The 105,715-nt window shown below is 48.0% G+C and overlaps 1 protein-coding gene and 2 long non-coding RNA genes across 10 annotated transcripts in view; 1 reads left to right on the top strand and 2 right to left on the bottom strand.

Moving 5' to 3' along the window:
- LOC131497686 (uncharacterized) overlaps positions 1 to 13,189 on the bottom strand; it is a 13,773-nt gene extending 584 nt beyond the window's left edge. The window contains exons 1-5 of one of the 2 annotated variants that reach the window (XR_009255083.1): positions 12,398 to 13,189; positions 6,433 to 6,497; positions 2,428 to 2,586; positions 1,655 to 1,739; positions 1 to 1,014 (exon numbers count right to left, since the gene is read on the bottom strand). The exon at positions 1 to 1,014 is cut by the window's left edge and continues 584 nt beyond it. This is a non-coding gene — a long non-coding RNA (uncharacterized LOC131497686). The remainder of the gene's footprint in view (positions 1,015 to 1,654; positions 1,740 to 2,427; positions 2,587 to 6,432; positions 6,498 to 12,397) is intronic. The other variant, XR_009255084.1, reaches the window with a different exon arrangement.
- A 34,286-nt stretch (positions 13,190 to 47,475) lies between these two features.
- Positions 47,476 to 49,416, bottom strand: LOC131497222 (uncharacterized). Its single transcript, XR_009254815.1, has 2 exons — positions 49,313 to 49,416; positions 47,476 to 48,592 (listed from the first exon to the last, which is right to left on the bottom strand). It is a non-coding gene; the product is annotated as an uncharacterized LOC131497222 (long non-coding RNA).
- On the top strand, positions 49,362 to 103,340 carry HNF1B (HNF1 homeobox B). 7 transcript variants are annotated; one of them, XR_009254814.1, is made up of 10 exons: positions 49,389 to 50,078; positions 54,807 to 55,006; positions 59,889 to 60,153; positions 61,825 to 62,060; positions 81,254 to 81,414; positions 87,361 to 87,496; positions 91,528 to 91,722; positions 94,358 to 94,476; positions 102,399 to 102,802; positions 103,042 to 103,340. XR_009254814.1 is itself a non-coding variant. In XM_058703314.1 (9 exons), exons 1-9 carry the CDS (start codon positions 49,735 to 49,737, stop codon positions 102,417 to 102,419), a joined length of 1,674 nt encoding a protein of 557 aa, XP_058559297.1. In that variant the 5' UTR covers positions 49,388 to 49,734; the 3' UTR covers positions 102,420 to 103,340. The 7 variants fall into 7 exon arrangements, 6 of the variants coding, with proteins under 6 accessions (XP_058559302.1, XP_058559301.1, XP_058559297.1 ...); XM_058703314.1 differs by having other exon boundaries at positions 49,388 to 50,078; positions 87,364 to 87,496; positions 102,399 to 103,340; XM_058703313.1 differs by having other exon boundaries at positions 102,399 to 103,340.
- Positions 103,341 to 105,715: the final 2,375 nt, after the last annotated feature.

Genomic DNA, 105,715 nt, shown 5'->3' with positions numbered 1-105,715 from the left:
TGTTATTGCGAGGAAAGGGTCATCCGTGTCATCCCCACCTAGCCCGGTGTTCTAGATTATTCTCAAGTAGAGGCCAAGACAGATACTAAAGGATGGCTAGAGCACCTGGGCCTATTGCCAGGCCACAGCTGTCCCCAGGCAGTTCTAGTTGAAAGCCTATGGCATGGTAAGATCCCTGACTCTTGCTACCATCCATGGCATTTGCCAGAAGCAATAAAGCAGGACCCCATTCACTTTTTAAGGGCATCATTTTGCCAGAGGAACCACAAGCCTGCTCCACGGCAGTCTACAATGGTGATTTCCAGGCTCCCAGACTCACAGCAGCAGGAAGAGAGCTGATAGAACAGTGCAGCTCCCAAAAGGGGCACCGCCCTTGATGCACATGTCTCATGGTCTGTGAAGGTTAACACAGGAGGGATTTCCCCAAAGAGACAGCAGGGGCCACAGAGGGCAAAGGGCAAAGAGGAGCCTTCCGGAGGACAGCACTAGGGAGGACAGGTACTTGTTTCGCAGAAGGACATCCATGTGATTTCTGGCAGAATATGACAGGGTGACCGTTGACAGTTGTATCCTGTCCTTTCCTTTTCCAAATGAGAGTTTTTAGTGCAATTACCCTGTTCTCCATTGCTGTTTACTAAATGCATCAGTGGTGATTAAATTTACCACTGAGCTTCACTGGACCGCATAGGACCATAGCAGCTCCCTCCACGAGGACCGTCTATCACCTAGAGAACCAGACTACATGAAATCATGGCTTGTCTCTTTTGGAAAAAGAGTTCATAGAGGGAGTGGGGATTTTTTGAGGTGTATTTATGGGGATGCAGGTGGGTGTGGATATTGGGCAGTTAAAGGGGGTGGACTGTACTGGTTGGGTGTTTGTGCAACTTGGCATTTTTTCACTCTTCTGGTAAAGTAACGCCTCCAAATGTGGTTTGGTTGGCATCATGATCCTGCTTCCAGATCTAGGGATGGTCCTTGATTCTCTTCAGCCAATCAGCATATCTGATCCCCTGGCTGTGGAAAGAAAGCCAGTGAAATTGGCTAACTCTGGAAAAAGAAGAGTCCCTCACTCCTCCCCCTCCATCTCTCTTTGATGGAAATTGGGGGAAAGGAACTCCCCTCCTCTGGATGGCATCTTGTCAAGATGTGACATGTGCGGTAACTGTGGGGGCTGGGGAGGAGCTGGTCCTTGGTGATGTTGAATCTCATCCTCACCTGAATCCATCCTTTTCAATTACATAAGTCAATTGCGGTTTTAGCCAGTTTAAGTTAGGAGTTCTGTCACTTATAGCATAAGGGGTTCTAACAAGTACACTAACTAGCAGGATTGGTGCTTTTATCTTTTAATAACAAGAGCTGTTATTTATCAAGGGCTTTATGCACAAAGCATTTGCATGGACAATTCTCTTGATCTCGTCACCTCCCCTGCAGGGCAGGCAGACCAGACTGTACATTATCTATCTATCATCCACCTTGTACTAGATGAGGAGACTGCGCTGGAGAGATCCTACTTTGCCCAAAGACGCCCAGCCAGTAATTAGAGGAGCTGCACCTTGAACCCAGGTCTGGCTCCAGGAAAAAAGTCTCATGCTGCAGCAGGGTCGCGCAGAAGCTGTCACCGAAACACAGCAAGTCAAATGAGATGGACACGTACCCAACTCACCTGACTTCTTCTTAGCCTCAGATTCTCGGTGGCAGTGCCTGGGTTTCAGATCCTTGAACCCCAGCAGCGGTTGCTTCTGCGGGAGGGGAAGTGACTCTGTTTGAGATATCTCTGGTGCAGTCAAGCGGGAGGTCATTTTCCCTTGTGGTTTCATTGATTTTATGAGGAGGGAGTCTGTGATCTTAGTTGGAAATATTTATGTTTGAAGGAGAGAAACTTAGGGGACTCAGTTGTGTCTGTAGGCCAGTCACTCCCAGGGACCTTCTTAATTTAGTGATTCCTCCCCTCCAGCCCCCTCCCTCTGTCCGTCTTCCACAGCAGGATTGAGCAAGCGATGTATTTATGAGACTGGAGCTCCAGAGCCCACGTGGGGGAGTAAATTACAAGTGAATGTACCTCCAGGATGGGGCAGCCTCCCTCGTCCTGGTGGCACTTCAAAGCTTCCTGAAAATTCCCCAAGAACAACCAGTCTCAGCGGGGCTCTGTGCAACCCTCTGAATACTCTGCCCAGACGTTCTCCGGGATGTGCAGACCCTCATTTGTGTCCACACCCCTCTCTAGCAGTTAGCAATGCCCCTTGGCAAAAGGAGACACTGAGGCACAGGGAGGCCAAGGTTTTGAACTTAACAGGCTTGAAGGCTGAGCCCATCCTCCAGATGTCCGTCTGGGGTTTCATTTACCTGTGCTCCATACCAGGACTGTGTCTTGTCTATCCTGGAATCCCCGTCTCTAGCACAAACATGGCAATAGCTAGAACTCAGTACCTTTTTGTGGAAAGAGTGGACAAGTTTGCTGTCCTGGTCTTTATGCCAAATTTGATTGAAGTCCAGTTTGAATTTCCAATTCATTTAGGCCACAGAGAACAAAGAATTTAAGATGCCCATAAACACTGGATAGTGTCCAAACCGATTCCTTGGTAACTTCTAGGCACCAAAATAAAAACACTTTACATTAGTAAAATTGCTCTGTAATCCACAAGGCCCTTGTACTGGTATTCTGCTGTTCACAGGCAACAACCCATGAGGCTGGTATAACTATGCCCATCTCAGAGACCAAGAAACTGACACACAGAGAGCCTGGGTAATTTGTCAAAGTCCCACAGTTGAGTGACAAAGACAGGTCTCAAACCCAGATCTTTTCATTCTGAGCCCAGTATTCTTCCCATCCAAAGGGTATATTTCTCTTCCCGCCTTCTAAGGGCACTGGAGAAGCTACTGGAGAAGAAAGAAGTTGGAATCAAGGACAGGAAGTCTCTGGTTTTGCCTGAGGCAGTGGAGCAGGAAGACAAGGACTCTCCAGGCTTCTCCCATTTCCAGAGCACCTGATACATGCCAGCCCCATGCTCCACACATACCTGCTTCCAGGGGAAGACTGTCAGGCAAGCTGAAGCTTCCAGCCCCTCTCTTATGCAGACCCCCTCAAACGCCCTGGGTAAAGGGTGCCATCAATTTACTACACAGGAACACTTACTTGAAGCCCTGAGCTCATATATTTAAAAAATACATATTCGGAGGCTTACCAAATTTGACAACAGCCCTAAAAAAAATGCCTGACATTATCCAAATAAGTTGTAGAGCTGAATATAAGCTCTCAATAATAAAAACCAAATTTTAATCAACCATGCTAAAGAAAGGCCAAATTATCTTCTGACCATGGAAAACATATATTTTTAAAGATTTTATTTTTAAGTAATCTCTACACCCCATGTGGGGTTCAAACTCACGACCCCGAGATCAAGAATCACATACTGTACCAACAGAGCCAGCCAGGCGCCCCTGCCTATGGAAAATATTGCAAAATCTTTGTCATGTTGACAAGTGACCAAAAAGTATGCAGTAAAAATGTGGGGAAGACAGTATTTTAAAGAGGCATGCCTAGGTGATTTTTTTAATTGTCATTTTTCTGTATTTTGTGACATTTGTGGTATTCACCTGCTTTAACATGTGGGGTTTGGGGGGGGGTCATTTCTTAATTATTTTTTTTTAATTTTTATTTCAATGTTTTTTATTTATTTTTGGGACAGAGAGAGACAGAGCATGAACGGGGGAGGGGCAGAGAGAGAGGGAGACACAGAATCGGAAACAGGCTCCAGGCTCCGAGCCATCAGCCCAGAGCCTGACGCGGGGCTCGAACTCATGGACCGCAAGATCATGACCTGGCTGAAGTCGGACGCTTAACCGACTGCGCCACCCAGGCGCCCCTCTTAATTATTTTAAATTCCATTTTCAGTAGGCTCCATGCCCAACGTGGGGCTTGGACTCACGACCTTGAGATCGAGAGTCACATGTTCTATCAACTGAGCCAGCCAGGCACTCCATTTTTGTCATTTTTAATTCTAAATAAATGTTCATTTTGTGCATTATTTACACTTGTAATTTTGCATTCTCCTTTCTTCAAGAGGGCCCTGTCAAGTTGGAAAGGTGTCAGGCCCCATACAGTTGGAGTCTGTCCCTGCATGGGTCATCTCGTTTAAATTATAAAAAAACTCCATGGAAGAATTACAATTCTAATTTTCATTTTGCAGATAAAGAAACTAAGGTTTAGAGATGACTGTTTTGCCCCAGATCCCAGAAAATGGAAAGGATCAAAGCCTGGTTTCCAACTCAGATTTGACTCAAAGCCCATGTTCTTCCTACTGTGTTACTACCAGTACCAGCCTTCGTGGAGATTCATTCCTGGTCCAGCCACATGATGCCTTGGGAAACTTGTGGTTTGAAAATATGTCCTCAAATCCTTTGATTCTTTTTCCTCCCTGATTCCCCTCCCCTGGAGCGCGGGCTGGACTTAGTGGCTTGGCGGACTTAGAATATGGAGGAAATGATAGTGCATGACTGGGTCTTAAACAGCACTGTGGCTGCCTTCTTGCTTTCTTTCTCTTGGGTCATTCATCGCAGGGGAAGCTGTCATGTCAGGGAGGCACTCAAGTAACCTTACAGAGAGGTCCTCATGGTGAGAAACTGAGGCCTCCAGCCAACAGCCATGTGATGAGCCATCTTGGAAGCAGACCCTCCCAGCCCCAGTCAAGCCTTCAGATGACAGCAGTCCAGCAATCTCACGAGAGACCCCAACCCGTGGGAGGAGCACTGTGGCCTCAGGAATCCAAATGCCCACAGTCCTGACGGGCCCTCACATTCATCTCTCGGGTGTGTGGAAACAGGCCACACTGCATCCTCTGTGACCGGAAACTCGATCTGCATGCGGTGGGCCAATTCCATGAGGTGTGTGGATACCACAAAAACGGCACAAGACACTCGGTCTGAGGGAACAGGACATACATCTACAGAGGCTCAGGGAAGCCACCCCACATGTCCTGAAGGAACCCCCATGCTTGGGCTGCTCCCTTGTGTGGGGACACCCACAGCACTTCGTACACGCAGATTTGATGGTGACTTGGAGCTGCAAGAACTGCTCCGTGGGGTTTGTTGGGGGATCCAGAGCCTGACTCAAAGTGAGGGACATTGTAGGAAGGATGCCAAGACAAGGGTTTGTAGGCTTGTCAGGCAGCCATATCTGAAACAGTCCTATCTCTGCCACCCCCTCCCCCCCAACTCACCCGCACTTCCTCCTTGTCAAATCAGCCACACTTGCTAATAGTGAGTGGAGTGGGGTCTCCCGGAGGGAATCAGTTTCCCAGGAGGTAACCTCTTTTGATTTCGAACAAGTACATTTCCTTGTGTCCATCAAAAAAAAAAAATCTCCAAACACTTTTTTGAGCTGACAAGTCTACCTGATTTATCACTGGCATTCCCAGGATTTGGGGTTTTCAGTGCTAAAATGGGGACAGTCCTGGGCACACGGGAGAGTTGGTCACCTATTGGCATTTAAGTAAGTGAGAAGTCATGGGGCACCTGGGTGGCTCAGTCAGCTGGGCGTCCAACTTCAGCTTGGGTCATGATCTCATGGTTTGTGGGTTTGAGCCCTGCATCGGGCTCTGTGCTGACAGCTCAGAGCCTGGAGCCTCCTTCGGATTCTGTGTCTCCTCCTCTCTCTGCCCCTCCTCCACTCTCACTCTGTCTCTCTCTCTCAATAATAAACATTAAAAAAATTTAAATAAGTGGGAAGTCAAATCAATGCAGATTTTTGTAAATAAAAAATTAATGTTTGGGCATTAATTGGGTGGCTCAGTTGGTTAAGCCTCTGACTTTGGCTCAGGTCATGATTTCACAGTTCGTGGGTTTGAGCCTGGCATTGGGCTCTGCACTGAATGCCTCAGAAGCTGGAGCCTGCTTTGGATTCTCTCTCCCACTCTCTCTGCCCCTCTCCCGCTTATGCTCTGTCTCTCTCTCTCTCTCAAAAATAAACATTAAGGGGCGCCTGGGTGGCGCAGTCGGTTAAGTGTCCGACTTCAGCCAGGTCACGATCTCGCGGTCCGTGAGTTCGAGCCCCGCGTCAGGCTCTGGGCTGATGGCTCGGAGCCTGGAGCCTGTTTCCGATTCTGTGTCTCCCTCTCTCTCTGCCCCTCCCCCGTTCAGCTCTGTCTCTCTCTGTCCCAAAAATAAATAAAAAAAAAAAAAAACAAAAAAAAACGTTGAAAAAAAAAATAAACATTAAAAAAAAGAAACCTTAAAAACATTACTAATAATATTTATCACTCACCTTCAAGAGAGTTTACAATAAGTAAAACCTTTGTACTGAATTTCTTCAAGAAAGCCTGGAGTGCTTTCAGTAGGAGGAAGTGGAAGGAAGAGAGAAAAACAGAGTTCTGTTTTGCAGACTTATCCTCCTTGCAAGTTCACTTGTATTAGCAGCACTGGCAAGTGAGAAGTCACCTGAATTCAGAACTGTGCTCTTCTAGAAACACGGTAAGGTGAGAGGTAAGTTGTCCTGTGAATGCCTACAGGGGAGAACGTTATTTAATTTAAAATGCTAGCAAAGGTCTTCAAGGGACACCTCATTTTTCACAGGCTTGCACTCCTCATGAATATGAATATTGGGCTCCAAAATCCATTGTGCAAGAAAAGTAACTTTTGTTTTAAGTGCTTAGCTTAATTTCTATTAGGAGTGTCCATTGTAGCCTGGTGTGGGAATTCGATCTTAGCCAACTCTGGAGTCCTCAACTTTTCTTCAAGGTTGTGTCTGATTTCAGGGTTTGGGGGGACCTAATGTAGCACTGAGGTGCAGGACAAGGGGGGGGCACGTGCTAATACTAAGAACAAATACTTAATGAGCACCTGTGCTATGCCGGACACTAAGCACTTTACACATCCTCTCTTTTGACCTTGGATCAGTACTGATCTGAACTATTTTTTTTAATATTTATTCATTTTGACAGGAGGGAAGGGGCAGAGAGAGAATCCCAAGCAGGCTCCGCGTCAGCACTGAGCCCGACTTGGGGCTCAATCTAATTAACCCACAAGAGCATGACCTGAGCTGAAATCAAGAGATGCTCAACCGAATGAGCTACCCAGGTGCCCCTGATCTGTGCGATTTTTATCCCCATTTTGCACATGAGGCACAGAGAAGGGAAGAGACTTACCCAGGCAGTGAGAGGCAGAGATGAGGTTTGAAACACAATGGCCTGGTTCTGGAGGCAGCGTGCCTAAAGTCATTCATTTAACAAGTTTTGATCGATCACCTATTACCCAAACCAGACCCACAGGATGGAGCAGTGGACTAAGCGGACAGAGACCCTTGCCCTCAAGTAGGCCCTGTCCTGGCCGCTATGCCTTCCTGCCTCTTTGTGGCAGCCATAAGACATCCACTTCCCATGCCGGTCCTTCAGGCAGCATTTTATTTTGTTCCTATTCTAGAAGACTCTTCAGGCCCAGTGGCCCTCTTTTTACATCCACATTCCTGCTAGGGAGACGGACATTCACTGTGCTGTGTGCACTGTGCTGGCCAGAGTGGGACTTTGCAGGGCTCAGATCTCTTCTACTTTCAACCTGTCAAACCCAGAGCACTTTGCCCCCACGCCAGGTCAGTGCCCAGGGAACAACTTGGTGGGTCCGTGTCAGGCACCCCAGCATGTACACCAGCCCTTCCTGCTCTGCCGTCTGACTCTACACCTTGCTGGACATCTAGCTTGAATAGGGAACAGGGTCTAGTTCTCCATTTCTCAGGGAGTCTAGCATGCTTCTTTCCACTCCCTCGCTTTCCCCTTTTCTGTGGGCCAGAAAACTGGCTCTAACTCATCCAATCTCTTCTATGTCCTGAGTTACGTCACAGCCACGGATTAGGAGTTTTAAAACCCTAAAGCCTTCTCTGCTCTCTGCAGAAAGTCTCATCCCTCCAACTGGCTGTGTGTGACTGATTCCCAATGGCAGAGGGGTCAAGCAAGGAATTGCAGAAATATCAGGGACACAAAAGCACCGGTTAATGTTGCACAACATCTGCCTAGCATAATTTCTGCATGTCAGACCCTGTAAATAAATAGTTTGCGTGCATTGTTAATGTTCACAAGAGCTCTGACATACACACCTCTTTGTGCCTCAGTTTACTCACTTGTAAAGTAGGGATAAAAATGGTATCCATTTCCTGGTTGCTTGGGAAGAGTGAAATGAGTTAAAAGGTTTCCAAGTGCTCAGGGCAATTACTGGAAAAGACCAAATATAAAATGTTGGCCATTATAATTATTGTAGTAATTTCTTGTCATGTTTGTCTTTCCCTTTATACGCATTCCAGGATGAAGACATGCTTTAAAAGTTTGTGTCTGCAGGGCGCCTGGGTGGCTCAGTTGGTTGGACGACCGATTTTGGCTCAGGTCATGATCTCACGGTCTGTGAGTTCGAGTCCCGCGTCAGGCTCTGTGCTGACAGCTCAGGACCTGTTCAGATTCTGCGTCTCCCTCTCGCTCTGTCCCTCCCCTGCTCATGGTCTGTCTCTCAAAAAGGAATAAACATTTAAATAAATAAATAAACAAACAAATAAATAAATAAATGTGACCGTATCCTTAGCACATGCCAGGCTCTGACACGTATTCAGTACATGTTGAATTTTAACTGAATGAACAAAATGTGGCATTTTGTTCTCTCTTAAAAGATCAGATTGGAGGTGGGGAAGTCACTTGACTTCCCCTTGCCCTCCACCCTGCCCCATTCCTTGTAGGAGATTGTATTTCTTAGAATGTCAGAGCTGGAACAGATCTGGGAGATCCTGTGATCTAACCTCAGTTTACAGAGAAGGGGTTATGAGCCCCAGGAAGGAGAAGTGATATGCCTGTGGCTGCCCGGTTAGTAGCAAAGGAGGGATTTCTAATCCAGCAGACAGGAGGAGTTTAATCACTTCTTTTGCATGGCCAGGTCAGGGTTCAAATCCCAGGCACACCATTTGGAAGTTGTATGCCCTTGGATAAATGAAGCCTCGCTGTCCTTGTTTTCCAATTGGGACTGTAATACAGAATCTGCAGGAGTTGTGCATGGAGGAGATGAAGTGATGTGGTAATGTCTCTAGCACATCATAGAAACACTTGTTCCCTCCCTGCCTTCCCCAACTCCTGTTCTGATAGCAAACCAAAGAAACAGAAGACAGAACCCTTATTCCAGGAGGCTATCATCCAAGATACAAGTGTACGTCTTTCCAAGAATGAACAAGATGGAACAGAAATGAGCCGAAGGAAACATCAGTGCAGGGGGGAAAGTTAGTAGGATGTTTTCCGGAAGAGGCAGTCCTAGTTTTAAAGGAGAGAAATAAGGCGGCACCTGGGTGGGCTGAGTTGGCTAAGCGTCGAACTTCAGCTCAGGTCGTGTTCTCGCGGTTCGTGTGTTCGAGCCCTGTGTCCAGCTCTGTGCTGACGGCTCAGAGCCTGGATCCTGCTTCGGATTCTGTGGCTCCCTCTCTCTCTGCCCCTCCCCCACTTATACTCAGTCTCTCTCTCTCAAAAATAAATAAACATCAAAAAATAATTTAAAGAAAGAGAGAAATAAGACAGATTGCCAGAGTGTAGCACAAAGGTTTTCCAATGGGCTTTTCTGAGACACCACCTGTATAAAGTAGCACTCCCTCAGTTTCTCTCCCCGACCCAGCTTTGTTTGTCCATGGCACTCACACCGCTGACTCACTCGTCCGTCTTTCTGTAATTGTCTGCATTCCCAACTGGAATGTATGCTCCATGAGAACAGAGACTTCCTCTGTCTTGTGTTCAGCGTTCCTGTTCCTAGAACAATATCTAGCACATGACAGCTGCTCAGAAAATATTTGTTGCATGAATAAGGAGTGACAAGTCACAACGGTGGGAACCAAATGGTCTTGGGAAGGAAGGAATGATCTGACTGGCAAGAGTCTATGTTTAAAATATTGAGAAATACCATGGAAGGTCGTAAGACACTCAGGGCTGAGATTTGATCACTTCCCATGGCAGAAGGAAGGCCTGTGCTGTGGGGCTGGTGGAGTAGCTTTGCTCTCTAGAAGGCCCACATTCCTGACCTTTGGCCAGGCCCCCCTCACTCTCATACCAGCTGGTGAGCCTAGAGAGATAACCTCCCCCCACCCAAGACTTCGGGTGCCTTTAGGTCAGCCCTTCACACAGGGGTCATCTGCAGTCACCGCCTTTGACTTTGCTGAGTGTGGGCCCAGTGAGAGCAAAGTGTTGGAAAGACCGGACACTCAGAGTCCACAAAGAACATAATTGAATCACCGAGCATCTTGTTTGTGTTGGGGGGGAGGGGAGGTAAACTCTAAGAACCTTTGCCCATAAAACTGTCTGCAGTTTTGAAAACACGCTTCATAAAAACTCCCCGGTGACCAGGAATGTACCCTTCTAACGTGGGATGTGACTGAAAACATCTTGAAAACCTGAATTACCCCGGGGTCGCCTACTTTGGCTGGTATACAGTAGGGGGCGCAGCTGCTACAAACGAGATTAGTTACACATTGACTCCGGCTCACTGTGTTTACAGCTTTGCACAGACACTTGGCCCTGATTCCTCACACGGAGTAGTTAACAGGTGTGCCAGCAGAAGAACGGGGCTTAGCCAGACAGTCTGAAGACTAACGTTTTCCTGGTTGGCATTCTATTTGACTGTAACCAGTTCTCTTTTTACAAAACCTTTTTCATCTGTATCAGTTCTCACCGTGTAAGACTAGCTTTCCTCCTGAAGACCTCACTTATCCCCAGGATCAGTGTTTGGTGTCCCAAGAATCCCTGTGTTAGAAGAAGGCTGGGCTGTCCGAAATGAGGGAGCCCAAGTCCCACCCACTGGCTTGAAGAAAATCTAGACAATAACGTCTGGAGCAAGCCCAGTCTTCCCAAGAACTGGCCTTATTGGGGCTTCAAGGGAAACCACGCCTGGCTTCCCCTGGAAGTGATATACAGTCACTGGAGGAAGAGAGCTGTGGCCTGGAAATCCCAAACAGAGGGGCTTCCAAATACCAGCCGTTGGTAGGGATGTTTGCCCGTTTAGGGACTGGCAGATGTGCATTTCTAAGAGTGCTGAGCTTACAGAATAAGGAATGAACAAAGAGTGCCCTCCTTACCTCCAACCCCTCGCCCTCTCCTAAGCAACGAGCCCCCAGGGCTGTCTCAGCGTCACCACATCCTGCTTCGATGGCCTTGGGATGCCCAAGTCACCACATGAGTCAGGAAAGGGAACATGCAGATACTTTGCTCTTTTCTGGAGTCTTGGACCTTCAGTGTCGTTGACCAGCTTGCTTCCGGTAGCAAAACAGAGCAGTGAACTCCCAAGAAGTTCGGGTGCTCCTCATGTCTCAAGGACTTTGAGACCCCGCATCCAGGCCGACTTGATGTCTTAGCAAAGGGAGCAGCCAGGAGGTCCCTTCTGGCCCCTCACCCCCCTCTTCCTCCCTCCACATGACTCCAGTGGATGGAGGTGCCAGAGAGGGGCTGGGAAACAAAGGTGGCTTTCACCCAGAGCCTGCTGAAAAGGGACAGTCCTGGTGGGGTCTGCAGCCCTGAAGCAGGGTGCCGTCCTGTGACTCTGGGCTCAAAAATGTGTGAAATTTCTTTTTGCTGGGTATTCTACATCAAGCGGAACCTGTTCTCAGAGAAACATTCCATTTCACAGACCCTAATGGCTTTCCTCTGTGCTGATGCATTAATGAGGCTCCGGCTCGTTCTAATCAGAAGGAAGCCATGCAGATAATTGCCTGAATTTTTAATTCAGGGTTATGATAGGGGAATCAAAGTCACACTGCAGTTGCTGAGGCTGCCTCTAGTTCCGGGCCATTGACTTTTGCAATTTTCTTTGATTTCCCCCCTCCGTCTCTTTCTCCCCACCCCCACCTCTCTCTCTCTCTCTCTCTCTCTCTCTCAGGCTTGGTGGAGACTGACAGTTTCGGGGTGGGGCAGGGTGGAGAAATAGGGACAGCCCTTGGGGTCTCCTATACAGTCTCTCTTCTTCCTCCTTCTCTTGTTAAATCCCTACCCCCACCCCAGGAAAGAGTAGACACTGCCTGCACCTGTGCCCCCAGGGCTGGTTCTGGGAGAGCGCTCTCTGCAACTAGCCTCCCCACTTAGGGTCTCCATGCCCATAAGCAAAGACAGGAAATTTGCCCCAGGAGAGGATCTCCCTTGGCAATTTACTTCTCATTTCATTTCGGTTCTTTGGGGGCAGGGGAGAGAACTGCAAAGGTGAAAGGGAAAGAAATCAGGTGACCAGAGCGGCCGCGGTGTCTCCCAGTTCCCTGCAAAGGTGATTTGCGCCAGATTGGTACTGGGACCAAGGGCAGGTGAGAAGCTGGAGGAATCCAAGCCTGGGGTCTTTCCTAAATCACCTTATCTCCCGCCCTAACAATCACAGTGTGCCAGAATCTCAAATTTACGCAACTCCGAGAACTTACAGGCGGTGGAAAGAGGTGAATTCAAACCGGTTGTATTCTAGGCCACCAACCAGCACCCTGAGCAAGAACCCGGAGGCTGGTACAGAGGGAGGCCCCCTGACGCTGGCCAGTTTTCCCAGTCTCCTAGACCTTGGAGTGATAGAGAATTTGCCAGGGCGAGAGCCAGCTCTGCTGGCTCAACTCCAGCCAAGCAAGCTGGCTTTTCCAGGAGAGCCACTGTTCCTGCAAGCGAAGGCTGTTCTCCCAGCACCTCGGGTGCTGTCAGTAGAAACACTGTGGGCACATGTTTACACTTTAAGCCGGTAGCAGCAGAGTGACTCTTCCCCTTCCAGACTGGGCAGCTGAGTGGCTGGGCACCAGTCACGTGGCCTCTAAGAGCAGAATTTATTTCCACATCTCTGATTCTCTGTAGGTTTAGGATTTCCACTTTCAGGAGAACGAGAAGATATTGGTGCCATGACTGAGAATCTTCTAGGCACAAAAGACTTTATGCCATCCTTCCTTTGCAGCCTGCCAAGTGCCTTGTGAGGAAGGGAAGCCTGCCCGTACAGATCAGGAAAATCAGGTTCACTGCAAAGAAGCAGACATTGTGCCCTCACCTTCCAGTGGAAGCTTTCGTCCTGTAGAATCCCGAAGTCCCTTTACAGCTGCATTCTCAGGGCTTGGTGATGCTATTGCTAACGCTGTCTTTCCAACTGCTGGCCGCAGCTTCCAGAAATTATAAGGAGCAGTCGCCTTTTTCATGCTGGTGGAATTTGACCTCCATGGGGCTTTTGTTTCCTCAATAAAATCTCGCCTCATGCTTGAACAACACCTCTCTCCCAAGAATGCCAAATCAACCATAAATATGCTCTGCAGTCATCCAAACACTAAAGGATAAAGGAGAGAAGACGAAACCCCTTAAGAACATTCCATTTCTTTCCGACCAGTGGGCCTCATCTTGGTTCTGTGATATTTTCAGATACTACAGAGTATCACAAAGGATGCTTGTGAACTTCTGTTGAACTTTTAATGAAAAATCACCCTCCATTTCCTTTAAAAAATTTTTTTAATGTTTATTTATTTTTGAGAGAGAGAGCACGAGCGGAAGAGGGGCAGAGAGAGGGAGACACAGAAGCCGAAGCAGGCTCCAGGCTCTGAGCTGTCAGCTCAGAGCCCGATGTGGGACTCGAACCCACGAGCTGTGAGATCATGACTTGAGCTGAAGTCGGATACTTTAACCGACTGAGCCACCCAGGCACCCCTCCATTTCTTTGAATTGAACACACAGACAAAAAAGACATGTGCTTTGGAACACCTGTACACAGTTAGAGTCCCATTTATGTAACCAGTCAGCAAACATTTAATGAGCACCTGCTATGTGCCAGGCTGTGCCAGGCACTGAGGTCACAGATGAAAGGCTGAGTCCTGCCCCCCACCCCCTGGAGGTCACTGTTTAGCGGGATAGATGGACAAGTAAAGAATTTCCATGCCAGGCAAGGGCTGTGGCAGAGAGAATTACAGTACCCTATGAACACTAAAGAATCCTGAAATTGAGCCAACAAGATGATGGCTAACCTCCCACAAAATTGAGAGAAACACTACGAGTCCTTATTCCTGAGCCCAGAGTGTGGGTCCATTCAGAGTCAGAAGACTCCATTCTAAACTTTGGTCTCTTAACGATCTCAAGAACCGCTCATGGCTCCCTGGAGACCTGGGCTGCCCCCACCCAGGTCCTCTGCATTCCAGCTCCAGTCCTGTGAACCTGGAGTTAATGATTAAACTGCGCATCGGTGCCGTGGCTTCCTTGGGGTAAACTGGGCTGCTCAGCCTGGAAACTACCAAGTTCCTGGCTCTGCTCCAGCCCAGGATAGGCCAGAGACAGATCCAGTCCCCACACCCATAAGCAGCTTTTTCAAAGTTGGCTGGGGTCTCAACAGCACGTGGTCACCAAGCCTCCTGCTATAGACTTAACACGCTGTGGTATAGTAGAAAGGGGGGTGGCAAAGGAGATGGGGGTCTTGGGTACAAACCCTGGGTTGGTTACTAATCAGCTGAGTGACCTTGAGACAGTCTCCCTACCCTTCCTGGGTTTCAGGTCTACCACAACAGAAGGTTGGATCAGAAAGTGCCATGTTCTCCCCCACTTCTGTGCCTTTGCACACGTTGTTACCTTTGCCTGGTACACCCTTCCTGTCCCCTTTGCCTTCTTACTCGTCCTTCAAGATGCAGCGGAAGGATCACCATCTTCAGGAAGCCTTCCTCAACCCTCCTCCCACAGGCTGGGTCAGGTGCCCCTCTCTTTGGTTCCCTCTGTCATGACACTTGACCTATGATTATGGCTTTGTTTTTCCTCACCCCCCCTCCCCCAAGGAGACTGTGAAGTTCTTGAAGACAGAAACTGTAGTTGATCTATTTTTGTATCCCCCACCCATAGCACAATGCCTGGCATCAAGTGTGTGTGTTCAGAAATGTCGATTTTTATCCAATTATAGTCATTGTGATTATGGATATTTATGAACTTATTTCTAACATTTTGCTTTGTGTTTCCTTTTTACTTTACTTTTTTTCTTCTCTGTCTACTGCTCCCCCCCCCAACTTTTTTTGCATTCTACCCAATTGATTGTATTCTTTCTTTTTCTTTTTCTTTTTAGAGGTTTCACATTTTATTTCCCTGCTCTTAGTGGGAACCCTTAACATTGTAACATAAACTCTTGTCTTAATAACTATAAAGTTACTAATACCTCTGATCTCTTTCCCCAACATATAAAAACCTTAGAACACTTTAACTTGTCCTTCCCCATCCCTATTGTTTCTTAGTACTTTAGTTTCATTTTATTTGTAGATCCATCAAAATTACTTAAAAAAAATTTTTTAAGGACGCCTGGGTGGCTCAGTTGGTTAAGTGTCTGACTCTTGGTTCTGGCTCAGGTCATGATCTCATGGTTTGTGAGTTCAAGCCCCGCATCAGGCTCTGTGCTGATAGTGCAGAGCTTGCTTGGGAGTCTCTCTCTGTCCCTCTCTCTCTGCTCCTCCCTACCCCCCTCCCCGAAAATAAATAAATAAATAAGTAAATAAATAAATAAATAAATAAATTTTTAAAAATTAAAAAAAATTTATAGCCAGTGATTATTGAGATCACAGCAGTATGATTATATATATATATATATATATGTGTGTATATATATATATATATATATATACATATCTTTTTTTAATTAATGTAATTTAACTTACCTTGCTTCTTCAATACCACTCTTTCTGTCTGGGCTCAATTCCCTTTTTTTAAAAAATATTTTTAAATGTTTATTTTTATATTTAAGAGAGAGAGAAAACGCGAGCAGGGGAGGGGCAGAGAGAGAGAGGGAGGGAGAGGATCTGCGCTAAGAGTGGAGAGCCCAACGTGGGACTCGAACTCAAGAACTGTGAGATCATGACCTGAGCCAAAGTTAGATGCTCAATTAATTGGCTGAGCCACCCAGGTGTCCCCTCAATTCTCTTCTTGAAGTGCATCCGTTAGTAGCCCTCTCAGTGAAGGTCTGTGACAAGTAAACTCTGTCTTTGCCTGAAAATACCATTATTTTGCTATCCCTCCTGAATAGTACTTTCACTGGGCCAAATGCATTTCTAAACTGATGGTTATTCTTCTTGTGCACTTTGAAGATTATTTCCACTGTGTTCTGGCACCTTTGGTTGAGGATGAAAGGTCTTGTTTCATTTTATTATTCCTGTGTAGGAAATGTATTGGTATTTATCTCTGGTAGCTGCTAACATTTTTGGTTTTTTGTGTGTATGTTTTGTTTTACTTTGGTCCGTCTTATTTCTGCAACTCCAGTATGCTAATATGTCTGAGGGTACAGCTATTTGGTTTATCTTGCATGGAACTCAGTATACTTCTTTAACCTGAGGCTTCATATCTCTTTTCAATTTTGGAAGCCAGGATTTCTTTAAATACTGACATTTCTATATTTTCTATAGACTCTTCTAGAATCCCTATTAAAAGTATATCAGGGGGCTCCTGGGTGGCTCAGTCGGTTAAGCATGCAACATTGGCTCTGGTCATGATCTCATGGTTTGGGAGTTCGAGCCCGACATGGGGCTCTGTGCTGACAGCCCGAAGCCTGCTTCAGATTTTCTGTCTCCTTCTCCCTCTGCCCACCCCCCACTTGCACTCTGTCTCTCTCTCTCAAAAATAAATAAACATTTTTTAAAAAGCATATAAGATCTTTCCATTCTTTATTTCATGTCTCCTAACCTCCTTCCATGATGTGTGTGTCTTTACTTATCCATGTTTCATTTTGAATGACTTCTTTAGATCCATACTTCACATCACTAATTCTCTCTTTATTTGTAGTTGTTCTATAACTAGCCAACCCCTTAAGTTTTAGGTTTCACTGTATTTTTCATTTTTGAAAATTCTACTTTTTCAGGTCAACTTATTCATTTTCAGTATCCCATTCTTGACCTTTTACTTCTATAAGTATTTTCAACACACATATTTTATAATCTCTTTCAGAATTCCTATTATCTGCAATTTTGTGGGTACTGATGCTCTTACTTATTGTTTCTGTTAACTCTCCTTCATGGTACTTCATTTCCTAGCGTAGTTTGTGACTTTCGTCCTGGGCTCATCTTCAAAAGGGAATATGTTTTGTTTTGTGCAGTTTCTTTCTTTCTTTCTTTCTTTCTTTCTTTCTTTCTTTCTTTCTTCCTTCCTTTCGAGAGAGAGAGAGAGAAAGAGTGGGAGAGAGGGACGTGGGAGAGAGGGACAGGGAGAGGGAGAGAGAGAATCTTAAGCCATCTCCATGCCCAGAGTAGAGCCCAACTCAGGCTCTATCTCACAACTGTGAGATCATGACCTGAGCCAAAATCAAGAGCTAGATCCTTAACCGACTGAGCCATCCAGGCGCCCCTTGTGCATTTTCATACATGCCTCTTCTAGGTTCCTGGTGATTTGACTACTGTAAACTGGTTCTTACACTTCCTCACCTGGATATTATAAATTCAGACTCCACACTGACATATGACACAGGCTTTGGCTTACAATTTCTCATGGGTGTCTGTTCTCCCATCTACAGTCCCAGGTGGGTGTTAAGGCTCCTCGTAAATTCCTTAGGTGGGGGGCAGTTTTCTAGTTCCCATTTGTGAACAAGGGAATCCTTAGAATCCACCCCACTTCCTCACCTCTCCTTGTTCTCAGAGTTTCTCTTCTGTGCCTCCATTTAGTATTGAATCATATCCTCCAGCACTGAGAGCCTATCTCTCAATGTGGGACCCCCGTCAGCCATCAGGGTCTCAAGCACTTACCACTCTAGCTTTGAATCCTTCTCTTTATTTCTTTCTTACAAACTCAACAATGTATTTGGAAAAAAAAATTTTTCTGTTCTACTTAATCCAGATTGTCTATGAATTTTTAGAGAAACAAACCCATATCAGTCAGTCTGTTGCATTAAGCAGAAGTCTCCAGAAATTTCTTTATGGTGAGTGAATGAATGAATGAATGATACCCAAGGTTCCTTCAGGTCTAAAGTCTATAATTTTAAGTGTACTCAGAGGAGAAGCTTAATATCAGAAACAGAAATCCAAGTACGTGTTCATCTTTTCATATCCCTTTCTGTGGAAATAGACAAAGGGTCCCCTGACTCCAGTGGACACATGTTTTAGCACATGAACTAAGGTTTGCTCCCAGTTACATTTGGTGACAATGGACAGAAAATATGCCTAGCTTTTTTCTTCTTCAAGATGGAAGCAATTCTATTTGACCCAATTTGTGGAATATTAGAAGACCTAAAGAACTATTTTAAAGAGCTTTTCAAATAAAAGTTCTGTGTATCTTAATTTATACCCAACAAGGCTAACAGTCAAATGTCAAGAAACCTCCCTGATAAGTTATTTGCGGGCATTTAGAAATGCCCAAGTGTTCGGGCGCTTGGGTGGCTCAGTCGGTTGAGCTTCCGACTTCGGCTCAGGTCATGATCTCACAGCTAGTGAGTTTGAGCCCTGCATCGGGCTCTGTGCTGACAGCTCAGAGCCTGGAGCCTGCTTTGGATTCTGTGTCTCCCTCTCTCTCTGCTCCTCCCCACTCTCTCTCTCTTTCTCTCTCTCTCTCAAAAATAAACATTAAAAAATTAAAAAAAAAAAGAAAAGAAAAGAAATGCCCAAGTGTTGGGGTGCCTGACTGGCTCAGTTGGTAGCACATCTGACTCTTGATCTTGGGGTCATGAGTTCGAGCCCCACATTGGGTGTAGAGATTACTAAAAAAAAAAAAAAGAAATACAGAAATGCCCAACTCTTATTGGAGGGAGACTAAGACATAGTCCTCAGGAAATTCCCATTCATGCCTGAGCAGCTGAAGGAAGTACTTTCTAGAAACTGCATGTCTAGAATGCAGACAGGATAATAATTTGCTACATTATAGGATTTTGTGCATACTGCCTTGAAACTGCCCTAGAGAAAGGCTATGCTCTTCCATCCCCAGCGTATGCTTGCCTTGCCCATGAAAGTCATCGCTGTTTGCTTCAGTGCTACAAGCGTTTATGAGCTCTTGCTCAGGACCCTACAGCGTGCCGCATCCTGGGGCCACAGAGATGAACAGGATGAGTCCCCTGCCCTCCTCATCCTAACAGTCTGGGTGGTATTGCACGTGGATGGGAAATAAGAGCTTTTCTGTGATTTTTAAAATTTGTTAACATTTTTTAATGTTTTAATTTTCCTTTCAAGTATTCACCTACTCAGACTCTGTGACATTCCTACTAAATGATGTCCCTTCCGTCTGAACAGTGGCAGTGCTGAAGCTTCTGTGGACCTTATTTCACGGTCGCTTGCAGAGTGTGGGGGTATCTCAACTGGCCCCTGCACATGAAATTTATTTGCCCCTGGAGCCATAAAAGGGCAGGATTTCAGAACAGGCTAGCAGAAGCCTCCTCTTTCTCTGAAGCCCCAGGGCCTCTTCTTTGCACTTCCCTTAGGTCACCTGCCACTTTTCACTCTGTATTACCATTACTTGCCTATTTTCTTTCTCTTCGTCCTGGAACCGAAACCCCTGGAGGGCAGGGTCCGTCTTTTATAGTACCTATAAAGTTATGCTTAAAAATTACTTTTGTATGATTTGATCCTGTCTACGGGCAGTTGAGGCCCAAAGCTGTTAAATTGCTGGCTAAGAATCGCTCCTGAGAGGATGGCAAAGAAAGTGACAGCAGTATTGGTAGGACCCACGTCTCTTGATATTCCCTGTCCTACTCTCAGCAAACATCTCTTCTCCAATTCAGGGCTTCTCAGACTTGACAGTGCCACAAATCAACCAGGGAGCTTTTCTTTTTCTTTTTTTTTTTTTTAAATTTTTTTTCAACATTTTTTATTTATTTTTGGGACAGAGAGAGACAGAGCATGAACGGGGTGGGGCAGAGAGAGAGGGAGACACAGAATCGGAAACAGGCTCCAGGCTCCGAGCCATCAGCCCAGAGCCCGACGCGGGGCTCGAACTCACGGACCGCGAGATCGTGACCTGGTTGAAGTCGGACGCTTAACCGACTGCGCCACCCAGGCGCCCCAACCAGGGAGCTTTTCAAAATGCACATCCGGGGGCGCCTGGGTGGCTCAGGTGGTTGAGCATTCGACTTCGGCTCAGGTCATGATCTCCCAGTCCATGGGTTCGAGCCCCACGTCAGGCTCTGTGCTGACAGCCTCAGCACCTGGAGCCTGCTTTGGATTCTGCGTCCCCCCCCCCCACCCCCGCCCTCTGCTGCTCATGCTCTGTCTCTCTCTGTCCCTCAAAAAATAAAACAGAACGTTAAAAAGAATTTTTTTTTAAATACAATGCACATCCTGTTTGAGGAGACGTGGGGTGAGGCCTAAGGGTCTGCATTTCTAACAAGATCCCAGCTGGTGGTGGTGTCCAGGGTGCCCGTCGAGAGCACACTTTGACTAGCAAGGGTCTAACACAAGCCAAATACTGTGCTAATGTACACAGGCCTTGGGGGTTGGAGGTGAGGAGTTGGAAAAGACCCACAAGCATTAAGAAAGAAAGGGCCAGACTCCCAAAGCTCAGAGCTCAGAGGCTACTGGAAAATGCCTGTAAGAAACACTTGTGTGGTTCTGGTGAAGACTGGTCTGTGTCCAGAGTATTCCAGGTGCATGGGAAAAGGAAGAGCCAATAATTTCCCCAGTTAACCGCAGAGAGGGGAGCTCTAACACAGTCCCTTCCAGGCCAGGGCAGTCACTTCCCTTTTCCACAATATTTTGTCCTGAGTCTTCAAGCAAACCTAACAAGGCAGCCTCCTTCAGTCATGCTCACTCACCGGCCCAGGGACCCGATCCTCTCACCGGCCCCAAATGCCCCTGCAGCATTGGTGCCATAACCAAGGCAGCTCAGTTAGTCAAAGCCCAAGGGCACAGACGTCAGCCTCTCTGGTTCCTCTGAGCCCATCTGCTTTTTAGAAACTGTGCGGCCTATGGATGCCTGAATTCTCAGGATGGTGTTGGGAAGAGGGAGACATTGTCATAAGGGCTGACCATCTGCCTGTTTGTTTTCATACCGCTAGCTGGTAGGGCTCTAGAGGTGAGAGCCCCCTCACTATGCTACTCTGACTCCGAGAACCTGTTGGGTGTTTTTTCTTAAAGGGGGGAGGAGAAGAAAAACCTTGTTCCAGGAATAATCTCATCTACATTTAATTACATTGCCTTGGGCGTTTTTCTTTCACTGGCAATGAATGTGGCCTCTAAACAGTGTCTGGGGCCCTCAGGCCGTAGTTACTTCCTGCGAGAGAAACTGAGATAGGCTTCCCTGAGCCAGCCCAGAGCTGCATGGGTCCCCAGAGTCTGCACTGCTCCCCACTGGGATGGGCCTTCCAACCCCAGCAGTGAGCTCCCCAAATGGCTCTTTGAATAGGCTAAGAAAGACAGCGAAGATGAGGAAGGAAACTCCTCGAAGGGGCCACTCAACTGTGTTGCCAAGAAAGATGCAAAGGGCCCAGCTCCCCAATTCTGTATATTTAATGCTTTCCGTCTTAAAGATTAACAGGGGAAAAGCAGCTAAGCTGATCGGAGTGCCACAAAGTCCACAGGCGTCAAGTGCATGGTCAGAGGCAGAGCACAGCGACCCTCAACATTAGCATGGGGTGGGGTGGGGTGGGGGCTGGGAGCACCTTCCAGAGACACGTGGAACTTCAGAGAGAGAGAGGGACCTGAGCAGTTGCCAAAATCAACCACCTCGTTTACAGGTAGGGAAATCAAGGCCCAGCTAGAGGAATGGATGCCCCAAGTCACTGTGCAAATATCTGTAGTGTATTCTAAACGCATTTATTAAAATATAGGGATACATTCTTTGATTAAAATCCTTTGGCACATTGTCCTAGAGAACTTCAGACCGATTTATGAAAGCTCAGAACTATCTCAACCATCCTTAACATTCTCAGATGCTATTAGGCATCCCTGAATTCATCTAGGGAGCAAAGTACCAAATTCATGAAAAATGCATGAAACCATGTTAAGTCCAGGGTGGGGAGACTACAGCCTGCTCTTTTGTGTATCCCTGAAGTCGAGAGTGGTTTGTACATTTTTTTAATGGTTGGGGGAAAAAAGAAGGAAAAATAACATTTCATGACGTGTAAAAATCATATGAAATTCAAATTTCAGTGTCCATAAATAAAATTTTATTGGTATGGAGTCACATTTGCTTACATATCAACCATGGCTGCTTTGGCACTACAGTGGTAGGAGCCAGTCGTTGGACAGACTATATAGTGCTCAAAGCCAAAAGTATTGACCACCTTGCTCTTTACAGAGGGAACTTGCAGACCCCTTAGGTAGAGAAGGGAGATTTGGAGTAGCATTTTGGAGGGGATCCCAGACTCTGCCATCTAAAACTAAAAACTCCCAAGGGGGAACATATCCCTCGTGAAGAATCTCTGGCAGCTGACAGAGGACTGACTGTGTGTTGACAGGGCAAGAATTAATCCCCCGTGTGCAGAGGCTCAGGTTCGTGTCTCTGTGAGCTCTGTCTCTCTCACTTCTGCACCTTCCCCGTGACCAATAAGCTATGTTAGCCCTGAAGGTCCCCATTAGAGCCTCCTGGCAGTTCCCCTCCACATATCCCTTTAAGACCACTGCCCTTCCTGTGTAGGTATCAGATATTCCTCTGACCTGAGACCCTTTGCTATAGGGTGTTAGGAGTCGAAGATAGAAATGAAGGTATCCAAATCAAGCACTTGTGTTTTGATCTAAGACCTGTCATTAACGGTATGAGAAAATAGGAGAAATGGAATTTATCTTTAAAGCCTTTAGAATTTCCTCCTCTGGGGTGTTGTCCCTAACTCCCTTGGGAAAACATAGAGACAGCTCCCTCTGAGTGCCTTTGGAGCTTGAGCCACACTTAGCATTAGTTTGCAATTAACATGTTGCATTGTAAGTGGTTATTTGGATATCTATGTCCAGGAAGACAGGGACTTGATCTTGTCATCTCTGGATCCCCCAGGACCTGGGGCCACACCTGGCATATAGTGGGTGTATTGGTTTGCTAGGGCTTCTATAACAAAATATCACAGGCTGAGTGGCTTAAGGGACAAAAACTTATTTTCTCACGGTTCTGGAGGCTGGAAGTCCAAGATCAATGTGTCAGCAGGTTTGGTTTCTCCTGAGGTCTCTCCTTGCCTTTAGACAACCGCTTTCTCTTTGCATCCTCACATGGCCTTTTCTCTGTGTGTGTTCATTCCAGGTGTCCCTTCCTCTTCTTTTAAGGACACCATTGCTATTGGATTAAGGTCTCATTCTTAGGACCTCATTTAACCTTCATTGCCTCTTTAAAGGCCCTATCTCCAAATACAGTCACACTGGGGGTTGGGGCCTCAACATGGGAATTTGGAGGGAACACGATTCAGTCCGTAACACTGGGTGTCTAATAAATAACGTTTTGGAAAGAAAGCAGGAAGGATGGATCCTAAGCACTAAAACATTAACAAATGGCAGGGTGTGATACAGACATAACCATAATATCATGGAGCAGAATCATCCATCCTCTCCAACTTCCCCCTGAAACTGACTTGCAAACCACCAGACACCAATTCTTTTTTTTTTAATGTTTATTTATTTTTGAGAGAGAGAGAGAGAGAGAGAGAGAGACAAAGTGCCAGTGGGGGAGGTGCAGAGAGAGAGGGAGACACAGAATCCGAAGCAGGCTCCAGGCTTTGAGCTGTCAGCACAGAGCCCGACGCGGGGCTCGAACTCACGAGCTGTGAGATCATGACCTGAGCTGAAGTCAGACACTTAACCGACTGAGCCACCCAGGTGTCCCCACCAGACACCAATTCTGCTGAGTTTCACACTCCGAACAAGAGAAAGGAGACTTTGCTATTCTTGTCTCCCCATGACTATTGACCTTAAAGCAACAGACTCTCGAGCTCTCTCCAGCTCTCTTAGGCTCTTAGGGCACTAAGGAATATATTTTACATCATAACCTGGGATATGTGTTTCACAAAACAACATTACTTTGAGATACACTCTGGCATTTTCAGTCATATTCTTTTGTAAAAACCAACAATTTCTCTTGATGAAACGATTAATTAATTTTATGGCCCATTAATGGGTCACTTATTAGAGAAGAGTTCTACAGACATTGTCATATTAGACCTCACAACAATCCTGAGAGGTGCATTTTACACATGGAAAAACCGAAAGTTAGAAATGTTAATTATGCCCAAGGTCACTCAGCCAGAATTCTAGTGGGATTTGAATCCACACTCTCTGACTTCCATTCAAAACTCTTTCATCTGGGCACCTGGGTGGCTCAGTCACTTAAGTGTCTGACTCTTGATCTCAGCTCAAGTCTTGATCTCAAGGTCATGAGTTCAAGCCCCACATGGGGCCTACTTAAAAATAAAAATAAATAAATGAAACACAAACTCTTTCATGTATCATCCTGTTTTATTTTGTCAGAAAGAGGAATATTTGCCCATTTTCTTCTTTTTTTTAAAGTTTATTTCTTTGGGGGGGGTGGAGAGAGAGAATGAGCGGGGGAGGGGCAGAGAAAGAGGGAGAGAGAGAATCCCAAGCAGGGTCCTTGTGTTCTCCACCCACTGGAGGCACGTGGTACAAACCACCACGTATGAATGAAAATATCACAGCCCCGAACTTCATATCCTCCAAATGGGAAAATAGTACTCGAGCACTATGGTTTATGGTTTGGCTAAGTGGAATAGAAAAACCAGAAAAGCGGTTGGGGTGCCTGGGTGGCTCAGTCGGTTAAACGTCTGACTTCGGCTCAGGGTTCGTGAGTTCGAGCCCCGCATCCGGTTCTGTGCTGACAGCTCAGAGCCTGGAGCCTGCTTCAGATTCTGTGTCTCTCCTTCTCTCTGCCCCTCACCCGCTCATGCTCTATCTCTCTGTCTCTCTCAAAAATAAATAAACATTAAAAAAAAAAACAGGAAAACAGGGTGCCTAGGTGGCTCAGTTGTCCGACTTTGGCTCAGGTCATGATCTCACAGTTCGTGAGTTCAAGCCCCATGTCAGACTCTCTGCTGACATCTCAGGGCCTGGAGCCTGCTTTGGATTCTCTGCCTCCTCCTTCCTCTCTACCCCTGCCCTGCTTGTACTCTGTCTCTCTCTCAAAAACAAATAAAATTTAAAAAGTTTTTTAATTAAAAAAAAAAAAACACAGCTAAGCAACAGCTTCGATGTACTATGAAAATCAAGAAGGGATGAATGGAGCAGCTTGTTCTTAACAGTTTAATAAATTCCCTAAGATAAGAACTAATGATGTTAACCATAAACACAAGACTTAAGCAGAAATTTTCATTTGAGACTTTAAACTAGAAATAAATTTGGGAAGAGTCACATTTTAATATCAAATACCTTGAGCTTTCCTGGAGCATAGGCTTTATGTCCACCCAGAAAGTAACTATCTGCCTTTAGTTACCCTGTAACTATGCCCAGTCTAACTCCCACTGCCTCCATACTATCTTGCAAATTCCTGCCCTCCGTCATCAGAATCCCACTAACTGTTGTGTTTTGGTTCCTTAAAGAACCTGCTTGTTGCTGAACTGCGTTACTAACATTACTAGTCCCCTGCATTACTAACATTACTAGCACCTTCCTTTGCTGCTAGCTTTGGCTCAAATACAGGTTACATTGCCAACAGCTATGTGAATTGGTATCAGCTTTCTGGAAGGCAAGTCGGCATTGCATATCAAGACCCACAAAAATGTTGAACTTTTTTTATTTTTCATATTTGTGAGAGAGAGACAGAGCACATTTTCATATTTGTGAGAGAGAGACAGAGCACAAGCAGGGGAGGGGCAGAGAGGGAGACAGAATCTGAAGCAGGCTCCAGGCTCTGAGCTGTCAGCACAGAGCCCAAGCGGTGAGATCATGACCTGAGCCGAAGTCGGAAGCCCAAACGACTGAGCCACCCAGGTGCCCCAGCCACAAAAATGTTTATATCCTTGGGCCAACTAATCCCCCTCCTAGGACTCTTCTCCCCAAAACAGAAGTCAAGAGGAGAAGGCAATTTGTACCAGATGTCCCTCATCATGTTAGAACTTTCCAACAATAAGGTGAATGACAGCACATCTCTATTGACAGCTGTCATTTGTTGAAGAAATTCTCTGACTGGACTTGACATGCTTCTAAACCTCACGGTAACTCTACCACAGATGTGCAGAGGCTCACAGCACAAGGCAGTAACTGAATCAAGGTCACATGGTTAGCAAATGGCAGAACCAAGGCTTGACCTGAAGGCTTTGTGACTGTTCCACTCAACCGTAAGATTCCTTAGGACCAAGACCCTAGAGCAGTGAGTCTCAGGAATGAGCCACGATGCGATAGCCTCCATATGAGCATGAAGACCATACGGCAATGTAGAAAAGGCCTTCCTGGAATAACACTAAGGGAAAAAGAGAAGCACTCCAAATTAAACCCCACGGGATGATTAAAAATTTTCATAAAAATATGTGTGTAAATACTGAAAGTATTTAGCCAAAATAGTTGGGCTAACATTCAGGGGGAAATACGGGTGGATGCTTTATTCTATTTATATTTCCTTAAATGTTATACCCGTGTCTTACCAGTAGGACTCAAAAACAACAACAACAACAACCCACAAAAAACCTGACTCAGCCACCAACTTGAGGTTGACAATCGCACACGGATGTTTTGCTCTCTCCTCCACCTTTGAGTAACTCCTCTACCCTGCTAGCTCTCTCGGTTTCATGATGCCTGCTCCTTGTTGAAACCCCAACTTCCCCCCCTGGGCATTGCTAAGTACCCAGGAGGGAATCACGAGTAGGTCTTTCTCAGTAGAGGGGAGAGGATTTGGGAATATGACATCAATATTCAAATGGTGAAGGAGGCAGGGAGAGCACCAAACAAACTCACATGCCAAGGAGAAAACCAGCGGGCTTTTATGGCTCTGTTTATGGGAAGTGCTGTGCTGACCGAAAGGTCAGGAGCTGACGTGTCCAGTGGCACTGGAGCATTGCATGAAATTGCAAAAATAGAATCTTATAAAAATTCATAAGCTCATGTAACACCCACTTGCCTTACAGGTTAGGGGTATGGTGGCCAGGATTTGGGAAGGTCTTAGAAAAAAGGAAGCATCATAGCTGCATCTCGAGCACCAAGCGTGTCTTGGGCAGTGGCCCAGGCCCTTCTTGGTAAAAGAATGTCTGGTAACTAATACGCACAGAGCGTTTCCCATAGATATGCGGTGGGTGAGGCTCCTCTGGTTTTAGCTGATTTAATCCTATGGTGGATACTTTTGGTTTATCTTCTTCACAGAGGAGGGAACCGAGGCTTTAAGAACTTGGAAAAACTTGCCCAGCTGAGATTCTAGGCCAGGCCCGCCTGACCCCAAGCCCTGGCCTCTGCAGCCTCTCCGTAAGCCACCCTGCCCCAAGGCGCTTGATCCATTCCTATCAGCGACCCTGTGTGGTACCAAGTACTGCATCCTTTTATATTGAGGATATCGCCTTTCCTCTAGATCACGAGAAACACTGCATGAGACAGAGGCCCCCTCCCCTGGGTGGTCAGATTTGAGTGCAAGTTCACCGGGATTCCTGCCTTGTTAGTAAAAGAAAAAGACAATGTGCCCTGTGATGGAAAGTGTTGCCTTTGGAACAAAATGCCTCCAGGTTTGCATCCTGACTTCCATATTTAGTAACTCGAGTAAGTCACGGAACGTCTGTGGGCCTCAATTTTCTCACCTGTGAGATGGGGGCCCATTCACAGGTGAGGGAGATAGCAGTCCAGCACAGTGCCTGGCATATAGTGGAAGTATTTTCCCTTTGGTTAAGAATCTGTCCCTTATTAATTCTAGAGAAACTTTGAATGCCCCCTTCTTCAGTAACACTGCTGGGAAAATTGGTCAGTGCCCTCAGTGACAAGGCACTCACTAATCACCTGCAATGCACCTCCGGGCTGCTACTTCTGACCATTGCCTTTCCCTTCACATTGATGCTACCAAGCTTTGCCTGACCCAGCAGTCAGGAGTTCTCTCCCTTTAGACTATCCATTCTCCTCTCTCTTAAGACATTAATCTTTGTTGTGCCTCGTTGTGGATGTTCTTGTTTTGCTTTTCTTTCCAAGCTCTCTCGATGCTACATGCCTCACCTGTCCACACTGCTCTTTACATACCCAGCAGTCTGCACACAGAAAACCCCCCTAGGGCACACTTTGCAAGGGCTCTTCCTCACCTTCTTACCCCCAAGAGTCCGAGCACTGTGCCTGGCATACAGTAGGTGCTCAACGATTGTGTGGTAAGAGGGCGAACAAACGAATGATGAGTAGGAGACGGGGTCATCCTACAAATGTTTGCAGGGCATCTGTTGTTGGCTATGGGAGGAGAGTCACAAGATGGAAGGTCCGTGAGGCTCCAGGGGAGGCTGGTGAATTATGGCAGTCTCTCTGTTACATGTTTTATATATTCCTTTAACCCTAAAAGAACCCTACACATGCAAATGGAAACTTCATTTCACAGACTAACCTGCCTGAAACCATAAGAGACTCTTAAATACAGAGAACAAACTGAGGGTTGATGGGGAGGGGGTGCGGTGGGGGACAGGGGGAAATGGGTGATGGGCATTGAGGAGGGCACTTGGGATGAGCACCGAGTGTTGTAAGCGATGAATCACGGGCATCTACTCCCAAAGCGAGGAGCACACTGTATACACTGCATGTTAGCTAACTTGACAATAAATTATGTATTTTTTTAAATGTAAAAAAAAAAAAAAAAGGCTAACTTGCCTGGAAACCCAGTTCTCCCTGATTCCAAAGCCAATGTCACATCCTTACACCGGAAAATCATCTAGCATAGCGGTTAAGTGCATAGGCTCCAGGGTCAGACAACCTGGATTCATATCCTGACTTGCCTCTTCCTAGCAGTGGGAATTGTGACAGTTCCTGGGACTCGCCAAGGCTTAGTCTGTTAATATGGATAACAATATTTCCTATGTAAAGGGCTGTTATGATAATTAAATGAGACGGTTTAAGCAATAAACCATGGACCCAAGCAAGTCTTCAGCAGCAGCAGCAGCAGCAGCAGCAGCAGGGTAATCTTAATTTCAATGCACCCAGAAGCCAACGTAGTAATTTGAGGAGGTCAAACGGGCTCGTCAGCTTGATCTACCTCCACATCAAACTGAAAGACTGTCTAGGTGAGTGTAGGAGCGGGAGAGGGGTGGAATTGAAACTTCTGCATCTATACGCAGGGGAGTGGGGGTGGCTGCTGGCTCATGCCCTGGGTAACAGAAAAGGACAGCTGCAGTTCCCAGGAATCACCACAAGGTGGCACAGCGATTGTGCTTCCGCAGCGTCAGTGTCTGAGCCCACCCCCTTAGGACAAAATAAGTGGGTTAGGAACTGAGAGTACCCTGAAGAACTCAGGAGACTTCTGGTAAATCAAGGAGAGCTGGCTCCCCAAACTTTAGAGGTGATTTTTGCCCCTGTTTAAGACAGACTTCGGGAAGCAAGGTTAAACACAGGAGGGCAGCAAGGGCCTGGGCAAAGTGGGAGCAGAGCAATAGTGGATGAAGAGTTGTTCTCAGCTTCTTCCACCTGACTGGTAATGTTGTGACAAGGTTTGCTTGTACCCCTCACTCCCAGCTGGGGTGGAAGCAAACGGGCCACGGGTTATGAACAGTTCCCCTTTCTTTCTCGCTCATCTAGACCCTATTATGTGAGTTGGAGAACCACTGGTCTGGGCCAGACACGGTGGCCAGAGGATGAGGGGAGTTTAAAAGGTCTTGGAGGCATCGTGAAGGGAAAGGAAACCACTTACACACAGAGGCCTAGAGTGGGGCAGAAGGCTGAGTGTGGGCAAGACGGACCTGGGTTCAAATTCTGCCGCCACACTATTGCACTGTGACCTTGGGAGGGGAACAATATTAGTACCAACGGGGGGTGGGGGGGGTGTTGTGCAGATACGTGAGACAATACCTAGAAAGTGCTTAGCACGTGTCTTGTTGTAACTACAGTAAGCGTTCAAAGAAAGGCAGCTATCTATCATTACTATTACTATTATATTGACATAATGACGAGGAAAGGCTGCTGTTACGTCCACTTCCATCATCCTATCAAGGTTATATGGTCTCACATGGGAACTGTCTTGTATTTTGCTCAACTCGTAACACATGTCACAGAACTGACTTCCCAATGGGAGTAAACAGCCCCTGAGGGTAAGACTCAAAACACGTATGTCCCTTGACTATTACACGATTCTGAATGTGACTCTGGACATAGAGTGGTTGAGTGATCGATCAGTGAACTCACCCATTGGTCAACTGTGAAACCGGTAACCTGAAAGTTTTCTAGTGAGGCAACCCCAACGATCGTTTGCTAAGCACCTGCTGTATGCCTAGAAAACTGGGAGAGTGTTCTTTGAGGAGGATGTCCTGGATGTCCCTTTTTTCTCATGCCACACTATGGCTCTGAGGGAGTCCATGTACCTCTTCCCACTGCTCCCACCTAATTGATCCCACTTCTGGACAGGAACACTGGCATGGAACAGAAGGGACAGTACAAGAAGCTAACTTGGTTCAGTGCATTTAGGCATTTGTTTTTCAAGTTCACAAGGCCATTTCCTCAGGGACCAGACGAAATTGATGTAAAAGTTACTGTGACACTGAAGGAAAGGAAGAACTGAAAGTCCTACTTAAGTCAACCCAAGAGAATCTGAAGGGGCAAAAGTCCATTTTAAATATCTTCTCTGGCCTCCTAAGTCCTCCTCGGCCTCATTGCTCTTTCTGCCTTACTGGTCTCTGTTTCCTCAACTGGAAAATGAGACTATGTGACCAGCAGGTCACAAGGTCATTTGAGGACCCTGAACGTAGCCTCAGGTGGAGGCTCAAGGTGGGAGAGCTCTGGCTCCTTTCCAGTCACCAAGTCCCCATGTGACCCAGAGTTGCTCTCCTCTTGGCACCTCAGCTTCCCCGTGTGCAAATGACCTCTGAGGTCTCTCTAGATGAGCTCTGGGGATCACTCTATCTGGGCCGCTGATGCCACTTCTAAGGTTATTCCCAGATTTGCCTGCTCTGTTCTCACCCCTGACTCAACAGCGTTGGGGGCTTGAGTGGTAGATGAGTTTCACTTCTTCTTCCTCTCAATGGCGGGAAAGTTTCGTGATGACATATGTCTCCAGAGACAGTCTGGGACATGTCAGGTAGATGGAGGCAAACATGACTTTCCCTTGATAGGAGGGGTAGGACTGATTGGGTCGTTTGTTGTTCTTGGAAAACCATGACCCTCCTTGTGTGGCTATTTCCTTATTCACAAAATGGGAGCATAAGCTGTGTTTTTAATCAGCCAACATTGCCCCTAAAGAAATTTTGAATGGCAATTATATCATTCAATATCTCAAGCATTGATAAATGACTTCTTTCTTTGCAAATTACAAAAGGGATAGTCTTGCCTCTCCCTCTTTGCTCCTGCCTTCTCTTCAACCCAGAAACACAAGGACTCTTTAGAGGGTACTTATCCTGCGGGGTGTGGGGGGCACTTTTATGGGCTTTCTCCCTTGTCCGGATTCATCCCCGCTTCATTACTGGCTGAAATTTCCCATGTGACCAGGCATATCTGAATAATTAATATTCAATAAGCTGAATGGTTGATCTTCAGCGCCTGGGTGACTCCCCCAAATGAGAATGCTGTACATGAAGGCACTGCCTTCTGGAAGAGTCTAGGATGGCACTGGAATAAATGTTCCTTGTTAAGTTCACAGAATGTGGGGTTAGGTCAGAAGCCACCATGACTGCAGCACAAGCACAAGCCTCTTGGAGAGCTTCTTAGGTAGGAGCTGGGCTCAGGTGAAGAGGCAGTGATAAATGGACCAGACCTCAGGTGACTGGGGCGGGGGGGGGGGGGTGATTATCTGTTCTGCAGATCACAAAAAGATGAGACCCACAGGGCTGAAATTCAAATACCTGTCAGGGGACAGAGATGTTTCATTCATTCATTCACAAAACACCTACTAAGTGCCAGGCATTGCTCTAGACGCTAGAGAAGATGACAAATCGGTAGAGACTTGAGGGAGGTGAAGAGTGAGCCGTGCAGGTATCTGGGGAAAGTGTCCCAGGGCAGGGAAACAGTGAGTGCAGAGGCCCTGAGGCAGGAATATGTCTGGTGTTCCAGGAATAGCGGGGAGGCTCTGTGGCTGGAGTCCAGTACCTCGTGAGTGAGGTCCTTTTGCTCAGAGTGAGAAGGGTTGCCACTGGGGTCTTTTTCAGGAGAAAAGAACACGACATGACTTTTGATTTGACAAAATCCCTCTGGCTGCTGTGTGGAGAAAAGAGTGTATGGAGCAAGGACAGCAGCAGAGGCACCGGATTAGACAATGGCCTGGTGAAATGTGACTCATACCAAGGTGCCAAGAAGCGGTCAGATTCTGAGCTTATTCTGAAGGAAGATCCCGCAGGATTTGCCGCAGGATTAGATACAGGTAGAAGAGAAAAGGATGAGTTCCTGTTTGAGGCACAAGCGGTGGAAAGATGGAATTGTCATTCAGAGAATTGGGAGCGACTGCAGGAAAAGCACGGTTGGGGAAGGAAACCGAAGTTGTGTATACACAATAAGATCAGAGACATGTGGCATGCTTGCCCCACCTGGGAGGGTGGGGCCCCAAATCTTACAAAACAAGTCAGCCACAGCAGGCTGCACAAGCAATGTTGTGAGGTGGGGAAAGCCCTGGTTTTTTGAGTCAGAACATCTGGTTTCGAGCCCCACATTTGGCACTCTCTAGCCAAGGGATCTGGGCCACACCACGTATGCACTCTGTGCTCTGATCTACTCATTTCATAATCTGGACATATAGATGTGCTTTGTAAAACGCAAAACATTACCCCCAGGGGTGGAGGTACAAGGAGAGACTGGAACCGACAAGAGCTGGATTTGGAGGCTCTTACTAGAAGAAATCTGATGTTGGGCAAGTTTCGTAATCTTTTAAAGCTTTGGTTTCCTTGTGTGTAAAATGTGGATAATGCTGCCTACCTTACAAGATTGTCACGAGGATTCCTGAGACAAAGTTTTTAAAATATCTAGCAGAGGGCTCAGTCCACTGCCAGCCTGGTCCAGTGACTACACCTAAGAGGTTCGTAATGGACAGATAGGACTGAAGAAAAGGACCTTAGAGATCATTTCACTCCTTTTAAAACTAATACACCAGGGTGCCTGGGTGGCTCAGTCAGTTAAGCATCTGTCTGACGCTTGATTTCGGCTCAGGTCATGATCTCATGGTTCGTGAGTCGGAGCCCCACGTTGGGCTCTGGTCAGTGCAGAGCCTGCTTGGGATTCTGTCTCCCTCTCTCTCTGTCCCTCCCCCACTCATGATCTCTCTCTCTCTCTCTCTCTCTCAAAAATAAATAAATAAATGTTTAAAAATGAATGAATAAATAAATAAGTAAATAAATAAATGAAACTAATAAGCCAGAGCCCAGAGAGGGCTAGTGACTTGCCAAAGTGATCTGGCAAGTGAGTAACAGAGCTAGGGCTGGTGGTCAGCGTTGCTGAGGGGTAGGTCAATGGCTTTCCACTGTACCTCTTTCCACTGTGCCACCAGTGATGATGAAATCAAGGATCTCTTCCTTGACTTGGACCCTTTTAACTCTCTTCAGTGGGCTCATCCAGTCTGACAAAGATTCTGAGGGCTTCTTGGCAGTATAACAGTACAGAGAGGGGGTTCTTGAATGGTCCTTTGAGCCTCTTGGATTTCTCTGGGGCCCTGCAGTGTTTGCACTGGTCTAGACTTTTTCCACCAAACCTCCCGGCAAATATTTGAGGGCCTCAATACAATGCCACACAAATAACCATATCTAAAGCTCTCCCTCAGGTAAACAGCCTGAAGTCCTTAGTCAGTCGGCAGTGATCAGAGGAAAAACACCAAAACCAAAACCTGGCTCCTCTAAACAGTTTTTAGAAAGTAAATCTCAAAGACCACCCAAAAAGTGATACATTTTTGTTGTGGTTAAAGTCCCAATTGTTTTGTATATCATTCATTGGAAACCCAGAGAGGTGTGTGTGCACTGTGTGTGTGCCTGTGTGTGTGTGTGTGTGTGTGTGAGTGTGTGTGTGTGTGTGTGTGTATTTTAACCACTTTTCTCTGATACAGAAAAAATTCCCTATGGTAGGCAAATGCTGTTTTAAAAAGTAACTTTTAAACTTCAAAAACTAGTAGGAAAGGTTTAGACTTCCTCCCAGAGGAAGGAAAGACTTTAGAATTAGATTCAATGGACAAACTTTTTTGCTTTGGAATTACGAGATGGTTCACATAATAGGTTTCCTGTCAGAAAAAAAATTGGCAGAGGAGAAAAAAACGGTACTATTTCCTCACATATTAGCAAATGTGGCAGGAGGACTAAAGCAGCTTTGGACAAGGAGATGGGGAGAAAGTCACATGAAATCTCAGGACTAGTGGTTAAAGTTTAGACCAAAGAAGCTACAGTGGGCCACCACAGGTTAGAAATCACCATCCACATCCACCACTCCCAAGCAAAGAGTCTTTATACAACCATCCTTACTTCTGCTCTACTTTCAAACCTTGTAAATTGAGAATCATAGTTCTTAAAATCGTCGACATTATTTATCTCAGGTAATCATGGGTTAATCAGATCAACAACCCACTGGTAATCAATAAGCCAGTGGTCTGATAGACACAGGGAACAAAAGAACTTTAATGTATCATTACTGACAATAATAACAACTGATATTTATTGAAGACTCACTCTATGACATCACTGTGCATTATCTATTTTTTGATGTTTATTTATTTTTGAGAGAAAGACAGAGTGTGAGCAGGGGAGGAGCAGAGAGAAAAGGAGACACAGAATCCGAAGCAGGCTCCAGGCTCTGAGCTGTCAGCACAGAGCCCGATGTGGGACTCGAACCCACAAACCACAAGATCATGACATGAGCGGAAGTTGGATGCTCAACCGACTGAGCCATCCAGGCATCCGTCACTGTGCATTATCTAATTTAATGTTCACTAAAACTATGAATTTACACTATATTAGATCCATTTTACCCATGTAGAACCTAGTTCCTAACAGGCACCCTATTCCAGTTTAAATACAGGAAGGTTTTTTAGAAATAACTAATAGAATTTCAGAATTATAAAAGATCATATGATCTTAATGTAGTGTCTTTTTTTTTAAATTTTTTTTTCAACGTTTTTTTATTTATTTTGGGACAGAGAGAGACAGAGCATGAACGGGGGAGGGGCAGAGAGAGAAGGAGACACAGAATCGGAAACAGGCTCCAGGCTCCGGGCCATCAGCCCAGAGCCTGACGCGGGGCTCGAACTCACGGACCGCGAGATCATGACCTGGCTGAAGTCGGAGGCTTAACCGACTGTGCCACCCAGGCGCCCCTTAATGTAGTGTCTTACATGTTCATCCTCCTCACTGATACTTGATTGGTTGCACTTCATAAGCCATAAAGAGGATCACACTATAAAATGTTTGAAACCTTTTTTTCAGTTAACATATTGAGATATCTTTATATAAATAAATAAGGATTTAAAAGTATCAATAGCACTTGAGATTAAGGAAACAGGCACTTTCTCATTTTGCTTTAATTTTTTACGAAGAACACAAAAAAAGCAAATTATTTCCATTCCTAAAAAACAAAATCAGATTCCAGTACTACATCTGCCTGTGTGGCAGGACATTGACACAAATCCATTGACACAAAAAATCAGTAATAATCATTTACACCTGCTTAGAACTATATGGTTTGCAAAGCACGTTTGCATACAGCTTTACCTTATCTTCGTAGTAATCTTATATGACATGCAATATGATGCCAACTTTCTAGGTGAGAAAACTGAGGTTCAAAGAGTTTATAGGATGCATGACTCAAGGTGAGACAAAACCAAAAGGTGGAAGTTGGACTCAGGTCTCTTGATGCTAAGTGGTTCATATATTCCACTACTATCTTTCTGTGGTTACCTATCCATGTGCCCTGGGTCCTAAGTATTCTCTGGATTCTGCTTGGCCACCTCTTCCTAAAAGTTTACATTATGAGCTTTCACTCTGGGGATCTGCTGTTTTGAAAAGAACATCTGTATATAACAGCTGCTTTTGATCGCTGGAAAGATAAAGATTACACCTTCTTAATCACTTGTTCTCAGATAGCCCCTCTGTGGAAAGATGATCTACACATTGAAAGTATGAGTATAGCACCTTCCAGAAGGTCCTTCTTCCCCTCCCTTGCCGTGGACTTCCCTGAGCCCTGATTGCTCGCAGAGCCCAAGTCATGGGGGGACCTTCCAGAGAAGAACAACCACAGTCAGCCCTTAGTGTGTGTTTCCTATGTGCCAAGCATCTGCCACTCCTCTTTTTATTAAGTCCCAACAATGATGGTGTACCCATTTTCACATGAAGAAACTGAGATTCAGGAAAGTAGAGTCACTAGCCCATGGTCGCAGTCAATAAGGGATGGAATGGAAATTCATACCCAGTCATGTGTCCCTGCATGCCATCCTCCTCTTGGCTGCCCTTGAGGAGTGAGTACACAATGGAAAAGGAGGAATCAGAAATCCTGTTTGGGTTTTTAAAAGTATATATCTTGATCATTTTTTTAAATGTTTATTTATTTATTTTGAGAGAGAGCAGGGGAAAGGCAGAGAGAGAGGGAGAGAGAGAATCCCAAGCAAGCTCCGTGCTGTCAGCACAGAGCCTAACTCAGGGCTCGTTCAGGTCATGAGATCATGACCTGGGCTGAAATCAAGAGTCGAATGCTTAAGCAACTGAGCCACCCAGGCACCCCTTGATCACTTGTAAATGTACAGTTCAGCCTTATTAAATATATTCACACTCTTGTGCAACCATGATAGTGTCCATATCCAGAAATTTTTCACCTTGCAACACTGAAAGTCTGCACTCGTTAAACACTAACCCCTCACCCTTCCTCCTCCTTCACCCCACGCAATCATCATTCTACTTTCTGTGCCTATGAATTTGACTGTATTCAGTATATCATATAAGTGGAGTAATATGTATTTGTCTTTTGTGACTGACTTATTCCACTCAGCCAAGGTTCATCCATGTTGTAGCATGTGTCTGTATTTCCTTCCTTTTTAATGGCAAATAACACTCCATTCAAGGTACACACCAGATTTTCTTACCCATTCATCCACTAATGGACACTTGGGCTCTTTCCACCTTTTGGCTGTTGTGAATAACACTGCTATGAATATTGGTGGATAATTACCTCTTCGAGACCATGATTTCAATTCTTTCGGGTATGTACCCGGAAGTAGACTTGTTGGATCACATGGTAACATTTATTAGGTTTACAATTTTAAAAATAAAAGTTTTTTTAAGTGAACGCTCACGTAGATTAAAAAATATTTAATACTGAGGCATGGAAGACAATACTGAAAGAAGATGATGGGCTTAAGGGGTCATTGAGGTCACCATGGGCTCCAGGAGCACCTGTTGGGCTGTGTGATGGCTGAGGGCAGGGGCCAACCTTGGAGCTTTATACTTCAGTCTACCCCATGCCCAACACCATGCCTGTTTTCTTGCAGGTGCACAGTATACATGGACTGAAGGAATGATTTCACCAGAACATCTAGGAAAGTGACAAATTTTCCCAAAGGTAACAAAAGGACTGCATGGAAGCAGTGCCCCAGTGACAATGGAGGACAGGACTTTATCCCTGGGTGACCTTGGGCACTTAACTTCTTGGGCCTTTGTCTCCTGTTACATGAAGACACTACCACTTGGTCTCATCATCGCAGGATTACTGTGAAAATTCACCATTCGTTTTTTCAACAAATATTGTATGCCTCCTGGCCCCGGGCTAGATCAAATTCTAAACAAGCATTCAATGAGCATTGCTTGAGTTTTCATTTTGTACCATTTTGCGCAGTATTTTTGTATTCTTTGGTTAGTTCTACACTGAAGTGACTGGTGTCGTTCCTTTGCCTCTAAAGCAAGGCTCTAAAAAGAAAGTGCTCAGGGCTTTCTGAGGGCTTCAAACATGACTTTCTTCTGTTAGCTCTATAAACCAGAAGATTGTCTCCCATATCCTGCAGGAGAGAAGCCCTGGGTCAGGCGCTTCTGGGAAACTGCATTCCTCTGCTCTCTGAAGAACCCATCGGCTCGCCTAAGCCATAATGGGCATCTCCAGCTGCAAGGAGAAATTAATGAGGTGTGTGGGACAGTGATGGGAAAAGGTCAGCCTCTCCATCACTCCTGACACCGCTGCTAAGTGAAGGCCACGGAAGGGAACTAGCTATAGGGTAAGAGAGAAGGACCAGAAAACAATATCCACTTCATTAGCTGGTGATTCCGAATGTGTGGAGAGAGGCCAAGGTCCAGCCTACGAACTGTGACGGGACATTCTTACAACACGGTGAGGTCTGGGCAAAGGCCAGCCTGAGAGCGTCCTCACTGCCTCTATCCAGTGGCATCCTGGGGACATTTTCCCTTTACCCTTTGCCTGCCTGCCTCCCCCACACCTTCCTACCTTTCTTTTCTTTTCTTTTCTTTTCTTTTCTTTTCTTTTTCTTTTCTTTTTTCTTTTTCTTTTTCTTTTTCCTTTTTCTCTTTCTTTCTTCCTCTTTCTCTCCCTTTCTTTCTCTCTCTCCCTTTCTCTTTCTTTCTCTTTCTTTCTGTCCCTCCCCTTTACCTTTCTTCCTTTCCTTTTAAAATTGTATTAATCTGACCTCTTTTTCTCATTATCCTCCTTTTCTTCCTTTGATCCTTTCTCTCAACCTGTGCCTCCAATCAATTTCCCTTTTTTTCCAACTCTTAAAAAATTCCTGAGAGGCAGGTATCTGATGGCATGTAGGAAGGTTTTCACTTCTAAAATAAAATAAGGGGCGCCTGGGTGGCGCAGTCGGTTAAGCGTCCGACTTCAGCCAGGTCACGATCTCGCGGTCCGTGAGTTCGAGCCCCGCGTCAGGCTCTGGGCTGATGGCTCGGAGCCTGGAGCCTGTTTCCGATTCTGTGTCTCCCTCTCTCTCTGCCCCTCCCCCGTTCATGCTCTGTCTCTCTCTGTGAGTTCGAGCCCCGCGTCAGGCTCTGGGCTGATGGCTCGGAGCCTGGAGCCTGTTTCCGATTCTGTGTCTCCCTCTCTCTCTGCCCCTCCCCCGTTCATGCTCTGTCTCTCTCTGTGAGTTCGAGCCCCGCGTCAGGCTCTGGGCTGATGGCTCGGAGCCTGGAGCCTGTTTCCGATTCTGTGTCTCCCTCTCTCTCTGCCCCTCCCCCGTTCATGCTCTGTCTCTCTCTGTCCCAAAAATAAATTAAAAACGTTGAAAAAAAAATTAAAAAAATAAAATAAAATAAAATAAAATGTAGCACTTTCGTGCATTAGAACAGGGGACCCAAAGCAGAGCTCACAAGGTGATACATTGCAGGGACAGGATGAAAACATGAGGTTTTATTTTCATGTTTGTGTGAATTCTGTGGCCTTTTTTAATATTCCTGCTTGCTTTATAATGAGCACAAAGTATTAGCCCAGTTGCACACATAGTAAGTGTATTGATTACTTAATACAGATAATGGGATTGAGGTGCTTGAACATTTTTATTTTAACTGAGAGGAATAATTGGGAAAAACCATTTACAGGTTACTGCTTTAAAGAAAAACCCCTTAAAAACTAATAGTTCAGGGGCACCTAGGTGGCTGAGTCAGGTAAGCATCCAACTCGATTTCGGCTCAGGGCATGATCTCATGGTTTGTGGGTTCAAGCTTCACACTGTCGGTGTGGAGCCTGCTTGGGATTCTCTCTCTCTCTCTCTCTCTCTCTCTCTCTCTCTCTCTCTCCCTCCCTCCCCCCCCCCCGCCCTTCCTGTGCTCTCTCTCTCTCTCTCTCAAAAAAAAATATATATATAAACTTAAAAAAATAATAAACTAACACCTCATTCAACCATTCAACCCATTCCTATTAACAGTCAGTGCCTTTGACTACACTCAGAGGGGATTTCTGGGCTCCCAGGGCACCAAGCTGAGGGGATACTACAGGCTGAGAAACTACACCGAGCTTGATTTTCAGTTCTGTCACTGGAAAGCCTTCCCTGGAAAGACCCCTCAGTACCTCGTGTCTCCCATATGCTCCTTCACTTGGCTGCCCTTTGACCTCTCTCCAGAGCATGCCATCCTCCGACCTGCTGTGGCTCCGCTCGCTCACCGGTTCTGTGGTGGGTCCCCCCACTCTTGCTGGAGTGAAAGCTCCGTGAGGCCAGGCCTTCCTCGGCTTTCCTCCCTGCTGCCCCCCAGTATGAGAACTGTGCCCTCCACACATAGGCACTCAGCGAGCACACAAAGTGCCACCAATGGGACCAAACAGGGCTTGAGGGCATTCCCTTAGAAATGGGGTCATGGATCTTCTCTCTCCTCTGTTTTATCATTAGTCTTCTGAAGGCTAGTTTCACAGCAACTGTGATGCTTAATTTCGCTGAGTTAGAACTGGCCAGACTGAACTCCTTGAGGGTAGGAGCTCTACCTCTAAGGTCTCCAAGCTCCCAGCATTTCACGTAGAGTAAATGCTTGATGGCTGTTTGTTGAATGAATAAGTGAATGTTGTCTGGGCCTTGGACATGCAGAAAGGTGGCATCAGCACAGAGAGAAAGTGGTTTGCCAGCAAGCACCTTACAGACTGCCGGCAGGGCAGGGCTCGTTCTCAGGACCACAGACCAACACAGAAGATTTAGAAAGTTTCTTTCCTGTGGCTTTAGATATTTACAATCCACTTAGAGGAGATAAAACAGAATCATGTAGTGTCTCCGAAAAGCTCAGAGTGGTTTCACGTTTCCCACAACCACAAAATGACAGGTTTAAGGAAGAGAAGGTAAATTCGTAGGCCCCACTGGTCAGCCCAGTCCGTGAGTGCTGAGAACCTACTATGTGCTGGTGCTGCCTTAGGATCTGGCAACGCAAAGATGAATAAAACTGCAACCCTGCCTTTGAGGAGCCCCCAGGCTAGACAGCTGGTGAGGTCATTTCAACCATGTGGGCAAAGAGCAGAGGGAGAGATAAGTGCAGAAGATACTGGAAGCAGAAAGGAGGAGCAGATAACCCCAGGGGTTCTCAACCTCGGCACTGTTGACATTTGGACCAGATAATTCTTTGTTTTGGGGGCTGTCCTGTGCGTGGCAGGGTGTTTAAGCAGCATCCCTGGCCTCTACCTGCCAGGTGCCGTAGCAACCCCTAGCTAGGACAATAAAAAATGTCTCTAGACTACAGAAGTCGTGGGGCCCAGTGCAACATGAAAACGTGGGACCCTTTATTCAAAAAGCAGGGAAAACGAGTGTTATTGAAGATCCTGAAATATAAAGATTTTTCAATTCTTCAGTGATCTCTCTCTCTCCCTCTGCCCTCCCTCCCTCCGTCCCCTCCCCACACACTTTTTCTCTCCTCCCTCCCTCCCCCCTGTTTTTATTTGCTACTTCATGTCTCATTCCCTGGGGAATGGGGACACGCTACTGGGGTTAGTGCAAGCCCCCATAGGTGTCTGGGGACTGCTCTGTGACTCAGTGTGCAAACGTGCACTCCGTCACCAGCTGCCAGTTTCCCTCCTGACCAGTCAGCTGCCCAGGTCACGGTGCCCCATCTGTGGGCATGGAAATCAAGCCATGCATGTACCCTTTCCACCACTGCTCCTCTGACACAGACAGGCAACCCCCAGAGGTATTACAAGGATGTGGTTTGGTGAAGGCCTTACACAGCCGCCCGCCTCATGCTCCGTGGCATTGCCATCTTGTGTCAGGGATGCTCCACCCTGAGATACCACACGGCCAGAGCAGCCTATCCCAGTCTCCCCGTGCCCACAGTCAGATCCCCTAAAGGCACAGAGGGAGGCAATGGCTGCCGGGTGAGCGTGGGGAGACAGGTCTGGCAGGGCTAGGGACACCAGGTTGTGCAGGAGCTGGACCTGAAATTCCATCCCAGAAAGTCAGGGAGGCAACAGGAGATGATTCCGGTGAGCTGAGGCTCCAAGCCCCTGGGGCCAGCTCTGACATCCCATCAGTCTTCACTTACAAAATAGAAACTCAAATGTAAAATTATTAAGAATTTCGGGACAGGGACTACAGTGCGTTAAACCCCAAGCACATCCAGGAACACCCTGCCAGACAATGCCAAATCTGCCCTAGGGGCCCAAACCAGCCTTGGCTGAGAACCACTAAACTCATTCCAGGCTTTGCTGGGGTTTCCTAAGGGAGTGAGCCGTCAGCGGATCCCAGAAGGCCGTGGGGGGCCAGGAATCGCTAGAAGGAACAGAACTCATCAGGAAAGTTTCCTGTGGCGCATGAATTTTAAAGCAAGTTTTCAGAGGAGCTGCAGAATCTGGTTTGCGCTTGAAGCCTTTGCTCAGCCCTTCTTTCTGCCTGAAACACTCTCTGACTTCTTGTCAAAATCCTACTTATCCTTCCAGGGCTCTGAGCCCCTACAACACTTTGCTGGCTCCCCTGATTATTAGCATTTGTTTCTATGATTAATTGTGCCAGGTGGTTTATGTATTTATCTTTCCTGCCAAATTCTACGCTGTTTTCTTTTTTTATAGGTGAAGAAACTGAGGTTCAGAGCGGCCCCTCGCCCAATGTCACACCTAGGAAGTGGAAGAGACAAATTTCAAACTCAGATCAGCCTGACTCCAAGCCCCATGCTGATTCCCCTGTTGTATCTGCCTCTTGGCTACAGATGTTAGAAGCCAGACAGCGCTATTTTGATTTGTAACTTGGTATGATCAGTAACCGGCTTTCTGAACCTCAAGCACTCTGAGCATCAGCTGAGAAAACTAAAAGTAGGAGTAATAATACTGTCTCATGGGGCTGTTAGTAGGAGTAAGTGAGATGTCTTATGTAAAACAGTCAGCACAGGGCTTCTTATAAAGCCGCTCCATTCTAACTAGAAATAGAAGTATTTACATGTCTCTACGTCCCACTATATAAATCGAATCTTGCCCATCTCAGTGGCCGGACACCTACCCCAGCACCTGGCACGTAATGGGTGCCCAGTAAATGTTTGCTACACTGAGTCAGCAACCCTGCAATGCTCTTTACCCCCAGGCCTGGGAGCAGGGACTGTGTCTAGTCACAAGAGCATTGAAGGACACCATCCCCTCAGCGTGGGGTCCCGTGGTCACTGTCATGCCCAAGGTGCATGCGGTAGACAGCACTCCTGTCCAGACACAGCAGGCAGAGCGAGCACAGGGGCCACCAAGGGGAGGGGGGGCGGAGAGGAGACAGGTGGGGGAGGCACAGGGTAAAGCAAGTGCCTGGCGGGTCCTGCCTCATAGACTGGACCCGGTGTCTTTCCCAGCACTCGTGCAGCTTTTCAGGAGTGGAGATGGGAGTTTCTGGGCGTGTCTTATTCTTAGGTCTTGTACGTGGGCTGCACTTTGTGTTACCTTGTCGTTACACAAACACAGTGTTGTGGAGAAAACGCTGGCTTCTAGATTCAGAAGACTTGGGTCAAGAGATGGTGGGTCTGCCACCTTCAGGGGGTCGGTCAGTTTTCCTCTCGGAGCCTCGGCTTCCTCATCTGTGAAACGGGAATGGTAATGCCTGCCTTGCCTTCTTTATGGGGCTGTTTTGAGGATCAAAGGAAAGGAGAGAGCTCTTTGCACACCACTAACCCCTCTTCAAGTATTACAGTTCTTTACGTGGCAGATATCTCCTTGGACAGGAAAGACTGATCTGTCTCTCACACACCTGATCACAAGGTGTCTCTCTGTGCCGAGACCATTCGGGGTGCTCCTACGTGCTCCCCCCTCGGTTTGGGTGAGTGGAGGGTTTGGAAGTTGCCAGGAAGGGCCAGAAAAGAGGCACTGAGAACGCGGGATTAGAAGGTCCATCATTCAGATCCCAGGTTCCGCTCCTTAACCATGTGTGGGTCTCTGGGCCAATCCTTCTCTCTCAGAGGTTCCATTTGCTCATCAATAAGGTGGGGTTGATACCACCTATCTCGTAAGTTCATGAGGAGAAGGGGAGAATATAGCAAGGGCACCTCACTAGCACTTATTTGAATATTAATCTGGAAACAGATTCCAAGGGATTTTAGTAAAGACTAGTGCTCTTCTTTTTTTTTCTAAATACATACCCAAGCCCACATCGTCCAGTAAACACTTATGGAGTACCTGCTGTGTGTTGGGCCCACTGCCAATCACTCTTCATGGCTGTGCTAGGAGGAGGAATAGATTATTGCTCTGGAATGAAGGCTCTCTGTGCGAGGTGTAGTATTTATTAGTTTAATATCGTACTAGGTTGCTAGTTTTTAATTTAATCTTTTACAAGCTACTGGGAACACCCTATTTCTAAAAATGACCCAGGAGAAGGATGTGGGTTGTTGAATCGAAATGAGGGAAATCTCTGTTACCCCTAGGAGTTTCCCCGACGAAGATCATCTGATAGCAGCATGTTTGGGAAATAGAAGCACAGAGTGGGAAGAGGTTTCTAGAAAGAAAGCTGAGGCCTGGGGTTGGTGGGATTTGAGATTTTCCTGTATTCATTCGTTATTAGCTCACAGCTCTCCCGTCAAAGGGCTTCACACATAGCAGACACTTGGTAGTATTTGTCAGTGAACTCAATCCAGAAGCTCTCCATTTAGAGGAGAGGCAGTGGGGGAGACGGGGAGGGAGGGAGGGAGTCCCTGAACCACGTCCTGTGATTGAGGAAGCAACTTGGTTGTAGGTAAGCCCTACTCTGGCCAGCCCCCATAACAAGATGTTTTCCTGTGTTATCGAATTTAATTCTTCTATTAACCCTATAAGGGATAAATTCCATGATTATCACCATCTACATGTGGTGATGATATATACAAAGACTCAAAGAAATTAAGTAACTTGCACAAAGCCATAGCCATACCCACCCCCACCCCACCCCCCAGAAGCAGCTGGTTTGTTTGGCTCCAATGCTAGGATTTCTCTAGTGCAATGTTCTGTATCTCTTGGGAAAGGCATTTCTCCTTCCTATATCTGCTTCCCCAACCTGAAAATAGACTGTGATATGGGATGACTACAAGATCTCTTCAGATCTCTGGATTTCTACCTGTGTAAGTGCTTTACCCAAGGGTTGAGAAACTGTGGCCCATAGGCCAATTCCAGCCAGCCGGTTGTTTTTATAAATAGTTTCATCATGGGGCGCCTGGGTGGCGCAGTCGGTTAAGCGTCCGACTTCAGCCAGGTCACGATCTCGCGGTCCGTGAGTTCGAGCCCCGCGTCAGGCTCTGGGCCGATGGCTCGGAGCCTGGAGCCTGCTTCGGATTCTGTGTCTCCCTCTCTCTCTGCCCCTCCCCCGTTCATGCTCTGTCTCTCTCTGTCCCAAAAAATTAAAAAAAAAAAAATATAAATAGTTTCATCAGAACACAGCCACACAGGGGCACCTGGGTGGCTCAGTCTGTTGAGCATCTGACTTAGGCTTAGGTCACGATCTCATGGTTCATAGGTTCGAGCCCCGTGTCAGGCTCTGTGCCGACAGCTCAGAGCCTGGATCCTGCTTCGGATTCTGTGTCTCCCTTTCTCTCTGCCCCTCCCCGCTTGCATTCTGTCTCTCAAAAATAAACATTAAACTACAACTTAATTGCTGACAAGTTGGGAAATTGAGCAGTACACATAAAGCAACAAAAATCTTCCTTAGTGGCGGCATCCAGAGATGATCTCTTGTTCCTTTGTTCAACAGCTATTTTATTGAGCATGTGCTATGTATCAGGCATCTCTCCAGGCATTGAAGAGGAGGACCTGAGACAGTCCCTGCCCTCATGGAGTCTCCTGTCTATGGTGTACTTTTCCAAGAGCTGCTCAAAAGCCCCGTGGCCAGCATTACACAGAAGTCCAGTCTGAGCTCTTAAGCCATCTGCCCAAAGGCCTGGAAACAGATAGCCTGGTAATATGGAACCATTTAGAAATGTCAAATCATAGAAGATTTATTTTTCAAAGAGCAGAATCAGAGGCTCAGAGAAGGATGCTCACCAAAGCCCTTGGGAAGGTGAAAGAGTCCTCCAGAAAGGAGTATTGTATCCAGAGCTGGAACCTCAGACTCTAACCCTGCAGTGCAGAAAGTTCTCTAGGCTATGGACAGTGCTAATAGTAAGACCCTCCCCTGCTTCAGAGCAGGATAGAACAGTATTTATGTTTTACTCTAGAGAAGATTTCATTTTGATGCCTTCTAGGGACTGCCAAATCAATGGGAGAGCCTTGGAGAATGGAGTGGTAGGAGGTAGAGGACCAGGCTCTCTCTGCTATAAGCAAAGGAGGGTAGCCATGGAAAGTAGGGGGAAGATGGTGTGCCCAAGAGCAGAAAAGGAAAATCACTTATGCTATGAAGTCACAGGAGAGTTGAATCCACTGGAACTACGTTTGCCATCCTGTGAAATTTCCAACATGGTGCTCCAAAGGCCTTCATCCAGTAATGAGCCAATTGAATTTTAAATGACCTTACACCAGGGCCTGCACTTCCTATAGCAAATCTTGTGATTTAACCTGCAGGTGCATTTTTTGAGTAGAAGAACTTAGTATGATCTCTTTAAATACAGTGACTATTAAAAAAAAATAAGCTAGGAATGAATGATATCAAAGAGATCAGCTGCCTCACTTGTTTGCATGTTTTCATGACCTATATCTCTGCTTCTTTCTCAACGTGTGGGAGCCGGTCATCCTCTGGGAACTCACGATTACTAACTCATTTAACCCTCACACAAAAACCCAGTAGGGCGTATTATCATTTTTCACATAAGGAATCTGAGGGTCAGAGTGATGATGCACTATGCCGAAGTCACACCGCTGGTTAAGCAGATCTGAGACCCAAACTGAGGTCTGTTTGATTTCAACATCTACCCTCTATTTCTCTGCCGTGGATCCTTCACTTCTGCTGTTTCAACTTCCCATCTCCCAAAGCAGTAAAAACTGGAGACTTCCCTCTTTTAACCCTGCTCAAAAGCCCTGAGCCCCAATCCCAGCCCCTCATTTACTCCAAGAGCTGCAAGCCACCTCCTTTAAAGTCTTATGGTTTATTTTCCCACGTTTAAAAGGAGGTTAACTATATCAGTTCATCACCATTGTATCCCGTGTGAAGCATAAGTACAAAGTATTTCAACTGTACTCTTGTTTCCCCTATTTGGGGGAAGTTTCACCAAAGGGTTTTAAGAGATAACTCATTGAATTAGCATTTATGACCCACATCCTGAAGAACTGTCTGCTGAGATCATTACACTTTTCCTTTTAAATATCCATATGAAGAGGTAGGTGTTGGATCTGCTCACAGAGCTATAGTTGCTGTTACTTACTGAGCACCCATATTACACCAGGTATCGTATCCAAGGTAGGAATGAGCAAGAGGATTACAGGAAGTTGCTGGACATGAAGAGTCAGGTTGACTGAAAGGCATACCTGGACACTCATAGGAAGTTTCCCTCTGAAAGTGAAACTTCCCCTACGCTCACATCATTGGCCTGGGGTAGAGGGGAAAGAATGGGTTTGCTACCACCTGAATTTTGAGAGATAAGGAAACTTGAGTCAGACAGGGCACATGGTAGTTAGAACTACAAATCAAAGCTTTGTTGTTAAAAGGGAAGTGATTGCTGGTTTTTTAATGGGTTTTCCCAGCCAAACACAGAAACTGATCTTCAATTACACTTGACTGCTTCTATCATGATAGCAAGTGAGACACAGAGAAAAAGAGATTGTTCTCCAGGGACATTTACTCTGAACACTTCATTATCCTGGCTGAGGGGATCTCGGTAGGCAGAGAATGTTCTCCCATTGGGCCGAATTGTGAGGGGCAAGGACCTGCCATATGTCACAACAAACTAAAAGACAATAGGGTGAAATGAAGGACCCTCATTTCCATGAACTTATTAACCCTTTCTCAAGGGAAGAGCCTGAGACAGTGTAAACTTCCCAGAAGGCTCCATACACTCCATGCACACAATCACCCCCTTCCTTCTGGCTCCAGGCACGTGTCCCAGGCATCCCCAGCAGAACCCGTGTTTAAGAGGCAGCCTCACTCTTAGCAGTCAAACTTGGATCAGTCGCCCCTGGAGCTTCAGCTCTAGCACACCTAAGAGATTTGATCCAGAATGAAGCAGATGAGAGCCGCTGATCCTTCCACCCCCTTGCTGAAATTCCACATTTCCCAGAACTAGTCCCAACTTCCTCCTGCCTTTTAAAGGTGGGAATGGTAGGAGATTTTGATTAGAAGCCCCTTTGCAAATTCCCTGCTGATTCTGAATTTTTCTCCCTAATCTCCCAGTCCCTCCAACCCCAGTGCTGGATCTGCCCGATTCTGAGAACACTAAGTCCCCAAAGGGGTTAGATTTTCCTACTGGGAACTGGCTTCCTCCCCTTTCCAGGCTGAAAAGTGTGAACACCAATTATTAGACCAAGGGGTTCACAGGTGGTCTCATTCAATGTATGCACCACCCCTCCCCCTGCACTGTCCGCTGCAGTATTTCTCGGATGAGGAACTGAGGCTTAGAGAGGGTCAGCGGGTGTCCTCTGCCTATGGGTCTGTGAACGGTGGATCCTAAAAAGCCCCTTGCCCTGTTCTTCTGCAGGTCAGAACCAGCCTGCACGTCCAGGTGCGCCGCAGGCCTCCTTCCTTTCCCTCCTCGGCGCCCTGGGGAGATGCAGGTGAAACTCTCGTAAAGCTGAACGGTTCCGGTTTCATTCCTGACCCGGACGGACCCAGGTGGAAAAAAACTTCATTCCCTCAGCGGCTTGGTGGGCGTCTGCTCCCACCAGTGCTGTGGTGACCTCGCGGCCGCAAAGCGCCATCCTGGGAACTGCTGTGTCCTGGAGCTGCGAATAAACCAGCAGGCAGTGGCCCCGGGGACACCCGGCTCCAACCGTCCGCGCAGCTAGCTGCTGGCCACGCGTTGCTTTCACGGCTAGGAAGAAGGCCCAGCGATTCTAGTTTTGCCCGGAAAGCGGAGGCGCTTTGATATTCCGGGTTTAAACAGGAGAGCATGGCCCAGGCGGCCAGCTCCCGCGAGGCTTGGGCAGCCTAGGTGCAGCCTGGCTGCTTGCGGGGCTCACCTTTGGCTACTCCCCTGACCATAAATTAGTGGGCGCCTCCTCCCAAGGGTTCTCCGGGCCTCCTTCCCGCTCGCCTACGCTCTCCGGGCCAGCAGTTCTGCAGATCCAAACCTCCAGACCCGTGTGGTAAGGGCCTGGGGTCTGCAGAATGGTAGGAGGGGTAGAGCTAAATGGGGTCGCAGCGATCCGCACTCACCCCGCCTGACACCCCCACTTCCCCCGGGTCTCCGCGTCCATTCCCAAGGAGTCAGTTTCTCCTCCCCAGGCTGTCTCTCCCTGCCGGCCACCTGCGTCTGTTGGGATGCCTCCGAAAGTCTCTACTCTTTGCATCCTCTTCCATCTCCTTCCAAGAGCACCCTAACTTCTTCCAGCTCTCATCTGAACCCCCAAAGGGCAGTTTCTTCTCTCCAGACTAAAACTGGACCCGCAGCGGGTGGAAAAGCCCCAAAGCCTCCCACACTAGGCTGCAAGCTACTTGCTTACCAAGTCCAAAGGTCAGCTAAAGTTTGGCTGATAAACAGAACCAGTACAAGAAGGTCTTCAGCCCCCCAGCGTGAGTACAATGGACCCTGGCAAGCCCTGCTCCCGGCCCGGGTCTCCAGCTCTCCACGTCTGCTCCTCATGCGCTCCCTCTCTCGCTTTTCCCCCCTCCCCACGACCATTTGCATCTTGCCGAAAGCCGGGCCCTCCCCACTAATTTGCATATCTTATATGGCCTAATGGTGGCGATCATGGCAAGTTAGAAGTTTTCTGACTCCTCTCGGAGGAGACTCCGGGACCCCGGGGAGTAACAGGTGTCTGAAGGGTGGGGGGGCTCCTGGACTTGGGGTTCGCTTGTGAAACTCCCCTCCACCCTCCTCTCTCGCGCCCACCCCCTCACCCCCTTCTTTTTCTGTCCTTGGAAAATGGTGTCCAAGCTCACGTCGCTCCAGCAAGAACTCCTGAGCGCCCTGCTGAGCTCCGGGGTCACCAAGGAGGTGCTGGTCCAGGCCTTAGAGGAGTTGCTGCCATCCCCGAGTTTCGGGGTGAAGCTGGAGACGCTGCCCCTGTCCCCCGGGAGTGGGGCCGACCCGGACACCAAGCCTGTCTTCCATACTCTCACGAACGGCCACGCCAAGGGCCGCCTGTCTGGGGACGAGGGTTCCGAGGACGGGGACGACTATGACACCCCTCCCATCCTCAAGGAGCTGCAGGCGCTCAACACCGAGGAGGCGGCCGAGCAACGGGCGGAGGTGGACCGGATGCTCAGGTAGGCGCGGACCGAGGTGGAGCCCCTAGAGCCCGGGCCTTGTGCCTGAGCTCCGCTGCTTCAGACCCCTCTCGCCAAGTCCGTTTCCCACCAAGGAAGTCCCCCGGGGGGCGCTCCGCTTCTCTCCCGACACCTGGACCCCTCCCAGTACCTCAGTCGGAGGGCCCTGAATCCCGAGCTCCCTCTCCCCCTGCCCAGGCCAGCGCCCCGGACCGCGGGGTCCTCCCGGCCTGGGAGAACCGCAGCGGCGGAACCCTTTGCGGGAGGATTGCGCGCGCTACTGAAGGTGCGGGTGGGTGCAGTGAGACGGTGGCCACTTCCCAGGAGCAGAGACTCGGGCCGCACAAATCCCGGGCCGAGCATTTCTCCCGGGCCAGCCTCCTACCCGGTCCCGGGAAACGCAGGCCGGCCTCGGGCGCAGCGTACTGCTGTTCTTTGCAGAGGGCCTGGGGGCACCCGGGGCCGGCACTCGGGGGGCCAGTGCTCTGGAGGGCACTCCCATCTGCAGCGCCCATGCAAGGCCCCAGGATTATCCGGAATCCTCAAAGCCGATTCAGATTTGCAAAAGGAAATGTTTGCGTGTCGCAGGGCCCGGCCTGACCCGCACGGGGCAAAAGAAGCACGTATCTAAGCAAGCGCAGGGGGCGCGGGGGGTGGGGGGGGGGTGCAAATGCGGCTAAGACCACATTCGCAGAGGATTTGGTCGCCTACTGAGAAAGAAGGGCGTTTCCAGATCTCGCCCCCGACATCCCGGCGTCCTGGGGAATTCAGGCAGGCTGGCGGGTCCGGGATCCTTTGCAGGGCCTCTCCGACCGGCCGAGGGCTTTGACAGCTGGTTACTAATTATCCAAGGAGCCCAGCGGTACCCTTAGACCGCACGTCTCTCTCGGCCGCTTGGCTTGAGGACCGAGCCCCTCGCGTGGCCTCGGACACTTGAGCGCCGCGGTTTCAAGGCAGGGGCCAGGACCAAAGTTGCGCTCTGATTCAGGCAGCCTCGGTCACACGGCCGCAGCAGCAGTTTGGAGTGGGATGTGACCTTGCATTTGAATTTGCGATCTGAGGGCCCAGCGGCTTAGTCTCTAGCAAAGACAATGGGGGGATTTCTAGTCCCCCCCCCAAAGTATTTGGCCATTCGTAGGTTTGGGGTTCCTGCCTCGCAGTTTCCGCGAGCGGCGGCGGTTTCTCCCGCGCCGGGGTTCGGGCGCAGGAAGGCGAGGGGTCGGAAGAGAAGCAGCTGGGGCGACCGGGGCTAACCGAGCTCCCGCCGCCTGCCACGGGGAGCCAGCGGGGCCCAGGCCCATCCACCTGGCTGCAAGCGGCCGCTTGTAGCGGGGCTCTGGGAAGATTTGGGCAGCGCGAGGCGACCCAGGGCCCCCTCCGCACCCAGCCCCGCGCTGGGCTGGACGCAGCAGAGATGTAACATAAACGGCAGCACGTGGAGTTAGGGTGTTATTAATTTATTTCTATAAATCATCAACAGAAAGATACACAAAGAGTCGTGATTAGGTTGAAAAGAGAGGCGGGTTATTCATTGGTGAAGTTGTAAAGGCGGCTTAGAGGGGGAAGGAAATCCAAACGCCGACGCGGGTCGGCTAGCCGCTGCCCTCGCGCACGCCGGGCGCTGCGGGGCGCTCCCAGCCAAGCCCCCCGGCGCCGGACCTCGACTGCCCCGGCCGCCCCGGGTCGCGCGCACCTGCAGGCCCTGCCCGGGCCTCGGCCCTGTGCCCTCCGCCCAGCTCCTGGCTCCAGCGAGGCGGGGAGGAAGGCGAGGGGCCGAGCCCCTCACCCCGGTATAGACGCTGGACAGACCCAAGGTCCCCCCCCCCCTTTCCCCGGCGGGCGCCGCCTTCCCTCCCCCCACCTTCGGGAGTGCTCAGACTTTATTAAAGTAATTTTTCAAGAAATTGCTAGCGGTTCCCAGGTCATTGCACGGTCGGCTCCTGAGCACTCCCTTTTTTGCCCACCCTGTTCGAAAGCCGAGAGAACAGAACTAAATTCACTCTTTGGACTGCCTGGACGCTCTTTATACTTCCTAGAAGGGAAAGGCGACAGGGGAAGGTCCGGGACTGAGCGTCGCCCAGCCCCGGGACCCGGGCTCTGGGCTCGGAGCTCCAGCGCCGGCCTCTGCCCTGGGGCGCCTGCAGCGTTTGCAAAGTGGGCTGCTCCCTGAGGAAGCCAGAGCTGAGGCTTCTTAAGGAACGCGGGGCGAGCCGTGCTGGGGTCCAGGGCTTTCCTGCTCGTGGGCAGCAAAGTCACTGTTGGAAAAGGAGCGTGCTGGGCCCACTCGGGGCGCTGGGGTCGGGCGTTTGACACCTGCGCCCCGAGCACGGTGGCGGCTCGTGCTTCTCCGAGTCCGTGTATTTTTGGGGGTCGGAACCCCCCCCCCGCCCCATGTAAGCTGTATTTCCAATGAACAAACGTAAGTGGCTCTCAGGGCGCTTCCCGGTGAACCCAGGTGAATTCTGTGGTCAGAGCTGGAAAGGTAGAAATAACTGCGCCATCTTACCCCTGACTCCTGTCCTCAGATGCGGGCTCAAAGGTTTGCTGCTTTGCAGGGTTTCCCTGGGCTTTTTTTTTTTTTTTTTTTTTTAACCTTCCAATTGTTAGGCTAATATTTCTTTCCACAGAACCCTTCGCTCTAAAGAACATTACACTATTTTGCTAGGTTTCTGAGACACACGAAATGAACACAGGTGAAGAAATTTGAACAAAACGGAAATAGTCAAAGAATCTGTTAAAGCGATATTAACTTTGAAAATCCAAACACTCTAACTTTTGAAGCAATTGTATTTGTTGGAAATGTTTTTCCGCCCTAAAAACCTCTGTGGAAATACTCGTCAGAAGTAAGCTTTAAAATGATCGTGGGTGTTTATACGGGTATGTGCATTCCACGGACCTGTTAACACTACTTTTAGTCAAGGTGAATTTTACATGTGTGAAACTGGAACGTGTTTTCACATTTTTTGTTTTTGTTGTTAGTTTATTATGTTTTGTTACTTGGATGTAGCTTTATAGATACTCGGGAAATGTACTAACATATATAATTAATCTTAAAAGTTTGTCTTTCCCAAAAACATCTCCACCAAAGCCTGTGATTTCACGAATTTAATACCAGACTTGTTAAAATAGCCACGATTATTCAAATGCTTACAAAATATGTTTAAATTACTAGGTTTTTAAATTCATCAAGCAAAAACTAATTTTATTTGACCTACGATAGGCACCATTTAGAAATGAATTGGCTATTTCATTTACAACACTATCCGTTTTGTCCTCTGCTTTACACGTTCTTTATTGTTTGGTATGAAACTAATTTTTTCCCTTCGTTTTTTTTTTTTTTTTTCATGTTCTATGAGGCTACTATGCACATCAGCATACAGTAAAGGGGTGCTGGGTCTGTTTTAAAAGTTAAATATACAGCTGTATTAAACAAACAGTACATGTGATGTATTGCATTAATACTTTTGTTCTATACTTTGCCTCATTTTCTTAATTTCCTGTTTTAAATTATATCTCTCACTTTTAAGTTAATAAGCAATAAAACATACTAGCGAAGTTGAAAACACTTTAAGTGCAGTTCAAAGGCCCTAGTACATTGCTGTAAAGAAGCTTATGCGTGCCTATGTTTATGAGAAATGAAAAGCATACACAAGTTCTATCCCAAGCTTGAAATTTATGAAAGCCATTGCCTTCCAGAAACCCTTACCCTATATCAGGGAGGAACTTCAAGAATACAGGAGACCACGGCATTTGGAATGCTTAATATCTGATTCAGAAATTGAAAATATCCCCACTCTGTTTCATCTGAGAGATGGGGCTCTGGTGACTTGTTTTTTGTTTTGTTTTGTTTTTTTTTATGTTTATTTATTCTTGTAAGAGAGAGAGACAGAACAAGAGCAGGGGAGGGGCAGAGAGAGAGGCAGACACAGAATTGGAAGCAGGCTCCAGGCTCCGAGCTGTCAGGACAGAGCCCGACGTGGGGCTCGAACTCACGAGCCGTGAGATCATGACCTGAACTGAAGTCAGACGCTTAACTGACTGAGCCACCTAGATGCCCCTGTTTTGTTTTTTTTTTTAAGTTGCCTCACCTCACTGGAACAATTCTTCACTCCAGGAGGAACATCATTGTAGTTCTTAAAACTTTTCTGAAACTCTGAAAACTGTTTAGCATTTGGCCAAGAAGTTCTCCTTGCTTCTCAGGAGATGGGCACGCGTTTCACTCCAATCGCATAAGCTAAGACACCGAGACACCCATTCGGAATGGAAATAAGGTAGAAGAGGTCTAGCATCAGAACTGATGCTGGCCCCCATCATTGCAGGATCAGCCAGCCCCGCCCTGAGCTAATGGCATCTCCACTTTCCAGAAGTGGAAAATTCTTGCCTTCAGGTCCCTCACTTTCCAGGAAAATGGAGGAAAGCAAAACAAAATGGGAACTTTTCTTTCTGCTTAATGAGAGAGAGCGTTGATGGTGCTGTCCCATCCCTGAAGACAGGAAGTCCTCCTCACCTTTACCCTCCTGATCTCATGTGAAAGGGACGGAGTGTACTGTATGGAAGATTTCATCTCCCTTTTTTCTAGGTTCTGTTTTGGCCTCCCCTCTCTCCCAAGGATGGAGAAGTGGGTGAAGATCAAAGTTTTGCAGAGAGTTTAGGTAAAACTCCTAAAAAGAGAATCTTTCTCCCCAGACATCTTCCACCAGAATCCTAACCATCTGCTTATCTGTCTAGTGAGGACCCCTGGAGGGCTGCCAAAATGATCAAGGGCTACATGCAGCAACACAACATCCCCCAGAGGGAAGTGGTCGACGTCACAGGTCTGAACCAGTCACACCTCTCTCAGCATCTCAACAAGGGCACCCCCATGAAGACCCAGAAGCGAGCGGCCCTCTACACCTGGTACGTCCGAAAGCAACGGGAGATCCTCCGACGTAAGTGCTTTAATCCCCCCTCAACCTCAACCTGTGGTGACCTTTGCCCTGATTCTGACCCCCGTGGGATGCCTCGTTTCCCCTTCATTGAGAAGGCCTACATAGCACTTGGCAAATATAAGGAAGCTGGCAGGTGGATTTGGTTTCCATAGTTATTGTACAATGGATTGGCTTCAATCATTTTCTTTTCCCATGGTCCTTACTACCCAGCCAGCTACCTTGACAAGTGCTTAGTGTATGTAGTGTACCTTGAATTTTCTGGTCCCTGCTTCCAACACCCTTCTCTTTGAAGCCAAGTAAGTCACAGTGGAATATTGTCCCCCAAGTCAGCCAAGCAGCTCCCCCTTGATATATAACCACAGATCCGAGTTTCCAAGGAAGACATTTTGTAGCGATCAATAATATTGATCACTGTTCCTGTTCTCTTCCCTCCCCTCTGAAGAGAGCATACAAAATTGAAGATATTTTTATATATAGATGTATTCAGAACTCGACCCTGATATTTGGGAGGGCGGGAGGAGGGTGCGCGCGCATCCTGACGCAACTCAAGGTGATTACTCACATTTACCAAAATCCATAAAGCTTTGAGACTTGAGCCAGTGACACTGCCTGATGAAGAAGCTTCTCTGGCTAAATCAGGACACAGCACAAGTGTCTGCATTTGGAACTCTGACCGATCAATACTTGTCATTTCCATCCCCATCCCCAAATCTCCTTTCTGTCCCAACATCCCTTCCTCCTAGTAATACCAAGAGATTTTTGTTTTGAAGTGTCGGGAAGTTGGAACAGCATTTGAATGATATTCTATGTTTATTTTAGGACAGCATACTTCCATTATCTTTTAATTATTTCCATCAGCCCCTTTCCTAGTAAAGTTTTGTATGAGCTTCTGCCCTTCCCGTTATACTATCCTCTGGGCCGTGGGCTTCTCTGTCTTTAAGATATCAGTTTCCACTGCCTTCTGGGTTGGAATTTCTCCCTTCTCACTGGATGGCCACTTTTTAAAATCATTCTTGTTTTCTGTCCTACACTGCTCTGAAGTGATTGTTTCAGTATTTATGGTCTCAATGTCTGTGGGCTGGAAAGGCCTTCATGGCAGAAGGAAAGGTTTTAGACCTCCATCTCCTATTGTGGCTGCTTGTCTGAAGCATTAAATGGATAGATTAGAAGAAGCAAAGCGGCATAGGAGAAGAGGCCCACACTGGGTTGACTCACCATCCATGGTGACTAGGTCTTTAAGAATTTGTGTGTCTGACATGAAGCAACTCTCTGTAATTCCTGAAAAGGCCTAGAACATTCTCATGAGACACAGTCTCCGAAGGCCAGGGAACCATTGGGCCTGCCCTCGCTCCAATCCAAACCCCATGTGGTGTCTCCAGTTTGAGCTGCCTCTCTGTGTTCAATGAGAGTCCCCCCAGAAAGGAGAGGGAGACAGGAAAGGCCAGCTAGAAGCTTTGAAAAACACACAAGTCCTAGAAAGTTTCACCACATGCTTGAGAAGAAACATTTTACAAAAACATACGACAGGCTCTGCCAGGGATTTTTTGAGTTATTGTTATTACTGGTTTAAAGCCACGTGAGACCTAAACCTTAAGAAACATTCCTTCATTCTGTAAATACTGTATCAACATCTATTAGGTGCCAAACACTGTGTGGGGCTGTGAGATACAAAGGCCCTTTTCTCCAGGGACTCACAGCCCAGTGGGGGAGATGATATGTTTGAGTGGATCATGACAGCAGCTTTCTAAGAGCTGTTATAAAGGTGTACACAAGGGGCAGCAGAGGAACTGCTAAATTGCCTAGAGACCTCACAGAGGGCTTCCTAGAGGAGGTGATGTTGGAACTAATTCTTGAAGGATGAATATAAGACACGTAAACATGGGATAAAAATTAGGAAATGAGATGAATAAAAGAGAGACACAAGTGAATGGGGTGTCTGGAAGGAGAAAGAAATGGGAGAATTTAAAGATGATACATGGGTGCCTGGGTGGCTCAGTCAGTTACGCGTCCAGCTCTTGATTTTTGGCTTAGGTCATGATCTCACGGTCATGAGATCAAGCCTTGAGTCAGGCTCTGTGCTGACCGTGCGGAGCCTGTTTGGAATTCTCTCTCTCCCTCTCTCTCTGTCCCTCCCCCGTTCTCAAATAAATAACCTGAAAAAGATTACATAAATTTTCTTGAGAAACTAAAACTAATAAGTGATAATATTCATGGGCCCATCTGCACATAGAGAACCTGCTTGTCCAAGCTGGCTCTGAGTCTGTAAAGAGGCTGTTGAAACCAGCTTCTCCAAGGTAATTTTTATGGGGAGTGAACATTTTCTGTCTCTCCGCTCCCCTCCCCCCACCCCGCATTAATCTAGAAGGAAGTGGAGGAGAGGTGGTAGAGACCAGAGTTTGCTTCTTCAAAAATTGAGAAGCTAGGGCCCTGAGGTGGGGAGAGCCTGTATGGTTCTGGGCCCCCACAGGCAATGTATCAAGGCTGATCCCGGCACACACATAGTTCTGAACACAGTGCCAGTGGCTGCCCCCTCAGAGGACAGCCCCCGCGCTTCTGGGCGGCTGAGTGAGCCTCACACCTGCCACAGACAACAGTGGAGTCCATTGTATTACCTCCACCCAAGTCAGACTGGAAGGTTTGGGGCATGTATTGGTTGGGTTTTGTTTTTAGCAAGAGATGATGCATAGGCTGCTGATAAGGAACTTCGTGTCTTTAGGCTGGGTTATGTCCTGGCTGATGCCCCACATTCATGCGACTTCGGGCAGGTCCTGTAACCAGTCTGAACCTCTGTTTCTTCAGTTACAAAGTGGAGATAATGATACTTCTTGCATGTAGAGGTTGTGAGAACTAGACGAAGGGATATACTTAGAGGACCTTGTACGATACCCCTCCAGGGGAGTGGTTCAATAAATATTCATGGTTATCACATCTCTTCATAGCACGTGAAGAGCCTCATGTTGATCCTGGGTCCTTGGGATTATCCATACTGGCTTTTGGCTCTTACTTATGGTGACTCCACAGGGTCACAGTGAGGAGAGAAGACCCTGAGTGGGGAACTTCTTTCTCTCCCTCTTATTGTCCCTGAGGTAAATGCACTAGTTGGCTGCCATGAAGCCAAATGACATAAGAGGTATGAAAGCACTTTGAGAGACATGGCATCCATAGGAATTCGGGTCCCCATCACCATCCTGACTAGAGGTAGATGTTCTGAGAGACTGTTGAGTGCCCCTTAGGTGTTCATCCAGTCCCATTCCACAGGCAGGGAAGCTGAGGGCAGGGGGGAATTAGGTGACTTGGCTGGGACCCGCCAGTATCCAACCCAGGCAGTGGCTTCCTGCCAGTAGATTTGGCAGAACTTTCTCTCAGGTATCTAAAGCAAGTGTTGGGAACCAGTGAAAACACCACTTTAAGTAGCCTGAGAATCATCCAAAGTGGGTGGGGCCCAAATCAAAGGCCCCAGTGACATGTTCGGTCCATCCACCAAGGAGTCTGCTTGTACCTTGGCCAATCGGCAACCTGTTCAAACAAAGCCCAACACCACCTATCGCTGAGTCCTGAGTCCAGGCTGGTTAGAGGCCCACTGCTTCTGAAGATGGAACCAAATGGAAATGGATCCTTAGATTGGTAGTAAATTCCCTATTGCCGGAGGGAATAGACTGGAAAAACACATGGTAGGGTGTTGTCAAGGGGATTCAAGCATTAAATAGTAGCCCCGACTTTGAACCTTGGAGAATTTTGGATCGAGTTGCCTCTGAGACCTGCAGGATGGACTCTAGGAACGAAGAAAGAAAAACATCAAGGTCCAGAACATGGGGACCAGGAGTTAGGAAATGAATCTGTTATGTGTCCTTGCTCAGCAGGGCGGTTGGCCTCTATGCTTATTCATCTGTAAAATGGAACTAATGACCCTGAACCCTGCTTCATGCAGATATGAGGAGGACAACAACAAAGTTTGCCCACAAGTAAATATCAAACCTCATTTAAACCATATAGGCTAGGGTGTCATCACTGGGTGAGCTGCCACCTTTCATTCATTCATTCAACCAAAAATGTATCGACGGTACCTGGACCCTGGGAATTGGGTGGACAGGGAGCATCATTTCATCTATATTTATCTTTCTCCAACTCATTAAATGCCATTGCTAGAAAGATCCTTTGTCTGTAGACTTGTGCATTTGCCATCTTTTAAATGTGTAGGCAAGTCTGTGAGACATTTCCCTCTGGGGCTATTTCCCTCATAAATGGACCCCTGGACACACACATACACACCATCACCTTTGAAATGATCTGAAATCAGAGAGCTGCTTCTCTTTCTAATATAAAACTCCAGTTCTATTTATTTCAAAGTACCAGTCAACAGGTTTGGGTCCTGGGTTTTTCTAAGAACATAGCATCATAATGTGGACCCCTAGGATCTATGAGGAGAGAGGAGAGGTGGGGAAAGCTGTTTTTAGTCTCTGAATATTTTGTCTAAGTGCAAATTGTGCCTTTGAGCCCTTTCCCTCTAGACCTGAGACTTGGTTGAGCTCATCCTCTTGGACACCAAAACACAAGATGTCAGGATTCAGAGGGTTGCTTCATTGTCTGAGAGCCAGTGATCCAATGAAAACACATTACCACTAAAAACAATGGTTGGTCATATTTGAGCTCCTTTAAAGAAAGGAAAGGGGTGGCTTTGTGGGGCAGAGTGAGGTGGGCAGAGAGGAGCCTATCATGGGCTTCCCCTCTGTACCCCACACCCCACATGAAATAACGGCAGATGGCAAAGCTTTGGGAAGAAGAATAAAAGTGTTTTTGTCTGTCCGTCCGTCCGTCCGTCTGTCTGTCTGTCTGCCAAGTGAAGGCTACAGACCCTATCAAATCTACTCCTCTCTCTTTGCAGAATTCAACCAGACAGTCCAGAGTTCTGGAAATATGACAGACAAAAGCAGTCAGGATCAGCTGCTGTTTCTCTTTCCAGAGTTCAGTCAACAGAGCCAGGGGCCTGGGCAGTCCGATGACGCCTGCTCTGAGCCCCCCAACAAGAAGATGCGTCGCAACCGGTTCAAATGGGGGCCCGCATCCCAGCAAATCTTGTACCAGGCCTACGACCGGCAAAAGAACCCCAGCAAGGAAGAGAGGGAAGCATTAGTGGAGGAGTGCAACAGGTAACACGACCAGAAACTCGCTCGAGCAGGCAGGCAAGCACACGGACCTGAGATCCATCCCCTCAGTCCCAGGATATTGAAATACTGATTATCCAGCTAAGTGTGGCTAAATTGGGGTTTCCCAATGTGCATTCCACGGAACCCCAATTTCAAGTCAAATAAGACTTGAATAAGTCAAATAAGTCTCAAATAATTTGAGAAACATCAATCAGATGCATACTTCCTCTTGAGGAGTCATGGCATAAAGTAACATATTAAAGATTCCAAGAAGGCCTAGAGTCAAGAGACTTACTTGGCTTTGTTGAATTGATTGTTAGCTGTGGAATCTTTTTTTTTTTTCTGGGGGATATTTACACCATGAGCTATTATTGCAGGGAAGATACTCTGGAGAATCCTGGTCTAAAATATGTCAGTGAAATGAGAATCATATGTCTGACCTCCATGCAGACTAGGGAAAAACCATTGGTCTAAAAGGAAACTTGGCAGAAAAGACCTGGTCAGATCTGTCCAATCCACTCTGCCCACACTGAATAGAGTTCTTTTGGTATCTTAACAACTACATGTAATTTTAAAGAAAACTATTAGAAATCCTTGGGATACCTTATTTATTTCCTTATTTATTCATTCATTCATTCCTGCCATCCTCCCTGACTCCAACATTGATTTTTTTTAAGTTTATTTATTTATTTTGAGAGAGAGAGAGAGAGAGAGCACTCGCATAAGTGCGGGAGGGGCAGAGAGAGAGAATCCCAAGCAGGCTCCATGCTGTCAGCATGGAGCCCAGTATAGGGCTGGAACTCACGAACCATGAGATTCAGACCTGAGCTGAAATCCAGAGTTGGACACTTAACTGATTGAGCTACCCCAGTGTCCCTCCAACACTGACTTTCTTAAAAGTCTGGTCTTTGCTCTGGCCAACACCTGTGGTCTCTCTGTTTCTGGGCTGGGCTGGCTCTAGCAATAACATATGGCTGGGGAGGTCAGGCCAGGAAGGGGGAGGCAAAGCAATCAGCTTGGACATGTCACAGCCTATACTCTGTCCCCCTGCTAATGAGAAGCCCCCTAGCATCCAATGGTGTCTAAAAGTCTCTGACACGTGGAATTGGGGTTTCATGGGCAATGATAAAGCTGGAGACCAGCCACCTCGGCATGTTCTCCTTGTACCTCACCCAGGCTGCCTTTTGGGGAGGATTCCTGTGGCACAAATGAGGAATTTGGTTTCCCTGGCACCCTTTGGGGGTATCCAAACCCCAAATGACCAGAAGTCCCTTTGAAGGGAACCAGAGCTAGTGAAGGACGTCACCTTTTGTAGGTCGGGAAGGGTAGCAACATAAGATGTCAAGAGGCCCAGTCTGGACCTTCTCCCTGAATTACCTGCCTCTCGACTACTCTCTTCTTGTAAGGAGCCACACCAGAGGCCTATGCCCCTCACTGACAGGGCCACAGAGCTTGTGCTGCACCTGTGTTTGGCCCTAATCCCACCATGTCATCAGAGAACTACTACACAGGCTGGACTTTTCTCAGGACAGGCTTTTCCCCAGGATCTAGCTCTATCCTTGGCCTCTTCGTACTCCTAACCGAGACCACTGGGATTGTGTGTCTGGGGCCAAACACCGGCAAGCCTCCCCCTGGCTGTCCTTGCTCACCATCTCCCCCACTCTCCATCCTCAGGGCAGAATGTTTGCAGCGAGGCGTCTCCCCCTCCAAAGCCCACGGCCTGGGCTCCAACCTGGTCACTGAGGTCCGTGTCTACAACTGGTTTGCAAACCGCAGGAAGGAGGAGGCGTTCCGGCAGAAGCTGGCCATGGATGCCTACAGCTCCAACCAGACGCACAACCTGAACCCCCTGCTCTCCCACGGCTCTCCCCACCACCAGCCCAGCACCTCTCCTCCAAATAAGCTGTCAGGTAAGCCCAGCCCAGGCCTCACTGCCTCGGCAGCCCAACCATCCTGCTTCCCGCCATGGGTCTCATCTGGGTCAAGACTTTTCAGAGGAGGAAATGCTCTGGGATGGTGCTCAGGCTGACCTCCCATTGCCAGAGTGTTCTTGTGAAAACAGTATTTGGCTGTGGTCAGGTTTCCTCTGAGTACTTGCTCAGCCTCCAAGAGCCCCTCTCCCCAGTCTTCTCTGGTCCCCTTTCTTCTCCCTGTGTGGCTGCTGACTCAGCAAGTCAGTGCGGCTGTCAGATTAGATGGAGAGGCTGCCTTATTGGCATGCTAGGTCTACACTGCAGGCAGAGGGATCACCTCCTCCACCCCTGTCCATATCCTACCCCAGGGCTCTGTCCAGCTCCAGCAGGAGGAACCCAGGGGCCTCTGGGGAAGGGCCACTCTGTTGACAGTCTCTGCTTGTTCTCTGCCAGAGTTTGGGTGGAAACAGCCACATAAAGTCTTTGCACTGATGAATCGGCCAAAACTCATTGAGTACCTACTGTGTGCCAGGTCCCGGCCTGAATTAGCATGCCTCTGCTGTGGGGTGTGGGTTTATCAGGGTGGAAGCCCGATATGCTGAGTGTTCCATCACGCGTAGTCTGAAGGCACTTCTCCGCCTGGGGCTTAGTTCTTCCAGGAAAGCTGGCTTCCCAGAATTAGGATGCTTATTGAGGCCAGCGTGGTGCCCGTGTAGAAAGAGTATGGCATGGTCTCCCGCCTGCTCTGGGGAAGGGCTTGCAAAAGGAGAACCAAGCACCATTTCCAACTCAGGGTTGGTTCTGAAGTCTGTTGCTTCCTTGCCTGCTGGTTGCTCCACTGCTTGGAGAGCCCTGAGGTCTGGGGCTGACCTAAGTATTATGGGGCCCAAGCTTTTGTTCCACTCTGTGCTCCCACCAGGATCTCTGGGAGCCTGAAACTGTCTGGCATGAAGCCAGGGCCAGGGCTAGGGGCTTCTCTGGATCCAACTCCCATAGAAGGGGAGGCTCAGCCACACAGGGAGTAAGTTTTGGTTACCCTTGAGAGGCAGAGGAGCCCCTGATGGACACTGGTCCGATTGCAGAGTAACCCTTAATGGAAATTCAAACCAGGGTTCAGAGGGCAGTGGCAAACGGCATGTGGCCGGCACTGAGCAAGACTGGAGCACTTGCCGCCCGCAGTGATCCACGGAGCTGGCTCTGGAGCTGTGGGGGGCGTGGTTGGGGCAAGGGGCATTATTGAGGAGACAATGGCTATTGTGTTGGGACCTGTGATCTCCACACCAAAGTCAGGGAGCCTGCAAACCAAACAAAGGCCCAGCAGCTTTCTGACAAGCTGGGGTTGTGGTGAGGTCACCACAGGGTCGTTAGCTTAGGCCTTCTGTATATGGACAGGAGACAGAGAGGGGCTGGAGGGACAGGGACAGGTCCTGGAAGCTGAGCAGGGTGGGTGGAAAATACAGTCCCAGAGCCCTCTGAGTGGAGTCCCAGAAGGCATGGCCCACTTGGAGTGGGTTCTCTGGGGTCTCCCTAGATGTTGGCCTTTGAAAAAAATCATGGAATGCTGGAACTGGGCAGAACGTCAAAGAAGGAAACTGAGGCTCAAAAGAAGCAGTGACTTGCCAAAGTTATACAGAGCGATGGTGGCAGATGGGACTGGAACTCAGGCCTGCTGATTCCCACTTGGTACAGCATAGATGCACACGTGTCCCTGCCCACAGGAGCATATTGTCTTCTTGGGAAGACATTGTGCTGGCATGGAGAGCCCAGAACCATCTAGGGACCAAGGCTGTCTTTCAGGGCTTTGTGTGTCTTTCTAGGGAGAGACTCCTATTTATGGAGCATTAATTATGGGACATTGTATATTTTCAGTGGCTGCCCTTCCCCTCTGCCTTAATTTTCACTCGGGGCTCGTCAGGATAGTCCTTTCCATGCCCAGAGAGTGGATGCTCTGGACTTAGTTTTGAAGCCCACATCTAGCCAGCCAGATTGATTCCCATAACTGCAGCGTGACCCAGCCATGTAACTTCTCTGAGTCTGACTTTCCTGTCTGTAAAATCAAGAAGTCAGGCCTACCTCATCGGGTCCACGTGAGGATTAAATGAGAGAATGTATAAACACCATCTTTCCCAATAAACTGTAATTGCTATCATTATCACTCTTGTTATTACAGCAGTGGGAAGAAGGACAGGCAGCAGAAATCCATTTCCTTCTAAATTTCACACACTGGGGCATTATTCCTAAGAGGCAGTGACATGTGACCTGGCCCTGGGAGTGGAAGCAGAAGCGGCCACTGGGCTGGGGCCTGGGGTGCAGGATGCTGGCATGCGTGTCTGTTTCCCCCTCTCAGGTTGCCAGGGGGGGCACGTGAGGTGTAATGGGGCTGCTGGGGAACGCACCCAGGCCTAGGCCGACAGCAGGCTGGAGCCCAGCACTCAGGGAGGGCTATGGTCCATAGAGCCTCATGGTGCACTTCCTATCATGGGCCCCACGGCCAAGGTACACTCTCTAACCAAGCCCAGAATGTACATGGGTGTAGAATACAAAACGAGCTCTGTGGAGGCCGAGGAGAGACCAACACCCAGAGTCAGCAGCAGCACCAAACACCCTCCAAGGCTAAGCTGGGGAGACAAGGCCCCGATCTCCCTCCCCCGCACTCCCTCCCCTCTGAATGCCAGCCTCTGAGCCAGGAGGACTGGAGGCACTTTAGAGACAAATCTTTCCCTTGAACCTTCTTCCTAGAGAGGAGAGCATCCCTTCCCTAACGAGCCGCCTTCTCTCCCAGCCACTCTGGGTGTGCTGTGGCCCACTTGCCCACGGTGACCACAGTGTGACCCTGGTCCTGGAATGTCCGGCACAATAGGAGTGGCAGGAGGAGCACTTTGCCTCTGTCAGCGGCTGATTGGTTACAAGGTGCCCTACAAACACGCTGTCAGCAGAATCAGCTGTTTTCGGCGTTGCCCCTCCCGGCTTTACAATCACACACCAGCATGCAGCCCAGGGTTGTCATGGCTTTGTCTCCCTTATGCATGCTTAATTGCCAATTAAGTTGGGGCTTTGAACCAGCCTGGCTGCCGCTGATGGGCCTTCATCTTTCCAGTGAGTGTCACAGGGGCACCCTTTGTTTGCTCTTCTTGGGGGCCTGAAGTTACTGTAGCAGGCTGCAGGCGGCCATTTATCTTCAGCCTGGAAGGCCTTTATCTGCACACACACCCCCCTCCCAGCCCTGCTCTCGCCAGCAGGAGCTGTCCCTGGTTATAGGCCCCATGACAGCCCATTCTGAGGCCATTGAGCAGGCCCGGAGTGATGGCCCCTACCTCCATTCTGGAGTGGAATCAAGAGAAAGGCCCCCAAAAGGTCAGAGAGCAGGGCTATGGCGAGGAAGGGGACTGGTTGGAGACAGGTGCTTGTATTGATTGGCTTGAGGAGGAGGAGGAGGAAGTTGGCATGGAATGGAAGCTGGGCTAGCCTTGGCCCAAGCCTTGGGGCCCAGCTGCATGATCTGTGGTGGCCTGGCTCACTGTACCCTTTGCTCCAGCCTGCAGCTGTCTGCGACAGCAAGGGGGGAGCAGAAGGTCTTCAGCTTTCATTCAGCCAACACATCATGTCCTCACTCTTCTATCATCTTTTGGGAAGGAGATTGAGGCTCATTCTCCCAGAGGTGAGAAGAAGCCCTTCCAGAAGAATCTTTGGGTACTTTAAGTGGAGACCTTTATTTCTGTGGCTGCTTACTCCTGCTTCTCTTGCCCTTTCTCCAAGCCTAGTGGACTTGATGGTCAGATCAGAGCTTGAAACCCAGAGAATCCTGCCTCCCACCTCCCCCTTGTGGCCTCTCGCATGCCCTACCAAGTCACCCACAAGAGTCCAAAGACTGAGTCTCAGACAAATCAAACTCTGGGCCAGGATATCTGTGTGGTTGCTGCTGCTTTCCCTGATGCTGAAATCTGTAGGACCCAAGGAAATCTCAAAAGTGCCCAACGGAAGGGTTATGGCTAATGTGAATAATCATAACAGCTAGTGTTGATTAAATATTTCCTGGGTTCCAGACCCTGCGCTGAGTGCCTCCATGCATCATCTTATCTAATTCTCATGACAACCTTGTAGGGTAGAAACTTTCTGTACCCATATCCCCATTTTACAATGAACGAAGGTAAGATGTTTGGAATGTAGATAATTTGCCCAAGTTCATATAGTTAGCAAGCAGTAGAGACAGGTTTTGAACTATTACACACTGACCATCTCTTCTGCTTTATGCAGATGCTAAGAACTTTTCAGGCATGGAAACCAACACACACACAATACCCCCACAGTCCCTACTTTTCCCACATTCTTATTGCTCCCCTCTGAAAGACAAAAGGCTTTAGGAGAGCATGGCCAAGGATGGGGGTCTCCCAGTCTGGCTAGTTTACTGCTTCCCCTGCACCAACTGTTGCCCCTGACCAAGGTAGATTCTGCACTCTGCAGAAAGAGATGTGAGCCCCCTCTTCCACCACCCCATCCCCATCTGGGCAGGGATTTGAACTGCCCTTGCAGTCGGCACTGTCTGGGGCACTAAATGCCTTAACAACTTAATGGGGCTTCTGAGACAGCCCGGTCACCTCAGCTCACCTCTGAAGCTCCGCCCCCTCCCCCGGGCAGCAGACAAGGGGCGGGGCGTTTATGAGGGTGGTCGTAAAAATATTCATCTCGGCAGCAAAGGTCCCCATAGTAAATAAGCCCTATTGTCCCAAAGTAGCAGCTTATTTCAGTTCAGAAAAGAAACAAATGCCACCTTGAAACATCTGGTGTTTTAGGAAACCCTTTTGTACTGACTGGGAGTCCAGGGGTGGACCTGGCTCCACGTTTCTCCTTCAGAAGGACTTTATCTGACGGCCATTTTATCTGCTGAATTTGAAGGTCATTTTATCTTGCGGTACCACCCCATCGGCTGCCGCTAGATTGAGGAAGACAATCAGGATATTAATGAGATTAAGAGGCCCAGCCTTCAGAGATTCTGCTGGCAACCTCCTCCTGATAGTGGACCGAGCCTGGTCTGCATACAAAGAAACCTGGCTGCTGGGCTGGTGGGGCTCAGAGCTTGTGCACAAAGGAGCCAGGAGATACTGGAGTGCTATCACTGTAGGCAGCCCCGTGGGCCATGCCTAATCCCCCTGAAGGACCCTTAGATGATTCAAGGACTCCTTGTTGCCTCCAGTCAGCACTGAGGAGGAAGGAAGCTGCCAGTAAACACACAGCCCCTGCCTGCAGGTTATAGAAGTGCCCTTGGAATCTGTTTGTTGAAGGTTTGATGGGAACGGACAGGAACTTGGGGGGAATTAAGCACCAGAGGTACAGAGAGCGGCCAAAATCTGTGCAAGGGCCTTTGAAGCTAGCTGCTCGATGGGAAGGCACAAGATCTGGCATTTTGCCTCTACCCACTTTTCGATGAGAAGTACAAGCACAAATGGGGAAGATATATATATATATATATATATATATATATATATATATATACACACACACACACACACATACACACCCACATATATGAAAATTCATATATATATATGAATGTAACATAGCCCCAATATAAGGTCAAATGAGGCATTCAGTTGTGGTTATCATCCTAGGAACTCTGGTATAGGGGTTGGCAAACTTTTTATGTAAATAATTTAGGCTTTTTGGGCTGTATAGTCTGTCTTCACAATTACTTGACTCTGCCTTTGTGGGATAAATGTGGCCATGAACCATATGTAAACAAGCGAATGTGGCTGACTTCCAACAAAACGTTATGTACGGGACTGAGATTCGAATTTCCTATAATTTTCAAATATCACAAAATATTCTTTGGATTTTTCCCCCAACCGTTTAAAAAGGTAAAAGCCAAGCTGAGCTCATGGGTCCCACAAACTGCTTTGGCCTGTTTGGACCACAGTTTGCGGACCCCCACTCTAGGATAATGGTTCCCAATACCTTGCCACACTTTAGAATCAACTAGGGAGCTTCTAAAATCCCAATGCCCAGGGGTGCCTGAGTGGCTCAGTTGGTCAAGCATCCGACTCTTGATTTCGGCTCAGGTCATGATTTCACGGTTTATCAGTTCGAGCCCCTCATTGGGCTCTGTGCTGTAAGGTATTCTGTGCTGTTTGGTATTCTGTCTCCCTCCTTCCGTGCCTCTCCCCTGCTTGCTCTCTATCACTCTCTCAAAATAAAAATAAATGTTAAAAAAAATGTAAAAATCCCAGTGCCCAGGCTGTGCCATAGATGCCTGACCATCACCCTGACGTGTGATACAGATTGAAGATAATCTGGGGAAATGCTTTTCTAAATCCAGTGGGTATAGCAACGAGTCATATACTATGCAGGCAGACCTGAATTCCAACCTCGATTTGGCCTGTGTGACAATGGGCAAATCTCTGGGATCACTAAGCCCCAGTTTTTCAATTTGTAAAACGGGACACCAACTCATGCAGAGGCTATGAGGATTAAATGAGCTGGTGTATGTAAAGCACCCTGGATGTAGCAGGTGCTCATGAATGGTAGCTATTGCCATTCCTTGCAGGGCCTTGTTTTGGGTTTTTATTCCCCCTCTTTCTCTCTGTTCCTCTTGGAGGTTTCTTTCAACCCTGACTTTTAGAGAACTTGAAGGGTTTCCAACTAGACACTCATCTTGGTGTTTGTGGCAGATTAAGTCTGGCTTCTTGTATAATGCAGTTTCTCATTCTTCCAAGAAGGACTGCTCTGTGACATCCATAACGCACGTCCAGTGCCATATCCAGTACCATAGGCATTTAGAGCAAAAAAACAGAGCTGGGAAGCGCCAAGGATTGTGGGGAGGGGCAGAGGCTCATGACCATGTAGCAGGAGGTCAGGTTCATAAGATGACCCTGAATTTCCTGTAGGGCATTTTTCTCCTTTAATTTAAGGAGGCATGAGCACCCTGCTTGTTAGTAATTAGCCCTGGGATCCTGCCAATTAGAGGGGGTGTGGTACTTTCTTGTTGGAAGCCCGATCAGAGAAGCTTAATGGCCTTTGTTCTTAGGAGGGAAGCTCCCCCAAATTTCAGGCACAAGAGCAGTAAGAAGGGGAGGGTGGACACAGCTCCTGCAGTGAACACAGGAAACCTCAGAGGATCCAGAGGGCTGATTCTCTGGAAGCTGCTTCCCTCAGCCTGTGAGCCTGCATTTGCCTAAGATACACCTTCCTGTTGCCCTGTGCTCTGGCTTCAGCAGCCCGACAAAAGCACCACTGTGTGAGTTTAGCCACTGAGGAGTCAACCGATGAAGCCCAATCTCTAATGCTTTCAGGAAGTCAAGAACCATCTTTCTCAGAACACAGACTCACCTCCCTCCCAAGCTGGAAGAACACCATGCAGATATCTTTAGTGTTTAATGACTCTCCCAGGGAAGTCTCCATCCCCTGAGGCAAGCTGGCTATGGGCAGGCCCTTGCCTGGACTGCACTCAAGAAGGGTGTATCTGGGTAGCAAGGGGTAGCATCCCCAAACAGGCTTGGGCTTGATCTGTGGTTCCTTCACTCTCTGATGGTTACTTGGGCTCGTTGAACCTCAGTGTGTTCATCTATAAAATAGGGATCAGGGATTGTGATGTCTGTCTCCTCAGGGCTGATGTGAGGTTTAAGTATGATAAAGGGCCCAGCAACAAGGTGCCTGACAAGGTATTGTTGGGTTGGCTCAGGAGCCCTTAGGGCCTTGAGAGAGAAGAAGAGCTTTGGGTTTCCTTGGGTTCTTGACTAGGGTGTGGCTTGCAGTTTCACCCTGGAAGTTTCCTTTTCCATGAACCCTGCTTCTCATTTGAGACATCAGAAACCATGAAACCCAAGTATTGGCAAGACCTGTGCTTCTTACACCTCCATCCCAGCCCACATAAAAGGCATCTTGGGAGCTCATTAAAAACACCCACATCTCCCCCACCTACACCTTTTAGAATCAGAACTTGATGTTGGCGGGGGGGGGGGGGGGGCGGTGGGGGGCAGCAGGTCAGGCGTGGAAAGTTTCAATAAACTCTCTTAAGAAATTTGGATATACAGTCAGGGCTGGACATCACAAGGCCAGATGGAGCAGAAGGGTCTGAAGGGGTTGATGATGATCCTGAAGGCCCTTTGCTAAACTAGGAGAGGTGAGGCAGCTGGGGGAAGGGCCCTGGACTAGGATTCAGGAGACCTGATCCGCGAATGAGAAGGGGTGACCTTGGGCCAATCACCTAACTTCTCAGGGATTCTGGCAAATGAGGGTGTCGGACCTTTCAGCTCTGACGGGTGAGTATTTGGAGATTGCATGTAGCATCAAGTGTTGGGGCCCAGGCCCCTGCTGCCTGAAGTAGCAGAGGGACGTTGGTCATTGTGATATCTTATTGTTAAGCTCATCATCTGTCTGTCTCTCGCTCCTTCCCCATTTCAGGAACTGTGTGCTGTTACAATCCTTCCACCTTTATTAGGGACCATTAGAGCTTTACAGCAGCGGCAGATTGGGTGGGGCCAGTCACAATAAACAGATTTATAATGGGTGTAAACGAGACACCTATCACTGCTGAAGGTTAACACTTTCAGGGCCTTTGAGTGGCAGCCTGCATGCCCATTGCCTTCTGGCCCTACCCAAGGCAGGGTGCCGCTTCCTGGTCAGCACCTCTTGGACTGGGTTGGTGATGAAGCCCAGGGAGTTCTTGTTCAGCCAGCGGGGAAAACCTCTGAATAACATCTCCCATTTGTGTCACATCAATTTGCATGGTGGGTACAAAATAGCTGCTTGATTTATCTCAAGGTGTTTTACCAATGGAAACAGAAACAAGCCTTCTCCTCCTTCTTGAGAATCTTCCTGCTGGGTGAAGTATAGGGTTTGCATCCCTATATGTCAAAGCAAAAGAAAGAAATCCAGTAAGTCTCATTCTTCCTGTGAGGAAAAGTAGTTCCCGGAGTCTCTAAAACTGTGTATGTATGCTGAGTGGTGGAATTCCAGGCTGTACCCACATCGAAGCCCGAGTTGGCTTTCTTCACCACTATGTCTCCAGTCCATAACCTGTGCCTGGCACATGGTGGACATTCCATTATTTGTGCACTGATCATATCTATTATGAAGGGCTTCTTGTCCAAAACCCGAATACATAAATCCTCTATTTTGTAATCTGTTTTTCAGGTTTAGAGTTAAACTGACAAACTCCATAGTTTGTCTCGTTTTACGTAACATAGTACATATTATGATTTAAAGCATATTTTCCCTTTTCTAGAAACAATGACATCCAGCTCTACTTTCATTGATACTGCTTAACCAAAGTATACAGTGTATACACACACACACACACACACACACACGCACACACACACACATGCATAACCTCCAATATTTAATGTTACCAGGAAGTTTTCAAAGAACATATTTTTGGGGTGCCTGGGTGGCTCAGTCATTTGAGCATCAGACTCTGGATTTCAGCTCAGGTCATGATCCCCGGGTCATGGGATGGAGCCCCATGTTGGGCTCTGTGCTAAGCAGGGAGTATGCTTAAGATTCTCTCTCTTTCCCTCTGCCCCTCTCCCCTACTCACATGTGCTTGCTTGTTCTCTCTCTCTCTCTCAACATAAAAGAGAGCATATTATTATTCTTTTTCTCTTAATGTTCTACTGGTTTAGTTTACTAGCTTAGTCTACTAGTTTAATTTAGTTCTACTAGTCAGCTTAATGCTCTACTACATTAGTTCCTATTATAATTTCTTACCAGCATGTCTTGGACAAGAAAAGAGCTAGAATAGCTCTTCCTGAGTTTATGTTGAGTGAGCCAAGGTCTAGAAAAGGGCCTGGATTTTTTTTTGCAGATCAGAGTCATTTGGACAGATGGCTCTAAGCAGCTGCCATCCTTGGGGGACTGCTCCCTGAGTGCTTTGCTGGTGCTCCTGTTCAGTGGAAGCCAGTAATCATCCAACCTCCAAAGCCTCACCCTGATGCCTGGTGCAGCCTGGGACCAGCGTCCATAAGCTGGTACCCAATGGCTATCTGTCATGCTGCTGCTGCTGCTGCTGCTGGGGGAGCTGCCTCCAACGGTGGTGATGAAGAGGCTGGGGTCTGGCCAGGCAAACTCCCGTAACGGGGCAGCTCTGACACTTGCCAGGCCTCAAAGGATCTTCTCCCCGGGTGTCACTTCCCAGCAGGGCCCTGCTTATGAATGGGTCGCAGTGGAAAACCTCTCCTTTCTAAGGCAATTTTATGAGCCTTTCAGTCACAATACAGATGTCTGTTTTTAGGACCTTACTTTTGTGTGGACACCCAGTGGCTCAGTCTGCTGATGGCTTTATAGCCTTCTTCGTTCCCCAGATCCACTAGAAGCGTCATCGTCCTCCTCGCCAGCCAAGCCCAGGGGCCTTTGTTACAGCTACATTACCCCTCCTTGCAAAGGCTGCCTCTGAGAAAAGAGACCCCAGGAGCCAGACTGCGGCAGGGCTCTGTCTGTCCTCACAGCCTTTAGGCCTAACGATGTCCGCTTTTAACCCTTCTAAGTTTTCACTCCAGCTTCCTTTGGAGAAAAAGGCATTTAAGTGACATTTAGTGTTGCCACAGTAAATTCCCATTAATTGATCCTTCCTCAAAATCAACCCGATGAGCCTCAAACTGGGTTCTAACAGAGTGAGTCCAAATTCGGGCTTCCCACCCGCAGCCCCAAACCTTTAGAAATGCTCAGCCTGTGCCCATGGAAGCACCCATTTCAACCCCACCCCCCCACCTGCTTAAAGCATCCTAGGTAGTGAGAGTTATGCTTAGGCCCCAAGAAGTCAGGAATGGGTAGGCCCCCTACAGGCACCCCCATTGGCCTTTTTCACACTAGGTAAAGCACTAACGAGATCCAGGCTGCTTCATAAGTAATACTCCTCGGTGCACTCACCCTGCGCCTTCAAACACAAAATCACCCCAATGTGTCAGTGCTATTTCTATTTTGATTATATTTTACTCTCGCTTTCTCCCCCTCTCTCACTCCCCCTTCCTCCTTCTTTAAGGGGCATGCCTCCCACTAACCTCAGCAAAATCAGGTGACCTAGAGGAGAAATGTATACCACTGTCACTTTTGCACCGCTCAGCTCCACAGACCATGTGAAACCTGGTCATCAGTTGCTCATTCCACCAATATTTACCGAGCACCTCTCACAGGCTAGGCTCTGTGCGAGGTGCTGAGGACACAGTGGAGACCGCAGGCAAGGTCTTGCCCTCGTTGGGCTTACATTCCAGTGACAGAGACAGTCAAGAAACGAGTAAACAAAATCATTTCAAACTCCTTGGGGGGTCACGATGGAGGCTCAACCTACCTGGAATCAATTTGGGGCTTACAGGGAAGAAGAAGAAGGGTCGGCTTCAGGACGCCGCTGACTTGCTGGGGGCCCCTTCACAAGAGGTAGTGAAAATAACCTCTTCCTCTTCGAACCTCAGCTTTCCATTCTGTCGAATGGGCATCCGTGACACATTGAGAGCAGGCTGCGTAAAACACTCACAGATGTGAGGACTTCTCAAGTTCTCAAGTGCCGGCCTGGTTTCTTTCACTTGTAACAGTGGCCTCCGGGCTGAAGGGCTTGTTGCAAAGCATCTGATGTTTGCCTGCAGAAACGGGCTCTCCAGTAAGGACCAGGCATGGTGGCCGGTTTCTGTGGCCCTCCTACCTCCCCACATGTGTGATTTTCTCAGGTGCACTGTGCAGGTCAACTTCTGTTCTTGGCCAAGATGCTTTTGATGGAAGACGATTTTTTTCCCCTGTTGGTTACATTTGCTTTGATTTTTATAAGAAAACCAGTTTGTGGGCTTTCCTTAAGTATCACTCAACTTTTACTCCTTGAGTTCAAGAATGTTTACCGTCCCCGCAGGCCTGTCTGTATTTCTCCTCTTAGGAACTGGGCTCCTAACCCAGCCACCTCGGGTAGAAAGAGATGTGGAATTAAAACCCAGCCCAGTGTTTCAACTGCTTCCGCCTTGCATCAGCTTTTTTCCTCTCAGGCTTTCGGATTTTTAATCTGAACTCTTCGCAAATGTTAATCTTTATCCCCAGAGGGGAGGAAATGAGAATAAGAGCTGGTGGTAGTCCCGTGTTACCAGTGAGGAAACTGAGGCAGCCGTGCTATCTCCTTTATTTAAAGCTTTTATTTCTGGACCTCCCAGTTCACAATCTTTTATCCCAGATGAGCCTCTCAGACGGTCACTAGACTGAATCATTTGCGTGTCTGCCTCTTTTCTCAAGAAAGTGACTCCTCTGTGGGGAGAGGGGAAATGGATTTCTGAGGATAGGTTCCCGGGCCTAATTCTGCCTGGCCCCCTCCCCGGCCGTATGTGTTGGCGTCATAGGAAAGACAGCTCTGTCTACCCATAACTGATGGGCAGAGTTGTTTCCTTTGGGAGGAGCTTTCTCTGTCGCACGCTCCTGCTTGCCTGGGTTTAAATTCCCAGGTTCTAGACCCAACAGGGTTGGGCTGTGCTCTGCATGAGGTTAGAAACACAGGGGAAGAATGCGTGTGACAGAGCTCTGGCCAGTTGAGTAATGTTTACTCTGTTGGTGGCTGGGACGCTCATTCGCGCTGGCAGAGGTCCATCAGCCAGAGGAACATTCCTGCATTATCAGGGATGGGAGATTGGTTTTGAAATGTCAAGGGTGAAAGGCATCCCACCAGATCCTTGGGTGAGGCTCACAGACCCCAGTAAAAAGGACCCCCTCGCTTCAGCACCAAAGGCCACGTGGGGGCAAGCTGAACCTCACATGGCTCAGGAGGCCACACCTCCCACTTTTCTTCTTGCTAAAAAGAGCAATTCTGGTCATGTTTTCCTGGCTGACGTTGCTCTTTTCTTTGCCTGGCATTTTCTCTCTGAGCAAAACCCGGTGTTTCTCTTACCTTATTTAATTCATTCATCGTTATGGCTTCTGAGGAAGGAAGATCCATATGCCCATCTTGTAGATAAAAATACCAAGACCCAAAAGTTGATTGGTCCAGAATCATCAAGGCAGAGAGACAGAAAGAGGGTATTAGTTTCAAATGTCTAATTGCTGGTGTCCTGTTGATTTCTGGAATTGTGGAATTGGGATCTCAGCTGCTTTTAGAAGCTCTAAGAGAGGGGTGCCTGGGTGGCCCTGTCTGTTAAGCATCTGACTTTGGCTCAGGTTATGATCTCGTGATTCGTGGGTTCGAGCCTGTGTTGGGCTCTGTGACAGCTCAGAACCTGGAACCTGCTTCAGATTCTGGATCTCCCTCTCTCTCTCTCTGCCCCTTCCCTGCTCACACTCTGTCTGTCTCTCTCCCCAAAATAAATAAAACATTTAAAAAAATTTTAGAAGCTCTAAGAGGGCTATAGTTCTAAGCCCCTGAAGCACAGGTTTCTGAAAAGTCCCCACGGTTGATTACTCCCTGAGCAGGTCCTCTCTGGGGTCCCTCCCACAAGGCAGTTGTGTCTGTCTTTGAAAACAGATACATGGTCAGTTCTATAGAACCCAACATTCACATCATAAAAACCACTGTGCTCTGTAAAGTAACCCAATAAAAACTATAGGGTTTATGGGGAACAAAATGGGGTTAAGGACACAATACTCAAAACTTCTTCAATGACACCCCTTAGAAAGATAAGAATCTAACAAAAACATTAGCCAAGTTTTACACCTGTTACGTGGTTAGGAAATGCATAAATGCTGTAGAATGATAAATATGGCCCTTTACCTTGAAAACAGTCCTGCAGTTTGCCTTCGGAAGCAGGCATCAGAAGGGCTGTGGCTTGAGAGTTAATGTGAAGCAGGAGAAGGAGGGTTGTCGGAAATCGGAAGGAAAATTGTAACTCTAGCCGCGGATCAATGTGGCTTATAGCACATGCAGTGAACTGTTGGTAGATGCTCAGAGTGTGTGTGCGTGTGCGCATGCGTGCACATGCATGTATGTACGTGCACACACACTAGTATGGTTAGTGTCCTTTGTGGCTCCATTCAGCTGGGTGCCGATTTCTGAATTCCTCAAGTGTGAAATTCATGTTACACTCAGATTATCCCATATTTGTCAGTCGAACTGGAACAGATCCACACTTTTTTTTTTTTTTAATTTTTTTTCAACGTTTTTTATTTATTTTTGGGACAGAGAGAGACAGAGCATGAACGGGGGAGGGGCAGAGAGAGAGGGAGACACAGAATCGGAAACAGGCTCCAGGCTCCGAGCCATCAGCCCAGAGCCTGACGCGGGGCTCGAACTCACGGACCGCGAGATCGTGACCTGGCTGAAGTCGGACGCTTAACCGACTGCGCCACCCAGGCGCCCCCAGATCCACACTTTCAATACCAACATTCCCGCAGGACTGAAAGCATTCTCTCCTTCTGCCAGAGGGATGCTCCCTTGTTCTAGAGCATGAATGCTCAAAGCAGCTGAGGGCTCATTCCTTCATTCGGGAAATATTCACAGTCCCAAGGCCCTCTGTGAGGCTCCGAGGAAGGAACAATGAGTAAAAAGTCATCCCTTCCTTAAGAGGGAACAAGAAGTATCCTATTATCAGAACATTATGGTGCAGGGTGTCCGACTCCTGCTGTAAGAGTCTTGACTGCATGTAAAATACCAAGGGCGAAGCAGTTAACTATCAGAATGAATCAAAGCGAGTTCCACAGAGGAGATGGCATTTAACCCTCTTAAAAGATGTGGCATGGAGAAGAAGGGAAGAGCTTTCCTGGCAGAGGGAACAGCAGAAGCAAAAGCACAGAGGCAGGAGATGGCAGGGCCAATGTGACGAACGGCAGGTGCTCCGACATGGCTGTATGGGATGTCGTGAGAGATGATACAAATAAGGCGAGCTGGAGTCACAAAGGCCCCATTCTGCTAGTCTTGGGTTGGGGTTTTTCCAGAAGGCAGCGAAGGGCCGTCATAGGTTTCCAAACAGGGCAGTGACGTGGTACAAGTTTGTTTGAGAAAGAAATCCCAAGCTCCAGCAGTGAGAAGAGTGCCTTGGAGGTGGTGCTGGTGCATAAAGTGGAATGTGGAGACGCTGGTTTCTGGAACCCACAAGCTTCTTTCATGTTTTGATGTGTTTGTCACTAGATTCTAGCTGGGATGACGTTTACTGCTTATGCCGTGGTTCATAGGACCAGCGATGGGGGCATGGCCAATTAGTGACTTGATCCAGGAAGAGAGTGGAAGGTACGGGGCCACGTCTAGTGTTGTCATATCTCCTGTGGGGCCTCTGGGGCTGTTAACCTGGCATCTTTGGCATCGTAACCCAAAGCCCTTGTGGTATATTCATTTTCAGAGCTTGCGATGGTGAAGGAGGAAGGGAATGTGCTCCATTCCCCGAGCACAGTACCTGCCACATGATAGGTACTCAATAAAGTTTTGTAACCTCAGCCTCCTGAAAATGTCTTTTAAACAAAGACAGTCCCAAAGTAGAAGGAATGAGGTATCTTGTGCCAAACACATTCTGGGGACTTTCACATCCATTGAGTCGTTCATCTTCCTCCCCGTGACCCTAAGGGGCAGATACTGTTAACAGCAGAGAAACTGAAGCTTGGGGTGGTTAAGTAACTTCCCCAAGGCCACACAGCTAATCTGTGGTAGAGCCAGGATTCAAACCCAGGTTGCCTGGCTCCAGAGCCTCCTCCACTTTGGTTCTCCTTTGAAGTACCCTTCTGAGTTTGTGAAATACACAAGGACCTGGCCTCTTTCCTTCCTCTGACAAGAACACCTATTTCTGGGGGATCGCCAGTGGATACTTTGTGATACACCTTCCATCCCCTTTAAGGTGGCTACCTGATTACAGCCACTTTCTCTGGGTCCAGAGTGACTGCCAAACTCCTTGGTGGGAGAAGCACCGGTGGGGAAGGTTACAGGTGAATCTGGAGCTGGCAAGCAGCCCCACCAGCTCCCACCACACTCTGCAGTGAGAACAGCACCCCCCCACACCCCCAACAGTGGGTAGACCTCTGGCTCAGAGATGAGGAAGCTGAGCTCACCCAGGACACTGATGGCCAAGCTGAGATCAAACAGGGATGATCCCCTGCCTGCCAACCCAAAGCTGTCTCTTAGCCAGAGGCCTAGGCCCCTGTCTTTCTTTTTTTTTTTAGTTTGTTTATTTATTTATTTATTTATTTATTTATTTATTTATTTATTTTGAGAGAGAGAGAAAGCACAAGTGGGGGGGGGGCAGAAAGTGAGAGAGAGAGAGAGACAGAGAGAGAGAGAAAATCCCAAGCAAGCTCTACCCTGTTAGTGCAGAGCCAGATGCAGGGCTCGATCTCATGAACCTGAGCTGAAGTCCTATGCTTAACCACCTGAGCCACCCAGGCGCCCCAAGGCCCCTCTGTCTTTAAACAGAACAGCTCCACCCTTACATGAAGCTGTGCTGGGGGAGAAAACAAGGTTTGAACACCACAGCAGCCTTGGGCTACCCTGGCTGGATTCTAACAAATGGCCCTTGACACTCTTCTGCCAGGCTCCCTCCTAAAGAAGGCTTTGTTTCCTATGGGTATCCTTGGTTAATTATTTTTAAATACATAATTATGTAGCCTGCAGTAGGGGAGAAGCCTCCCTGTGACCCATATTTGATCACCAGAGGACGGGCCCTCTTCCTTTGGCCAAATTAAATAGGCTAAAACCAGAGTCTGTTTGACTTGAGGCTGAATCGATGATGGGGACAGGCTGGGAGGTGAACACACACCTGACTCCCAGCGTTATCACCACTCACTCAGGAGCAGAGCATCTTGGGGAGGTAAATAGCGGGCCGGGGAGTCAGAGAAAACAAGAGAAAAACAAGGTGAAGTGCAGTCCCTCCAAAAGGAAAGAACGAGAAAACAGGAGCCAGGCTTGCCTCCCAAGTAGCTTCCAGGGCAAAACACATAAGTGGTTCTTCAGAGTAGGATTCTTGGGGAACTATGCTCCATGGACAGGTCATTCCATTCAGTACTTAGAATCTGCCCTAAGTTGCCTAGAATTCTAGAGTCTTAGGGCAAATATCCTGGGGTCCATCCCCATACTAGCTGCCTCCCGACCCATAGTTACCATTTCTTTAGCATCATGCTAGGAAACTTTTAGATATATTCTCTTATCCAGAAATTGCCCTGTGAAGGAAGTGTTCCCTCCATTTTATGAGAGGAGGTGAAGGCACAGAGAGAGAGAGAGAGAAGTAATTTTTCCAAGATCGAACATCTCCTAAGGGCAAAGTGGGATTTGAGCCTGAGTTTGTCTAGCTCCTGAGCCCACAGTCTTCCCACTGTCCCTCCTCAGAAAATTCTTCCTATTATTGCTTTGAAACCTGCCTCCCTCTTTTCTGTTGGATCTTCTCTGCCTCCTGAGCTCACAAGGTACAGATCTTTCTTCTTCTATGTCACAACACTGTGAGCTGTTGGATGTATCCTGCCAGGAGCCCAGTGGTAAATGTGAGTGGAGAAAAAAGACCCAGTGTGATCCAATGGGATGAATAGAGGGTAGGAGATAGGAGACGCAGGGACTGCAGATAGGTGTGGAGGACCGCGGGCAGGACTGGGGAGGGGGTGTTGGTTCAGAGGCAGGGGAGCCTTCCTCCTTTTAACGTCATGGCTCCTGTTCCCCCAAAAGTGTGGTGCCCCAGACCAATAACCACCAAATTCCAATTTGCCACCGTCACCCCCCACTGACAGCCCCTTGAATCAAAGGATGAGGACAGCAACCAATAGAGGAAGCCCATAGAGCATTCATCAAGCCACGCAGAGTCAAACACGTTGCTCTTGAAGGTTAGAACCCTGCCTTAGCATTTGTTTGTTTTCTTCCCAGCCCTCTTAAGCTCTAGGTCATATCAGCCTTGGGTAATGTCCTTTGGATGATGCCAGAAGACTGGTTTGGGTCTCCTCTTGGCAAGCTTCATCTTAGTGATTTGGAGGCTGCTGGTTATGGCAGCTTGCCTGGCCCCTGGGAAGGGGGGCTTTGTAGCCTCCTTGGGCAGGTGGGGCTCCAGGGGGAAGCAGGAAGCAGGACAGGGGGAAACAGACCAATAGAATCAGTATACTTTATACAGTAATGGTTTGTCTTGGGAAAGCTGGCAAAAGGAGAAGTGCAGCCAGATAGTTGGCCCACCCCTCCAAATAATTGCATGCCCAGAGCACTGGTCTCCCTCTCCTGCAGGTAGAAATAGGGTCCCCCAAACCTTTTTGTCAAGTCCAAAGTACAACACAAGAACACAGTCTTTGTAGGCTTTGAGCTTAGGGTGAGATGCCCCAGCTGCCCCCAGCTTTGTCTTTGTCTGTTTCACGGGCGCATCTAGCAGGACTTGGACTCTGCAAACTGGGTCCAGGTTGCTTGCACCCCTTCGGTCCCCTTCTCTGCCCAGTGCTTTTCCTTTCCTGAACACAGACCTCTGTTTTGGTTCCTGAACCAGAGGGAGGGCCAGAGTAGTGAGGCTATAAACATGCTTGGTTCTCCCCTCCCTTGCAGACCTAACTGCAGTGGTTTACTAAAGCATCCACATCCTGCCTGTGTGTGCTGCCTGCCCCACCTCCCGGCAGACTCGCCTTCCCCTGGGCCCTGGAAGTCAGCCAAATGGGACCCCATCAAAGGAATGTGAGTTCCAGAGCCACAGACCCCCAGCTACAGCCCCATCCCTGACCTGTTCTGTCCGTGTGCAACACCCTCCCCACCCCCAGCCCTGGCCTCTTGTGCTCAGCCATAATAGTAGTGTGCAAAGACCGATGCCTTCCACTCTGGCTCTTACAGGGCTCCCTGGACAAGTGCCTCTTTGTAGGATGGGTCTACTCATGCTTTGCAGCCCCACATTGCCAAGAGATGCCAGGGAAACATTTCTAGAAGACATTTTGAAGAATACAAGAAATACTCTAGTTAGGAAGAGAAGGCCAATCTCAGCCCCCAAATCCTGCAAGAAGTATGCTGAAGCAAGAATAAGCATCCTTTTGTCCACTCGCTCGTTCGTTCGTTCATTCATTCATTCATTCATTCCTCTGACAGATATTTATTGAGTGGTTACCAAGTGGCAAGGTACTGGGGATACAGCAATGAACAAAACAAAACAGATAAAAATGTCCTGCCCTCAAGGAGCTTACATTCCAAAATTAAGTAGATTCCACTCCAGCCTTTACCCTGGAGAAAGCCAGCCAGTGTCTCTCATAGGAAACAGGGGAGGAAAAGGCAACTTTGGGTTCTTGTCATCCACCGTGTGAAAACAAGGGGAGTCAAATGTGTGTTCCAGGACCCTGGGGGCACTCATGTCTGCTGTTGGGTCTGTCTTGTTTTGCAGGAGTCCGCTACAGCCAGCAGGGAAACAATGAGGTCACTTCCTCCTCAACAATCAGTCACCATGGCAACAATGCCATGGTGACCAGCCAGTCTGTTTTACAGCAAGTCTCTCCAGCCAGTCTGGACCCTGGCCACAATCTCCTCTCACCTGATGGTAAAATGGTGAGTACACCTGGGCCATTGTAGCTCTGGAGCTGATAAGATAAGAGGCAAAACAAACACAACTTCTCACAAGGCCTGCCTCAAACAATGAGCCATTGTAGCCCTGGAGGGGAAAACGGGGGCTGTCCAGAGTTGGGACAGAAAGGTAGAGCTGGTGACCCAGCCTTTGGCGGGTGGAAGAGGTGTTCGGTTTGAACCTAGCCAATAAATCTGACAGAGTCCTGCTCTCATTTTATTGATTGAATGCCTCATAAAGGAGCAAGCCGGGTGGGACGCTGTTTGTTTTGGGGCAGGCAATGACATTTGTGTTGATAAAATGTTCATTCGTAACCCCCCCCCCCAAGGCCTCCAAAGCCAGTCTTTTAACCTTAGAGAGTATTTCACTTTGAAACAAGCCCCTCTTTCTCTTCGCCACACCCTGGTGCCGGCAAGGAGAGAAATTAAGTCAGGATGTAGTGGGTGGCAGGAGATGGAGAGAGACTTCTTGAACTGGGACATCAGGTGGTATGTCAGTGCAGAGCAGGGCACAAAATGGCGGTGGGGCGGGGCAGGGCAAGGTGAGGCTTACAAGGAAAGTGAGAAGCACCGACTTTGAAGTTCCAGTGACCCGGTTCAAATCCCAGCTCTAGCATTTAATAGCTGTGTAGCCTTGGGCAGGTTACTGAACCACTCTCCGTCTCTCAACTATAAAACGGGCATAATAACAGTGTGGTTGTTGGGGGGAACAACTGTGATAACAAGGGAAATACTCAGCACCGTGTTAAATATTCAAGAAGTAACTGGTGTTATTGTTAATGTCAGTGTTCCTCTCTTTAACTGAAGTTTTCTACAATCATAACCACAGCCCACACCCAGATGTAAGTTTAGCACACTTGGCGAGGAATAGACTCTTTTTGAATTTGAATTTTCAAGGCTCTCATTCTCTAACAGCACGAGTGCAGGGGAGCGCAGCCCCGGAGAGAAACAAGCATTACGACACGAGTAAGGGCAGGAAATGGAAAACTTTATTCTTTGGGTCATGCTCCGTGTTTCAGTGGGGGGGTTGGGGGGGAGGAGCTGCAGGTTCCTGGCTTCCACGCTCAAGGTGGAGCCGCACACATTCCCTCAAGGTGTCTGACCCAGGGGCAGGTGGGGGCCGGCGTGGGGGAAGGGGACGGGGAGCAGATGCCATTTTAGACCTTGACGTGTGTGCTGTGTAGGCAACACAGGAATGGTGAGTCACAGGTGATTGAGTCCCCAGCTCCCTGGAGGAAAAACAAAGTGTAGTTTCCAAGAGGAGTGCTGGCTCGGCCAACTCTCGTCTCGGGGACGCGAGCTGCTTTCCCTGGTAGTGGTCTGTGCAAACAAAAATGAAAAGGCGCTCCTGGGGGAGGCATTTTGTAGCCCCCTTTCCCTCCCCTCATCCCTTATGCCTTTTCTTCATGAAAAACCGTTTGTGTGGCTACTTTGTAAGAGGCACAGACAAGTCTTCATGAGTCACTTTGAGACCCAAACAGGTTAAGAGTAAGGATTGCCCAAGCTGCCCTGGGGAAGAGGGTCTTGTGGAAGAAGTCTTGACTTCTCAGTGCATGAAATCCTTCAAGTCTCTGCTTCTATTGCTTGAAGGTCCTTGGGGTTTCCCTTGCACCCTCCTGCTCTTTTTCCTAAGAGGCAAGTGGCCTCACCCCAAGCCGGGGCTGCTCCAAAGGCAGCCTGCAGACACACTTTCTGCTTCCTGTTCTGCTCAGCAGTGCCCTAATGGCCAGTATATTATTGGATTGATGATTGACCAAGAGAGCACACCTCAACGTTAGCAAACACCTGGAAGCTTGTTTGCAGGGACCAGCTTTTTACTAGTCTCCAACACCCTGGTTCATATGTTATGTCACTATTACTGGATGCCCAAATTCAAGAATCTGTTTTCTGTTAATATCTAACAGGTGCATCACAGATTGTGGTCCACCAAGGCAAGAGTGGAGTATGGTTAAAAATAACATGGGCAAGAGAACCAGTGTGTGTAAGCCTTGGGCTCAGCAATAAGATGGATATGTTGCTTAACTTTAGCTTCCTCATCTATAAAATGGGGGGTAATAATGCCTGCGTCATGGGGTTGGTGTGAGGGCTGCTTATAGCTCCGCTGTCGTTTGGGTAAGCCCCATGTGAGGAGTGACAATCTCTTGTGTACTAACTGTCAGTGGGACGTGAATTGGAAATCTTACCCCAGTAATTAGTTTGGGAAATGCTGCTGATCATTTGAGCTTTCTTTTGCACTATCTGTCCCCTCTCCCATACCCAAATGCATTGACAAAAAGCTGGCCAGATTTAGGGTTGCAGTTTGTGTATGTTGAACCTTGTTGTTGTTTTTTTCATAGATAATTTTTTCAATGTTTGTTTATTTTTGAGAGAGAGACAGAGCATGAAAGGGGAGGGGCAGAGGGAGAGGGAGACACAGAATCTGAAGCAGGCTCCAGGCTCTGAGCTGTCAGCATAGACACGGGGCTCAAACTCATGAATGTTGAGATCCTGAGCTGAATTCAGGTACTTAACCTACTGAGCCACCCAGGTGCCCCCCTCCTTTTTTTTTTTTTTCAAAAGCACATACTGGGGTGCCTGGCTGGCTCCATCAGTGGAGCATGTGGCTTTTGATCTCAGAGTCATGAGTTTGAGCCCCACACTGGGTGTAGAGTTTACTTAAAAATAATAATAATAATAATAATAATAATAATTAAAAAGCACATTCTGGATTCTTTCACATTGAAGCAGTATAGCCTAACAGTGAAAAACCTTGGTGGCAAATGGCCTGCTTTCAATACCAACACCACTTCTTGTGCAAATTTCTTTACTTCTTCAGCTTCAGTTTCCTTGTCCACAATGTAGGGGCAATAACACTAACCTCTTAGGCTGTAGGCAGTAAAGCACTTAACATAGGTGAAAGTTCTGCAAATGGCAGCATTCATGTAATTCAAACCCAGCTGCGTCCTTGGCAGCCCCGGGCTTCCTTCAGGCTTGGTGACAAATAGAAAAGAATGGTTGCATTTTAGTGGGAAGGCACTTGACCAAGGTTACCCCCAAACAGTAAGTATTTGAACTCTAGTAAAACTGAGTTTGAATTCTGGCTTCCTCACTCACTAGTCAAGGGACCTAGTGTTAGTCTTGCAACTCTTCGGGGAATCAGTCTCTTAATCTGTAACACAGGGGCAGTGATAATAATGCCCTCCCTAGCTGTGTCGATACCTATTGAGGACAGTCAGTGGAAGCACATTACAGACTCTGAAGCCATGCACATTTAAGTTGTTTTTTTCGTCGGCATCTGCGTTTGTCTTTCACCATTAAAATCAAACATTGAAACAGGAGAGATTACCGTCACTTCATTGACTTTCTCCAAAGGACTACATTACCCAAAGGAAGTCCGAAGGCAGGTTACTGATTTTTTTTTTTTTAATGACTCTGACATTTTGAAAAACAAGTCCAGCAAACAGGCTGGTTCTCTCTTGTTTGATGTGGTCGGAATTCCTTCTTGGTCACGTGACCCCCCCCCCCAACTCCTTTCTCGATGCCCATTTTAAAAACACAAACAAACCTGTTTGGTTTTTTTCTTTCTTTCTTTTTCAAATTAACCTTGGAAGCTCTGTGGCTGACCAGGTCAAGGTGGGAGATAGTGTCTTACCTGGGTGCTGGTGTGCGACCTATAATTTGACAAGCTCTGGGAGGAAGGGCAACTGAGTTACTCAGACACTGAATGTTTGTATCCTAACCCTAAATCGTTTCCCAGTGGTCCTGATACCATCAAGAATGTCTGGAGCAATTCACAATGATGGGAGACCTCTATTTTCCTTCCTTCCTTCTTTCTTTTCTTCCTCCTTTCTCCCTCCCTCCCTTCTTTCCTTCCTTCCTTCCTTCCTCCCTCCCTCCCTTCCTTCCTTCCTCCCTCCCTCCCTCCTTTTCTTCCTTCCTTCCTGATTTTATTTTATTTTATTTTATTTTTTTTAATTTTTTTTTTTCAACGTTTTTTATTTATTTTTGGGACAGAGAGAGACAGAGCATGAACGGGGGAGGGGCAGAGAGAGAGGGAGACACAGAATCAGAAGCAGGCTCCAGGCTCTGAGCCATCGGCCCAGAGCCCGACGCGGGGCTCGAACTCACGGACCGCGAGATCGTGACCTGGCTGAAGTCGGACGCTTAACCGACTGCGCCACCCAGGCGCCCCCCTGATTTTATTTTTAAGTAATCTCTACACCCAACGTGGGGCTTGAACTTACAACCCCGAGATCAAGAGTCATGTGCTCCACCAACAGAGCCAGCTAGGTGGCCTGAGGCACCCTTTCTTAATAATTTTAGAAATTATTTTAAAACTCTAAGTATTAAAATGCTTCATCACCAAAAGTGGGTGTGGGTGTGTGTGAAAGTGATAGCTCCTTATAATTAATGGGGAAACACTGGAAGCATTTCTGAAAACATCAGAATCAAAGCAAGCACATCTATTACAGCTGTTACTGTTTGATACTATTTAGAAAGTTCTAACCAATGCAATAGACATGTACACATATGAGTACTAGCAAGGAAGAGACCCTATCAGCACATGTGCTTGTGATGTCATTATACGTTTGGAGAAATGAAGAAAATCAATAAGGAAAAGACACTATTAGGAATAAATAAAAGGATTCGATCCCTCCCCCCCAAAAGGATGTATGAAGTAAACACGTGAAAATCAGTAGCTTTCTCTTACTAACCTGTCACTAAAATATAATGGTGAAACAGAATGGGGGCACCTGGGGCCGAGGGCTTATTGTTTAGTAGCTTTCTCATTACAACATCAGTTCCTTGACCAAAAAAAAAAAAATAAAAATCTTTTAATGGATAGTGGAGATTTGGAAAAGGTAGAGAAGCCCAATGATGTCTGATCCCCCTGCAACCCTTGATAATAATTGCAGGGGTGGGGAAAGTTTCTCTCTAAAAGAAGTTCTCTAAAAGAACTCAAATTCTAGAGGCAGACAGACCTGTGTTTGAATACCAGATATACCATTTACTAGGTTATTGGATCTTAGGCATTATACATATCTACTCTGAGCCTTGGTTTTTTTCATCAGGGAAACAGGGATGGCAGAAGTATCTGCCTCATGGAACTATCATGAAGTTTGTAAGTTAATGTACAAGTGGTACTTAATGGAGCCTGTAGTCCGTGAAAGCTTTCTTGCACTTCTGCCTGGTCCCCAGTCTGCTCTCCCAGAGCATTTCTTCAGTTATTATTTTTAGCAGCCACGTGTCTTTAGCACCAATAATATACAAGGTACAGAGCAGAACAGAGGATACTTCCAAATTAAGCAAGTGACAGTCCTCTAATACCCCATGGGCAGAAGAATGTCTAAGGCAGGCTAGGAACTCAGAGATAGTCAACCAATGAGGGGCACCTGGGTGGCTCAATCAGTTGAGCCTCCAACTTTGGCTCAGGTCATGATCTCATGGGTTGTGGATTCGAGCCCCACATTGGGCTGGCAGCTCAGAGCCTGGAGCCTGCTTCGTATTCTGTGTCTCCTCTCTCTGTCGTTCCCCTGCTTGCACTCTGTCTCTCAAAAATAAATAAATGTTAAAAATATTTTTTACTTAAAAGAAAAAAAGATAGTCAACCACTGGAAGCACCATAGGGAAAGGATTATTGGGTATTTTACTTCTCTATCTCCAGCATCTAGAAATGTGCCTCAGTGTATGCTTAATAATTTTTACTGAATGAATGAATGAATGAATGAGCTGTGCCAAGGAATTGCTCAGTCATGTCATTAAAAAAAATTTTTTTTTCTGTCAGCACAGAACCCAATGCGGGGCTCAAACCCACAGACCGTGAGATCATGACCTGAGCCAAAGTCAGTCGCTTAACCGACTGAGCCCCTAGGTGCCCCGAGTTATGTCAATTTGGACACTGCTTTTTGCAATCCCAGCTCCACTCATGGTGTTTTTGTTTTTTCTCTCCAGCAGATCTCAGTCTCAGGAGGTGGTCTGCCCCCCGTCAGCACCTTGACGAATATCCACAGCCTGTCCCACCATAATCCCCAGCAATCTCAAAACCTCATCATGACCCCCCTCTCTGGAGTCATGGCCATTGCACAAAGTAAGTTCTGTTCTTGGTCAGAAAACTTCGGGGGTAGGTAAGGAGAAGTGTGGGAAGTAAGTCAACCTGAGTTTCAAAACAGTTCCTAGCAGACCCCCTTCAAACTCACCCACCACTTGTAGGATTTGATTCCACTTGTTTAGTTCCTTTTCTCTCTCCTCAACCGTATTTGGACTGTTTAGCCTAAAGAAAGAGAAAATAACAGAATCAAGGTGAATCTTGGGCACAACTCACCAGCTGTGCATCCTGGGGCAAATCATTAACCTTAATGAGGTTCTGTTTCCTCATCTGTAAAATGGGTTGCTGATTAAATAATAGTGTGTAGAAACATGCTTGTCAATCTATAAGGCGTGAGTATGTATAATATCATAGCTTATACTTTTGTCTAGTGTTCATTTCAACCACTAAGTTTACGGTGGATTTTCCACAAAGTTATGCTGATGTTTCTTTGTGTTGGCAAAGATGGAACAACAATGGGCTTCCTTCTAAACAGGGAATTTCATGTGGTCATGGGACGCCTGTTTGCCCAGTGGTGCAAGTCCAGTGAGAGGGAGCTCTGAGGGAAACTGGCGGAGCATCTCCGAGTCTTTAAGGAGAAACATGGCTGGAGACTGGTGAATGGATCAGGTCCTCCCAGGTCTAGGAGGCCCTCATTCCACATCCTCACAGATGGGCCAGTTCAGGGCATGGGAAGGCTGACTGGGGCCATGTCTGTGGATGGCTCTCTCAGAATCCTAATGTGGATGAGTGTTCAGTGTGTTCTCAGCTCAGTCGTGACAGCTAAGGCCAAGTCACCACTGTGACCCTGGGAAGCGCTCCCAAGAAGTCTCAGGAGGGATCGAAGGAAGGCGCATTGCTCATCTTTCTTTTAACTGACATTGTTCCTCTGCCCTTGTGGCTGCACCGACTCCTCTGTATTTTATCACCTTTTCCTGTTTCTCTCTTCTCTCTCTCTAAATCAGCCCCAGCAAAGTAGCAACTCATCCCTTCTGAGGAGACGGCTTATGTGTTCTTTGAGGGCAAAACAGGGCTGAGCCTAAGGGAGGCACAGCTTTCCTGAGTATGTGTGGCTCTCACTGTATCCTCAACTGCTCAGAAATGGATGTACCCAGGGGTGCCTGGGTGGCTCAGTAGGTGAACGTCCGACTTCAGCTTAGGTCATGATGTCACGGTCTGTGCGTTCGAGCCCCACATCGGACTCTGTGCTGACAGCTCAGAGCCTGGAGCCTGCTTCGGATTCTGTGTCTCTCTCTGCCCCCCCCCCACCCCCTGCCCACTCTGTCTCTCTCTGCCTCTGAAAATTAAACCTTAAAAAAAATTTTTTTTTAAAGAAATGGTTGCACCCTGCATTTCTTTGCAGAGAGAAATGGGAGTAGAGAAGCATTTAGAGGGCTTACCAAATAAAAATTTATTTTGAACTTACTGCCTTTTCACAGGAATATGGTAACCAGACTAACACCAGGGTTTGAGAATGAGATAGGATATCTAAACCCAGCTTGCTCGCCTTCTAGAAGATTTGAGTAAAAGACCCATGAGTAAGATATGCCACCTCTTTATTTCCACGACCAAAATGATACATGAACCATCCCACTTGCCTCTTTTCTTCCCACATCAAGCTTTGGCCGACAGCTACACAATTACATATTTTCTTTTTTTTTTTAATTTTTTTTTAATGTTTTTATTTATCTTTGAGACAGAGAGAGACAGAGCATGAGCAGGGGAGGGGCAGAGAGAGGGGGAGACACAGAATCCGAAGCAGGCTCCAGGCTCTGAGCTGCCAGCACAGAGCCTGATGCAGGGCTTGAACTCACGGAGTGTGAGATCATGACCTGAGCTAAATCAGATGGACGCTCAACCGACTGAACCACCCACGCACCCCCACAATTACATATTTTCTTAGGCACTATCTGAACTAAAATTTTTCCTGGAGCTATCCCATATTTTTCAATCTCGTTCCTCCTAATCTCCTCACCCACACTTGTCTACCTTCTCACTGTAGTCCTAATCTACTGCAGGTGGGCAGCACCAGAGTGTAGGTGGCCCTTGGAAGGGTGTGCGTGTGCGTGCGTGCGTGTGCTTGGAGCGGAGGGAGCATGAACAATGGTGAGCGTCAACAGAAAACCCAGCTGAGACACATGGTCCTACCCTACAGAGTGTCAGGATGAATAATTACTTGCAGGCACCTTCATGTGGCCAACTGTTGGGTTGAGTGTGTGGGTCCTGCCTGGGGACCACAGAGGCCCATGGAGAAGTGATAACAAAGGCCCCAGCCCTGCCGACTCCTCACACTCTCTTCATCCCCTGGGCTGCACAACATGCTTCTTGGGCAGGAACCAGTGCGCAGAAAGCAGGGGAAAAGGCCACGAGTCACACTTCGCGGGAGCTAGGATGACATCAGTGGCTCTGGATCCTGGAATTGAGGCACAGCAGCATCACAGACGGTGTTGAAAATAAGATTCCTGGGCCTCACCTCGGAAGGTTCTGACTCATTAAGTCTTGGGTGGGGCGGAGGAATGTGTATTTCTTAAAGAGCTCCCCCAGATGACTCTAAAGCACAGGCAGGTTTCAGAACTGTGCCCTCAAATGTCATCCACTCTAGGCAGGGTAATTTGCTTTTCTGGGCAGGGATTTCCCAAAAGAGTAGCTGTAATGGGCTCCCCGGGGGAACAGCAAGCATCTGGGGCCTCCCAGGAGACTGAGACCACAGTGGAAGGCAGGAGAGGGAAACAGGATATCAGGGTATCAGGTGAGCCACTGGGGAATGGGAGATAGTGCTGGTCTGAGGGCGATCAGAGGACCCGGCCCCATCCCCACCCAGGGAAGCCAGGAGGGGGCTTCTTCCTTCACTTCCGCTCAGGAGCCTTGCCTTTTAGGGTTCTGATAACAGTATCAGCTAAAACCCTGAGTAAGCAGCAGCTGAGGTCTTTGTGCTATCTCCCTGGAGGACTTCCCACAAACCCACTTCTGGAACCCTCTCTGTTTCAGGAAAGGCTCTCGAGTTGTCCCTTCCACACTTGCCTAGACACCTTTTTCTGGATTTTCTTCTTCCCTCCCATCCTGCCCCCCATTTCACAGAAAGCACGGTCAAAGGAACATTGACAGCCCCAGGAAAGAGGTCAGGGTGTCTTGCCCCTGATCCCCTCATCCCTACTCATACTCTGCCTCAGCTGTCTCCCCCACACTCCTGCCCAGAGATGTGGGACCAGGGACCCAGTCTGTAGTGCCGGCCCTGGTTCTGAAGAGGCTTCAGGACACAAGCATGGAGCAGTACCACAGAAGCCTCCCACCCCCAGAACAGAAAGATGGCAAGAACCACTGTAAACTGTCAACCTTTCACTTACGACTCAGTAAGTGAGTCGTACCTCCTCCCAGTACCTGGACCTCTGGATGCCACAAGCCCCGTGCCACTGGATGAGTTACGTCCACTTCATAGAACTGGCTGAGGTCTGCTGTTTTTCCTGCTCTCTGCTATCGGCAAGAGAATGAGCACCTGACCTCTGTCGGGGTCTTTGCACAAGTCCACTAAATGAGGGTGTTCTGGCTTCATACTCCTAGGACTGTGGAGGTGGTTTTGTTGTTTTGTCGAAATGTGAGTTCCTGATCACTCCTGCCCTCTGCTGGACAGACAGGCCTGGGCACTAATCTGCCTCCTTTAAGTGCCCTGAGGGCACCGGGCAGCCCTCTCAGGGAGTCGGGCCTGGAGGGAGTGGGCAAGTAGAGGCAGCTTTCCCAGGGCCCTGGCAACCTCAAGTTTGGGAGGTGCCGGGTGACTTTGGGAGACTCTCACACCTCAGATCTGTGTAAGCCCATTTCCATCTACAACTCACTGTGGAATGTCAGCAGGTCGATCTCTCCAAGCCTCAGTTTCTTTGTCTGTATAACGGATCTAGAAAGTCGTTTCCTGTGCAATCTCTCAAGCAAAGCTCAGCCTTGCCTGGCTCACAGCAGGGGCTCGGTGGGTGACCTCATCCATGCACTCAACCCTCCCCTTCCCGGAAGCCACCTCTGATCTTTCCTTCTTGCTCCCACAGGCCTCAACACCTCCCAAGCACAGAGCGTCCCTGTCATCAACAGTGTGGCTGGCAGCCTGGCCGCCCTGCAGCCTGTCCAGTTCTCCCAGCAGCTACACAGCCCTCACCAGCAGCCCCTCATGCAGCAAAGCCCCGGCAGCCACATGACTCAGCAGCCCTTCATGGCGGCCGTGACTCAGCTACAGAACTCCCACAGTAAGGATGCAGGCGGGTTGGGGGGGTGGGGCGGAGGTACCAGCAAGGGCCCTACGCAACCCACCTCTGCCCTCTCTGGATCTGTACTTGCTTGGAAGTATACTGATTTGGTCACTTTTCTCTACCTGTTATCAACCCAGACAGTGTCTCAGCATGACCTTCCTGTGGTCTGTGCCTTTCCTAGATCCCCCCCCGCCCAATTCCTGGGGGGCGGGCAGGTTTGAAGAGGACAGTTGAGGGCCCACTTTACATAAGTGGAGTTGGAGAAAGAAAGCAGGGTGTAGCACATGTGTGGGACACATGCCACTGTTGCCCACTTTGGTACCCATGGAAGATATCACCGATCAGCCACAGTACCTTTTCCTGATGAGCCTCAACTTAGCCTTTTCAATCTGAAAGTCTGAGCAGCCATTACCAGATGGCAAGAGTGGGAATGCAATTTGCATCCCATGTGCCCTCCCTGAAATTGAAGAATCTTCTAGAATCCCCGTGCTCTCCAATTTACACACCCCGAACATCTCGAATTGAGAATCATGAGCACAGGTGGAAAATGCCATCTGCATGCCATCCTGGATAAGGAATATTAGCACTTCTCCCCCCCCCCCCCCCCCAGTTCTCATATCCTATTTCTATACCTACTCTCAGTCCTGTCTTTCAACCACTTATTTCCCACCCACAGCCAGCCACTAGATCTCTGCCCTCCACCCTGAGCCCCAGGCCCCCAGCCCTCTGGCCATGTCAGGATACAGCCCCTGGCCTACAAGTCTGGGGAGAAATCATGGCAGGCACCATCCCACAGGAACACCAGAGAAGTCTCTGTAATAGAGTGATCATCTTTTGGAGTCAGACACACCTAGATTTAAATCCTGGTCCTGAGACTTACCAGTTGTGTAGTCATTGGTAAGTTACTTACCCACTCTCTGGACCTCAATTTTCCTCATCTGTAAAATGGAAATAATAATGTAGAGTGATAATGGAGATGAAGTAAGACTTGGTATGAACCATGTTTGGTGAGCATAAGAGTGAAAGAAATGCAAGTCATTGTTTATTAAGGGAGTTTTTAATAAGAGGAGGCAGGAATGGGGAAGGGGAGTTTTGTTTCTCCCCGGCTGCCTCAATCGGAACCATGGGTCTAAGGAAGAGCAACCAAGTTTGGCCTTCTATCCTCAGGCTCTGTCCCCGCCTCAGGCCTGTGGAGCTTGTTTCTATGCACCATCTCACATTCCAATCACATTTTTTTTTTTTTTGTGGCTTTAAAAAAAAATCTGCCATAGCCTGTAGCAGAGTCTGGGACCATATGTCATACCCCACTTTCTGTCTTTTCAGGGCCTGGCAATATGCCCCCAATTGTCCCTGCCCCCTCACCTGGGCAGGATTCCTCAGTGGCCAGGCCTAGGTGGGACAGCCAGACACTGGTCACCAGTGACCTGTGGACCACCAAGGCCCAGCTAGGGGCCCCCGGACCAGGAAATAACCGGCCTCCCTCCACAGGAAGGACAAGCTGGGCTGGCAAGTGGTGACATTTACCCCATTCCCTACTAGAGAATGCTTTGGTAGAGAATAAACTGCTCCCTCCCTCATGGCCCAACAGCCACATGCTTCTGTTAGGTCATGTGACCTGGAGTTTATATGAATCTAATGGTCAGTTACAGAACTCAAAAGGTTCTAGACTTGGTGAACAAGTACTGTTAAAGCTAAAAACCGAGTCACACACTCCTGGAGGTTTTATTTGAATCTTGTCTCCCTTCGTCATCCTTCCTATTTCTGCGATGGCATGATGTGACATACGATGTCATTTTAGTGCAGTCTGGAACAACCCAGATTTATATAATTATTTATAATTGTATAATTGTTGATTATACAATTAACTATATCCATGTCTAATTATCATTGTTAATTCATTTATAATTGCTTGCATGAGGCCAGGTGCTTGAGTCATGGCAGATACAACAAGCATGCGCTGGCCAGCTCATTTATGTTTGCTAACTGCTTAGAACTTTTTTTTTTTTTTGTCTTAAAATCTCTGATGCGTCACATATGCCTGAGGGGGCCACTTGTTGATGTCTGGGCACCTAACATTTTATTGAAAGTCAGGAGAACACGGGGCGCCTGGGTGGCTCCGTCGGTTGGGTGTCCGACTTCGGCTCGGGTCATGATCTCACGGTCCGTGAGTTCGGGCCCCGTGTCGGGCTCTGTGCTGACAGCTCAGAGCCTGGAGCCTGCTTCAGATTCTGTGTCTCCCTCTCTCTCTGCCCCTCCCCCGTTCATGCTCTGTCTCGCTCTGTCTCAAAAATAAATAAACACTTGAAAGTCAGGAGAACAGAAGTGCTGTCTACTACTACATGAAAGACACTGTGCAAAGCTCTTTGGTACAAAGTACTTTCCACATGATGTTTTCTAACCCTACATTCCTATTTTACAGATGAGGAAATTGAGGTTAAGTAATTGAGCGAGGATTTAAACACATGGCTAGTGTTTTTACCCCATCACACTGCCTTCCAAAACATCGCCGCCACCACCACTGCCCTTCCGTCTGCCTGGGGACACAGGAGTGATGGGATGGGATGGGGTATCTGTAGCTGTGCATGTGCTTGTGTGATCTCAGCTTGACTCTGTCTTCACTCTGTCTCTCCAGTGTACACACACAAGCAGGAACCCCCCCAGTATTCGCACACATCCCGGTTTCCGTCTGCGATGGTGGTCACGGATACAAGCAGCATCAGTACGCTTACCAACATGTCTTCCAGTAAACAGGTAATGCTGGCAGGAAGTCAGGAGAGGGCAGTGGCTGGGGCTACTGATGTGCAGACAGCGTGGTGCGTGTGGACTGAGCCGTAAGCCTGGTCCTTCCCAGGCTCCTGGTTACTTGCTAGAGGAATCCCTGAGGTCACAGGGCAAAGAAGATGGGCCACAGCCTAAAGGGACTGACTGCTCCCCCAGCTTTGCCAACAAGAGCAAAAAATGACTACAGCTTGATAAATCACTGGAGACTGGGTGACACAGAGCCTTTAGGTAGTGAGACTGAGTATTCCCCAGGAGATTAATCAGTGAGCCATAGAAAAGGTGTTTCCAAGGGAGACTCAGGAAAGTCACACCCTCTAAAGAGTTTCATGCTTTGCAAGAGGGACCCCTTTGAGGATTTTCCACAAGTTAATCAATGGAAAAAGGGAGTAAGCAGTCAGGGTCCTGAGGCCAATTCCCCCAGTCCAAGACCCATGCTGGACCCAGAACGCTGTAAGCTCCAGAGAATGACCCAATTCAACCAACCCATGGAGATGCCCCAGTAGACAACCTGGCCTTAGAGGGGACCTGCAATTACTTGGTCTGCTGTCAAGAAGCTTGGAATTGACTTCCTGGTGCATGAAAAGTGGGAAATCCAGAGGATTAGTCACTCTTTCAGTGGATGGCTGGTTCCCACCTCCACGCAGGGTTGACGAAGTAGCAAAGACAACCAAAGGTGCGGCTCATCATTGCCGCTTGGACAGCTGGACTGTCACGGGACACCGAGAGTTAGGAAATAGGACAAGATGTCTGAGCATGCATGACAATTCCAGAATAATACAATAGGACCTTTTAGGAGCTGGGGTCTGTGCAGTGTGGGAACTGTTTGGCCTTTATTGATTACTAGATAAGTAGGCAACAACCTTGAACTTCATGTCAGTGGCTCTCAGCAGGGTTTGGTCTTGTTGATGGTCTTTTATCCACCTGAGCCCTGTGAATCACACCTCCTCCACTGCCACATGCTGCCGAGCAAGTTCTTTCATGGGCTCAGGTTCTCTGTTTTTCCCTTTGCCCACATCTCCTGGTCCTGCAGTGTTGTGGAGCAGTAGCTTCTGTTCCTGGTTTGCCACTTGTTTGGTTACCTTGACCTCTCTGAGCCCTTGTTTCTTCAGCTTTAAAATGAGAGTTGTAACATCTCCTTATTCTGGAGATTCAATGAGGTCATGTAGATTAAGGGCCTGGCATGTCCTGGGCGTGTGCATGTGCATTCATGAAATGCGTGCACGTGCGCACGTGCACACACACACACACACACACACACACACACACACACACAGCCTAGGTAGCTGGGCTCTGGAGTTGGGGGGAGAGGGAGCGTTGTGTGGGACCGGCTCTGCCACTCTTCTCTCACCCAATGGAAGATGAAAGGACACCCCCTGTTGCCCTGCCCTTCGACTCCCGTGTGATTTCCCACTCTTTGTAGTGAGCAGGGAAAACATTTATCTGTGCTCACAAATCTCAATCAGGGGGGCAGCCAGGCGCAGCAGCCCTGCTTGGGAATACCTTCCCCTTTGAAAGGTTTATCAATCCATCTGCCGCTTGGTCAGCCCTAGACAGGGCTGTGATTAATTATTCCTGTCTTCCCCAAGTTGACTTTGATGCTTGCTTGTTGAAACAGGCCCTCTGAATTCAGGAAATTGTCTCTTAATCAAAATACTTGGAGATGCTCTCTGAGCATCTGGCCCCCAAATGGCGTCTCCCCTCCACTGGACAGAGTGGCCAGCCAACCTTGAAGCTGCATGAACAGCCCTCTAGAACCACCGTGAAGTTGTCCCTAAGTCCCTGGATATTCCAGGAGTCTGGTAGTAAGCTCATTTCTGGGATGATAAGAAGGATGATTACACTTAGGATAAAACTATTCACATAGCATTTTATGTTTACACTTCTCATGAACAGGATCTCATCATTTCTTTTTACTGAAACTTCCTTAGTACAAAGGAATGAACTGAGGCTCAGAGGTGGAGAGTGACCTTCCCAAGGTCCAACAGGTGATCACTTCTAGAGCTGGACCTTTAGACTCTGGGCTTTGGCTCTAAATCCTAGACTCCTTCCACCTAAACGATATTTATCTTCCAATATCCATCTCTAAAATACCCATGGTATTTGCTGCTGTTGTGGAGTTAACGGTCAGGAACAAGGGTAAAATCTAGCCCACGTAGGTGTTCCAATCAGGAAACTTCCTTCCTACAAACTGAAGAAGAGGAAGCGGGGGGAAGGGCAGAACGAAGTCAAGTGAGGGTACAGGTGCTGCCTCCTGACAGCAGAAAGAACCAAGGTGAAGAAAATTTGCACTAACTCTGTTCCCAAGGCAAAGGGTCAGAAATGAGTTCCGGTGGCAATTCTGCTTTCTCTTTGTTTTAAAGTATTATTTTCCAAAAGGAGTTTTAAGACCATTGCTGGGAGTTGGGGGCACATGGTGTGAGGAGGGGAAGATCCCTTGATTATAAGTATTGGGTGAACGGCTGGGTTAAAGTTAGACACCACAAGGTGGGGCTTCTCCGAATCTTTCACATGCTGCTGTGTGCCTCGAATGGGGCCATTAGTGTGCACAGAAGCTGCGGGCAGAGGGACACATCCTGGGCAGTGCTACTGTAGAAGCACCCCAGAGTTCTAGGAAAGCCCAGCAGCCTTGCATTAATCCTGGTTCCTTCCCTACTCGCCATGTGACCTTGGGCAGTTGATTCACCCTGCGAGACCACTTCTGCATCTCTCGTGGAGAAAATCCTACCCACCCCCCACCACAGGATCTTCAAAGTGTAGGAGACAGTGTCTGGTACATGGTCAAGTACTCAGAGTGCTAACCCCCTGTTTCTCCTTGCCACCTGTGATCCTTTAGGAGATACTTTCTATTGACTTCTTCAAAATGTAACTCACTGAACTACATGGGGTCAAAGGAGGTTCACTCCCAGGATAAAAGCAAATAGAGCAGGGACTGCCTTTGTGCTTAGCCAAATGCCTGGGCTATAGTAGACATTCAGTAAATATGAGTGAGTGAGTGAGTGAGTGAGTGAGTGAATGAATGAATTCAGAACTAACATTTTTTGAGTGCCTCCCATTTCCATAGCAGCACTCCGGGTGCTTTTCCATTCTTACCTTTCGTGGCCAACCTTCCCCACCCATTCTGCGAGGCCGACTTACAGAGCAAAGCACTGAGCTTTGGAGGTGGGATCTGGCCAAATTCACACAGATGATGAACCTGGAACTCAACTTCCAGACTACTGGTCTTCTCACTCCAAATCCATTAGGCAATGCTCTCCTTCTAATATCCATTTTTAAGCACTCATAAAAATGACCCAAGGTTATGTAGGTAGAAGGCTAAAACCAGGATTTGAACTGGTATCTGATCCCAGTATTTTCCATTGTCAGGACAGACGTGCCCCAGGGCCTTGTGGATCACATTTCAGGAATCTCAGGGTGGGACTGTCTCACCTGCAGCTCCTGCCCTCCGTCCTTTCCAGAGCTTATGCCTCCCCCTCCTCCTCAACCTTGGGTGCTGCCGAGTTACCATACGAGTGGGTCTGTGCCTGAGCTCCTGCAAAACAATGCCCCGCCAGTCTGGAAACCAGACCGCAGCAAGCACCGACCTTGGTTAGAACAAGTGTGGGCAGGCTGAGAGCCGAATCCTGTTTCCACAACCTCTGTGCCTACAGCTCCACTTCCTAGTTTATAGAGAGGTCAGGAGAGGGCCCCCAGAGCAGCCACCAGTCAGGGGTGCTGACAGGGAGGTGGACAGCCTTGCCATAAATCCCTGGCAACTATTCCACAGCTTCCAACCGTCTCTGCTGGTGGTCAACCAGTATGGTGTGATGATTAAGAGCACTCACTTGGGAGTTAGGCAGACCCAGGCCCAAGATTCTACCACCTTCTACCTGGGTGACCTCAGGCAAAAGTCCTAGCCTCTCTGAGCTTCGGTTTCCTCATTTGTAACATGAAAATAATGATTCCTCTTCTGGGCGGCCATTAAAAAGACTGAATGCTATAAATCTTGTAAAATACCTAGCTTGGTGCTTGGCCTAGAATACCCAGCCCATGGCGGCTGGGGTGAACTTGGCCTCCCCTGCTGGCAACCCTGAGGAAGGAAGACTGTAAGTAGCATTTATTTCTCCGTGGCCTCCCTGTGACCACACTCAGAAGGTAGAAGGAAATAACCTTCCTTGTGTTTAAGAGCATAGACTTTTCTGTTGTGAGACCCTGGGCAAGTTATTTATAATCTTTCTAGGCCTCAATTTCCTTGAAGTGTAATCATTACTTCTAATTAATGGAGCCATAATTAATCTAACTTAATAACAGCAGGAAGTTATCTGTACTCACGGTCTCTACTTCCTCACCCCCAATTCTGTCTTGGGGCTATTCCTGATGGGCATTTGTCCTGACACCGCATTAGAACCTCTCCGGTCCAGCTCACAAGTACCGCCATATTGTCAAACCCAATGGGGACTTTCCGACCTCCACCTCTGACACAGCTGATCCTCCCTCCTTTTTTCACTTGGTTTCTGGAACGATACCCATTCCTGGTTCTCCCCCACTGTGGCACTCCTCATTTCCATAGCTGGCAGCTTGTTTCCCCAACATTGAGTTGTTGGAGAGCCCTATCACTCATTCTCTTCTGTGTTCACTCCTGGGTGATCCCCAATCCCATGGCTCTGGATCAAGCATACACACTGATGGATCGTGTACTTCTGTCTCCAGTACAGACCTCTCCCTTGAGTGGCCCATTCACAAAGCCGGTGCAGCTCGGGCATGTACATGCAAATGCCCGGTGTATCTGACAAGCCTCACCAAAATAGGAACTCTTCATTTTGCCCGTTTCTCCCTACTCACACTGCTTCGTCCTGGGGCTTCTCCGTTTCCAGAAATGGTAACCAGTTATTCAGGTGAGGTACCTGGGAGTCTCCTTGATTCTTCTCTGCGCGCCCTACAACCAGTCCATGGATAAGCTCTGCATCCCACATCTGAGCACTTCTCACTCCCCACCAGTCCAGCCCCTGCTCTCACTGATGCCCTGCACTGGCCCCAGCTTCCCACTCCTACGTCCACTCCTGCCCCACGATGGTGGTTACTGTCTGTTCACTACGCAGCAGCCAGAATGATCTCTTGAGAGGGGAAACCAATCATGTCACCCCTACCCGCGTCAAAACTCTCCAATAGTGTTCCATTGCAACCAAGGTTAAATGGAGGCTTCCAAGGCCTCCTGCCATGTAATCAGCCCCCTGCCGGCCCTGCCCTTCTCACTTCCTTCCTCTCCTCCCTCTTTCACCCGGCTTCAGCTGAACCAGAATTGAAGTGATCTCGCTTCAGGACTTCTGCATTTGTGGTCTCTTCTGCCCCCCAAATTCCATAATGCACATCTTTTCATGCTTGCTCCCTCATTTCATTCAGCTCAAATGTCACCACCTCCAGGAGGCCCCTCCTGATTCCCCTCTATAATTTATTCCCTTTGCCTTCAAATCACCCTAACCTGTCATCATGCTTATATTTCTACAGAGCGTTCATCTCCATCTGAAATTGTATTTTGTGTACATATGTACAATATATGTACACATGTGTGTACACATACATATATATTCATTCACTTTATTGTTCAGATCTCTCTCTAGAATATAAACTCTGTGAGGGTATGGACAGGGTCTTATTTGTGGCTGCATCCCCTGTGCCTAAAAAAGTGCTAAGTATATAGACGGCCTTCAAAAATGTATTAAATGAATGAATATAATTACCTGCTTCAAAGGGTTGATGTGTGAATCCAATACAATGATGTGAGTAAAGTCCTTCCTTAGCACAGTGCCTGGTACACAGTGGGACCTCGATAAATGTTAGCTCTTACCATACGTAATCACCACAGCTACCACCCCCTTCAGAGGGAGGTTCCCTCAGATCCTCTGGGCAAGGCCCCCGAGGGGCTGTGTGTGCCAGGCCTTGGTTCTGAGGGACCACAGCGCACCACTTATCAGCTGTTTGTGTTTAGACTCTGAAGGGGACAAATAACTCTAGTTCCTTTGACAACATTTAGGGCTCTGCCACCATTTTATTATGTGAGCAAACATTTGATAGCTGGGAAGCCCATCCCTAATGACAGGTCATAGAATCTCGCTGGCGTCTCCTTATCTGCCCTTCTTGTTTGCTCTTCTATTGAAACCTGCAAGGTCACAAGCCATTTTCTCTCTCCTTCCCTGAAATCTGAAAATTGGAAAAGGGCTGATAGTGGGAAGCAAAGAGACTCAAAAGTGGGGGCGGGCGACGGGAGGAAGAGGAGGCAAAGGGTATCAGAGGACGCTGACAAGGGCCTCAAGAATTTAAAAGGGTCAGAACCGGTCCCTTCAAATGAATGCACAGTTCAGTCGCATTCTGAAGAGGGCTCGAGGGCAGCACGGACTAGGGCACCCTGTGTAGCCCAGTGTTAATTCTGAACACTTCCCATGCATCGGCTCACCCGATCCCTCTACAACTTCCATTTTACAGATGAAAAAACTGAGGCACAAAGAGAATACCTTGACCAAGAACACAAAGCCAGTAGAAGACTCTTAACCTCAGAGCATAATAGAAAGAACATGTGCCAGGAGGGTACCCAGAACCAGTTTGAATTTCTGTCTCTATGCTGTCCTAGTTCTAAAACCCTGGACAATTCATTTTGTTTGAACTCGTCTTCCTAATCTGTAAAATGGGCATAATGGCAACCTCATACAGGATTATGGCTGGGAGTACTGATTTATGAGATGATAATGGGATAATAGGCCTTTCGTAGTAACGGTAGGGGGGGCTGTGCGTGTGGGTGTGTGTGCGCACACACACTTATGTGTGCTCCTAAGTGTTTAGGGAAGAGTCTTTAGAGAAAGAGCCATTAACTCAAAAGGCAGAACTTTCCCCTTAGATGCCCAAACAAGTGAAAGGGAAAGAAGAGACAGAGGGAAGCAAAAATTTCCTGGAGGGAAAAGGACGGGAATGGTGTGCCATGACGGTTGAAATGAATGAGGCTGAGGGCTCTGGAAGGGGTAACTCCTCTCAGGGGGTTTCTCCATCTGTTCTGGGGTCTCCTGCCCTCGTCTGGGCATCAGAGGCCTTCAGCCCAGGTTTCTTGTCCTATTAGGAGCAAGCCTACAGAGAGCACTTTCCCATACTCCTTCCCTGATGGGTCGTTTGAGCAAGTGGCCATTTTCTCATGTGCTCAAGTAGATCGGCAACATTGGCACAATCTGGGAACTGATTAGAAATGCAGGTTCTTAGGTCCACCACAAGCCCACTCCATCAGAATACACATTTTCACGGGATGTCTGGTATTCTTAGGTCCATTGAAGTTTGGGGATCAATGGTCTAGGGGACCCCAGCCCTTAGAGGTCTTAGGAACAGGACCCTGACTTCCATGAGAGGCAAAAAGCTCCTGTCCAGATGCCATTGCACCCACACCGAGCACATCATAAAACCCACTCTCAGGGCACCTGGGTAGAAGCTTCCAACTTCGGCTCAGGTCATGATCTTGCGGTTTGTGACTTCGAGCCCCATGTCGGGCTTTGTACTGACAGCTCACAGCCTGGAGCCTGCTCAGATTCTGTGTCTCCCTCTCTCTCTGCCCCTCCCCCCTCTCAAAAATAAATAAACATTAAAATAAAAACCCACTCTCAAAGAAAGAGGAGCTTGACTCCAGAATAAAGGTCAGTGAGTTATGATTAATTCAAGGTCCCCAGCAATTCACTTCTCTCTTCTGGAGTGGCCAGAAGATCTGGCTCCCGAGTGTTCCTAAAGGGAGTGTGCTTCAGGACCAACACTGTGGCATCGAGCAGGCACTAGGTCCTTGGCCCTTTGCCAGCTGACTTGGGTCTCAGCTCCCTTGGAGAAGACAAACCAAGGGCCATTGTCCCCGCTAACTGCACACAGCTGAGCTCTCTCTGCTCTCTCTGCAGTGCCCTCTCCAAGCCTGGTGATGACCACACATCACTTGCTTTGTGCACAGCAACAAGGACCCTATTTTCCACACCATCACCCTCCGGGCAGCTGTCACAGAAAAGCCCAGTGACCTGACAAGCACCTTCGAGAGGTCTCTGCTTACCTGACATCTTGCTGACGCTTCAGACAGCCGCTCCCGAGGCGCAGTCCTTCCCTTCTATGCAGTATTGTCGCCATGCCTCTCCCAAGACGTCAAGTACTCCCATCCCGCCCACAGGCGGGAGACAAGAAACCGCAGAAGAGGAAGAGAGAACGCTGTCGTGCCTGCATTATGCTCCTTCATCGAACAAACTGATGTGAAAACTTGAATCTGTTACTGACAGGAGGAGGACACGTGCTGTTGAACTGAGCCAAACACACTGTAAATATCTGCAGACCCCCCTCCCCCACCCCCTCCCAGCTGATCTCGAGATTTCTTTTGAAGAAGCAAATTTGTCCAATGGGTGTAAACTATAACCTACTGTAATTAAGTGCAATTTCCCCTCCACTCCCTTTCGCCCCTACCCTGTATATAATACTAAAGTGTCTATTAGTTTTCTTTGTAAAGGTCAGAGTTGAATTTTCAAAGTGATTTGCCCCCTTTTTTCTCCCCCCACGGAGACATATCCTGAGTCGGAAGTGAAGCCTCTGCCCCTTTCCCTCAGGCCTGGACACACACAGGGACTGTACGTTTGGGACTGACTGCCAGCTGACTCCAATCTCCTGATGTTAAGACACACCTCTGGATCCTGGAGGGGCTGAACATAGTGTCAGACTAACATCCAGCTCCCGGTGGGGCTAGGGGTTCAGTCAGGACACCACCCAAGAAACCCCCAAGGCAAGGAAACTGGCTGCTTCATAGCACAAGAAAAAGTTACCCTTTCAGAAAGCCTCCCATTAAAACGATTTATTTTATCACCGCCCAGAGTCTCATATTTCTGTCTCTGACATTTCCCCTGCCCCGGTTCCACCAAGAGCCCCTGGTTCCTGTTCTCCTTGGAGTTTTCCACTTAGTCCATTGGATTCATGGCTACACGTCCTAGTGTCTTCACACCAGCTGTACTGCTAAGGTAAGAAGAGTTAATTCCCCTCGCCAGACTCCACAACCCCCCACCCCCACCACCAGGGGATCTGGCCACAGTGGGAGCCCACACCTTTGTCTTCCCTGCAACTCATAGGAACAAAGGAATAGAGCCAGCTCTTGGTGACTCTTGGTCATAGGGACAGATTAAAAGCAGAAAGAATGGAAACCCTGTGGGTAACTTTCTTGGCCTCGTTTCAAGCATTAATCCCAGTCTTCCTTCTATGGAGCTGTTAGTCACTAGGAGAATGGGAAACTCTTGTGGTTGCCGCCTCCTGTCCAGCTTTGCCCCTCTGGCCAGGATGCTGACGAATAAAAGCCAAAGGCCTGGACACTCCACCAGCAAGGACATTGCCACAAACAATCCAGTGCTGACTTCAGGAAAGAGGATGTACCTGTCTTCTTTGCCATCTCCTCTTGTACAGCAGAGACCTACCAGCATGTGGTTTCTTGCTTCAAGTCAGAGCATTTGCCAGGCGTGGTGTGAACGAGGGAATTGTGCTGAGCAGGTCGCAGGCAATAGGTGCAGTGGAAGACGCACTTCGCGGTGATCTGGGCAGATTTACTGAGTACGTATCCTACTATGTGCCCAGGACAGGGATGGGTAGATAAGGAAATGCTGACCTCCTTTGGTTCCCGGCTCCCCTGGACGATGTCACGTGAGCTGAAGTGCTCAAGAGAACATTCCTAGTTCGGTTGAGAGGAGCTGGGGCCACTGCCAAGCACCACGTGTCAAGAGAGGCCAAGATCCCCTGTCACTAGTTGAGATGTCCTATCGGGTAGCTCCTGTGAGTTCCAGGATGAGGAAGGGAATACAGGCCTCAAGCCCGAGCCTCAGTTGGAACCCCATATCTGGACTCACGTTGTTTCTGGAACAAGTATCTTAATTGGGTACATTTTAGATCTTGCATTATTGCAATAGCCCCGAGAATGCAGAAGGTCTTTTCATCCAAGCAGTCATGTGGGCAGAACTGGAGGCTGAGGGGAGTGAGGATAGGTAGGCTGGGGAAGGTTCTAGGGACTTTTCCTACCCAAACCCTATATAAACCAAGACATGTAGAAGACAACGCTGGCAAGGTTAGCACCTCCCTTCTGCATCAAGCAGGGACCTTCTATACTGGCTCTAAAAGGGACAAGGAGGCCACCATGTAGGGTTCAGGTGGAATTACCCCCTCTGAAGATTTACCTGTAACTAAAAACTCTCATTCTTCCCCCAGAACTATATGGACTGACATTTCCAGGGCCTCTCTTTACACCTGGAGCCCAGACTGACAGACAGATGGCTCTGTTTTCCCATGACCTACTGTCATTTTCTGGGAAAAGCTCTGGGGAAGCAGATTTCATTTTAACACTCATGGAAATGAAATCAGTAATGAAGACCTACCTTCAAATGCATTAACCTTTTCCATGCCAAACAGTGGACTCTTCCCCCAACTAAGGCAGAGATAACTGGGGGGTTAGCCGCTAGATTCAGGGGAATAAGAACACAATGTAGACACCCAGGGAATCTGAGCTCTTGGCCCACGGCTGGAGGCAGGTCTTTGGTATTCATTTGGGAGCCATAATGCCCTGATTAGAATCTCCAACTCCAGCACTTAACCCCATCCTCTGTGTCCTCCATTAAATTGAGTAATGATAATAGTACCTCCTGTATAAGCTTGTTTGAGGAGTGAATGAGTTGAGACACTTGGAAGTGTAGCTGGTATGTTGTGTTATCAGTACTCTCTCATCCCACAGTGACATCTTGCATGGTCTTCCAGGCTTTGTTGCTATTTCCAGATAACCTCACCACAAATCTGATGCTTGATAAAACAGCTGGTAAAGTGATTTTCTTCATTTCTATGGTGTATGGAAAATCCAGCCAGGGACCAAGGATGAGTCAGGGAGGGGGCATCTGAGGAAAGGAGAAAGGCCTGACCGAAGAGAGTCTTTGTCTCCTAAAGGGAAAGGAGGTGAAATGTGGTGACCATTGCAGGAAGTATGAGAGCCAGGAGGCTGAGACTACAGCTGGTAGTGGTCCTAAGGGTCGGTGGGGGGCATGCCAGAGGAGTGCCCAGAGCAAGCAATGGTGTGGGTCAGGAAGAAGCAGGAGCAAACTTCTTCCCAAGGAAAATCAGGGCTGATGTGTTCCCTTCGAATTAGGAATTAACTCAAACAAACACCGTCAAAATCTGCTCTGGAATGTGAGATTGCTGATAGGGGCCCATGCAGTGA

Source organism: Neofelis nebulosa, chromosome 16, assembly GCF_028018385.1.
Source record: "Neofelis nebulosa isolate mNeoNeb1 chromosome 16, mNeoNeb1.pri, whole genome shotgun sequence".
Lineage (NCBI taxonomy): Eukaryota > Metazoa > Chordata > Mammalia > Carnivora > Felidae > Neofelis > Neofelis nebulosa.
The sequence above is the reverse complement of the archived record's forward strand: the minus strand, read 5'-3'. Positions and strand labels throughout refer to the sequence as shown.

Coding starts and splice junctions, on each gene's coding strand:
- HNF1B (XM_058703313.1), top strand. CDS start 49,735: ATGGTGTCCAAGCTCACGTCGCTCCAGCAAGAACTCCTGAGCGCCCTG. Junction 55,007..59,888: donor GCAACGGGAGATCCTCCGAC/GTAAGTGCTTTA, acceptor CTCTCTTTGCAG/AATTCAACCAGACAGTCCAG. Junction 87,497..91,527: donor AGTCATGGCCATTGCACAAA/GTAAGTTCTGTT, acceptor TTGCTCCCACAG/GCCTCAACACCTCCCAAGCA.